Source organism: Anastrepha obliqua, chromosome 4 (assembly GCF_027943255.1).
Source record: "Anastrepha obliqua isolate idAnaObli1 chromosome 4, idAnaObli1_1.0, whole genome shotgun sequence".
Classification (NCBI taxonomy): domain Eukaryota; kingdom Metazoa; phylum Arthropoda; class Insecta; order Diptera; family Tephritidae; genus Anastrepha; species Anastrepha obliqua.
Window position 1 is genome coordinate 33,838,463 of NC_072895.1, and position 144,179 is coordinate 33,982,641.

The window sequence follows — 144,179 nt, forward strand, 5'->3', positions numbered from 1 at the left end:
TCCTAAGAAAATAAAAACCATATGACGCAAAGCTTTAAACTTTTTAATTTGAATTTTTAGAATTTCTTTAGTGTGTGGGTTTATAGCCCATTGAAATTGTATAAGCATTTCTTCCAAATAACGAATGCACTCATTTTTTTCCTATAAAGAAAAAGAAAAATATTCACAACATTCTGCTTGACCGAATTTCATAGGATGACCTCTGCCATAAGCTTCTTTTGGAGAAGCTTTTCTTATTACGGATATACATACGCACGGCGTCTGTTAGTATCGAATTTGTAAGCCATAGTATTATATTTGCATATATAATAACTAAACACATACAAATGTAACTAAACATCTATATATGTATATGCATATGTAAATAGGTATGTCTGTATGTTGCAATGAGTTATTATACCCAACTAATCTTGATGCTTAGCTTAACTACACCAAACAGATTTGCTGGCATATTGGCTATTTTTACATTTCGAAACCACCAACTGATAAAAAAAAACAAAACAAGTAAAGCAGTTATTTTATGGCTCCATGGTCTTCTGATGTGGTTATTAAAAACGGCAAGTGCAGAAACTTAAATAGCATTAAGTATAAGCTCGCATGCACATAAGTTACGTATACGCCATGCGGCCTTTGCGGTCTTTATTATTACATGCAAACATTTGGGCTTAAGGGATTTAGCAGAAGAGCAAAAGTGGGATTTGGTAATGTATCATTAATGCGAAACTTCATAGCACTTCATAAAGATATTTTGTAAGTAAATCTGTGTATTTATCACTCATGCTGAATTAAGCAAATCTACATATGCAAGGGTATATTTCTTTGTGGTACGAGGATTGCTGCTTATATTTCTTCCTTTGGGGAGTTTTGGTGGTGTGAGGCGCCAGATGAAATTTCCATTGGAAAGTTTAACATATTTCAGAACCTTTTAATGTGTGTGCCATATTAGTTTTGTTTAAAATTACTTTAAAAAAACATCACGTAAAAAAGTAAATAAACTGCGAATATTTTCGTGGAACGTTAATGAACAAGCAAAGAATGTACCGATGAACTGAAATCCTTATCGTACAGCTGACAAGCGCCATCCATTAGTACCGTAAAAAACTAATGCCATAAGATTCTTCGTGGCCGCTATTCACTCACTGACGATTTGAGGAAAAGTCGTCCCAAAACCGTTGTAGAAAATAGAATTCCAAGTCACATTAATTATACCAATCTCTGCGTTTTGTGGACTTATTCTCATCGTATAGCACCAGATGTAAACAAATTAACTTTAAATCATAAAACTGCAGAACTATTCCCTCCCTCTAATTCGTCTGTGCTATTTTTAATGGAATAATTAATAGTCACTTTCTTCTAGAATCCACTATCTTTCACATGCCTCAAAGCTGGCGTTGGAATAATGAATGTCTTCCTTGAACTAATTGGAAGTAGTTATGCTGTAAATGCTTCAATTTACAGACCCTTCAGAGAACTGTATTCCTTCTCAAATTCTTCAGCCTTTGATCTATTGGCGTCTAAGTCTTATATATTTTTAAACGAATTTTACAATTAATTTGACTGAGATACATTGAGTCTTGAAAAATACTTCTTAATTATGGGAGAATATAATAATTTTAGTGCTACATAAATTCTCGTAGTTTTGGTTGTGCCCCCAGCAAGAACTTCATCTGGCGTATCTCCTTAACTTGATGCCCACTAATCACCCTTAACCTTAACTCTTCAGTCTTAAACTTCTCCTCGTTGGCGAGTTGCCCTTAGCAAAGAAGAGCTCGCGTCCTTTTAGTAACGAGGCCACATCCTATCTCGCCTGTGCATCCGCTACTTCATTTCCAGTTATACTCCTGAGCCTTGGGACCCATATGAGCCAGATGCGATTATGCGTTCCTAACAAATTTAGTTTCTCGATACACTCAAGGGCCAGTCAGGACTTCACCTCACATGATGACAAAGTCTTAAGTACCTACATCAGAGTGGAAACTCGCTCATTCCGTAGGTTTCTGTCTAATTTGATCTCTGCACATCGACAGATGGCTTATACTGGGAAGATGCGCGGAAAACTACCCATCGGCACAGAATTCATAGTTTTGGTGTCATAAGACTTACGACTTAAGTAAATAAATAAATATCGATGGTGTGCGCAAGGTCGTCATGTCACATATCGGGACGAGTTGGACCGCACACAATTTAAAAAAAACACTTTGGAAACTCCATTGAACAAAGTTCTGCGAAAATTAAACCAATAAAACCGTTTTTAGTCATCAATGTTCATTTATCCCTTGTTAGGGTCCGAAATATAAATAGGAACCCTCGTATGAGGGTATTAAGCTCACTAGTTGTTAAGCAAAGCTTTTTCGTGGTAACATTTCACTGACTGATGGCAACATTTTTAATCCCCAAAATTCGTTTGCCCATTGTAAGGTTAGAAAAAATGTCCGATCTTCGGCTTCAGACATTTAACGGAATAGATCTTCCGGTCTGTGACAAGGCAAGCTGTTTAGGTTTAACCCTTGACAGGAAACTTTCATGGAAGCTGAATGTTTAGGACAGATTAAGGAAGGCTGCTGCGACGCTCTACTCATGTAAAACAATTGTAAGCTTTAAAATGGGGATTAGCCCCCAAAATAGTTCACTGGCTATATACAGCAGTGGTCAGCCCAAATAAGACCTACGGAGTTCTGGTCTGCAAGCCAACTCTTGATAAGAGATAGTTAGATAGTTTTCAAAGGGCGACAAGCCTCAGCCTGGGACGCTCAAAACAACGCCAACTTCGACTCTAACGCGGCGCCAAAATGGCGCTAATAATGAGCAAATCATCGATGCTCAAAAGAAACAACCTGGGACTCTCGAGCATTTACTCCGACAGTCAGGCAGCTTTAAATCGCTTCTATCATGTAAGCACTCATCTAAGACAGCAGACAGGAATGTTACAAATTATTAAAAACCCCGTCACAGTAGTTTTCTATTAATCTACTTTGGTTGCCAGAACACAGTAACTGTAAGGCATGTGAGTTTGCTAAATTGAGTTGCTCACTCAATATTAGTCAAGACGGGATTAGCATACCTATGCGCTTGGCAAAAATGTAAACTTCTAATGGACAGACACACCATTTGTGTTGCCAATTCCAACTGTATAGAAGACGGTTGAGATTGCTCGGCCTCGCTTTTCTGGACAACATTGCGATGTTGTGAATCTCAAACTAGGTAAGCGCGTACACCCTTTTTGGGTGTTTGGCCGAGCTCTTCCTCCAATTTGTGGCGCGCGCCTTAATGTTATTCTACAAAGGGAGAGACTTACAGCTTAAGCCAACTCCGAACGGCAGATATTTTTTATGAGTTTTTCGTGGCAGAAAAACACTCAGAGGGTTGCCATTGCCTGCCGAGGGTCGACCGCTGTTAGAAAATACTTTTTCAATTATTTTGTGTTTCATGCACGAAGGCACGAATCTACCCACTTCCGAATAGCAGTCACGCACTAACCCATTCGGGTACAGCGGGAGAGTTAGTATAACCAGCTTTTTAAGGACCACTCAATGCTATAGAGAGGACCAAGTAGAGTAAGGTTGGGATAGCTCCGGTGGTATCACAAGGGGCATCTAACTGGCCTAGGTGCGTCGAAGCACAGCCACTTCTACTAATCTAGCCTTGGTCAGAAATATACATAGAAAAAAACATTAATAAAATAAACCCTCGTATAAGGGAATTAAGGTCAACGTTTTACTGAAAAGGTTTGCCATAGCTGCCCACAAAGGGCAAAGATTTTTTCCGTAATTCGAGTTAAAAATATTTTATATTTTATGTACGGGAAGTTATTATTTGCTTATTGGCATATGTATATATTTTAATGTGGCAGTCTACGGTTATTTTTCTTCTTTTTTTTGCGGATGAGGAGGTTTAAAATGCCTAATGCATCATCAAAGCTGCCGTCACAGAAATGGTATGTCCGAGGACTAAAAAACTCCTCCTCGTTTGAAACCGTCGCCCACTCTGGAACCGCTTTTGCATTACTTCAGAGTGGCGTTCCATCTTCTTCACTGCAAAGGTCAGTGTGTCGTTTTTTTATAGGGATAATTCTTTTCGCGAAACAACTGATGACCTCCCACGTTTCCTCGCTGCTTAGCATCTTGTCGATTACATTTTCAGTGGTTATGGGACCGGCTGCACACTCCAGCGTTTGACGTTCTTGTACCCAACGCATACATTGGAAGAATGTGTTCAGCGTCATCTTCGGCGGCATCCTCGTATATGCATGTGAGGTGTTCGTTTTTCCTTATTTTGAGCAGGTATTTCTGGAAGTACCTGCGGCCCGAAAGCATTTGGGTTGTATAAGAATTGACTTCACCGACGTTCCTACTGTTCCTTGTGGCGACGTCTTTTTTGAGTCTAGCAGTCCATCTGCCGCGTGTTTCGTCAATCCAGCTGTCTTGCCTTAGCCTTAGCGTTTCATCCCTTATTTCGCGCGCAGCAGGTTTGCAAGCTTTTTTTACCATTTCTCTCATTCTTGAATGTCCATAACTTTTTCCTTTCAAAAGCTAATAAATATATCCGTATTGAATCGCTTATTATATTACTTGAACAGCTGGCCCTGATACTGTGCGGTAGGCGGACACATCCCTCAGGGCTGCCGTTCGTTGTATCGATGCATCGGTGATTTACCTTTAGCGCATTTGTCCACAGTTCAGCTCCGTATAAGAGAACGAAGAGCGTGGCAGCTATCATTATTTCCCGTTTCCTATTTTGGATTGGTCCCCTATGTTTGCCAGCAGTCTGCTAAGTAGGGATGCCATCTTAGGGGTTTTCTCTGCTGCTTGTTCGAATCATGAATGATTTTTCTCCAATACCTCGTTTGAGATGGTATGAAAAAATAAGTTAAAGGGACTAAGTTTAGCGAGATCATTGGCCATTTTTTTGTATCAAAATTTGAATATAATTATTCTTCACGGAATTTTCCTGGGCCATTGGGATGTAGGCGGTGCGCCATGCCATCAATAATAGGCTACAAAAGAACAATTGATAACATACATTTTGTCGAAAGAGTACTGGGAATTGTTCAATAAAAGCAAAATAACTGGTTAATCATCAAAATGTATTTTGTCACCTTCAAAATAGGCTCCATTCGAAGCAATACACAAATGCCAACGATTACTCCAGTCATCAAAGCACCTTTTAAGCGCGTTTAAAGAGATCTTCATCAGCTCCTGCAGCGAATTCTCCTTAATGGCCTCTATCGACTTAAAGCGGCGTCCGCGGAGTTTTAATTCTCTCTCAAACGTCGCATAACTTCCAAATAATATCTTTTATTTTCCGTAGAACCATTCGGAAGGAATTCCGAGTACACATTACAACGATAATCAAAGAAAACGAGTAGCACGACTTTCACTTTTAACCGACTTTGACGTGGTTTTCTGGGTTTCGACTCATGTGGCTTGCGCCATTCAGCCGCCTGTTGACTGGTTTGCATGTCAAACTCTTAAACCCACGTCTTATCACCTGTTATGATGTGATGGGTTCGAAATCTCTTGCTCATGCATGTCATCAGCCTTTTCCTTCCGATGAATTTTTTGAAAGAAATTCAACTCTCTTGGATCGAGTCGGGCAGCCACGCGTCTTATGCCTAACTTATGGTGTAAAGCGGTCCAAATTGATTCGTGAGACAAGCTAAGGTCACGTGCTACCTCCTACAAAATTAAATGATGGTTTTCTGGCACCATTTCCTTGACTTTGTCGACGTTTTCATCCGTTGAAGACGTTGACGTTGATGGGCGACCAGATCGGTGCAAATCTTCCACGACTTCTCGGCCCTTCTCGAAAATCTTATACAGTAGATTCTGTTTTTATGCGGTTTTTTTTATGCGGTTTTGAAATAGTGCGGTTTTTAAAAAAATTAAAAAATGCATGTCGACCTATCGGGAATTGTACATATAAACAAGATTCTAAACCAGCTAAGCAAAAACTCATCACAGATTGTATCAAAAATGCTAACCCTACAAGTATGGAACCGCCTGCATCACCATCCAGATCAGACATGTACATTTCCTCAAGTGGCGGAAGTGATTTTACGCCAAATCCTAAACGAATCCGCAACATGTGGGTATTGTCTGATTCTATTTCTGACGATGTAAATTTATTTTTCCATTCTGACGTTTCTTAAATAAAAATATAATTTTCAAAAATACAATTTTTTGTTTATGCGATTTTATTTCATTATTTCAGATTCATGCGGTCTATGGAACGTATCTATAGTTATAATATGGGACTAGTACCCTTTTTTTATGTGATTTTATTACATTATTTCAGATTTATGCGGTTCTTAGCACTTTTGAAACGTATCTCTAGTTTCACTATAGAACTGGTAGCTTTTTTTATGCTGTTTCTTGCGGAACGTATATACCGCATAAAAACAGAATCTACTGTACCACTCGTGGACCCGTGTTTTTGATAAAACACACTGACCATAAGATTTCTGTAACATTTTCAACGTTTCAGCGCACGAAATCCCATTCAATACACAAAATTTAAGACAACTTCTTTGTTAGATATTATTATCCACACCTGCGGTTGACTGATTTATTTAAATGTCAAACTTTGGAACACTATAGAGGACAGTTGTACCAAAATTCCTGCAAAAAAATTCAGACATACTTGTATGTGTAACGCGCACTTTTTAAAAGAACAATTCCCGATATTTTTTTTTATAGAATGTAGAGTTCTAATCTATAGTATAACCTTACATACCCTTGAACATATTCTAATCATACTCTTAATCCAAACTTAGTCTTACTTTTATATTTATTTACTTTCTATACTTACTCTCATTTAAAACTCTATTTTATGCCACCCACATTTCACCTAAATTCTCACATTCAACATATCATACTTACAACTGCATGCACCCGTACATATATACACTGCTAGTTTTACTTTCTCCCATTCTCATTAAATGTATTATCCAATTTTACTTAAACTTTAGGCTAAGCAGAGTTTTTGTACAATTAGAAGTTAAATAAAGTGCTTTGCCACATGAAGTCATGTAACTGCATTTCTATAAACTCATTTGCAGTTAATTATAAACGCAATGTTTTGGTCTGTTTCGACTACATTTCTGCCTTTTTTTATTTAACTTTCACTAATTCTGGCTGTACTAGCTTTGATAGGTTTACATTTATTTTGTGTACTTAGCATTTCGAAATGGATTTATATTTTGCCACAGCCGTGTAATTTTGGATTAGCTCCAAACCAAATGAATATTTATTCTACAAGTGCGACTACAGACATAAATAAAAAGTAAGCTGGAACTCCTCCAAGAGATGGGCAGACCGCTTTTATAGATACACATTTTATGGCTAGTTATTCCATTCCTTCTATTCTGTATTCATAGAAATCCAAGCGCGCATAAACATTCAAGAAAACTGACAACATTCAAGTCACGAAGGCGCCTTTGAGTCAATTACTTACGCTAAGCGGTGGTACCAAATGCATTTTCGATAGTCTTAGCTACTCGTGCCTTTCGTAATGTAATTTAATTATTCACAATTATATTTCTAATAAATAAATAAATAAGTCAATAAATAAATAAATAAATAAATAAAAAATAAATTAATTGCAAGGCCAAGAAGTCAGGATTTCTACTACTATTGAACTTTGAATATTCAGGTACAGCCAAAAATATATTATTTCATGCACACAATTTGCACGAAATTTGAACCTCAAAATGGAGATTGAACTAATTTTTGAAAGAAGTTTAGTTTTAAAAATGCTAAAATATTCAATTGGGGAATAAGTTCATAGCGTTTTTCTATTTTTTTTTTTAATATACAACGATTTGTTTACTGTTTAGCAAAGCCTAAATATTCATTCGATAGAAGTCTTTCTGCTCTACAAAACTATGTTAATTGCTTTTTTGAGTTATTTAATTTTTTATTAGTTTTAACGCTTAGAAATGGAATACTCAATAGGCAAGAATCAACATTTTTGACACCTGCTCTTCTTTGATTTTCATCGCGGTCAAAAAGCTACCAAAGCAGCCCGGGGCATTTACGACGTGTATGTAGAAAGTGTCATAGGCGAGTCTACAGCACGGCAATGGCTTGCAAAGCTCAAAAATGGCGACTTTGACGTCGGTGGCACGTCCCGTAGCGGAAGGTCTTCTGAATTCGATGAAGAACGTCTCAAATCACGTTTGAAGGAGTGGACGAACGATCGCCAAACCAGTCGTGAATTGGCAAAAAAAATGAACTGCGATCATAAAACGATTCTCAATCACCTTCATTCAATGGGGTTTACGAAAAAATTGGAAGCCTTGGAGCCTCAAGACCTCAACGAAATGAACAAAGAAAGTCGCCTTCAAATTGCTTCTCAGCATCTTGCACGCCATCGAGCAACACGCGGTCATAAACATCGCTTTTCATAAACATCATAAACATAACGTCATAACGCGGTCATAAACATCGAAGCCCCACGGGAGATGAGAAATGGTGTCTATACATCAATATGAAGCAAAGAAAGGAGTGGGTGGCTCTAGGAGATACGCCAAAGCCGAGAGTCAAACAGGATCTTCATCCAAAGAAGATCATGATATGTGTTTGGTGGGACTGCATGGTGCACTGGGAAATACTCGAAAATAATGTCACAGTCAGTAAGGAGATCTACTATACATTACTTAGCTACACCGCGTGAATGAGACTATTCAACTAAAAAGACCTGATCGACAAAGTCAAACGCCAAGTTGCACAAGTCTTTAAAGCCGCACTACAAGAGTTAGAATGGGTGCTTCTTCAGCATCCGCCGTATTCTCCGGACCTTGCACCGACTGATTACCATCTTTTCCGTTCCCTGTCAAACCATATTAAGGGGATTTCCTTCGATAACCAAGAGTTCCTTAAAAACTGGCCCAACCACTTCTTTGGCACCAGACCAGGCGATTTTTGGCGGAACGGCATCAACAAATTGGACGAGAGGTGGTGAAGAGATTGTAAACAGCAACGGTGAATATATAATTCATTAACTTATTTTTTTGTTTAAATAAAAGTCTTCTGTAAAAACGGTACAAACTTATTCCATGGTCCAATACATCCGTAATATGAGCTAAATTCGCCAGGCTTTTGGAGAACTTGTGTTGAGGTAGCATAGATTCAATTTTTGCAGCTTTTGTACCGGATATATACATTTTTTTTTTGGTGAAATTTGTGGCACAGTGTAATTTAGTTTACCGCATTATACCAGATCTCAATCTACCCATATAGAAACCCTTGTAAGATATCGAACGTAACATATAAAGGCCCGATCTTCCCGATCTTCCCGATCACGCAAGATTTTCTTTTGGAATCGGCGTGCTTATAAAATAAAACTTTGATGATGGCAATTGATTGCCAGGCTTCACCAAGGATTGGACTCTTCCAGAATTCATTAAAATAGTTTGTGTTGTAATATTTTCTAGCGACTAGCTTTTATCCTTTATGAGTACTGAATGGCATTAAATTTTGTGTTTGAAATAATATATTTTTGAACTTATGTACGTAATGTATATACCTGTGTATACAAAAAAACCTATAATATATAACTCAAATTTCTAAACTTTGTATAAAATAAAAAAAAAAATTGAATAAATTTACATCAAAATTTCAAATTTTTTTATTCAGAATCTTAAAAAAAAGTTCCGAGTATGCAGTTTGAAATATATGTGCAAGTATATAATGTGCGCAGAAGTCTTTGCCATCCTGAAAGTAGCCGAATGGATAATCGAGAGGAGATGGAGCGGAAAACAGATTGGAGTCTTCAGTGACAATCAGGCTGCACTGAAGGCCCTGGAGAACGCGAAGCAAACCTCAAAAAATGTTCAAGAATGTAAGAAGAAGCTTAATTCTGTCGCAAGACAAAACAGGCTTGTACTTATATGGGTTACGGGACACTCCGGTGTTCACGGAAACGAAATTGCCGACGAATTGGCCAACCGTGGATCAGCGGTGCACCCACAGGGGCCAGAGCCAATAATCGGAATCAGTTCGCAGGAACGAAGAATTGGATCAGCGATTATGTATTGTAGGTAATCTACATAAAGAGCGATGGTCCGATCTGGAACACTGCAGAACTGCACTGCACTGTTTTGTTTTGTGACCGTTTTTGTCCGAACAGAAAACTGTCAAACTTTCTACTAAAATTTGGAAGAAAAGACATTCGGTTGATGGTCGGCATCATTACAGAACACAACCCATGGGGTCAGCATATGACCACCATTGGAATCATCGAGGACCCGGTTTGCATGTCATGCTTGGAGGAGGCGGATAGCACTGAGCACTTTCTCTGTGAGTGTCCTGCCTTTGCTAGAGCAAGGCTACGAGTATTGGGTTCCGATGTCATGAGAATGAGTAATATTCGTTCTCTAAAACTGGAGAATATTTACAGATTTGCCAAAGAATCTGTAAAATTCTCACAGGACTAACTATCTCTATCTCTGTCTCTATTCTTTCCTATCTCTTTCTCTGATACTTAACTCCTTCCCTCCTTGACTATCTACCCCTTTTCCAGAGCTTTAAATACAATGGACTTTTTAGCCTGAGTGTTTTAGGAGCCACCAAATCTACTGGTGGTCCTCGGCTCGACCTCAAATTTCATATAATGTGCGCTTACGTCCTTCGTGGAAGAGCTTTTCTTTCTATTTCTGATGCGTGTCTTGATGTAGTTCCATAAATTGAGGGACCTACATCTTCAAGCGGACTCCGAACGGAAGATGGATTTTTATGAGGTGCTTTTTCAGGGCAAGAATACACTCAAAGGTTTGCCCGTTTTTGCCGTTGTCTGCAGATTTATAGCTCATTGAATTTTGCTATAATAAAGTGCAAATATAAATATACTCAAACATCGCGTTGATTTTTGAAAATTTGTTTACTGAGGTCTTGAGGATTTTCTCCACATAACAATACTCTCGAGCATTTGTTATTTGGAAAAAAACTATCAAAAACCAACGCAAATTTGGAGGTGCTAATCAAGGCAAATAAATAAGCAAAGCATTGTAATATGCCACGCTGCTATTATTTTGAACACAGATGTACGTAATGGTTTTGTAATCAAATATGCAGCTCGAAAATAGAAATCGAATGTACGAGTGTGCAGTGAGTGTGAGGAGGCCAACAACGCACAAACACACATACAATGAATCCTGAAAAACGAAAATCCAAGCTTTGCAGACCAAATTTCACAGATGAATTCAAAATAAAGCAAACTGAAGGCGTAAAGATGGAAATGAAAGTAACACCTAAGGCGAAAAATGCAATCATTGAATGAATTTTGATTTTATTTTGCCGTTTTTTTTTTTCGATTTAAAAATAGCCAACTGTTGTACAGTAAATGCTGGAGAGTGCATATGTATTGCATGTGCATGTGTGTGTGTAAATATATGTTCTTTTCGTACGATACTTTCACGGCGATGAATAGCATTAAATATTAAAGTGATTTGCTGATTCACACCGATTGAATCGTAAAAGTTGTTCAACCTTTTAAAAGTTTATTTTCGCTTGTAACTGTGCCTTAAGTTCTTTTTTACATGCAGCGCTAGCTTATAGACAAATTGTAATAATAAAGTAGAATTGCTTAAAGTTTTGGTCAGAAGGTGTGATTTCCTTCCATGGTTTCTTCCTCGTGCTAACCAGCGCCAATTACGCACATCACGTGAAGCCAAGTCCTTTCCCTTTCGATTATTCCAACTCGAAGGAAGCCATCCTCTTCCTCAGCCACAACCAGCATGCACCCCATTGAATATTTTTAGTGTTGAAGTATTTGTTTAATCGAACAACAGGCATAGCCGGCTGAGACAGTATTTTTACTCGTTGCGCTATGTCTATGTCGCTGGAAGGGCCATCGGTTCATCGCCTGCGATATTCAGCCACATCCATGCGCAAAGTAATATTTCTTTCGAATACTCTGAAGGCCCTCTTATCGAATAGTATTGTCGTCCAAACTTCAGCGCCATGTAAACGAACAGAACTGACCTGGTACTTACATATTATATATGTTTTATTTTTTCGTCAAAAAAATATTTTTTTTGTGACTTCCGTGCAGATATTGGCTTCTGTGACTCGAGTATCGCTGAAGTCGATCAGCCTCCGGTCGTTAACGGATGTTTCGTTGTGCAGGTTGAATTTCCCTTGCCAATCCTTGCTCTAAAGCCACGTGGCTCAATTTTTATGTCGTGACTGGAGCAGAGCTTAGAAGTAAGCACCAGCCGGTAATATAATCGATATTTAGTCGGTCGTCTTTCTCTGTCATGAGAGTGTGGGCGCATGTATACGAGGTATTGAAGCATCTCATATTGACTGACCTCTCATCATAATTCTCATACCAAATTTGGGCTCTTTTATATGCCAGCTGCCGTACACTTCACAATGCACAATGGTAAGCTTGCCTTGTAACGTCCTTTGCATGACTTGGTAAGGAAGAAGGCAGTAATGCCCAAATCCAGTCGAACAGAAGAAACTTTCCCCACTTAAGTGACTGGACATTTTAGTTGCACGAACTCAAAACATATTCCTAAAAATTTGCAATATCTCCACTGAACGCGGGGTGATCTCTTCAGACTCGCAAATATCTACACAAAAAAAAGGAAACGGAAACCACTGAACGGATCTACAGAGATACACCTATTGACGATGCAGATCACACATACTTCAAATGTGAGAGATGGAAATTAGATCGCAAAGCTGTCGAAGGTAGACTAGGTCCCTTTAGAGCAGGCAACATCAGTGAAACAATGTTATAAATGCCATTTATTTGCGAAGACATGGTCCATTCCAGTATTCTGCTATCTGCATTGTTACAATTATGGCGCAACTGTGGACATATGGTATACAATCATGACGACCGAGAAAGGAAGACAAATTCAAACCCAATCATTTAATTAAATATCTCATTGCTCGAATACCTTCGGCTCATAAGATTTGCCATCTTCTATCTCTCGTTGCTTCAAAGTTTCTGAAACTATTAAAATACTGTAGGTAATTAAGTATTTTGGCCATTAAATCACATACGCACACACACATTTGTAATCACTATATATGTACTTCTGCGCTTGCTATCAAGTTGGTATTCGGTTGAAGTTTACAACAATTGAGAATCGCCAGGCGTTACGTGGTTGCTGTAAATAACACTTGAACGCACAGTAATGGCCAAACAATCAACCAGCAACGGATAGAACAAATTCCCAATAACGATTGCACAATGGCATCACTACTAGCAGAATTGATTGATACATTGCACACGTACATACATACAAACGTACATATCGAAACCGTTCGAAGCGTGCGATGTTCATGAGTTCAACCACTGGCCTTCCTTCCACCCAACGAGAGCTTTTGATCTCCCTCGTTTAACTCATCTGATTGAATTTCCTTTACATTGGTTGCAACAGTTCCGAGCCGCAATTCCGTCATTTTGGTGTGGTCTGGCCAACAACACACGTCAATTTTACAGTTGCCGCGCAACAAGCTTTATTGTTGTTATTGCTGTATCAATTAGTAAAAAGTATTGATGTGGTTGGCAAAGTGTTGGCGTCCTTGGAAAGGTAATACAAGTTTGTATATCACGTGAACGGATAACTATTGTACATACATACACATACATACTTTTGCAGGTATTTAATTTTTGAAATACTCGTATAATAACTGTAAGTCATGATTTGTGATACAAAATATACAGTAAGCGATTCCAATTTGTTTGGGAGAGCGCGAATAAAGGGTGTTTTTTTAGAGGTTAGGTTTTCAAGTTGGCACTACTTTTTTCGTAGATGGTCTTTTTGACAGCTGTCACTTGATTTATGCTCAGTTTGGTTTGCCATTTCATAATGAATGGACTTACACCTGAACAACGTTTGCAAATCGTGCAAATTTGGGCCCAAAACGAGATGGCCACCGATCCCGATTTTCACAAGAAAATTTTGTTCAGCGATGAAGCTCACTTTTGGTTGAATGGGTATGTCAATAGGCAAAATTGTCGCATTTGGAGTGAACATAATCCACAAGCCATTGCTGAGACGCCGTTACATCCTCAAAAAGTCACTGTTTGGTGTTCTCTATGGGCAGAGGGAATCATTGGTCCATATTTCTTTAAAAATGAAGCCGGCCATAATGTTACAGTCAATGGAGAGCGCTATAGAGCCATGATTAATGACTTTTTCGTGCCTGAATTGGACGATGTTGATGTGGACGACCTTTGGTTCCAACAAGACGGCGCTACATGCCATACAGCCAACGCAACAATCGATTTATTGAAGGAAACTTTTGGTGAGCGCATTATCTCGCGCCGTGGACCTGTGGCGTGGCCTCCAAGATCATGCGATATAACACCGCTGGACTATTTCTTGTGGGGCTATGTGCAGTCGCTTGTCTACGCAGATAAGCCCGAGACGATTGACGTCTTGGAAGAGAATATTCGGCGCGTTATTGCTGACATACGGCCCCAATTGCTGCAAAAAGTGGTCGAAAATTGGGCCTCTCGGCTGGAATTTATTCGGCAACATAATGGCAAGCCCTTATCTTTATAATAAAGCTAAATTCTTGGCCATATCATTAAATTATATACGTTTTATTTCATCTTGAAAACCTAACCTCTAAAAAAACACCCTTTATAATTAGATATTTCATTCCAAAACTGGCGAACTGGGTAGAGAGTGACGGCATTCATTTATTTGTTTTATGTTTACTTGAACGGAATCCCTCAGCATATTTTCATTTTCGTTCTAAAAAGAGAAGAAGAAGCAGTTATTATTCAGATAGAGAGAATAATAGGTTGGCGCCTATCGTGCTACCGCTACTTTGCTCTCAGCGACTTGGACAGCATCGTTGTATGTGCTGAAAACAGTGAAGACCGCACGGAATCCCTTACCGCAGTCCCTTAAAAAAAATAAATAATTGGCGCGTACACTTCTGTTAGCTGTTTGGCCGAGCTCCTCCTCCTATTTGTGGTGTGCGTCTTGATGTTGTTCCACAAATGGAGGGATCTACAGTTTCAAGCCGACTCCATTGCCTGTCGAGGGGCGACCGCTATTAGAAAAATGTTGTTTTTTTTTTTTATTAATTTTGCTTTCACCGAGATTCGAACCAACGACCACTCTGTGAATTCCGAATGGTAATCACGCACCAACCCATTAGGCTACGGCGGCCGCCCGCAGTCCCTTACCGTGCACAAAAACTCACCCCCGAGAACAACTGCGTTCTTTTACACACTTTTTCACACATCCGCGTTATCAGTTACAATTTTTCATTGTTTAATAAACCAAAGCCAAAAACCAACAAATGCAAATAGTTCATTTATCTATAATTAACAGTATTTTTAAGCTATTTTAACAAAAATTATCATTTTTCTAAGTTTATTTTGTAAATGATTTCGAAATGTACTGCTTGGCAACACTGTGTGCTGAGAGAGCAATCAGCTGGGTCGGTATTACGGGATTTTTTTAATAATCGTGAAATAAAATCTACCGTACTACGATACGGAAGGAAGGAACTTTTCGTTTACATGGGGTTCTTATTAGTTTGATCGAAACAGCTGAGTCGGGATAGCGTTTACGGTCTTCACTGTTTTCAGCATTAGGGCGCTGTTTGTGTAATTTCTTCTCCTTCTTGCATTTTCACATTTCTCTCATGTATTCCATCCTCCTTGGAGGTACAGCATTTTACGCTCAGGTTCAAGTTGAAACCTAACCCTCATTATTTGATCTTGCTCCAAAAACTGTATTTATACTCAGTTTCATTCAAATTGTGTTTCCACTTTCCCGCTTGTAGGTGTAAAGTGATTACTGGCAATGAAAATAACTTAATAATTTCGAGCTATTTCATGAAATTTGATGCAAAATATTTTGTTATTTGAATTTTTAGGATTTTATTTAATTTAAAATAAAATATACTTTAAAAAATAATTGCTGGAAAACAATTTTTTTATATTCAATTTCTGTTTTTAAATTTCTTTATTTAATTTTTTCTTGATACATGTTTCTTTTGGAATTTTAGGATAAAATATACTATCTAAAAAATTGGTTGAAACAATTATCCAACAAATTTGTTTCAAAAAATTTTTTAGAAAGTATATTTTATCCTAAAATTCCAATAAAACAAACATGTATGTATATACTTTTGAAAAATTTTTTGGAAACATTTTTTAGGTTGCTATTCTTTTTTTTTTTTTGAAAAGTATAAATATAATTTTTTTTGAAAAAATTTTTTTCACATTTTTTTTTTTTTTTTTGTTAAGTATAAACATAATTTTTTTTGAAAATTTTTTTTTCACATTTTACTAATTTCATATTTAGAATAAAATATACTTTTCAAAAAATTTGTTTGAAGACATTTTTTGTGCCAATGTTTTTTGTTTTTAATTTTCAGGATAAAAATGATTTGTAAAAATTTGTGTTTTCAAGTTTTATTAATTTTATATTAAAAAAAATATACTTTTCAAAAAATTAAAACAAACATTAATATTCATGTATTTAAATATACTTTTGAAGAAATTAGTTGGAAACACTTTTTTATTTAAGTCTTAGGATGAGAAATACTTTACAGAATTGTTTTTTTTTGTTTTTTAATTTTTTTTTTAGAGGAATATATACTAAAAGTTTGTAGAAAGCATTTTTTTGTTAATATTAAAAAAAAATTGTATTACTAGAATAAAATATAATTTTCAAAAAATTTGTTCCTACAAATTTGTTTAATTTGTTTTCAAATTTTAGGATAAAATATACTTTTCAAAAAATTTGTTGGAAAGTTTTTTTTTTATTTTTATTTCTACAATAAAATAAAAAAAAAAACTTTTCAAAAAAAATTTTTTTATTAACCTTCTTTTTTATTTGTAATTTTCCGAATAATATATACTTTTCAAAAAAATTGTTGAACATATTTTTTTGTTCAAATATTTTTGTTATTTTTTAATAAGAAATATACTTTTCAAACCCTTCTTTGGAAAATTTTTTTGCTGTTAAAATTTTTTCTTTAATTTTTAGAACAAATTCAATTTGTAAACAAATTTTTTTCGAAAAAATTTTTTGTTCAACATTTTGATAAAGGTAAACTTTGGCCAATTTGAAAATAGAAATTTTTTCTCCAAAAAATTCTCTATATTTAATCTTGAAAAACTAAAAAAAAAATGTTATAAAAATGTTAAAAGGAACTAAAGATATTTTACTTAAAAAAATGTTCAGCATTGATTGTACTTCCATGTATTACTCACTCCTTTAACATGATATTAACAACGTCCTTAAACTTAGCCCACGCCTAAAGCCGACGGTGAGCTCAGACCAATCACAATTGTACCCTATCTTTGAAAAGTGTTGGAATTAGTCATGCACAGACAGTTGAGCGCTTTTCTTTCTAATAACTCTTTTTTTCACAAACGACAATCTGGTTTTCCAAAAGGATATAATTGTATAACTACACTTATTGACGTTATCGAAGAGATTCGTTAGTCCATTGAAGAGGAAAAAGTCACTTTCCTTACCCTACTTGACCACACAAAGGCGTTCGACTCAGCAAACCCCTATATCTGCTTGGCGAAAATCGACAAATTTTTTGGGCTTTCCCCTACTTCCATACAGTTAATTATCTCTTTTCTAACAAATAATTCACAAGTTGTCTGTAAAGAGCCACTGACATCATCTGTTTTAGAATTCCACAGAGGAGTTCCGCAAGAATCTATTCTTGGCCCTCTTCTCTTTTCTTTGTACATCAACGACCTGCCGGCAATCTTCACCGAAATGCATTCGCACTTGTATGCAGATGATGTCCAGATTTATCGATCTTGCAAACGCAACGAAATAAATAACTCTGTTCTTAAAATCAACCAAAAAGTATTCCGAATCAACAAATGGGCATACGACAATGCACTAACTCTAATAAGTGTCAAGTGGTTGTTATTTCCGGAGAGCCCTCGTACACTTCGAGTTTTCCAAAAATCTTACTTGACAGCATTTCTATCAACTATGGCTAACTACGGCTAAAAGTCTCGGAATCATTTTCAACCAGCATTTCCTGGACGGTGCCTTTTTTTGTCATCTTTGACATTTGTAAGGCAGACAGATGTAGGCGAGAGAAGAGCAACGCGTTCGAATTATTGAAACTCAATAAAAAAATCGGAAAATACTTGACTTTTTAGTGGACATAATGGTCCGAATGTATCCACAATTCAAGCGTTGGTGATAAATTTTCAAGAAACTGGTTCTATAGAGGATAGAAAAAAGACTGCCAGACAAAAAACTGGACGTTCTGTTTAGAATATTGCTGCTGTAGCGCAAAGTGTTGTTGTTGCCGAACAACCTTCAACTTCCAACAACGATATTTTGAAGTTCTCAACAATTTTCGCGGTTGGTATGACACATTTTTGTAATGTTGCCATAGAATGAGGTGGCATTTTTCGGAGCAAAAAAAACACTATAAAGTAAAATGATTTCATGCGCACTCTGTGTTACTTTAAAATATAGCAAAATATTTACTCCTTTCCTGTTGATACCTTTTCGAAGTTAAATTTTTAACTAAATCAAAACGCATTTGCATACCCTTTCCTATTCTCGTTTCCGTTTCCGGGTACTCACAGGCAAAATCAACTTATATCTCAACAACGACGGTGAATAATCGCAGTAAGAACTCAACCATCAACATCGACACCAAAATCAACAACACAATACTCGTCCTAACGCCACGAGCACAGACAACAGCAGCAAAAGCGCCCGAAGTAACTGTAACAGTAGCCAAAGCATTAGCAGCAGCAACATTGCAAATATAGCCAACAGCAACAGCAGCAGCAGTGGTACAAGTGAAATAATTGCCAACTCAACATGTCGGCCGCGCCAGATGGTGCGGATGCGGACGCGGGTGCTGACGAGACCCTACTCGAGTCCTTCGACAACCTCGACGCCATTAATGAGAGCACCGAACTGCAGTGCTTGCTGCAGGAGCACATCGATACAACGACCTACGGCAATGACAGCGCCTACTGCCTCACCCACTTCGACTCGATCCTTTGTTGGCCGCGAACGCCGCGCGCTACTTGGGCGGCGCTGCCTTGCCTGCATGAGTTTCAGGGCATCCAGTACGACAGTTCGCGTAAGTACTAAATTTAAAATACACACATTTGCACATTTGTATGTAGGAGTATTTATATTTATATAAACATATCCATGTATGTGAGTACGTATGGGCGAAACTACTGCCGTGGCATGTGAGGGCTGTGCGAATTAAAATTGTCAAAGATAAAAGTGAGTGAGCCGAGATGCACACTTTGGGGAATGTACATATGCATGCATTTATATGTTTGTCTGCACTTCTATAGACGTAAGTACTTACAGATGCACATATGTATGTATGCGGAAGCATGCGGTTGGTTTGTGCCACAAATTAATGTCATAGCGGGTGCCCTCTTTATACTTGTGGAATATTTCAGCCGAAGTGGTGACTTGTGTCTCCACGTGCCTTGGTGCGCCAACATGATTTGTCTATCTATGATGGCACTAGCATTTTCACATTTCAAAAAAAAGAAAACCAAAAAAAAAAAAAGGACAGAGATCATTGAGGACTCTCGCAAAGGCTCTAAACAGCCATGCGGCTTAAAAGGACAATAGCCAGTCATGGCTTGTGGTAACTTAGTGCGTGGTTTGTTAGCATCTACTAACAAGCAAAATGGTACTTGCTCACATATATTCGCATATACTTTTGTAGTTGATGAACGCGCATACCTCCGGGATTCTTAATAAATTAAGAGCAAAAATATTTGCCCATACTTTAGCGGCTTTTCACGGATTCGTTAGCGACTATCCCCCGCGCAAAACTACAGATTTCAGAGTATCTGGCGCAATTGCCTCTTTAAATGAGTATTCACAAATATTTTTTTACGCTGCTACAATATGACTTTTTTTTAGTATAACAAAGCTTTGGGGAATTTTTCATCAACTTCTACTCGTAAAACTACACAAGCTTGTGATTGTCCCTAGCGTTTCAAGAAAATGAAAAGTGTGGAAGTAAAGTCTTCAGATCTCAACGAGTTGTAAGTAACGGCTGGTGCTCTGATTTACAAAATCCCTTAATGCGGGCAAAAATAGACAGTCAATAGAGCAAAGTTCCAATTTGCTGCATCCTAGGCAGCCAAGTGTGCGCGCGGTAAGAGCTTCACTGTGAAACATTAACTGCTCTGCTGCTGCTTATTTTTCTTTTTTGCCTCACAACCTACATTGGAAAAAATGTGCCACGCCCAAATTTTACAAGTGTACAACCGCCAACTGAAAATTGGTTTGTTTGTCGGCTTGGGTATAATAAGAAGTAAACTGTAAAAATTTTGAAAACAATTATATTATTTATTTAATTTTAAATTTTTTACCAGTTTCTTTTAAATTTTTAAAATTTTTTTTTGATGAAAAAAGTTTTTTCGAAAAAAATCAAATTTTTTTGTTAAAAATTGTTGAGAATTTTGTTTTTTCATTTTCATTTTTTTAGAATAAAGCATTTAAAAAAACAATCAAATTATTTTATTCAAAATTTTTGAAATTTTTAATTAATTTTTATAGTTTTTTTAGAATAAAACATATTAAACATTTTTTTTTCGAAAAACAATATATCTGAGAAAATTATTTTTCTCCGTTTTTAATTTTTTGGGATAAAACATACTAAAAAATATTTTATTGTTTATTTTTTAGGATAAAACATATTAAAACAAAATTAAAAAAAAACTAAAATTTTTTTGGTCAAAATTTTTTTTGCCATTTTTGATTTTTCAGTATAAAACATATTAAACAATTTTTTTTTTTTATTTTTAGTTTTTTAGGATAAAAACTCAATTTTTTGTTAAAAAAATTTCAGAAAATTATTTGTTTTTTGAATTTTTCGGAAAAAAAAACAATTTTTTTGTTCAATGTGTTTTTTTTAATTAATTTTTTTAAATTAAATTAATTTTTTTAATAAAATATTTTTCGGTATTTTTAATATTTCCGGAAAAAATGTATTAAATAAATTTTTTTGGTCAAAGTTTTGGAGAATTTTTGTTTTCAACATTTTTTGTTTTTTAAAAGTAAAGTATTTTAAGAACAATTTTTTCGAAGAATTCAAATTTTTTTATTCAAAGTTTTTGAGAATTTTTTTTTGTTATTTTTGGTTTTTTAGGATAAAAAATTCAATTTTTTGTTAAAAAATTTCAGAAAATTATTATTTTTGCATTTTTCGGAAAAAAAACAATTTTTTTGTTCAATGTTTTTTTTTTTTTGTTATTTTTCATTTTTAAAATAAATTAATTTTTTTAATAAAATATTTTTCGGTATTTTTAATATTTCCGGAAAAAATGTATTAAATAAATTTTTTTGGTCAAAGTTGTGGAGAATTTTTTTTGCCATTTTTGATTTTAAGAATAAAGCATTTTAAGAAAAAAAAATTTTTCGAAAAAATCAAATTTTTTTATTTAAAATTTTTGAAATTTTTAATTTATTTTTTTAGAATAAAACGTATTAAACATTTTTTTCGAAAAAAATCAATTTGATTAAATTTTTTTTTGTTATTTTTGATTTTTAGAATACAATAATTTTTTTAATAAAATGTTTTTTTACAAAAAAATATAATTTTTTTGCTTGATTTGTTTCACTTCTTGATTTTGCAGGAAAAAACATATTAAACAAACTTTTTAAGTCATTTTTGATTTTTTAGAGTAAAACATTTTAGGAAAAATTTTTTTTTCGCAAAAAATCAAATTTTTTTATTCAAAATTTTTGAAATTTTTAATTTATTTTTTTAAGATAAAACATATTAAACAGGTTTTCTCGAAAAAAGTCAATTGAATTAAATTTTTTTTGTTATTTTTAGACTACAATAATTTTTTTAATAAAATGTGTTTTTAGAAAAAAATCCAATTTTTTTGTTTAATTTTTTTTTACTTTTTGATTTTGCAGGAAAAAACATATTAAACAAGCTTTTTTAGTCATTTTTGATTTTTTAGAGTAAAGCTTTTTAAGAAAAAAATTTTTTTCGAAAAAAATCAAATTTTTGTATGTAAAATTTTTGAGAATGTTTTTTTACTCTTGATTTTTTAGAATAAAACATATAAACATTTGTTTTTTCGAAATATTTGAGAAAATTATTTTCCGGCACTTCTGATTCTGATTTGTTTAGGATAAAACATATTTAACATTTTTTTTTAAATAAAATCAAATATTTTTGTTTAATATTTTTTTTGGTATTTTTGATACAATAATTCCTTTAATAAAATTTGTTTTAGAAAAAATTCAAAATTTTTTTCTTTGAAATTGTTTTTTTGCATATTTGAGTTTTCAGGAAAAAACATATTAATTAAATTTTTTTTATCATTTTTGATTTTTTAGTATAAAACATATTAAACAAAATTTGTTTGTCATATTTTATTTTTTAGAATAAAGCATTTAAGAAAAACATTTTTTTTCGAAAAAGAATTAAATGTCGGGTTCAAAATATTGGAGAATATTATTTTTCGACATTTTGGATTTTTTAGGATTAAACATATTTAAAATTTCTTGTTCAAAATTTTTTTGTTTGTTATTTTTGATTTTTAGAATACAATAGTTTTTTTAATAAAATGGTTTTTAGAAAATATTAAATTTTTTTGCTTAACATTTTTTTTTGTAACTTTTGATTTTTCAGGATAAAATATATTAAAAAAAAATGTTTAATCAAAGCTTCTGAGCAGACCTTGCAAAATTTCGATTTATAAATCTATAGTCCGACCAGTTCTTTGCTACGGATCGGAGTCTTAGATAATAAGTAAAAAAGACAAAAACAAACTCCAAGTATTCGATAAAAAATTTTGAGGCTAATCTTCGGTGCAATGAAAGGCAGCGGCCAGTGGCATATAAAATGGAACCATGAACTGAACCATCTTATAAGAAGGGAAAATGTTATGCGGTCTATCAAAGCTCAAAGACTAAGATGGCTAGGCCATACCATGAGAATGGATTCCACGAACTATGCAAAACTAATTGATGCGCCACCTCGTATTTATTAATTTTATTTATTTAACTTTTTTATTTTTCAAAACTTTGCTATATGTCGAGTTGCTTCCTTAATATACATAAGTATAATACGCCAGCACAATATAATTTTTTGAATGCATGTGTATGTATATATATATGAAACGTTTAGCCGCGCTTCTTCTTCAATTGGTAGTGTGCGTCTTGATTATGCCGACTACTATGAACGGCAGATGGCTTTTACCAACAAACTTCATGACAGAAATAAGCTCGGAGCCTGCTGTGCGACATTCCCCATTAAAAGAAAACTTTTTCTATAATTTAGCGTTTCATATACACAATGAGCTTCGAACTCGGACGCACAAACCCATTTGTCTGCGGTGGCACAATAATTAATATTAATATTTCACATGAATTTTTAATCAAACATTTACATAAATAATTTGCTTCATATCTCCTTCTTTTTGTTTGCAGAGAATGCGACGCGCTATTGCCACGCGAATGGCACGTGGGAGAAGTATACAAATTATGATTTGTGTATGCACCTGCCCGCGCCCTCAACTGTACCTGAATTCGAGCCAATCATCGAGTTGCCAACGATAATTTACTACATCGGCTACACAATCAGCTTAGTCTCATTGACGTTGGCCATTATTGTCTTTGCGTATTTTAAGTGAGTATTTATGGGTAAACAAATACACCATGAAAAATTGTCAAAACAGCTGGGGAGATAATTCAATAGAAGCAACAAAAAAAAAGAGAATAAATAAGGAAGTGCCAAATTCGATGCGGGTCGAACTTTACAAACCGACATTTTATGTAGTTAAACTCAACTGTGACTGGCTGTTAGTTTTCTGAATCAAACAAACTCATGCACAATGAAATTTATGGTTTGTAATTTTAGTTTGGGCAAAAAGAAATCCATTATTTTTCCGGTAAATGGCTGTAGTGACCAATGCCTTTTAAAGGATCGATCAAACAATTTAAAGTTTATGCTCGTTGTCAAGATGACATTTCATACTAAGAAAAATCGTTTGCTGTTTTTTGTTTATTCCATTCAGTTGTGAGTTACAGGGTGTTAACAATGGAAGTCAACAAAGAGAAAATTCGGTACTTCTTACATTTTTTCTTTGATAAAAGCGAAAATGGAAGCCTGCCGCTGAAATTGTGAATGATGTTTATGGTGCCGATATAAGGATGATATGTTACTAGGTTTGCCCTATAACTATGGTAAAAAACAAAATTGTGAGGCGAACTTCGGTTGTCATGTCACGAGAGAATTCGCCAGCCGAAATCTGCAGGATAATTTCACACAGTCAAATCTGTCGTTGTTCAAACGGCAACGAAGTGATACTGTGGTATTTTTTTTCATATATCACTAGCAAGTTCTTAGTTTTTTCGCAAACAAACCGATTCATAACTCCTGCTACATCACTCCATTCTGGCAGGGTTCTGTCAAATTTGCTGTGAGCCTGCTATCGGTCCGATATTGGCCGCACCATTAAAACTCTTTTCACCATGGTGCCGATGCTGTAACAGATAATTACTTGCAATTTTGGTTTCGTCGATTCCTTTCAGGCATTTTTGATATTAGGAAAAATGTCGATAAAATCACAGTAATAATCAAATTTGACCTAATATTACTTGGACGGACGGAAATGTAGCTTTAACATATAATAGTGGACGTCATGGAATCTCAACAAGATTTACGTTGCATCTAAATGAGATGCACCAGGCTTGGAAAGTGGCTCGCCGTCTCATCTTCCTCTCCCCATCCTGGGCAGAGTGCGCTGTTGTTGTAGTTGTTGTAGTAGTAAATTTGACGTATAAGTGTAGTGTAATCACCAGTCGTCTTCATTTAGCTCATCTAACGGTAGACCCAGGAAACTTGCTGTTTCGACAGGTTGGGTCCAGAGCTCCCTCTGTTAGATGAGTGAGTTGGATGGAGTTATTGTTGTGCGGGGTGCATTCACATGCCGGTAATATGTTTAGTATGTCGGGGTCGATTCAGGATAGGTAGGCGTTTCACCTGCTACAATATCCAGAACGTAGTTGTGCTAAGATTACGCGAGACTCTCGGGGAAGTTGGAGCTCTTCAACTGCAATGGGTGATGGTTGGACTCCGATGACGAGATTCGGGGGTCGGGAGCTTAAGAAGGTGGCAAGAGTCTCCCGATGAATGTCGTTAATTGTCTGTCTGTACACTACCCGATCCAGTGATTGTCGGTCCGTTTCGTCCTGGATCTCGTCCACGTAGTTGAGGAGGTGCCTCCTGGCATGCCTGGGAGGCGGCTCAGGTTCAAGAAGGTGTCTGTATGGGTGGGACTTGTGGTAACACCCTAAAAAGAACTGCTTGCTGAGCAGTTTATTATGCTCCTTTACAGAGAGCATGTGGGCCTCGTCATGTAGATGTTGAAGTGGGGACATCAGAAGATATCCTGTCGCAGTCCTGATGACAGTGTTTTGACAAGTCTGTAGCTTTGTCCACTGTGAATCACTGGTTTCAGCCGACTAGACAGGCGCAGTATAGTTTAGAAATGGCCGGTCTATTGCCTTAAATGTTTATTTTCTTTGTCTTTGCCCCAAGTGATACCGGTAAGCGATTTGAGGACTTTGCTGCGATTTTGAACTTTAGTGGTAATAGCGGTTGTACGTACTGAGAAGGAGAGCATACTGTCGAAGTCAACTCCCAAGATTTTGGGGTTGTTCACAGTCGGAATTGGTGTGTCACCGGCTTTTACTTCAAGTTTACTTTGGCTCGCCGTGCACTTCGTGGGGGAACGTTGTGGCTCGTCATAAGTCCAACAGTCCCTTCTGTTTAATGACTGGAGGATCTGCGACAGTCGGTCGGACATGATAGGTAACATCAATTTTGTCCATCTGTAGCCTATCTCAGCCTGCCAAGTTCGCCTGTGGGTTGAAGTAACTCGTTTGCTGTCTACAGAAGAGAGTGGCAGAACGGGCTCTGAGGCCAACTTCTTTCCTAGGTAGAGAGTCAGACAGAGAGTCTCGTCACTCGTGATACCCACGTATCCTAAGACTCATGTTAGCATCAGGATATTATGTCTAATGACATAGTTCAGCCTGGATTTGCACGGCTGAACTACCGTTGAATTGGTCAGCCATCCCATCTAGGGCCATGAGAGCAGCTTTGTTGTCGCTGCATACACATACAGATCTGCCTCTTCACCTGCTTTTCAACTCAACTTAACTTTCCTTATTATTATTATATTATTATTATTATTAGGCTACTGCGCAAAGTAGATCTATTGTGCAAAGCCTGCTGACGTACCCTATATTTTGAGGCTTTTTAGACATTTTAGCACATTCTGAGGTTTATTGTTCCATAGTTTATATGGAGTCACAGCAGTAACCAGTTAAAAAAGTTTTAAGTCCACTCTGCCAAGCGAAAGTAGCTTATCGGAAATTCTTTTTTGCAGCGCTAGGAATTGTTTCGCCTGTTGTAGACCGATAGATTTTCGCCAGTGTTCAACGAAATTCTTCACTTCCCAACTCCAGACAATTTCGTTGATTTGGCCTTTGTAAGTCCACAGAAAGTTCAGGACCAATTAGAGGCTGTTGCTCTTTGCCTCTTTTTTTGCTAGTTGATCCCTGTTGGTGTTGATGTTCCTTAGCATATTAAGAAGGTTTAGCAGTCATGTCCCTTTTTTGATGTGACTGAAATAGTCCTAATTAGTGACCAGCACCGTTTTACTACCACCGTCCTCGTTTAATGATTTTTTTTTTTTTTTGTGTTTTGTTCTAAGTCAGATCCATTTAGTGAGGTCCAAGTATAGCGGCAAACTCTTTATTTCGATGTGTGAGATCTCATTAATTTGCTGCCAGAAAGGCTTACCAAAGGAGCGGATTCGTGCCCTAGCTAGCCCTGGACATTCACATAAGAAGTGGAAAAGACTTTCCTTCGCTCGTTTCCATGGCATTCGGCTCAACGTTACCGAAACGATCTGGATTTATATCCGGCCAAGGATTGTCACTCCAGCAGCATTCCCCGTATGTAAGTATGGGGAATGTTTATGCTGCTACAACAACGACAACTTTCCTTCGCTCCTTCCGCTCGTCAGCTTCTGCAGACAGGATTGAAGGGTAGGTTGAATCTAGTTGCATGATGCCCTACTTTCCAATGGCCTGTAAGGGTTGCAATTATGTGTGAAATGTTTGGCCGAGAGCATCCTAACAGATAATTCCTCCTTTGGATTTTGTATCACGCCCATGTGCTTTTTGTTGTAATACATGTAGTTAGTTGCTTCCATCTTCTTTAGGCTAAAGCATGATAGTGTGAAGCAATGGATGCTTTTATTGTGTTGAGTGGAGTGGAGACTGCCACCGCCTCTGCTATTTCTAGTGTCGAACCTTTTCTTGCTAGCTTATCCGCTAACTCATTACCCCGTATGTTCCTGTGACCGGGAACCCATATCAGAGTGATTTCAAGCCAATGACTAAGCATTTCCAGCTCCTCTCTATATGTGATGATTGTAGTTGATAGAAGGACTTTCAAAGCCGCCTGACTATCTGAAAGTATGCAAATGTGATTTCTTCTCACTGTTCTACGTAAACATTCCCTCACACATATCTCAATGGCATGTATTTCTACCTGGAAGGTTGTTGGGTAGAGACCCATTGGAATCGATGTTTTAAATTTGGGCCCATTGATTCCCGCGCTTGTTCTACCATCTTCTAATTTCGATCCCTCAGTGTACCATATCGGTGATCTCGGTTTGAAAATTGATAGAATTATTTATCCAGGCCGCACGTTCCTTAAGGAGGACTTGGATGTTCCTGAAAACTTAACAAAAGCTCTTATATAAGCTCTTAAGGGCTCTAAAGCCCTTATAACTTGACCTTTAAACTTCAAGCAACGCTCAAACGTAACGAGGCTCGAAACAAAAACCAAAATATTTCAGAACAACCGCACACATTGAAATATATTATAAGGTAATTCAAGAAAATTTTATGCAGCTATTTTAGAAGAAAAATTACGAAATTGGTTTGTCCAATTTAGATATTTCGTTTAGTGTGGTGCTTAAGCTTTGACATTGCGCATTATTTTTAAGTGGTTACAATAGTTACAGGCTCTGACCAGCATTTTGAACTAATTAAAGACAAAAATTCGGTACAAATAAAAAGTCGCTGCTATCACAAATGCCCCAGCTTAAATTCCTTTTGTACTGCTTTAGAGACAGACACAAAATAAATGGCACAAAGCTCATTACGATGCTGTCCTAAAACTAACCACAGAGAAAATATATGTGAAATACATACACACACACATACATACACTTATCTGTATATTGACGCTTTGAATAGCAAATCTTCAAAGGCGCAACATCCCTCGTTTTCACACTATTTGCCATGGCAACCTTTGTAGCTTTGCCTCACACTTAATTTTTCTGTGTGACTATCAGATTTTCAAGACACTTTGCGCTGCTCTTTTACAAGATTTTATACCCACATACATACATTTACACAAATATTCATTACATTTTCTTTATGTAATATTACACTCTTTTTGCATTTCTCTACGCACCATCTCAACGCCTCGGTTCGTGCTGCTGCTATCGATGCCTTTGGTTTCCTTGCCACACTCCAAATTCGCTCCGCGTGCAACTGGAAACCAACTCAAACGAAATGGAAAACGGGTACAGGGAACTACGCTGTTTGCGCAATTCAATTCACGCCAATTTATTTTTCACATATATCATGTCGGCGTTGCTGTGGATACTCACTTTATCCGTGCATGTAAGTACGAATTTTTTTCCAAATTTGAAAAACTCTACAAGCACTAAATATGTGGGTGTATTTTGCATTTATACTAAAACATTTAAACTCTTAGAAAATAAATTTTTTCAGACTATCTTTTAAAGGAAATATCACTAAGAAAAAAACATAATAAAGGGTATTTCAAAAGTGACGCCTAGATGTCGGTAGTGAATAATTCCTAGACGGTACGTTTTTCTATGTCACCTTTGCCATTTTTCAAGTAGACAGATGCACAATTTTACATGAAAGAACAACGCATTACAGTTACTCAAACTTATTATGAAAATATTTGATCTTTAAGCACCTTTAAGAACAACATATCCCAAAATTCGTATAAATTCTTTGGAAGAAATATAGTAATTAGGTTTTCGAAATATCTCATTGCAAAGTTTGAATTCCGTCAAATTGACGGGTACCGCAAATCTCTTCATTAATATAGATATCAAACGAAAGGGGCTGTATCCAGTCATTACACAAATAGTTAGTTTACTTTTCGCCAGAACAAATATAGTGTAACAGGCCCTTTGAAAAATTTAGCCTTAAAACTTTCCAACGAATAAAGTTTCGACCTATTTAAATCACCAGGACTGGGAGGAATCTTCCCAGCCATGTTCCAAAAGGTAAGCCATCTTGTGGTACCATGGTTAAGAACGATATTCAGGGGATGAACCTCAACAGCTATGTTTCTGTATTATGGAGAGAAGCGAGAGTTGTGTTTATTCCAAAAGCAGGAAAAAGCAACCCTCTCTACTTGAAGGAATACAGGCCTATTAGTCTGCCCTCATTTCTCCTGAAAACGTTAGGGAAGATTCTAGACACATACATAAGAGACACAATTGCGCCGGACGAATTATCCAAGGTGCAGCATGCTTACACTAAAGGCAGATCTACTGAAACTGCAGTTCAATCACTTGTACTAAACGTTAGAATATAAGGAGTACGCTCTTGGAGTATTTCTAGATATATCAGGGGCCTTCAACAACCTGACAGAAGATGCTATTTTAAATAGCATAGAGTCACTTAATGTGCAACCGGCGGTGTATCTATGGTTAAAGCAGCTATATATGGTTAAAGCAGCAAATATGTATGCAGGGGTACTCCGCAAGGTGGGGTACTATCGCCGCTACTGTGGTTACTTGCAGCAAACGAATTGCTCAAGAAATTTGACGGAGGGGCACCTAAACTATGCCACTAGTGCAGAAGACATAGCTATAGTAGTTTCGGGAAAGTACCTGGACATCAATGGACTTCTCGCGCAGGGCTAGGGATAAACGCGGAAAAACGGACATGGTACTTTTTACCAGAAAGTACAAGGTCCAGGCGTTGAACCCCCTCTTAGGCTACAACGAACTACTTCTCAAAGATCAGGCGAGATACCTCGGAATAATACTGGACAGTAAATTGCTGTGGAAGCTCAATGTTGAGGAAAGGATGAAAAAGGCCAGCAATGCGTTGTACGCATGTAAAAGAATGCTGGGCGTTACATGTGGTCTATCATCCTCTCTGATGCATTGGTGATACACGGCAGTAGTTAGGCCGATATTGTTGTATGGGGCCTTAGTATGGTAGACTGCGACACGAAAACTGACATACTTAATGCCACTGGAAAGGATTCAGCGACTCGCTGCTCTGTGCATAACAGGAGCGAAGAAAACCGCTCCAACGGCGGCGCTGGAAATAATACTCAGCATGCCACCTATTGACCTTATGGCGGAAAATTTGGAAGCGAAACCCATGTGGGTGTTAGTGGCTGCAGGAGTATTCACTTGTAGAACCTTCGGACATAGCTAAATAGGAAATAGGAGTTCAGGTTGCACAGACTACATGACTCCGTACTTTAATTGGGACAAAAGGTTTCGTACTACAATTAAGGAGGAGGGATGGCACAAAGGCATGAAGCCTGGCCATAGGACTTTCCACATCTACACAGACGGCTCTAAAACTTTAGACGGAGTGGAAGCCGGCATTTACTGCTTAAAACTAGGGATAAGGCAGCCTATCAAGCTGCCAGACCAGAGCAGTATTATTCAAACGGAAGTTTTTGCTGTGGGGAAAGCCGCGGAGCTAGCTACACAAGAACAAGAAAGAACTCAACAATTAATATATACGTGGGCAGTCAAGCAGCAATAAAAGCAATAAGCTCATATTGTATTAAGTCCAAAAATGTTCAACGGAGGCCAAAGAGGCCATAGAAAGGCTAGCCGCAAACAGTAGGCTGCATATCTATTGGGTGCCTGGACACAAAGGCATTATGGGGAACGAAATAGTAGTTGAGATAGCAAAAAGTGCTGTTAGACTACCTTTTGAGGAAGAGAACGACATTCCAAAACCGCTAAATACAATATACAATGAAATGGACGACTACATGAAAAGGCGAGTGGAAGCTAGGTGGACTAATCTGACCACGTGCAAAACAGCAAAAGTCATGTGTAGAACTAACGACAAAAAACTGACTCACTGGTCGTCTCAAAAGCGGATCTCCCAGCTCTGCTTAGATTCGCCGAAAACGTTGACATCCTACATGATGTCTACTTTAGGTATTCATAGAGGTCGGTCTCCATTTGGTATCGCTAGGGACCAAAAGGTCTATGCGTGGCTTAATGCCAACCAGGCTAACCTAACCTAACCTAACCTAACCTAACCTAACCTAACCTAACCTAACCTAACTAACGAATAATTTGGAAAACAATTTTTTTATACCTATACTTCAAAAGACCAATAAAAACATGTAAAAACTTTAAAACGATCGCATTTTATTTTCTTTTTAAACAAGATTCATGAAAAAACATCGAAATTTCGGTCGTTACACTGGACTACTACCTTAAAGGTGTATACTTATACATGAATGGAATAATACAATACCTCAACTTCTCTTCTTCTTGCTATTTTATTAAAACGCAAACAAATAGTTGAACTCTTCTCATATGAAGTAAAGTATACGCAATGGATACCTCTTTAATGTTTCCCCTTTGAGTAAAGTAAAGTCATTTAAAAAGTTGAATTGATGTAAAAATGCGAGTCTGAATATACAGAATTATTTAAATCTATGGTTGCAGGCGCAAAATTAGTTAATCATAGTTGCACGGTGTATTTGTATCCCTGAATTGGACAATGGATTCGTGAACATTTGACGAGCATCTAATTGTCAGATATTTGTGCGCTAAATTTTAATTTTATATAAATAAAACTAATCTGTGCGAAATATTTAAAAGCAATTAAGCACTTAGCGGTTTTAAACACTTTTTGAATGAATACAGGGTGCGACATCTTTTATGTCGGTATGCAAACGCTGAATAACTTGGTCATTTGCCAACCGATCGACATATTTTCGATATGTCAATTCAGTACAATTTCAACCGAAACAACGCGCTGAAATAGTGACGTTATACATCGAAAATAGTCGTTCTATTTTTCTAACTCAACGCGCATAACGCAAAAAGTATCGCAGAAAACAGGCACTGCCTGACAATACTATTCGTCGTTTGGTGTCGAATTTTTTTGAGCACGAGACAGTAGGAGATCGTCAACGACCAAGACGTTCCAATAAACTTGTTGAAGCAGTGACACAATGCGGCGCATTTTAAAGGATGATTTAAATTTGTTTCCGTATAAAGTGCAATTGAGATAAAGAATGTTGCCGACAGATCATTCACGTTGCTTGGAATACGGTCAAACAGTCGCTCGGATGGTTGACACTGAACTCAATTTTTGGAAGCAAATTTTATTGACTGACGAGGCACATTTTAGTCTTCCTGACAGCGTGAATAAACAAAATTGCCACATTTGGGGAACTGAGAATCCACACGAGATCCATGAAACGCCATTGCATGATGGGAAAGTAACCGTTTGGGCCGGCATTTGCGCCAAAACCATCATTGGGCCATATTTTTACCGAGAAAACGAAATGGTCGGTGGAAACCGATATCGATGAATGCCTGCCCAAAAATGCGTGAGAGAGGTTTAGAGGGTTACCGGTTTCAAGAAGACGGTGCGCTATGTCCCACTGCAAATGCAACAACTGAATTTCTGCTACGAAAATTACCGGGGCGTCTAGTGTGAAAAAGAGGCGACATCGACTGGCCCCCAAATCACCTGAATTAACCCCCCGGACTTCTTTTTGTGGGGCTATGTGAAAAGTAAAGTTTACACCAACAAGCTGCAGACTATTAACCCGCTTAAGGCAACATTCGGGCCGCAGAAAAAAGATCGCGTTTGTGATTGCTAACAAAGGTGGCCACTTGATTGATACTGTATTCAAAAAACAATTTTAATGAATTGTAAATAATCAAACATAATAAAAATACCTCACTTATCTATACAAATCAGTTTTTCTTTTTCAAGGCTATTCAATGTTTTCATACCGACATAAAAGATGGCGCATCCTGTATTAATCACACCTTTATTTCGGTTTTGAAATTTGTTCACTTAAATTAATATAAAATAACAATATTGCGTCTTTAGACTTATTTAAGTCGAAAATAATCGTACAAAGATGTGTGAAAAAAACTACAAATGAAGCGGGGCCTAATAAAGGTGAAGTCGAATTGGCTCTCTCTCAATCCAAATTGTAGAAAGTTGTGAGCTTAAGTTTTGACCTACAAAATCAAATTAACTCAAGAAGTAAAAGCTTCAGTTAGCATCAATACTTTGTCCCGAAATCCATTTTCACTCTCGATTGGTAAAATTTTCGCTTGTGAGCGATCGGAATTAAAAACCTGGAAAAATATATGCCATCCCAGTTTATATTATAAGTATCCGATGAACTATAAAAACCCACTATTAAAATAACTTTTAGAAAAAACTAACCAGTAATAAATTATTTAAAAAATTTTTGTTTTTATTCAATACAGATTTCTATACGCACAGGTTTAGGGGGATGCGTGGTCCTGGTAACGCTTTTCCATTTCTTCACTCTAACCAATTTCTTCTGGATGCTGGTTGAAGGTAAGTTTACAACTCAATTAGTACATGTTGCTATATAATAAGTATTTTTTGCCTCTACATTCTGCTAAATTGTGCGTACAGGGTGTTTCATTTGTACTTGCTACATAAAAACTTTGAAAAAATTCACAGTTGTTGCTCGACTTTCTTCTTCTATAACCTTTTAGAAATATCTTCGCAGTATAATTTTAACCATGAAGCGATACACAGTCGCATAGCGCACAGAAATCGTTAAATAATCGTTAGGAATTAACTCTTCAAATATTTTAACTCAGCTTATTGACGCATCATGAGTTTTGGAACACCTTTAGCCCTCAGCGGAGGGGTAAGCAACCAAAATTATTGGTTCTTGAGCACTAAAAATCTTCGACTCGTGCATGAACAACCTCAGCATGATATTAAAGTCACTGTTTGGGGTGGTGCGTGTGCTACGAGGCTGACGAAGGTTGTACCGTAACTGTGAATGGTGACCGATATCGATCCATCAGCCATTCGTCGAGAAAAATCAGTTGGATGATTATTAGTTCCAGCAGGCTGTATTACATGGCGTGGCAGGCAATGCATTTATACAATAAGACAACTTCCCTCGGCGGCTCATTCTATAAACGGTGACTTCGATTGGCCTTCTCGCTTATTCGATTTGGCAATGCCGGACTTTTTTCTCTATGGCTAGTTAAAGCCAAAAGTGTACACTAAAAAACCCCAAATATTTGACTCTCTGAAGTACAATATTCGCAGAAATACTCAAAAATATTCATGAAAAATTCATAAATAAGAGTCCAAATGTGCGTCAGTTCAAACGGTGGCCATCTTCTCTATAGTTTTTACGACAATAGAGCCTAAAAAAAAATAAATAATTGGCGCGTACACTTCTGTTAGGTGTTTGGCCGAGCTCCTCCTCCTATTTGTGGTGTGCGTCTTGATGTTGTTCCACAAATGGAGGGACCTACAGTTTCAAGCCGACTCCGAACGGCAGATATTTTTATGAGGAGCTTTTTCATGGCAGAAATACACTCGGAGGTTTGCCATTGCCTGCCGAGGGGCGACCGCTATTAGAAAAATGTTTTTATTAATTTTGCTTTCACTGAGATTCGAACCAACGAACTCTCTGTGAACTCCGAATGGTAATCACGCACCAACCCATTCGGCTACGGCGGTAATACTTTAAATAAAAAAATCTAAATTAATGCACTTTTCACTAAATTATTCACAGCTATTTTGTGGAATCTATGGATGGAACACCCTGTACTTATTTTGTTAATCGCGCTCCTCACTACACCTTCCTTCCACCTTTCTGATGGTTTTAGATATTTGGATATTTGTCTTAATCATAAAACCATAATAACAAAAAGGCCTTGGAAACATCCGTAAGCACTCATACAATCAAATCACCTTATAGAAATTTAAACGAACTACACTTTTGGTATTTGTCCTTTACATAAAAAAGGCGACACATTGCTCTGTCCAAGTCCAGAACCCATAATTCTTTTGAACAGCATATAAAAAATATTCTCATGTGTTTTAAACGTTGGACTTAAACCGCATGCTAAAAGCCTAATTGGCAGGATTTTAAGAAGGAAGATCATCGACTGACCAAATTTTCGTACTAAGGCAGATAATGGAAAAGTTTCGTGAGTACGATATGATGAACGATATCATTTCATAATTTTCGATGCAGCTTACGACAATATAATTCGAAATCAGCTTCTCTCCGCAATGGCCGAGCTCAGTATTCCCTAATACGGTTGACGCCGACGACTAGGCACAATGAAAGGCACGTCGTAAGAGTTTAAAACGATCTATCGCGAGAGTTCGCCCCACTGAAGGGACTCAGTTAAGGTGACGGTGCCTGGTGCCTTCTGTTTTAGGGGTTGCATACGTCCAGAATTTTCAAAGCTATTCGGGGGCATCGGCACGTCTCAACAGAACAATGATGATGATGATAAAATTTTGTTTTCTTACGTTAAGTCTATAAAGCCTTGCTACGGGGGCTTATTTGATTGATTGATTTAGATTATTTCTGCACCTGCTGAAAGGGACACTTTTTTCGAGTTAACTTTGATTAATTTGTTTTCGATTTTTTTACTCACCTGATCAAATTACCTTAAGTAAGGCCCCACAAAGTATAAGATTTCACTTTTTACAGTGAATGGAATAGAAAACAATAAACTCGAGCGTTCCACTCAACACTCAAATTATTAAGTTGTAGACAAAAGCGCCTATAAATATTTTCCTTGCGAAACAAAAAGAGGTTTAACTTTTTGGTTTACGGGGATAAACTACTTACTCATGTGAAAATAATGAAGAAACTTAAACAAAGAAAAATCGCACGAATATTTGGTTTGCAATTTTTACACATACACGCACACAATACACATATACATATATGGACATGTGTGTACAAGCAAAAAACAAAAGAAAAATCGAATTGAATTATTGCATATAACTGATTACTTTTACAAATATATTTAGAGCTACAAACGCAAATGCACAACTAACTAAATTATATAACAGAACACAATAAAAACACACACACACACACACAAATGTAGATGTACAGCGAATGCTATAATCCCATTAAACACTGACTGCTCTCCAATTCCACTTCGAATCCTATTGTGTCATTTGTATGCTTACACTCACACATACACACAAGAGGACATATGCATGCAAGCTTACCTCACACCATAGACCGACAGCCATTCGCAATCTTGTTTTCATAGCAACACCTCACGTGCACTGTGGTTCAAAAGTGTCACTACTCGTATCAATGAAGCGAATGAGACTTTTTGGGATAAAATATTCAACTTTTGCGAAAATAATTATAGTACATATTGCTCCGGGGCTCGTATACATTTTATTAAGCGCGAGGAATATTGTAGCGACTGTCTTGGTTACAGAGGACCGACATTTTGTTTTGTTATGGAGGAAGTACGCAACATCTTCAAGGAAAAAAATTATAAAAAATCAACGGAATTTTTCAGCAATTTCGCACTTGCGCTTTGTTCTGCTAAAATAATAAGCTATACAATTGTATAGCAAAAATCTTTCTAGGTGTCTAGTTAAAAAGCCATTAAATAATAGTAATTTTAAGCAAAAATTGGAAAATTTAATTTATATTGTTTTTGTCGGGCATTCAGCTATAATTTTATAAAAAACAAATAATGAACATTAAAAAAATCAAAATAGGAAAAACTGGTCAAACTACTGTAGTGCTATCATTTGCTGCAAAGTTGCATACATAGATTCTTTTTGAAATTTGAAAAATCGAGCCAAGAAGCACGGCAAGATTTAGTAACTCCTAAAACACTCAGGGTAATCAGCCCATTGTTTTCAAAGCTCTGGAAAGTGAAAGGGTAGATAGTCCAGGAGGAAAGGAGAGAAATGACAGAGAGAAAGAGACAAGCTAGAATAGAAAAAGAGACAAAGATAGCTAATCCTGCAAGAAAAATACAAGATAGAGTAGAAAAAGAGACAGATATAGCTAGTCAGACTCCTTGGCAAATCTGAAAATATTCTCCAATTTGAGAGAAGAAATTTTACTCATCCACATGACATCGCAACCCAAAATTCATAGCCTCCCTCTGGCAAAGGCAGAACACTCACAGGCACAACAGGCAAATTGGGTAATCAATGACACCCACGGTGGTCATATGCTGACTCCAGAACTGCGCACTGTAATAATGCCGACTATCAACCAAACGTCTTTTCAACCAAGTTTTAGAAGAAAATTCGACAGTTTTCTGTTCGGGCTTGTCACAAAACACTTTGCTCTTCTGCAGCGTTCTGGACCGGACCATCGCTCTTTAAATTGCATAATCGCTGATCCCAATCGTGATTCCTGTTGAAATTGTCCTCTGGTCAGTGTGAGGTATCCGCTGATCTGCAGAGGGCCAAGTCATGGGCAATTTCATTTCCTTGAACAATGCGATGTCTTGCAACCCGTCTTGTAGCAGAACTAAGCTTCTTTTCACATTATTGAACAATGTTTGAGGTTTGGATTGCATTCTCTAGAGCCTTCGGGGCAGCCTGTGTGTCACCAAAGACTCCAATCTGTTTCCCGTTCTATCTCCTCTCAACTATCGATTCCGCTGCTTTCAGAATGTCAAAAATTTCTATTTGGAAAACAGTTGCCATTCCTCCCATAGCGTAATGATGTTTACTACCATCGTTTAAGTAGCATCCGGTTCTAGCACGTATTTGTTTCTTGGGCCCATCGGCAAGAAAATACACTTCAGATTTCTTTGAATGCACTCTGGATTACTCCATTGCTCACGCAAATTTGACATCAAATACAAAGATAGTTTCTAATAAGTCCGATAAAAAAGTCTGAATTTTGAAGCTTTTTTTTTACTTTTCGAATTTTTGAGTATTTGAACAAAGTTTGTAACTAAAGGGTTTTCCAATACTACGTGTTATTTTGAATAGCCCGCTATTTCGGTAGATGCCACTTTTGAAGCTGTCATTTTTTGATATTTGACAGGTAGAAACTACGCCATTACTAAAAATCGAACGATACACGCTTAAAGAACGCATTGAAATTATTAAAATTCACTATAAAAATGGTGAAAATTTGGCAGAGACGATTCGTAAGACTCGAACATTTTTGGGTCATCGTGAAGCACCTTATCGGACCGCAATACATAAATTGGTAAAAAAATTCGAGCTGTTGGGACAAATTAGTGATGTGAAGAATAAAACCCGTGCACGCCGCTCAAGAACCGCGGAACAGCCGAAAATATTGCTGTTGTAGCCGAAAGTGTTGAAGAAAACCCAGGTTTGTCCATTCCAAGTCGTTCTTTGGAATTAGGCATTCCACAAACGTCATTACACCGTATTTTGCATAAAGACTTGGGTCTTAAGGCTTATAAAGTCCAGTTAACACAAGAACTCAATCCGGCCGATCATCAACAACGTCGTGTCTTTGCTGATTGGGTCGTTGAAATGCATGAAAATGATCCGAAATTCCATCGAAAAATCATTTTGAGTGATGAGGCCCATTTCCACCTCGGTGACTTCGTCAACAAGCAAAATTATCGTATCTGTGGCTCAGAAAATCCAAGAGTTATTGTTGAAAAGCCTCTCTCTCCTCAACGTGTGACTGTTTGGAGCGGTTTATGGTCCGACGGAGTTATTGGATCGAAAATGAAGCAACAATTATGGTGAATGGATTGCGCTATCGAGAGATGATTAACGATTTTTTGTCGCCGGAATTGGATAGTATTGATCTGGACAACGTTTATTTTCAACAATACGGCGCTATGTGCCACACAAGCAACGAAATCATTTCTTTGAATAACAAAATAACACCTCTTATTGGAAAACCTTTTATTATATTTAAAACTATTTTTTATTCAAAGTTTGCGCGAAGAATTTTACATGATAAATGTTGTAAATATTGTGGAAAGAAATACTGTATGCAGACTTTTTCTGCCTAGTGTATATACAGTGTACACTCTCCTCACCGACACCTCCCATAAGCAGACGCTTTTTTCAGTAAATATCACAATCCTTAAGAACCTTTTTATTTTTTTTTTTTAGAGCGGTCAACCCTTCCATAACATATTTTAACTTTTTTTACACTTTTCTCTCATAAGCGGACAAATTTTTCAGTCCCTTGGGTGCCCGCTTAAGAGAAAACTCAGAGTATATCAAAGTGGTGAACAGAATAATAAAAGGAGTCGCTTTAGCCCCTTTTGTCTGTCCCTCCGGCCGTCCGTTCGTGCGTACTATAACTCGAGAAAAAATTAAAATATATTTATAATATTTCCATATATATCACTCTTTGTGCAATATAGTCTCCCATATAAAAATAATTTAAAAAAAGAAAAAAACGCGATATCTCTGTTGTTATGCAGCAAAATTATTCAAAATATTGAACAATGGTTGGTGAATGCGTGTATCTCGATAACGCTTAATAAAACTAGCCCAAACTTGTTGCACCTATTGCCTCCCACCTCCTTCACTTTCGAGCGCCCACGTTAAATAAAAATTCGTTAAAATTCATATTCAAGTTAATATGTAAATTTAAAATTAAATTTCCGTCCATCCTCCCGTCTGATGTTAGAATCTATACCTCTCATTGCCCATGAATTTTACTAAAATGTGCGTGGGACCGAATTTTGCACTTCCTTATTTATTAAACAATAAATTCTCTACGAATTTTTGCCAATGGCAACACTGCTCTGAATTATTTGATTTTCTTAATACATATACAAATCGATACACATAAATATACTTGCATACGCGTACTACCCATATGTACGTACGCTCGTATATACTAGGTTGTTCAATAAGTTTTGCGGTTCGATAAGAAAGGGCGTTGCTACTAGCCTACCTTTTTTTTGTTTTTGTAATAATCCCCCACTCTTCATACAATCTTATGTGAAGTTTCCTTTCAATCTGTTAATTCATTGCTTGTAAATGAAGCCATTTAGTATCGGCGTATCTCAGCATTTTCTACAATGGAAAAAATCAAGTATCGAGCAGTGATTGAATTTTTATTTTTGGAAAGTTTAAAAGCAAAAGAAATATATGAACGAATCTTGAAGGTGTATGTATAAGGATTTTTCGCCAATGAGTAGTACAGCAGGAAAATGGGTAGCTAAATTTAAAAGTGGTCGTATAAGCCTTGCAGACGATCCATTTCAAGGACGTCCAAAAAGCAGCAACACCAGAAATCGTAGAAAAAATACAGAATATCGTATTGGAAAATCATTCAGTAACTGAAAAAGTGGAATTTTGGGTATCAGAAAGCTGTGTGCGCAATGGGTGCCGCATTCGCTAGCAAATGGAACAAAAGCACATTCGAATGCTGCTACTTTGTCAGCAAAATTTTGAGGGTTTTCGGAAGGTTAAAGTGGAGTTTGTGAGTCGATTCATCACTTTGGATGAGACTTGGGTTTATCACCCTGATTCTAGATCAAAGCAAGCGGTTAAAGAGTGGTGTCAACCTGGTTCTTCGGCTCCGAAACGAGTTGGTGACCAGAAATCGGCCAAGAAGATGTTAGCATCAGTTTCTTGTGATGCGAAAGGAATTTTGGTTGTGGATTACATGCAAACTGGTAAAGCAATAAATTCTGAATATTATTGTAACTTTTTAGACCAGCTGAAGGAAAATATTCATTAAAAACGAAAGTTTGCAAAATAAAAAAATTCATCATTCTTTTTCATCAGGACAATGCACCGCGTCACAAGAGCATTTTAACAATGGCTAAATTCCATAAATTAAAGTTAGAATTGTTGGAGCATCCACTGTATTCTCCAGATTTGGCCACTAGCGACTTTGATCTGTTTCCAGACCTAAAAACCATCATGGGTGGCAACAGTTTTTCATCAAATGATGAGGTCATAACAGCTGTGGAAGCGTATTTTGCAGTCCTTCCAGATTCTCACTTCAGAGATGGAGTTAATAAAATGGAATCTCGTCCAAACAAGTGTTGTGATGTTCAGAGAGACTATACTGGATAATAAAATCTATTTCACATCATAAAATTGTGTTTTTCTTATCGAAACGCAAAACTTATCGGATAACCTAGTACTCGAATATTGCAATTTTATCGCAAGAAATTCCATTTCCATTTTCACCTCATTTGTTTCTTTTCTGCGCTTCATTACAGGTCTTTATTTGTATATGCTGGTAGTGAAGACATTTTCCGGTGATAATATACGCTTCAACATATACGCAATAATAGGATGGGGTGAGTATTAAGCTCTGCTTGTATATGTGTGTGCATGGGTATGAATGTAGCGTTAAATAGCCTTGAGAACATATGTACCATACTTACATACGTATGTATGTCCATGCGCTAGTGTTTGTGGCGACGTATTTCGCTGCGTCAACGGTAAAGGCGAGTGCACATACATACATACAATGTTGGTGATCTGCGCGTGTGTGGGAGGGAGGCAGATAAAATCTTTCATTAGCTCCAATGTGGTGTAAATTTTCATGAATATAATTCACAGAATGACAGAATCTAAGTGTGAACAAATACAACTCGCGATTAGTTATGCACATAAATTCCTAATTAGATTGGGATCAATTAAAGGTTGAAATTAATATACCATTCGCATGCAACGGTAAGACAATTAAATGATAAAAAAGGAGGGAATAACCGTACGTACATGGGTACACACACACAATCACAAGTATATTCGCATAAGCGAAGGAAGGACATTTCCCAGAAGCACAAGAATAAATATATATTTAAAGTTTCTAAATTTTGTTCTTGTTCTCATTTCTATTTGCATACCTACATTGGAAAATGTTTTTTTAAATATTTCTTGTCCTCCTTTAATATTTCCATGTCCTCATTAAAATTACTTACAATTGCTTACAACTCTTGTTGGATGTTTGGCTGAGCTCCTCCTGCAATTTGTGATGTGAGCCGGGATGTTGTTCGACAAATAAAGAGACTTACAGTTTTACGCCACCTCGAACAGCACGCAAGAAGCGTTTTCATGGCGAAATACACACTTTTTATGACTTGGTGTTTTACGCCCACAGTGGGTTTCTGGGCGTGCCTTACCGAATGGTAGTCACTTACAAATTCATGCGGCTGCGGCTTACGCTGTAATGGTACTCCTATATATATAAATAAGATGGCGTGAGCAGCAGAGTCGTTTGTTTTGACGAACTTGTGCGCGCCAAAAATGTATATATATACAAATGGAGGTAGTATTTTTGGATAGTTAACAGCGTACTTCGGTAAGAATCTCTCTATCCCCATACTGAAGTTAGAGGGTCATGCCAGGGCAATCTTCCCAAGTAGGCAGGATTGGAACAAGAGGGAAATTTGCACCGTAAATGGTACCGCTGACTTCTCTGATGACTACAAAATGTAATCGAGGATCGGAGCAGGGGTTTTCTCTAAACCAACCAATTAAGCTATTTTCTTAAAACCGCTTACTGCTAGTGTTTTTCAGGCAAACGTCTTTGCGATTCTACAGGCATGCACAATGCTTAGGGAACATGGGAGCGAGGAAGATATTAACATTTTTTTTGGTAGTCAAGCTGCGATCAAAACTCTAACGGCGCAATAGTGCAGATTCAAACAGCGCAACTCCTGTAAAGAGGAGATCAAATATCTTGGGTGAGCAGGTAACATTTCTCTGATCTGGGTCCCAGGACATACGAACATAAAGGGAAATGAAATTGCTGATAAGGACTGAATTGGTCTCAGAGAGCTCCTCCCCGGACATCGGCATTCCCCTGACTTTTGTTAAAGAGGAATGGCCCAACTTATTTCTCGGGAAAGCGCGGAACAGATGGAGCTCCATTTATTCATGCAATAGCCGAAGGACTCAGAAAGTTCTGTGGACTTCACGCCATACAATTTCCGAAATCGTAGCTGTGTTTACCGGTCATTGGACGATCGGCACACATGCGGGAATAGCTAGGTTTACAATTTAAACCACATTGCAGAAGTTGTGGGGACTCTTCAGAAAAGGAGACTGTTGAGCACATTCTCTGTAAATGTCTGGGCTGGGCAGCTAGATGATTAAAGTCACTGGGTTCTCCTTTCTTTGACAGCCTGGGGCAGTGCGCCAACCGAAATCCAATCAATCTTCTCCATTATATCAACTGATCTGGCTGGGTGTGGATATCTGCCTGTTGGAGGTGTAATAATGGTATCAAAACGGCGCTTTATTGCTACTTGAGGAGCGCTAGACTGGCACTTCAACCATTTCACCCACCTACCTAGGTACTGAATTCGATTCCAGATAATGGGCTTAATGATGTTCTGATGCATAGATTTAATTTGACATAAGCGTCTACTCTTGGGAGGAGTCTACTTTGAAGGCGGTGCAATATACTTTTTTTTAATGAATTCCCGAAAATTTTTGACAGATTTCGATATGGTCTGTTACTTGAACGCTAATGCCGTAACCCACACTTGACAATTCAGTTACTCGTCTTCTCTATTTACTTCCGCTGGAAACACAATTCAAAAAGATGGAGAAATATTTCCTCCATATTTTTAGATTGCTCTGACATCCGACATCCCTTACCTATTAAAAGGTCGCCCAGGTTTCGAAATCTTTTGAAAACTGCCAAACTTTATGTAGAACTGTTTTGGTGCTCTTCGACCTTTAGGTCACTATGTGCGTATTAAAGTAACTTTAAGCTGAGGACGAGTGTTCATCATCATCATAATCATTAGCACTATAGTTTTGTGCAGACCATTTACTCCACAACTACGGTTCTGTACTTCTTCCACTTCCTCTGTGAATGCCCTGCCCTATGGAAGGACAGAATATTAACCCTGGGCAGGCCGCTGTTCGAGAGTCTCAAACAACTGTCTGGCTTAGATGTCAACAACCTAATAAAGTTCGTAAACCGCACAGACTGGATATAGTCTTGCTGTAAATAACTGGTAAACAAGTTGGCAACGAGGATGTGCCACCCTAATGGTGCGGAAGCGCTAGTTGGATTCTGGAAGAATCACCACAAATACCAACCAACCAACCAACAGTTCTGCACTCCGCTCAATCTTCTAGTACGCCTTCCCAGTTTGTGAACCCTATTTTGCGTAAGTTGGCTGTAACCTCATCAATACAGCGTGTGTTTGATCTCCCTCGATCTTTCCCTCTAATTGGTTGTATATGGAGCGCTAAACTGGTAAATCGCCATTTGGGCGTTCCGTACATTTGCCCCAGCCATCTGATTCGTTCCCTTTTTATAAAGCGTATTGTGTTTCCGTAATGCGTATCAGTGCGTCGAGCTCGTGATTGGATCTTATCCACCATCTCGTCGGATGGAACCATATATTGTTCGCGGTATCTTTCTTGAAAATCTCAGTATTTGTGTGAAGTACCCATGCCCGGATGCTGTATTTTAGTATGGGTCGTACAAGCGCTTTATACTTTGCCATCTTTTGAGCTCGAGACTCGAATATTATGTGTGCAAAAAATGCTTTAGTTTCAGCGCTTACCCGGCCATTGTCAGAATTAATGCTGATAAAGGCACCTAATTATTTCAATTTGTCGAGTCTTTGCATGCATTCACCATCGATTCAATGGGTGCATCATCACTCGGTTTCTTTGCGAAGTGCAGGACGAGTGCTAGTAATTTTTAGTTTCTACACTTCATTGACTTAAGTTCAGTCTAAACTTGGCTTGTGAAGCCAATGTTAAGAAAATTAAAATGCTACGAAAATTTTATATCAGCCGCATATGGATAGCAACTAGACTAAGAAAAGAATATTCATAAATTCAAAGCATAATTTAACATTTCTTTTTCCGGTCGTAAAATATTCACGAATTTTAGGTGTAAACGCATATTTCTTCCTCCGTAATACATACATACATACATACACACATACATATATGCATATAAATTAATGTTTTCACATTTGAATATTTTTACCGCAGGTGGTCCCGCAGCATTCGTTGTCAGTTGGGCGATTGCCAAAGGACTTACGATATCCTATGATGTGGAGCAGGTACGAACTTTCTTATTGATTTTGAAAATTTATTGCAACAAATACCTAATATTTAAATATTTCTCTACTTCCGTTTCGTGCTTTTTTTTTAATGTTCTCCTTTCCTTCTCAAACATCTGCGGCTTCAATAGTTCGATATTGGCTGCCCTTGGATGCAGGAAACCTATGTGGATTGGATTTTTCAGGGTCCTGTATGTGCGGTGCTGATTATGAATTTAATATTTCTACTCAGAATAATGTGGGTAAGTGTTGCGACTCCAACGAACTCAAATAAATGCATATTTATGTGTGTGCGAATAAAATTTGTGTGCTCTAAGAATAAGCCATGACAGCAAACATATTTTTTTAGCACATCACTGCTGTCTTATTGCTCAGCTACAGTTCATTGCACGAATAAAAATTTATAGTCGTGTCATTTTTTGTGTACTGCCTTAATGAGAAAATTAAATTATGTACACTTATTTGTGAATGTATGTGACTGCGTGTGTGCACAGCAATTATCCACACTTAGAGCAATAAAATGCTCCCCTTAAATGTGAACAAAAAATGAATGGTGTTTCCAGCGAACATCTACGTGCTTATTATGTGTGGAAATGTTTAAAAACAAAATGGGATTTTTTTTATATACACACACATACTTAACAAGTGAAAAAGTGGAAACGACTATAAGCACCCACTCTGAACATGATACCACATACTCGTACAGTCACTCACACCTTATTTGATGCAGATACGATTTTTTTGTGAAGTGTGCTTTATTTCATAATATGGCATTTTGCGGAATTGACAAAACAGAGTACGCAGATATTTTATTTATTTTGCCGTATTTCATTTCTCAATATTAAATACAAAGGTTAGGTTGGGTAGTGATAGCTGATCAGTAGAAAGATTTCACTTAGACCTCTAGGACCCATTGTGTTGCCAGTGCTTTGTATTTGGAGTCGAAGATATTTTTTTATGTAATTCTTAATGCACCTCTTCGGGAGTTTTAACAACCCGTGCAGCCTATTGCCAGCAATATCCTTCAAGGATGAAAAATATGTTGATCCTAGTCGCAATTGTCGAGTCCCACAAAGAGCAGGACAATGGCAAAGTAGATATGTCAAAGTACTCCCAGCATTCGCTTCGTTTTACGAGTTACACGCATCGCTCTGGTTTAATCCCATTTTGCCTGAGTGAGGGGGGATGAGGCAGTGACTCGTCAGTACTCCAACCAATATTTTGCAGTCTTTTCTAGAGATTGATGAAACAAAGTTTGTAGTTTTCGTATTCCAAGTTCTTAGCATAATTTTGGCAGTTTCGTACTAGATTGAGGGTTCCCAAACCGACTGCGTTTTCAGAGCTAATCCCTCATTCAGTACCGCTTTCAGAAAGGAGTGTGATTGGTATATGTCTAACGTGCTCAATCTCGGGAAGCGAATAGCTGCCTTAGCGAGCTCATCGGCTCTCTCATTTCCTTCTCTTTCTTTTTGTCCTGATTTCCAATAAATAATGGCCTGACCGTTCCCGCAGAGTTCATCCATTTTGGATTTGCATTATTGAATGCATTCCGAGTTCGTCCAAGAAGCCATAATTGCTTTAATAGCCGCTTGGATATCAATAAAAATGTTTGTCCCAGTATTAAGAAGAGTTAATTCCAGAGCCAATTCAGCTGCTTTTGTTGCGGCATTAATTTCGGCTTGAAAAATACTACAGTAATTAGGGAGCCTTTCAGAGAGATTAGGAAGCCTGAAAGACTTTTGGATATCAAATTGCGGATAAGAGACCGTCGCTCCTACTCCTTACGCCATTTTGGACCCTTCCGTGAAGAAATTGTATGAATGGCATGTGGATTCTCGACCTTTCTGCCACCCATTTTACTCATGAATGAAGCTGGGCCTTTTTGCGGAATTCAACTTGTGAAAATACGTAGTCGGACCTTCTGTTTGAATTCCGAATGTTGCTGTTAGAAATGTTCTGACATCTTCAATCTTAGAACAGATCTTTTGGCTGAGTATGTTGCTACAAATTTGATTAGATGCCAGTTGAGAGTTCTGTTGGAGTTGTAGTAATACCGCCGGCTACATATATTTCTGCTCTCCTTTGCACGCTTTCCAATCTTTTGACGCATCTAAGTCACTCTATCACACGCCGCCCACCATACTGGTGAGCCATAGAGTATTATTGGTCTAATGATCGCCATGTACGAGTATATGAAATGTGGGAGTTGGGGGAGATAAGCCCCAATATTCTTCTGCATGCGTATAAGGCATTAGAAGCTTTCTTTGTGCTTTCTTCCCCACTTAATCTCCATGGAACTTTGCTATCCACAGCACTATCTAGGTTTTTAGTCAATCTTTCTGGTATCAACTCAACTCCTCTAAGCTTCGGAGATGACCAGTTTGTAATCTTGTACTTCCTTGTAAGGAGTACTAAGTATGTCTTAGAAGTAAATCCATTTCCAATCCTATCAATTCCGTCCACTTGTAGATCTCTCTAAGCGTCCTTCTAAGTATTTCACTCATCGTTTGTGGATACCTACCTGAGATGATAACAGCCAAGTCGTCAGCGTATGCCGTCAGTTGCGGCTCCAAATACAAAAAAGTGTCCACTCATTTCAATGTAATACAAAAAATACCAAACGTACAGAGAATTTACACCACAGCTTAAATCTGCCAGCACACTTATCTTATACACTCCAATGTATTCTGAAAAAATATAAATAAGTTAAGAAATTGGGATCGCTTGATTTTAAACGTAGACTGCCACGTTAGGTTAGGTTAGGTAATGGTGGAAGTCGTTGTTACGACCAACTCACTTAGACCTTACAAGAGCGTTGTGATGCCACTGTTCGAATCGAGAGCCTCATTAATTTTTCCTCGTGAAACCATTTTGTGGCTCTTATGAAGCGCAGGTTTGGTCCTATCCCCACGCCAAACAGCTCCGTAAGAAATTTGAAAAAGTATCTGCCTAGAAAACCTGCTGTGCTTTTAGCTTAGACTGGAAAATTGCAAAGGCAGGGCTCAACGGTTTCTTCCTCTTGCCCGTCTCTACAACTTCTACAATTTTAATGAGAGAAAACTCCTAATCTCAAGAAATCCCTGCCAAATAGCCAATGTCCGGTTATACAACCTACGACCTTCGAGATATCGTCCATTCAGACGCTAAGAAGTTCATTTGTATTTTTCTTATTTATTTGCAGCCGCAGTAGCCTAGCTATTTCGGATGTGCCTTCATCTTTCCATGGCCTATTGGTCTCTTGGATAATGTTGTTTTTGATTATTAGTTTATTCATGGCCATAGGACCATAGGTATCCCAATGGTGCTTTTATCACTGAACAGCTGAAGAGCAGTACCTTTCGTGGATAGCTTATCGGCTTTACAATCTCCCTCAATATCTCTATGCCCCGGAACCTAAATAAGGCTCATTTAGGGCTCCTCAGTATTTCCGTGCATCCTTTGATCTTAGATTCGCCGCATTTATTGATTTAATGGCCGCCTGGCTATCCGACATCCGGTTATTGTTACTGCGTATTTAGATACGTAGCCACTTCTTTTGTTGTTAGAACTTCTGCCTGGCAGACGCTGCAGTAGTCTAGTAGTTGAGCGGATAGTTCAAGTTCTAATTCCATCGAAACTACTCCATATCGATATTATCGTCTAGCTTAAAACCAACTGCAAAAAAATTTAATCGGCCCCTTCTCCATGGCTTGGTGTCTGCCACTCTCTTCTTGACGGTATGCTCGTTTTGAAGAGTCTGTCGAAGGTGTGTCTAGGAATAGAGTAGTCCATTTCTTGTTTGTGACTATTCAGAGTATGCAAAGTGGAGGTGTGGCGCTGGTCTTTCCACTGCCGCATGAAAAAGCAATAAATGTTTAATAATAGCAAATGAAAATATGGAAATGAACTACTTGAAATTTGGTTGTTTAGTAATTCGTATTAAACTTCAGATTTTTTATTACATTTGTAAAAGTTATTTCAAACTACACTCTCCGGGCAGAGTCCACTTTTTTGTTTACCTCTCAAAACTGGTTGGATCGTGAGATTAAGTTCTCTATTTTTGTACCTAAAAAAAATGTAGTTGCACAACCTGGTTGTAACATTTTTTCATCGCATCATCTATTGACGTCCTTTGGTCTCCAAATCGTGACCTTATAAAGGGTGGATAAATTTCAAGGGCCGATATTGAAAGTGAACCACACCTAAACATCAAGCTTTTTTCTGCATTTTATTTGACATTTTTAATTCCAGACTAACTCAATTTGGACCATGGAAAGATACATAATCGAGCAACGCGTTAAAGTTGTTCAGGCTTATTATGAAATGGGGGCAGGAAATAGCAACAGTGAATGACCAATTTTCGAAGAAAATCATCTTCAGTGATGAGGCACATTTTCACCTCAGTGTCAAATAGCAGAATTGCCGCATTTGGGGAATGATAATCCAAGAGTGATTGCCGAAAAAGCAATGCACCCACAAAGAGTGACTGTTTGGTGCGGTTTATGGGCCGGTGGCACCACTGGGTCGTATTTTTTCCAAAATGAGGCCGGTCAGGCAGTTACTGTGAATAGTGTTCGCTATCGTGAGATGATAACGAACTGTTTATGCCCCGAATTGGAAGATATGGATGTGGATGATATGTTGTTTCAACAGGACGTTGCCACTTGTCACACAGCTAACGAAACAAAGGCTATTTTGCGCGAAAAGTTTGATGGCCGAATAATCTCACGTCGCGGCGATGTCAATTGGCCGCCAAGATCATGTGATTTGACACCATTGGACGTCTTTCTTTGGGGTTATTTGAAAGAAAAAGTGTACGTCGATAAGCCAGCAACAATTCAAGAGCTAGAGGATGATCAACGAAAATTTTGACCATCGAATGGAGGTGTGCCGCCGAGGCCACGGCGGCCATTGGACCAATATTTTGTTCCATACGTAATTGAGCCATACCAATATTATCATAATAAAAAGAAATGATAATAATTTCCTAACAAAAATTGTATTTTATTCAAAATCAACACCGGCCCTTGAAACTTAACCACCCTTTATAATACTTTCAATTATTCTTGCTCAAAAACGCATTTGCTATAATTGCCTTATTAGGCTTGTGTAAGCGTCGTTTACGTCGTCATTTACGGCGGCAAGGCATATATAAGGTTTGGTAGCCTAAAAGGATTTTGTCGAATACAATAGTTGGCCCATCATTAATTGTAAACTATTTATCTATTGTTGTTATTATTTTTACTATCTACATACATACATAAATATGCCCCTACGTTTGTTTGCAACTCTTTCCAGGTGTTGATAACAAAACTCCGTTCAGCCAACACTGTGGAAACGCGTCAATATCGCAAAGCGGCCAAGGCCTTGTTGGTTCTCATTCCGCTCTTCGGCATTACCTACCTGGTGGTTTTAGCTGGCCCCAGCGAAAGTGGAGTAATGAGTCATATGTTTGCTGTAGTGCGGGCATTGCTGCTCAGCACCCAGGTATACAAATAAAATATTGTAGAATAAAAAGTACGAACAAAAGAAGCAGTGAATGGGATATTGTTGAAACTTTATGAGTAATATTGTAGAGCAAGAATGAAAACAAGAAAAGAGGGCAAGAAAATAAATCGAATATGAATGCCAGCGAACGGAGTGCTGGTTTTTCTTACGCAATTTATGTATTTTCTCAAAATCTTCGATGCTTGCTTTGATTTCATTTGTATTATAAGTATTGTATATTATAAACTATGTATATGTCAGTATATATGTATGAATTTTTTCCTCGTTCAACAGGGATTTTCAGTGTCATTGTTCTATTGTTTTCTCAACTCTGAAGTGCGAAACACACTGAGGCATCACGTTTCCAGATGGCGCGATGAGCGAAATATTCAGCTGAATCAAAGCAGAAGGTGAGCTTGCAGGTGATTAGTATGTATACTCGAATTTACTTCTAAGCATGTTTCGATGTCTCAAAGAGTGAATACTAAATATGAAATTTATAACTTAATCGCTTACGAGGTATATTTCATAGTCAGAAAAAGTCACTTTAACTTTTTACAATATTCGAAATATTTTTTGAAGTGAAACTTCTTTAGCGGCGGTCTGATATTTGAGCGAGAATGGAGAGTGAATTGGAAAAAATGTAACGTTTAGAGATTACGTTACGCGAGAGAGAAAAAAGAAACAACGTAAAGAGAAGGAGAAAGAGAGCTATACATTTTCTATACCTAAGACATAGGCTTCGATGTAAGACAGAGTATACAGATATATAACATAGAGAGAAAGAGAAGGAGAGCTATACATCATAATGTTACGCGACAGAGAAAAAAATCAGAAAAAAAGTTGCTGGTCATGTTGCAGCGCATAATATCTGTAAAACAGCGGTACCAATCGGACGACGCACATCAACAATCCCGCTTAACAACAACAAAACGATTAACGCAAACGATCACATTTACCATTAGTTTGTGCTTGTGCGACGACCATTCACAAGTCTCAGGGAAGCACGTATTCTGAAGTTGTTTACGAATATGATAAAAAACATTCGCAATCATTAGTTTACGTTGCTTTATCATGAGTCACTTGTATTGAAGGCTTGTGGATTATAACGAACGGAAATGATTTTAGATTCTACCATGGTCGACGAGCATCAGTCAGTATGTCTCATTTACAAGATGAATTCCGGAGACTATCGTTAAATAGACTGAAAACTGTGGATAAGCAAATAATCGATTTCATGACTCAGAGAAGAGGGCTATCTGTATATACTCTTAATTGTCACAGCCTACGAGCGCATTCCGCAGATTTAACAGACTCTGTCATCCGCAAATCGAGTATAGTACTTTTGTCCAAAACTTGGTTAAACGATAACGAGGATATTAGTATACCAAATTTCGATTGCGTCATCAAATATAAGCGACTAAATGTTAGAGCGGGCGGTGTGGCAATCTACCACAATCAAGATGATAGCGTAAATATCGTCACACCAAACATGGAAATGACTGCAAGGCAGTCTCAGTCATATTCATCAACAGTCACACCAGTTGGCGATGTTTGCATTGCAGAATGTCAAACGCTGAATGGAAACACTATTGTCAAAGCCGCCATCTATATCTCACCGAACCAAAATCTTGATGACATAATATATTTCATTCACCGCTCACTACTGGTTTACAGCCACGCAGGTGCAAATGCACTTGGAAGAGGCGTAGACAAAATTCCATTGATTCTCGGGGGAGATTTCAACGTAAATTTCGGATCCAATGATTCTTTGCCGTTGATTCAATTTCTTCGAGAAGCATTCGATTTGCAGATAAACAATAACCCTAAAGAATCAACAACGAAATCCGGAACTACACTAGATGCAATTTTCACACGTTATCTAGAAAATATTGAATCACGTACATTTAATATTTCATATTTCAGCTATCACAAACCAATTATATCAGTATTACCAATTGAACCACCAACAGATGATAGCATAATGCATATATAGTTAATAAAATCAAATTTTGGTTACACAAATTTTATACTGTTGTATTTCTTTTGAAATTATCCCTGTCTCTTTCTCTTCCTCTCTCGCTCTTTCTCTCTCTCTCTCTCTTATTCACACTCATTCACACACAGAAGTTTCACTTCTACCACGTGTACGATGCTGCACATAATTTTTTTTTTACCACATTTTATTCGTTAAAGCCTCTTAAACAAAGGTTTAAAATTTTGTACAAAATTCTGAGAATCGGTTTATTTGTGGCCTAGAGTGTAATAAACAGAAAACTGAAACAACCTTGAAAAAACTTTATATTTTTCAGAATTGTTCAATGTTGAAAATTTTGCCATAGAGTTTTATAAAGTGAAATATTCTTGGTTCCTTGGCGAAATATCCTCCAAATTAAAATTAAAATTTTCTAATTTTTTTTTTAATTTTTTAATTCTTAATTTTTTTAATATTTTTTTTAAATTCTTTTCATGTGTTTTTACAATTTTTGAGATATTCTTGATTCCTTGGGGAAACATCCTTAAAATTAAAGTTTTAATTTAAAATTTTTTTGAGATATTCTTGGTTCCTCGGGGAAATATCTTTAAAACTAAAATTTTAGTTTTTAATATTTGTATATTTTTTTTTAATCATTTATTTTTTGTTAATTTTTTTGATATATTCTTGGTTCCTTGAAGAAATATCTTTAAAATACAAAGTTTAATTTTTTAGTTCTTAATTTTTTTAATATTTTTTTTTTTAATTCTTTCATGTGTTTATAAATTTTTTGAGATATTCTTGATTCCTTAGGGGAATATCCTTAAAATTAAAATTTTAATTTTAAATTTTTTTTTGTAATTGTTTTTGAGATATTCTTGGTTCTTTGGAAAAATATCCTTAAGACTAAAATTTTAATTTTTTAGCTTAAAAAAGATTTTTTTTTTGCTAATTTTTTTGAGATATTCTTGGTTTTTTAAAGAAATATCTTTAAAATTCAAATTTTAATTCTTAATTTTTTTAATATTTTTTTTTTTAATTCTTTCATGTGTTTGTAAATTTTTTGAGATATTATTGATTCCTTGTGGAAATATTCTTAAAATTGAACTTTTAATTTTTAATTTTTTTTAATTTTTGAGATATTCTTGTTTCCTTGGGGAAATATCCTTAAAATTAAAATTTTAATTTTCTAATTTTTAATTTTTTTTTTAATTTTTTGAGATATTCTTGATTTCTTGATGAAATATCTTTAAAATTCTAATTTTAATTTTTTAGTTCTTAATTTTTTTAATATTTTTTTTTTATTTTTTCATGTATTAAATTATTTCAAATTAAAGTTTTAATTTTAAATTTTTTTTGTACATTTCTTTGAGATATTCTTGGTTCCTTGGGGAAATATCTTTAAAATTAAAATTTTTATTTTTATTTTTTTTTTAATTTTGTTTTGTTAATTTTTTTGAGACATTCTTGGTTCTTTGAAGAAACATCTTTAAAATTAAAATTTTAATTTTTTTTTAATTTTTAATTTTTTCTCGTTTTGTACCTACATTTTTGGAGATATTCTTGATTCCTTGAAGAAATATCCTTAAAATTAAAATTTTAATTTTTTTTAATTTTTAATTTTTTCTTGTTTTGTAAATTTTTTGAGATAGACTTGGTAAAATATAAATATATATGTGATTCATGTAGAAACAAAAAATGCTACCATTATTTATCCACACCCATCGTGTTCATATGGCGTTTATTTTGCGTTGAGTGATCTTTGAACTCCACTCATCCGATTCCTTAATATAATATTGGGAGGTTGAGCTAGTTTTAAAGGTGACACACAGATGGCGCTATTTATCACTTTATCGCGTTGGCAATACTGAATATATATTCATGACAAAGCCTCATCCCTAGGCTTTGTTTATCAGTATCTGTCATTTCGCTGAAGTATAAACAACGCAGTGTTTTCGTGCTCCGAGTATGTCAACTTTCGTGCCGTCGAAACGCAATTTGCAGGAAGCTTTGCTTTTCTGCTTCAATTTGAAAAAAAAATACAGCCCAAGCCCGTGAATTGCTGCAGGAGGCCTACCCAGACCATACTCCGTCGATTTCAACATGTGAGTACTGGTTTCGACGATTCAAAAGTGGTGATTTTCACACCGAAGACAAGGAGCGTCTTGGCCAGCCCAAAAAGTTCGAGGACGCAGAATTGGAGGAATTGGTAAACGAGGACTCGTGCCAAACCCAAGAAGAGCTTGCTGAATCATTGGGCGTTGATAAATCAACCGTTTGCAAGCGTCTAAAAGCGATGGGAATAATCCAAAAGCAAGGACATTGGGTCCCGTACGAGTTGAAGCTGCGCGACGTCGAACGGCGATTTTTTACGTGCGAATTGCTGATCGAGCGACAAAATCGGAAGGGTTTTTTGCATCGGGTGGTGACTGGCGACGAAAAATGGATTCACTACGATAACCCAAAACGCAAAAAGTCATGGGGTTTGCCCGGCCACGCATCAACGTCGACGGCCAAGCAGAATATTCACGGCAAGAAAATCATGCTCTGCATTTGGTGGGATAAGGTCGGCGTCGTATATTTTGAGCTGCTCCAACCGGGCGAAACGATCACGGGGGATCGTTACCGACTGCAATTGATGCGTTTAAGCCGGGCATTGAAAGAAAAACGGCCGGAAACGGTAAAAAGGCACGACAAGGTTATTTTGCAACATGACAACGTTCGGCCACATGTTGCTCAACCTGTCAAAAAATACCTTGGAACGCTTTGCTGGGAAGTGTTACCCCACCCGCCGTATAGTCCAGACATAGCTCCCTCCGATTATCATTTGTTCCGGCATATGAGTCTCCCAAAATATGGGTTGAGTCATGGATAGCCAAGCAGAGGCCAGAATTTTGGAGAAACGGCATGCGGAAATTGCCCGAAAGATGGGCGAAAGTTGTAGCTAGCGATGGCCAATACTTCGAATAAAATATTTTGTACCGTTTTTTCACAATAAAGCCCCAAATCTTCGAAAAAAACCTTTAAAACTAATTCAACCTCCCAATACAAAGTTAAAATCGTTACAAAGTAGAAGAAATATACTGTCACTTTGCTTTGTTTTCTATATTACAAATGGAAAAGTTCGCTCGCCTTTACTCTCAAAGCGCATTCATTTTTACATACCTCAAAAAAATCTTCGGAGTAATGACTTATTCTTCCTAGAGCGGGTTAGGACTGTTTATGCCTCGAAAGCACCTTTGATTAGATCATTGAATGAATTTAATCATATTTCAAGTTCCTCGGATTTTGATTTAAGGTTATCTAAATTTCACCTCAAACAGTAGGCACCAAAAATATATTTCCTACAAGTTTGCACCAACAAACAAGCGTCAAAAAGTAGGCAGTGTTATTTCTCACTAGAAATAACCAACCACAAGGAAAAACTCAGGAAAAATAGTCTAAAGTGTATCTCATCTTTTCCTCTACGTTATATCTTTTTTCTCTCTCGCAGAACGAAAATGGCCAAAACGTTGCATGGCCTTGAAATATTACTCTTCATTCTCGCTCGTCCAACGACGCCTAAGAAGTTTCACTTCAATAATTTTTTTCGTGTAAATTGCATAAATTAAAATTATTTTATGTGAAAACGGGTATTTTTCACATAACCTAATCTTCACATTATTGAATCTACTTATATAAGAAAAGGAGACCTCTAATAATGCCAGCTTGTTACTTTAGCTATCGTTGCTTATTCCTTCAGACAAACCGGTAAACATTTAAGTACTATGCGTGTAAGTGTGTAAACTCTATTTTATGTAAGTATGTATTTGTGTGGATATTTAATTTCAATTTCAATGGAACGTGTGGAATCGCTGCTTGGTTTTACATAAGTACTTATAAGTACATATGAGTGCACACATACATACATATATTACACGAACTGATGCATCTCTTCTTATCTGAGAAATAAGAAAAGCAGGAAGCTCGCATGAATCGTTTGAGTCGCTTTTCGTTGAATTCGCTTTTTCCCATTCACTTTTTCATTCAATCTACTTATTTAATTCATTGAGTGCCTCATTCACAAAATTAAATCTTGAAATACATCGTACACATGAAAAAGGGCGGCGTGGCACGAATTTTCTATTCAAATAGCAAAATAAAATAAAAGCTAGTTGCAGTGGATTATAAAATTATTTTTCCGGGTGGAATGAATTTAAAACGAATCTTGTTCATACGCAGCAACAGCCACTTTGCGCCCAGCTAAGGATTAACAATTCCTATAAACACTTTTTTCTAATTTCATGAGGATGCAGGAGAAAAAATTTGCACAACTTTTTGAGAAGGCAGGGCAAAATCAAATCCCAAAAGTAGTTTAGCTAAAAGCACATAAAATATGTAAGTGGGTAACGGCTGAAGGTAAGGTTGGAAACCATTGTCTAATGGGTACATTATTTGGGCCTCTCAATTACATTCTGTGAACGTAACTATGATATTTTGAAAGAAAAAAGAAATAATTTTGTTATACGGTATAGTTCAGCTCTCTACCATTTTTTGTGGCGTCCAATAGGTGTATAGTAGAAATAGGAGTATTGATGCCAACTTGAGGACAACGTCAAGATGCCCACCACACACATACCTATTTACGTGGCATTATGGTTTTTAAGCTAAACAGAGGAAATTTATAATAGCGATATAAACTTTTAATGAGGGCTGCTTACTATGGAAACCAATAGTAGCGGAAAATTCTGATTCTGAAATTTTCCGATATTTCTTTTTAAATTTTCTCATCTGTTAAAGACTCAATGGATGCTCAGAAGCTTCAACCCGACTTGAACAATTTTCATCGTTGGTGAAGGACGTCGCGTCTGTCTTTGAATATTAAAAAATGCTTTCATTTAACATTTTCGAAGCGTCGGTACATTCAACACATCCTACACCATCTATACTAATATTATAAAGAGGAAAACTTTGTTTGTTTGTTTGTTTGTTTGTAACGAATAGGCTCAAAAACTACTGGACCGATTTTAAAAATTCTTTCACCATTCGAAAACTACATTATCCAAGAGTAACATGGATTACATTTTATTTTGGAAAAAAATAGGGTTCCGTAAGATATTTGGATTTTTCGGACACAAACTGAAAAAAATCGTATATATAAAATAAAGTCAACTTTTTGTGTGTGTTCGCTAACCGGCCGTGTCTGCACCGAATTAAACCAAACTTACACACATTGTTAAGAAGGTATTGAAGATGGTTTCCGTATAGTTTGGATACTTACTGGTGGATAGGGCTCGAGATATAGGTCAAAACGTGGACCCGGGTAACCCTTGGATGTGTATGTACAATATGGGTATCAAATGGAAGCTGTTGGTGAATGCTTTAGTTCAGAGTATTTCCCTCCGCTCCGTGACTAGGGTCTCGAGATAGAGACCAAAACGTGGACCCTAGAATGTGTTTGTACAATATGGATATCAAATGAAAGCTGTTGGTGAATGCCTTAGTACAGAGTATTTTTCATGCCGCTACGTGACTGGGGTCTCGAGATATAGGTCAAAACGTGGACCCGGGTAACCTTTGGTTGTGTATGTACAATATGGGTATCAAATGAAAGCTGTTGATAAGTGCTTTAATACGGGGTAATTTTCATACCTATTGATGACTAGGGTCTCGAAATATATGCCAAAACGTGGACCCGCCGTGTCTTTGCACCGAATTAAACCAAACTTACACACATTGTTAAGGAGGTATTGAAGATGGTTTCCGTATAGTTTGGATACCTATTGGTAGATAGGGTCTCGAGATATAGGTCAAAACGTGGACCCGGGTAACCTTCGAATGTGTATGTACAATATGGGTATCAAATGGAAGCTGTTGGTGAATGCTTTAGTTCAGAGTATTTCCCTCCGCTCCGTGACTAGGGTCTCGAGATAGAGACCAAAACGTGGACCCTAGAATGTGTTTGTACAATATGGATATCAAATGAAAGCTGTTGGTGAATGCCTTAGTACAGAGTATTTTTCATGCCGCTACATGACTGGGGTCTCGAGATATAGGTCAAAACGTGGACCCGGGTAACCTTTGGTTGTGTATGTACAATATGGGTATCAAATGAAAGCTGTTGATAAGTGCTTTAATACGGGGTAATTTTCATACCTATTGATGACTAGGGTCTCGAAATATATGCCAAAACGTGGACCCGCTGTGTCTTTTCACCGAATTAAACCAAACTTATGCACATTGTTTAGTAAGTATTGAAAATGGGTTTCGTAAAGTTTGGTTGTAATTCGGAGCAGTGGCAACGGGTACAGCGTTCTTTTGAGCCAGCCATAATGTCGCTTACTTTTTTAACTCTTGGGGCGGAACTGAACTGTCAAATTGACAGTGTGAGTTACAATGTGTCAATATTTCTTTCTGATTTGGATGCCATAAGTAAAAAACGTAAGTGCAACATGTAAAAATTGTTTGTGAATTTTTTTGGAGTGGATTTTGGAACAGTGAATAATTTCTTACGAAATTTGAGAATTTAATGTGAAATCCGAATGAAATTATGTGTTCGTGGAAAAAACAATTTTTTTCGTTTTTTTTTTTTGAAAAATATAAATGGATAATGGTTAAAAAAGCTCCAATGCTTAATAAAACATATAAATTGAAACGAAAAATTCATGGATGATCAGGAAAAAAGACGATTGTTTATTCATATGCGTTGATTTGAAATTTAAAAACAATCTTCTTTTTTCCTGATTTTCAATTTATATTTTATATTTACTCAAAAACAAATAGAAAAACAAAAAATATTGTTTATGCCAAAGCGCTTGAATAAAGAATAAAGAAATAAATAATATGAAAACCATATATTTTCTGTTCTAAACCATATCTATTCTATTTTAGTGTGCCCAGGGAAGGGGGCCGGGTTTGCTAGTTTTTAATAAAGTATAATACTTTAAAGTGTAACAGAGTTTAAGGAGCTTGGAGTTTCATTCGACACGAAATTTTCCTTCAGTGGTCACATTAATTTTTTTTTCGAAATCGTATTCGCTTCTAGGCTTCATTCACCGCAATGCATCTGAATTTGCTGGTCCGTATACCTACAAATTGTTGTTTACGGCTCTTGTTCGTTCTCATTTGGAGAGCTTACGACCAACTTTCGCTAAATACTATATTATTAAAAGACCGCCTTTAAAGCTCATGTCTATTCAGACAAGCCTGCTTCAATTAACGCATATATATTGTATTATATGTGAGATACCGGCCGAAGCATTGGAAAGAGTATGCCAAAATTGAACTAAGCGGATGGACCATTTGAAGCAGTCGCGGTCAACATTTGCATGAAATAATCTTCAAAAATTAAAGTATAGGGACTGTACTATCGATTTAAAAAAACATTTCTTGTATTTTTCTGAATTTTACGTGTGGTTTTTTTTTAAACTTGCCAAATTTGGCTTGCTTTTCTTTACATTTTCGTGTAGTCGGCAAGGTGTTTTGTGCTGTAGATTATTAAAAAAAAATAAATATATAGTAAATATTTGTATGTATGTACGTAAAAATTGCCAACTGAAGCTGCTGAGCTCGAGTAACTAAAGGTTATCCAAGCATTTGCTTTATTTAGTCTAATTGTTTTCAGAGTGCAAAATTTCCGCTCCAACGCACTTTCCACTTGAGCCACAAAATGTTGCGCTATGTTTTGCCCATATTTAAATGGCACTTCTGCAATCGTGCAACAAAAACGTAGGTTGTATGCTTATAAATGTTGCAACATTTGCTAGTTACTTGCTGTTGCACAAAGTCAGTATTCGAGTCTTAAGTGGTGGCACAAAGAAGGCTAACGACATTCGTATCGTTACAGTCTTGAAAATCCCCAGTGAGTGTTCGTACGATTTAATGACTTCTTGACTTTTTCACAACATCTTACACACACGGCCATGCATGTGAATGTGTACTTATACATACATACATACACACCATAAGTGTGTACTTACTATGTATTTATTTATTACGTAGTTTGCTGAAGTGAAATTGACATAACGTTAAGCCAGTTGGGGCGTGCACGGTCATGTGCTCCCACTGCGTAAAGAAAACATTAAACTCTCAACTGTGGAGACTAAACGACGTTATTGGAGGTCAACATTTGAAATTTCATGTATGTATGTATGAATGTGTTTACTTATACATAGTCCCATTGATATTCCGCAATTTAATATGCAAGAAACTTGCTATGGAACCAGAGTGCTTGTAAATACATACAACAACAAATGCAAGTGATTTGCTTACAAACTATTCTGAATTTTTCGAAACATCCCTGCAAAGTTTTCTTAAGTCGAAATGCATACAAAATTTATGAAAGTGTTTAAGTATCGGCCAAACTACCGCTTTAAATTGCACACAAATTGGCATCTCCCAGTTCTGTGTGCACGTACGAGTTCGCTACATGCACAAGCAGATGGAATTTTTGCATTTGGTTATTTTACTGTGCCTGCGGGTGCTTTTGTGGCATGCAGATTTCTTGTACACCAGCTCGTACTTTTCGTGCAATTCAAATCTCCGAAATATGAGCATTTTTGAAGCTTTCGACACTCAGTTCATTTACAGAGCACACAGGGTGGCTCAAGTACCGGCTTCATTTGAATCATATGTCAGTTTTTTTTTGCGTTTGAGATCTGGCATATCCGCATAAGTACACCTGAGCAAAGCGAATTGGCAGACTTGATGGTTGTATAGTTGTCAATTTTTTCGATTTTTATGATGCCAGGATTTTCGGGATCTCGTTATTAGTATTTCGTGATAGACCCGGAATTTAAATATTAATAAATTTTGCAACAAATTGACTCACTTCTAAATTTTTTCGATTTTTACAATTCCACGATTTTCTGGATCTCCTTATTACAATATAATTCCGATATATCGGAACTAATACCGGAATTTAGAATTAATAAATTTTGCAACAATCTCAATTTCTTCACAATCTCACTTCTGAATTTTTTAGATTTTTACAATTCCGCGATTTTCGGGATCTCTTTATTATAATTTCGGGATATCGGGGTTAGTACCAAAATTTAGATATTCATTAATTAAGCAACAAATTGGCTCATATATCAATTTTTAGGATCCCGACATTTTCGGGATCCCGTTATTATAATTTCGAGATATCGGGACTGGTACCGGAATTTAGATATTCATTAATTTTGCAACAACTTAACTCGAAAAAATTGCATGAAAATAAATTGAGAGGTTCTCCTACCATGTTAGCCGTTTTCTTTCAAAGTGGTGTAAGTTCATTTTGACAAAAAATTAGTTAATGATAAAAGTTGATGTAATTTAATATACTATCAACTTTTTATTTATAAACTTTTCCCAAAAAAATCTGTTAAAATTTTCATTGTTTTTATCATTAACTAATTTTTTGTTAAAATGGACTTACACCACTTTCAAAGAAAGCGGCTCATATAATAAATAATAAATAAATAGGTTTTAAACATATTTTTTGGTTTAAAGTGAAATTTAAATTAAATTTATACGGTTTGAATAATACTTCAGTGTGTACATATCCGATAAAGATAATATTATTGTACAAATGCGTCGACGATGGCATCAAACAAGATCACCTCTTGACAAAACTCAATTGAAAACTAAAGAGTACAAGAACAAATCTGTAATCAAACACTTACAAGAACCTACAAATGAGCAAAGCACAAATTACTCCTTCTGGAGATGCACCAAAAAACTAAAACAACCATCAGTGCAGAGTGCACCAATCAAGCCACGGGAAAATAAGTGGGCAAAGACTAATAGACAAAAACCTGATATATTCGCTAATTAACTAGCGGACACATTTACTCCATAAGGCTTGCTAACTTCAAAGGGGGAACACCTTAACAAACGTAACACTGTAAATGAAATCCCTGCGGCAACCGCGGACGAAATAATAAATTAAATTAAAATATTAAAGCCGAACAAATCGCCAGGTTATGACCTAATAACTGCGGGCATCTTAAAACAGCGGCCAAAAAGCCTTAAACCCGCATAATGAACACCATATTTGAGCTGAATTACCATCCAATTGATTGGAAAATGACAAAAGTCACAATGTTCTACAAGTCAGGCAAATCAGCATACGAAGACACGTCATACCGACCTATCTCACTACTGCTTACTCTATTTAAAAATTGTTAATTATCCCGGGCGCCAATTTGAATTCCACATAAAACATTCGGCTATTGATGAAGTCCATAGGATTGTTGGAGTGATAGAGAATGCATTCGAAGAGAACAAAAACGTGATCTGCTGTGTTCCGCGATGTTTTAAAGGCGATTTAGAAAAAATGCTTCTTGGAGAATTTAGTAATTCGTAGCACCTCCTGCTGATTTTATAACTTTTTAAGAAAGAAATAAAAGGTTTTCCAAGAAGAGGTGTTATTTTGATAAAAGATTAATGGTTTCGTTGCTTGTGTGGCACGTAGCGCCGTCTTGTTGAAAATTAATTAATCACCATAACTGTTGCTCCATCTTCATTTTCGAAAAAGTAAGGTCCAATGACTCCGCCGAAACATAAACCGCACCAAACAGTCACACGTTGAGGATAGAGAGACTTTTCAACAACAACTCTTGGATTTTCTGAGCCCCAGATACGATAATTTTGCTTGTTGACGAAGCCACCGAGGTGGAAATGGGCGTCATCACTCAAAATGATTTTTCGATAGAATTTCGGATCATTGAATGAAATGCATGAACAACGACCCAATCAGCAAAGACTCGACGTTGTTCTTGTGTTAACTGGACTTTATAAGCCTTAAGACCCAAATCTTTATGCAAAATACGGTGTAATGACGTTTGTGGAATGGCTAATTCCAAAGAACGATGAGAAATGGACAAACCTTGGTTTTCCTCAACACTTTCGGCTACAACAGCAATATTTTCGGCTGTTCAGCTGTTCTTGAGTGACGTGCACGGGTTTTATTCTTCACATGACTAATTTGTCCCAACAGCTCGAATTTTTTTACCAATTTCTGTATTGCGGTCCTACAAGGTGCTTCACGATGACCCAAAAATGTTCGAGTTTTACGAACCGTCTCTGCCAAATTTTCACCATTTTTACTATTTTTATAGTGAATTTTAATAATTTGAATACGTTGGTTAAGCGTGTATCGTTCCATTTTTATTAATATTTTTATTAATGGTGTAGTTTCTACTTGTCAAATATCACAAAGTGACAGCTTCAAAAGCGACATCTACCGAAATATCGGGGTATTCAAAATAACACCTGTTATTGGATTATTTACTAGATAGATTAAGAAGAAGTTTGAATTTGATTCCACGTTTCCTGCGTATATTTGGCTTGCAAGGTTCAGATTATCTTTTTCAGTTCTGCCCCAAGATGCTCAATTAGGTGTAAGTCAGTAGACTGCGAAGGCCATTCTTAAACATTCACTTTTTTTAACCACTCTTTTGCTAATTTTAATGAATGCTTAGGATTGTTATACAGCGTAAATTCTCATCTTAGAGGCGTTTTTTATCTTAGGGGTTATTTATAGGAAAGCATAACCAATAATCTCACATAGTCCATCGCATACATTTTATCTTTTATCGAAAATATTGGACGGACTCCATCCTCCGAAGAGCATATCCTCACCATTATTTATTTGACATCTATTTTTTCATATATCTGGAATCAAATGCTTTACTTGTGGGTCTGGGAATAATTGTTTTTCGGAGATCCAATTTTCTTTTTTTTTTTCTTGCTTCAATCCGCCCATAGCACATTTTTCCAGTTTCGAATGAGGTGTTTTCTTGCAAATCGAGGCCTTTTTGTTTCGTTCTTTAAACTCAAGAACGGTGCTTTTCTGGGTGGTCTTGCTAGTAATTTGGCTGCTACCCACCTGTAATGAACTATCTAACTTTCAACTTGCAAATTTAAATCTGTTTTAAGCTCGTTTGATGGCAAGGAAGGCTTAATTTGTCTGTAATGTAGGAGTTTTTGTTTTCCCTTCCCAGAATTTTACATTTTCTTCCTCGAGTTTCAACCTTGGGTGCGTTATGAATAGCATTGAAAACCTTTTTCTTTGAACATTTCATCGTTTCTCCTATAACATAGTAACCTATACTTAAAATTTAGTTAATTAATTTTACCTTTAAGGGCAACTGGGCGAAATTTATATTTGAAAAATGAAAGTGCACTGTTTGTATTATAGTATAAATTGTAACTGATTAGTTTTTGCTAATTCTGGTTTAAGGAGTATAGAGGAAATGTTTGGTTTCCTATGAAATAAAATATGCTTTCATTTAACATAAATTTAAAAATTTTCTTATACGCTTTCCACTGTAAAGGTAGAATCAAAATTGTTGAGATCAGAAATGAGTCCATCGGTAATGCATTGGCATCTGGCGGTAGTTACTTTCTTGCGCCCTCCAGTGATGCATTGCAAGCCAACTCATTAACAATGGCTTGCTTGAAAAATCTTGATCAAAAAGGTGTGTGTTAAAGCTTCTGGAGATAGCTTACACAACTATTGTCTCTGACCAGCCATCGATATCAACAACTCAATATTAAGCACGCGAATTTTGAATAAATTATATACTTATGTATATATAAATTTCAGATTTTTCGTTAACAATATCCAAGTGACTTAAAAATTGAAGCAAACCGGCTACATATCTGCCTCTCAGTTTGGATTTCAGCGCCACATTGCAACTGAAATTTGACCTCATTCGACGGTTTTTACGGGTTTGTGCATGAAAGTTTAAATGACAGAAAAAAGTCACTTCTAATAGGAGTAGTGACCGCTCCTCAGTAGGCAATGGCAAACCGCTGCCATGAAAACAAATTGGAGGAAGAGCTTGACCAAGCAAATAACAAATCAGTAACGCACCCATTTTAGATTTTTATGTTTATATCGACTGTTGTGGGACCTGTATGCTTCAAAAATATTCAGGCTACTTAGTATACTATATATTCTGTGATCCTTACGAATGATAAGCCAGATTTATTAATTTATTTATCTTCTAAAGCATGAATATCATAGATTCTTATAGGTTAAGCAAACATATTTTAACGTTAGTAGTCATTAAGGGGAACACCACTGTGATTTTTCAAAGAAATCGATTTTTTTTTTTGCATTTTCTAAAAGTAGATATATTAAAAAATATGTAAAAAAAAATTTACTTAAAATCTTGAAAATTGACGAAGTTATACCCAATACAATAAGTGCAGGTAGTGAGTTACAACGGCCAATGAAAACTTTAAACGCGATTTTCTCAAAACGACTTTTCTGAACACGGTGGCTTCGATTTCTCGAAGACTTATCAAACGATTTTAATTTTTTTCTTTTTTTGTACATGTATTGGCTACAGTCGTACATAGCCGTTTTTAAATATTCCAAAAATTAATATTTTTTCAAACCTTTTGAAAACAAAAAAAGGATAAAAACACATACTCATTTTTCAAACCTGCACCATTTCTCACAAAAAAAAATATAAAAAAAACCGCCACGTACGACGATAGCCATTGATGTATAGACTAAGAATTTTTTTAGTTTGTTGCTTTCAGATGCTTTTTCACCGCTGTATCGTGGCCACCAGGGTGCATCAGTTTTTTATGATGTCATTGCATTAATATTAATAACAATTGTAATTTTAAATATTTTTTAATAAAAAATTTGTGTCAGTATGGTTGAATATATATTAAATAAATTATAATTTGTCCGATCCTCAAATAATCATCAATATTTAAAAAAAATTCATGCAAATCACTTAATTTTCACGCGTTTACAGTGGTGTTCCCCCTTAAAAACAAAGAAATTCCTAATAAATTATTTATATGAAAAATTCAAAACTTTCTTTTGAACATGAAAAATCTATCTCAACAAATTTAGAGACTTTATTGAACTCAATAAAGGTTATAGTAATAGAAGCATTTCGAGCATAAAGCGATTTTGAGAGACCAGCATAGACCAAAACTCCGTACTACGAAGAGCTCTGACCGAAATTTTAAAGAAAATTTCATAAAATAAGTCTTGGGAAGTTGAGTTGGCTCCAAAGTTAACCGATACAGCTGGGAATAAAATTTTCCGCGGATAAATTTGTTTAGGAAGAGGAGCACTTATATTTTGTAACGAAATTTCTCTGCCGCTAAGATCCAACACTGAATTTGTCCAGTGCCGCCAATTCAACTTAAGCTTCTGCAGCGAATCTTCCGTAACTCCTTTCGTTCTTATCATTTAAATAAAAATAAACAAATAATTGCAGCGTACACTTCTCTTTAGGCATTTGGCCGAGCTCCTCCTCCTATTTGTGGTGTACGTCTTGATGTTGTTTCACAAATGGAGGGACCTACAGTTTTAAGCCGACTCCGAAGGGCAGATATTTTTACGAGGAGCTTTTTCATGGCAAAAACACACTCGGAGGTTTGCTTGCTGAGCGCCTGCAGAGGGGCGACCGCTATTACAAAAAACTTGTTCCTATTATTTGCTGTTCATGACGGGGACGCGAATGGTACTCACACACCAGCCCGTTCAGCTACGGCGGCCGAATCATTTATCATTTCAGCTACTAATCGCTCAAGCTATGAATATATTCGTTTAGCGATGGAATTTACTACTACATAAATATTTTAATTTTTAAAATCGGGAATCGTAAATGAAAAGAGACATATTTAATATGCGAATTATGAGAAATAAATCATTTAAAATACCCTTTAATTGTTAAAAAATTTTCTGCGCATTATTCAATTATGGGTAACTCAACTAAACTATTTTTTTTTAACTTTTTTTTTGAAATTTTCGCAGGTATACCACAAAAAGTTTCTCAAAGGATTGCTCACCGCGGACGGAAAGCACACGGTATGTAATTTTTTCGAAAACCTAAATAAATAATCTATATGAAATAATCCAAGTCAATCCGCTTGTGAATGAGCAGCTCCATTGAAATGAATAATTAAAAGAGAAACGTTTCTTGCAATTTTACTTGTGTTTTATTTCTTTTTTTAATTACAGTTTTTCATTTGCCATCGCATAATATTTGTGCTGCGTTTGTTTTGCTTTGTTCGTTCCAGGCCACTCACCGCTTACTATGGCAAAGGCAAGCGTGAATCCTGCGTATCATCGGCCACAACCACCACCCTGTTGGGTCAAAACCAGAATCTCTCTTTAAATGTGAATACCAGCGCACAAATGGCGATGCAACGCGGCTCAAACGGTGCTTTGCATATGATGCCCACAGTCACGGCACTAACCATTATGCCACGGGCGATTAGTCCGCTCATGAAGGTACATAACACACACAAGCACACATTTCTCCATCTCTATGCTGGGTGATGATTCATGGGCAGCTGGATAGCCAACCAACTCTCAACCTCTCTGCGCTGCTCAATTTGCATTTTACCGATTTCCCTGCGTACTACACCTGCCGGTGCTTGCTGGATTTCCATTTCATTCAAATGGTTTCGCTGGTGAAACTGCTGCGTGTTATTGCGTTAGTGCGGCGCGAAACTATGTAAATACAAATAAGACGCACGAGCGGAGAGGGGTCGATTATTGTACAAGTGTTGGAAGCACATTTTCAAGGGATTTAAAAAAGTTGCAAGCGACTTTTTTCATTTATGTTTTGCACTTTGGGCGCGAACGTGCCTGAAGGCGATGTTGCAACATTGTTTCCGTTGTTAAGAAAATATGATCTCAGAGAAAATGGAGTGTCAGTTGTTACAAAAAAAAAAACAGAAAACGAAATAACTGAACTGAGTGAATAAATGACTTTTTAGGTTTTTTTTTAAGGTTTTGATGCAAGTTGCGAAACTTTAGGTAATATTTCTTACTGGTTTTTGGAGGCAAAATTTTAAAGTTTTGTAAAATATTTTCTAAAGCAATCAAGGGACTTCATTTACAATAAATCTAATCAGGTATATATTTCCCTCCTACTTCTTCTTCTTCTTAATTGGCACGATAACCGCTTACTCGATTTCGACCGATTTAAACAAAGCGCGCCAGTCTTTTCTTCCTCGTTATAACCGGCACCAGTTGGACGCACCAAGCTCTCACTACTGCTAATTCGTACCCCTACGATTCCTTCCCATATACAGGATATATTATATTTGGAATTTTGCCTGCCGCGGGCCTGCCGAGGGGCGACCGCTATTAGAAAAAACCTTTTCTTCATTTTTGGTGTTTCATGAACGGAGGCTTGAACCGACGTACTCCGAATGGTAGTGACGTTACAGCCACCGCATAAAATTCTAAAAAAATATTGTAGTTCATATTAAAATAAAAACCATATAATGTAGAACTTCATGTAAATCATGTTTCAAATTTTTTTTCAAAAATTTCAATATTTTAATCATATTTTTTAGAATTTTTCTTGGCATGCAGTTTTATAGCCTACTGAAGTTTGGAATCTTGTGTTCTTAATTTTTAAATATCCTGATAAGTATTTATCTATTTATTTATTTATTTTTTTTATTTTTAAAAGCTTACATGATAATAAAATTATAAGTAAACTTAAGCAAACGTAGCGCTAGCAGCAGAGGCTTTCGGTTCTCTCGAATTTATCTAAATTCATGGCATTGATTCAAACTTCCAAATATGCTCAGATACACCACATAAATTGTTAGTCCATAAAAATTGCAGATAATGATTTTTTTTTTTGTTGAATATTCAGCAAAGAGCTCCGTGGAATTTGTATACCCAGTTTGTAACATAGAAACACGAATGGGGTATGCAATTTTATAGCTAATGGAACTTTTTATAACAAAAACCAAATAGATTTTTTTCATATGGCAGATAAAGCCTTTCATTGTTAGAAAAAAAAATTGTCAAAAATCAACGGTATTTTGTAGTCACTTGAAACTTGCACTTTGTTCTACTAGACTCTGGAAAAATCTGGTTAAAATTTAGAAGGTTTTGATGAAAATTTGAAAAAAAATTTACAAGGTTTGACAATTCGCGTTATATAGTTTCTGTTACAATATGAACTATGAAAATTATACCTACATAAAATAATAGAGTTGTGTTTTTTGAAAGTCAGTTTTAAATTAAATAAAATAGAAATTAAGTGGTCATTGAAATATTTATTTAAGCTTTCTCCATTATAAAATCAAATTGTACCGAGGATGGTTTGCAAAATTCCGAAATTCCTTTTTTTTTGTTTTTTTTTTGTCGGGACAGACTAGCAAGTGCAGCATTCAGACACAATTAAATCCGTTGTACTCCATTCGGATTCTCTTTTTGATTTTCTTTAAACCTGCTCGACCTCCGAAGAAATCTGAGTAGATCTTGTGGTGCCAAGGAACCAAGGTGGTCGCTTCTTAACACATCAGTGTCAAAGACCTCAAGCCTTATTCGAGCGAAGGCCGGGCAGACGCACAGATAGTGGTCCGCCGTATCATCCTCCTCTCCACATGTTGGGCACTGCTTCTCTCGTAGAAAATGGCTTGCCATCAGTCGAACCAGCTGCCTACAGTCCCTTCTGCTTAATGACAAGAGGATCTGCGACAGTCGGTCAGACATGACAGGTAACATCAGTTTTGTCGATCTGCAGCCTCTCTCACTCTATCAAGCTCGCTTGTGGGTCAGAGTAACCCGTTTGCTAACCGTGGCTTTGATGGCTGCAGAAAGGAGTGGCAGAACGGGCTCCGAGAACAACTTTGTTGGTCTGGCTAAAAGTCAGAGATCTCGTTACCCGCGATACCCACGTGTTCCGGGACCCATGTTAGCATCAGGCTATTATGTCTACCGACATAGTTCAGCCTGGATTTGCAGGACTCGACTACCCTTGAAGTGGTTGGGGGCCTGTCTGAGCCCATGAGCGCAGCTTGACCGAAAATACTAGGTTGTTTTAAAATACTAAGTTTTGCGGTTCGATAAGAAAAATACAATTTTATGGTTTGAAATACATTTTACTAATCAGTGAAGTCGCCGAGTCCCTGAATATTAATGCACTTGCTCCAATTTATGAATTTAATCCCTGAAGTGAGAATCTGGCAGGGGTGCAAAATACGCTTTTCTCTCATTATTTAATGAAAAACGCTCTCCACGCATGAATTTTTTAGGTCTGGAAATAGATGGAGGTCGCTAGATACGGTGGATCCTCCAATAACTCGAACTTTTATTCATGGATTTTAACCATAGTCAAAATGCTCTTGTGACTCGATGCATTGCCCTGATGAAAAAGAATAATGAATTTTTTCCTTTTCAAAGTTGGTTTCTTTTCACGATTTTTTCCTGTAGCAAGTCTATTCAGAATTTATTGTTTTACCAGTTTGCAGGTAATCCACAAAGAAAGGTACTTTCGCATCTCAAAAACTGATGCTAACATCTTCTTGGCCGATTTCTGGAAACGAACTCGTATCTGAGCCAAAGAACCAGGTTTGCACCACTCTTTAGCCTCTTGTTTTGATTTAGGAACAAGTCCCATCCATAGTGATGAATCGACGCACAAAATGTATTTTAACGGAGACGCTTTAAGTGTTGTCGTATTCAAATGTGTTTTTGTTCCATTGTTAGCGAATGCGGCACCCGTTGTGCACACAACTTTCTGAAACTGAAAATATTGCTTACACTTCCCAGTGAGATGCTTAGGACCTTTATTAAATCTCTTTCAGTCACTCGATGGTTTTCCAATACGATATTCTGTATTTTTTCTACTATTTCTGGGGTTTTTCCAGTTTTTGCAAGTTCTTGAAATGGGTCGTCTTGAAGGCTTGTGCTACTTTCTATTGTACTGAATGATGGCAAAAATTCCTTTTACAATTTCAACATTCATTGATAAATTTCATTTGTTTGCTAAACAAAAACTTCTATCACTGTACGATACTTGAATTTTGCCATTGTAGAAAATACTGTGGCCTGTAAACAAAGAATGACAAAACCTCGCTCTCACGCTTCGCGTCGGTGTTCACGCGGGGCACTATCCGCGAGGTATGCATGCCGTGAGGCTTGGAAATACTTTGAGTCCTTTTTGCGTCAGCTGTATGGAGGATGAGCTGGAATCATCTCAGCACCATCTCCTTAGCTGCCTTGCTTTCGCGAGACTTAGATTTAGGCATCTTGGTTCTCACTTCTTTCCTACGCCTGTTGATATAACCGGCCTTGATATAAAAAACCTGATGAACTTCATATAACCGCAAATCAGTCACCGTTCGTAATCCACAAATGCTCAACCCTTTCCTCCTTTACGGCGTATATTTCTTATATATTTATATTATATTTTCTTCGAAAAACAGTTTATTCTTTCTATTAACAAACTTATCTCTTTCCTCATTTATTTTGCAGCAAAGGCTAGAGGAAAATGCCGTATAAAACAGTGTGAGTTGCGCTCGAAATTAAACCAATTACTTAGTATAAAATTTATAAAGTAAGCAAAAATAAAAATATGCAGTTAATGCGGCATAAGAAATGGGAAATTAATGAACGCGAACTAACGAATTTATTATAAGAACTACAACTTTTTTATATGAATGTATAGGCACTATTGTATATTCTGAGTGATAGATGTAAATGTAAATTCATAAGTAATGTGTAAAAATATGTAAAAAATAAGTAATTGCACTCACACAACTGTAGCTAATTAAAGTTATGTATAAATTGAAGAAAAAATTGAATATTGAATAGAAAATGGAAATAGATATTGAGCTTCTTGTCGAATATTGAGAGATAATGACTTGAAATTTGTAAATTTATTCCAGTCAAATTATGTTGTATCTATATGTATATTGCATATCTCGCACTTGCTGTAAGGTTGGCATAATCCAAAAACCCGAAATTTGGAGAAAAACAGCTTAAACGTTTTCAATGCCTGATTTACTCGGATGGCAATGGCACTACAGTCGTATGGCTTGGCCAAATTTAAAATATTACGCTATTTAGCTCGGTTTCCTTGTTTTCTCGCGTCAGTTGGTGAAACCGAGTACTACCAGGTTATGCCTCACTTGATCTCCCCAACGTAAATTAGGTTCTCCTCGTCATCCACCAGAGGGTTCCTCTCGAAGGACTGTCGTGCCGGAGCATTTTTGTTCATCCTCGTGGCATGGCCAAGCCACCGCAGCCGCTGCATTTTAATACGCTTCACTATTTCTATATCTCGGTACAGCTCATACAGCTTGCTGTTCCATCGGATACGGAGCTCATTCGGAAAATTTTTCTCTCGAACGCACCCAGTGCTCTCTCAACAGTTGTCGTCATTGTCCAAGCTTCTGCGCTACATACAAAGAGGAGGGCTTTGTACAGTGCTTGTTTTCGTTTTCCGAGAGAGGGCTCTACTTCTCAGTGGCCTACTGAGCCCAAAGTAAACCTGTTGGCAAGAGTTACTCTTCGTTCAATGTCTAGGCTGACGTCGTTCCGGTTGTTAACACTGGTACTTAGATAAACAAAGATCACTTCGAATTCGTGGTTTGCCAACTTCTTAAAGATTGCGCAGAGCACGCTTATGTCACAGTTGTTGTTGTTGTAGCAGTATAAATATTCCATACATATATGAATGTTGCTGAAGTGGCAATCCTTAACCGAATATAAATCCGGTCGTTCCGGTAACATAGCATCGACCGTCATGGGAACGAGGTTACAGTCACCAGGCATGCTTTCATCCGACCATATTTTGCAGAGCAGCTGGTACATGCATCGCCTCCAGCTTTGAATTGCCGTACTGGTAGTAGGTCGGCCTGTGGGCCTCATCTCTTCAAAGGCGGATGGTGTTACGACCATTCCGTCGTCTACGACTAGGGTATCGGTCTCAACTTCGTCTTCCACACTGCTAGTACCACCGTTGTGCGAAGTAATTCCTCCATAACCCAAGCATGACCTGGGCATCTGTCATCAGATTGTAGTTTTTGTCTTTGTAGGAACTGGCTCCGGCCTTGAAACCTTCAGTTTGGCGCTTAACTCTTGGAAAAATTTTCGGGTCATGTTCCTGTCGCCCAACATCTCGAGCTCTTCGCACTCACGTTCTTTCATTGCCCGTTTCTTGCGCCTGAAAATACGCGTCTCTTCCCTCCTCGCTTCGCAGTATTGCTCTTAATTATTACTCTAATTAAATTTAATTATCCTATCGAAGTCCCTATCAAACATAGTTGACACTTGTGAAGTAGACAGCTGCAGTATACAAACAGACAAGCAATGGAGCGCGCAAAGGTCCAACTAAAGATTTCCATTACTCAAACTCGTTATTTTTTATTAAGAAAAAATTATTCACAAAAAAAAAATTGGATGATTAATTTTGCGCCGCCTTGTAAAAGCAAAGCAAGTTTACATCTAATGAGGAACCGCTAATTGATATCGCTGTGGAGATACACATCACAAAATAAAAGCCTGTGGTGAAATCTGTAAAATGTGCAAAATTTTTGTTTTGGATTATGACACTCTTGCAACAAATGAGAGAAATGTGCATCTGTGTATATCTACATGTGAATAGGTATTATAAGAATAATATAGAATTAATCGCAATTGTAATTTAATTATGTATCAAATACTAACTAAAAATTAACTAAGTAACTTGTGTCGTATCTGGGTATTAAAAATAAATAAATAATTGGCGCGTACACTTCTGTTAGGTTTTATCCAGGCTCCTCCTCGTATTTGTGGTGTGCCTCTTGATGTTGTTCCACAAATGAATATTATATTTCGGTATTCTATACAGAGATATGCCTGTCTTGAAATTTTATGCCAAGCACTTTTGTAGTATATTTCAGGTTTTATACATTTTTTTCTGAATTCGTTTTCTATTCTCCCTTAAAGGGACAAAAAATGCCCATATGTGAAGGACGTAAACGAATGTGAAGCATGTGGACGAATGTATTCCACAGAAATTATTCTCACTGTACACCAAATTCCCTTTTTACACATTTTTTTACACGAATTTGATTTAACGCGAATTAAAAATAAAAAAAAATATTTTTAAACGAATTGTCTTTCTTTAACACGATTTCCAATATTTTATAAATTTTTCTTGAATTCCAAAAAGCAAATAGAGTGAGATTTTTCGACGTATGTACGAAGCGTTCAAATTAGTCTCAGGAAAAGTCTCTGAGACTCGGTATATTTCTCATCGTGCTCTCATCGTCTAATAATTTATTTCTTATAATAAATTTAATGAATTAAAATGTGTCAGCACGAAATAAATTCTAAATAGAGGCAGCTCCTTCAGACAACAAGTTTTTCAAAATTTGTTTACGAAAAGCTGAGAGAATTTATTATCTTAAAATAAATTACATTATAAATATTCATGCTTAAATGAATATACAAAAATTTTTTTTCATATAAAAAAAACGAAAAAATGGTAGCGCTACAGCTGCTCAAGCGTGGCTCCTTTAAGGCGTTAGCGGTAGTCAGAGGCCCAAAAAAATGATGATTTTCAATAATTTTTTTTTACTAGTCAATTGCTTTATTTTACAAAAATAAGAATATAGCATTAATACATCACGTTCCGACTTGACGTTAGCAAATTAAAAAAAAATTATTACTTGTAAAAATTATCGCTATTTGTGTGGAGCCTCTTTTTTCCAGAAGTCCCTTGCGGTGATTATCACAAGTCTTTGGAGATTCATCTGAAATCAATGGTGCTAGAGAAATTAGTTTTATTAATACATAATCTTGCGCGTGATCGAGGTTTTTTTTCAAAATTAATAATATGGCGGCCTCAATAAAAAAAAACGAAATTTTTGAAAAAAAAAAAAAAATCTTTCGATCAGCCACGAGTTTTTTATGTTTTCCAAAAGCAGTATAAATTTTACTGAAATCTACCAAATGGTTTTTAAGTTACAGTGATCATCAGTTCAAAAAACATAGTTTTGAAAAAAAACGCACTTAAAGTTTTGCTTTTGATTTATGTAGAGTTATACGAATTATTTAATTACTTACACTAAGTCATCTATTCGTGGGCCATATAATAGTTCCTCAGTCGTCATAGCAGCTTCCAAAATATCGATTTGCTGTTGCCTACGTGGCATTCTACCTTCTCGAGTGTTATCGGGAGCGCTCGAGCGCCCTTTGATAATTTAATAAAACGAAAAGTATTTGTCGGATTCACTTCAAATTTTCACACAATATTTTTACGATACAATTTTTAATTATTCAAATAATGTCTACTTTAAAGGTAATTATAGCACGTAAAGTTAGTGAAAATATTGAAGTGCACGGCTCCTGCAAATGATCTCCCAAGCGTCCTCCAGAAAAAACGTTCGGTGGTGGTCAAAATATCTCCGGTTTGGATTATCAGAAATCGAAAAAAAAATTAGATTCTTTTTGTGGATAGATAAAGCAAGGTATTAATCGAAGGAATAGTCAAAATTTTAAATTTAAAAATTTTCGCGAAAAATTGCCTAAAAAAATAAAAAAAATCATCAAAATTCTTATTCTTTCGATTAATGCCTGCAGAATATATCTGAGAAGGTTGTGTTAAAATTTCAAGACGATCGGCTTAGCCGTTTTTGAGATCTCGTGTCCACCGACTTCGAAAACTCGGTTTTGAGAAAAACGCGTTTAAAGTTTGAAAAGCACTTTACAAAGCAAATTCTCTCAAACACCTTTTCAAATTTGCGTGTAACTTCGAAAATATTCACCGGAATGATATTAAATTTTCTGTGTGCTTTCTTAAATTTAATGCACATTAAAAATAAAATAAAAACAAAATCGATGTTTGAAAATTCTAACTGTATATAACCACTTAAGCTTAAATATAATTTACATTTACATATTTATTTATTTAATTTCAATTATTTTAAATTTCAAGCAATATTTCTATTAGGTACTTAATACTAAATTTAATTTATCAAATTCAACTTTTTTTTATTTTATTCTATTAGAAAGTCTGCCAGAATCTGGCTTGACACTGCAACAGGCTTATAGTGATTTAGGTACTACCCATTAGTAGGCATCACAAACTCGTAACTTCAATTGTGATAAACCCAACTGTTCTGCAACTGTAGTCCATTTGTGGAATAATGCCAAGGCACAGGATGTACGCGCCAATAAGATAGCTATATGTGTGTATAAGTATATAATATTTGTATTTGTAAAAAATAAGAACAATTAAGCAAATGCTGAGTATACAAAATGTGAAAAAAATCAAAATATTTAATCATAAATTTTCAATTGTTAGAGTTGATTTCAATTGACGAGCATTTTTCAATATTATAATTACCATTTATTTTTGAATATCTGCACTTTCTGCTTAAGGAGTGTGACCATAAAATTGAGAATGGCTTCCAAAGTAACACAAGAAATATTCTTATCCAAGTAACTGAAATTTTTTATAAAACTTTAAATTTCATTATGAAAATAATCTAAAAACTGAGTAACAGAAAACCGTCCTGTGCTGGAGATTTGCCCTTAAGTCACTTATGAGCTCTGCCACGAAAACAAAGAATCAGCACCATAAATTTGATTCATTATCAGAAAAGTTTCTGTAAAAGTGTTGAGAAGTTTAAAACAATTGAGCCAATCGGGCAATCGAGCGCGGATTTATGAGGCTATGAGTACACGAAATTGTAGACAGTGGGAGTTCGACAGCTCATTGTTACTTATGTATAAGAGATTATCAGACGCATTAATTCAGAGGTCGACAAAGTTGACTTTGCCAGTGTGTTGGTGAGCACAGAGTAATCGCACTGCACAGTGGTGAAAAGAGTAGAATTTAAAGACGAAATGTGTCGACAGTAAAAAACTAAATCTGTTGTTCTCCACCACGATTTATATACGAGGGGTTCAATAAGTACCCGTGTTAGGAACGAAGACACCATTTTTTGGAATTTTTTTTTCTAATTTTCCAACATAAACCTCTCTTAGGATGATATACGTCTCCCAACGCTACGGCCATTTTTTAACCTCTCCAAAATACGCGTCTTTCTCGACGATGACTTCCTCGTTTCAACTAAATTTTTTTCCCGCGAGCTTTTATTTCTTCACGTTAGTGAACAGGAAAAAGTCGCATGGAGCCAGATCGTGTGAATACGGGGGTGCGGCAGCAATTCATAACGCAATTCATGCAGTGCTTGTGTGTTATCGTGATGAAATAATAATAATAAAATAAAAAAATTTTAAAAATCCCTATTTAACTAAGGAATTCTACAACACTTTTTTCAGGATTGGTATATATTTCATGCAAGCTGCTTGAGTCCTATTTTTCAAAATTTCAAAACTTTGATCAATATTGATATTAGGTCAGTCCATAAGTTCGTGCGTTTTTTAAAGGTGGTTTTAAAATTAATAAAAAAGATGTTTAAAGTATTTATTAATCAATAATATATTTTCCTTCATTATTTACAATGTCTTCCCAACGTTTAGGCAAATTTTTAATTCCCTCCTCAAAACATTGTTTGTCCTTGGAGCCAAAATACGCTTCGATATCCCTTTTTGTAGCTTCTCTTGAGGAGTAGTTCTTTTTACTCATATGGGATTGAAGTCTACACAAAAGGTGAAAACAAGGTGCAATATCCGGAGAGTATGGAGGATGCGGCATTAGCTCCCATCCGAGCTCGTTCAGCTTGCCTAATGTTTGCCTTGCGGTATGAGGCCTTGCGTTGTCGTGGCGAAACAAAACTTTACGTCTATTCACTAAAGACGGTCGATTTTTGTTAAGTGCCTCATTCAGGTGTGATAGCTGATGGTAATAATAATCAGCAGTTATCGTCTGGTTTGGTTCCAGGAGTTCACAATAAACCATACCGGCCATATCGCACCAAATAGACAGGAGAATCTTTTTGGGGTGAAGGCCATCTCTAGGGGTCGGTTCTGCTGTTTCATATTTATCTAACCATTGGTGTTTGCGAACAGGATTATTTTAAAGGACCCATTTTTCATCACCAGTAACGATACGGTTCAAATAACTTTCATTTTCAAGCCGTTGCACCAGCTGAGAACACACATTCACTCTCCGCTGAAGGTTGGCGACGGAAAGTCTATGCAGAACACATTTTCCCAGCTTTGAAACCTTTCCCAACTGAACCAGGTGCCTGTGAACTGTTCCATGCGATGAATTTAACCTCTGAGCTATCATATCGACTGTCAAATTTGGCTCAGCTTCCACGAATTCGAGCAAGGCGTCGGAGTTAAAGACTTCAGGAGGACCAGCGCGCGGGGCATCCTCCACGTTACCACTTCGAAATTTTGAAAACCACTTTTGCGCAGCCCTTACACTCACGGTATCCTCTCCGTGAACAATGTTTATTTCTGCAACAGCAGTTTTTGCATTTTTACTACTTTTATAAAAAAAAATACAAAATATGCCTCTTATACGCGTTCGAAGATTCCATTTTATTTTTTTACAACACGTGCTTCCATCCGCGATTAAAATAATTTGTTGAATGCACAATATATCAAAGAAAATATAAATAGTTCTGTTATATTCCGCGAATAATTTTTTGTATGCAAAAATCGTACAAAATAGAAATTATGGGTAAAATACGCACGAACTTATGGACTGACCTGATATTATCAAATAAGAAATGCCAATTTTATTATTTATTTCTTTATTATATAAAATTTGTAAGGTTGGAAGCAAAAGCTGGTATTTTTGGTTACTATATTTTGTTTCTTATTTTTTTTAAGTTTTGAAACTCAAATTGTTAAATTAGGGGAATAGGATACAACCTGAGCTTAGAGAAAGAATCAAGACACTCATTCAATGAAAAATTAATATTATCAATGATAAAGATAAGATCCAGAATCCTAAAGAGATTATCACCGAAGGCCAATGAAGCCAGTGTGTTAAAATTATTAGTGTAATATTGTATATTTCTCTAATACATAATAATAATAATAAAGATATTATGTTTTAGACCATTTATCTGAGAAGGTTCTAGACTTGAAAAATTATCAAATAAATAAGATTTGGCAACACTGTTAATATTTTATGGCAAAAATTTAATACTGCTGTCTAAAGAGGACCATTCTAAGTTACCTCAATTGTAGTCGCCAAGAATACTGTTATTATGTTGTCTACGTGAAATTTATACATTGAATCAGCACTTGCCGACAGAACATACGATGCGCTTATAAAAATATATAAAGGGACACAAGATCACCTTCTTTTTCTCCAAATGCGGCTGTGTCTGCTTCAATTTTTTGCGAAAGTGGTCCTATAACTCTCTGTAATATTGTTCAGTGATAGTTCTTCCTTTTTCTAAAAAATCCATTAGGATGACGCCGTTCGCATCCCAAAAAATCGTCGCCAGAACCTTTTCGGGGCCGATAGGACTGTCTTCGCCTTCTTTGGCGCAGATTCAGCGGGAGAAATCCATTGTTTTGATTGTTGCTTAGTTTCTGGTGTGTAGTGCTGAATCCAGGTTTGATCAACGGTGACAAGTCTACGCAAAAATTCCTTCGGATCTTGCTTAAATTGTTCCAAGCTCAGCTTCGAAGTTATCAGCCGCATCCGCTTGTTGTTGCTTGTGAGCAATCATGGCACCCATCGGGCCGACAATTTTTTCATCGCCAACTTCTCATGTAAAATATTAATTGGCGTTCCGGTCGACACACCTATGGCCTGTGTTTATTTGCGCACTTTCGTTCGTCGATCAGCGAGAATCATGTCGTGGACTTTTTGAATGATTTCCTCGGTAACCACGTCTGCCGGGCGTCCTGGTTGCTCTTCATCAAAAACGGATATTCGCCCACGTTTAAATTCGTTGAACCAGTATCTAACTGTGGTCATGGCAGAGGCAGCATCGAACTTTGCTTTTATCTTCTCGCATTTTTCCCCATTCAAAAACAAAAAGCGAATTACCGAACGATGCTGCTCTTTTTCCATCTTAACGAAAGTCATGAAACACGTCTTACTCGATTAGCTGCCAAATCCAAAATAACCTATCAATCAGTCTGAAATTTGTTTTGCCATCGTTTGATAGATGGCGGCAGCACACGATGCTAACACCAACTTCTCCCAGGAGTGCCCTCTCTTTTCAAGCACAAGTACTTATTGAACCACCCTCGTATGTATTAATCTACAGTGGATTTGCTTCCCGGTAATCACTGCTAGATACATTCGAAAAACCGGATGTATTTTTTTAACTTTTTTTAGCTGTGGCACAGTATTTCCCAAAGCAAGTTAAATTTGAGGGATGTTAAACTAAAATACTGATCTTTTGTAAAACGTTTAGATTAATTTATAAAATATTTCAGATACACCTTAAGGATACATGGACACATTTAAATAGCAAGAAGTGCTCACTGTATCTAAAGGTAAATAAAGAATATTTATGTATAATATTTTATGTAAATAGAGATAGATGAATTGCTATTAATGGAATTAAGTGTACCTTTGAGAAGTATTTTAAAATAAAAACTAAATCTAAAAACTATATAAAGAGAAATTCCAAGTCTTTGCTGGTTTTATTTTGTACTTTTGTCAATTTTTAGATTCCATTCAGGTCCGATGGCTGAAATGCAGTAAGGTAACAGAACTAAACTCGTATATAAAAGGTCTTTCGCTTAAAGGTGAAGATGTTTAATCGCTGAGCAGTCCCACAACATTTTAACTGCCTCTAACATAATTTTTAATTTTTTAATTAAAGGAAACAAATTTGAATTTCACTTGAAAAATATTTTCTTTCATTGGCTCCTGGTTAACGTTTAGAAATTTGTAAATCGATTGTTTGAAATCGTATTCAATATCAAGGATTATGGACCTTTTTGAAACCCATAAATTGACCCTTAAACATTTTCTGCAAAAGACAAATGCACAAATTTGTTTTCTACACAGAAAATGCGAACAATTTCAGAAAAAAAAAGATTATAAAAAATCAACGAGAATTTTGAGCCACTTCAAACTTATTCTTTATTTCTCGTATAAATTTAATTGACTATAAAACAACGTGCCCTAATTTTTTTGAATTCTAATCAATTTTTAATAAAATGAACTGTATTTATTTAAGACAAATGATTCAAATTAAAAAATAAATAGGTAAATATGTTAAATAGCGGGAGGCTAATCCGCTACCCTGTCAGAAATCAAATAGATTACCGAAACTAACGCAAGACAAGTCTTCTCGAGGCCCTATGCTCACGAGAGGAGTGAACAAGGCAAAAAAAGTTAAATAGTCAAAACTGGCATGTTGAGCAGCTAAATTTTTTCGCGGGCTGTATACAGGTAGGCGAAATGATTGAATTACACTCTGGCACACCCCAAGTAGGACTAAAGCGCCATTTTTGTACCATTATGAGATATCCAACAGGCAGATATCTACAATCAGCTAAAGCTGTTGTTGCAATGGAGAAGATTGATGGGACATAGGTTGGCGCAATTCACCAGGCTGTCAAAGAAAGGAGCACCCAGTGACCTTAGGTTAGGTTAGGTTTGGCAGCCGCATCGCACATAGAGACAACGATGCCACTTAGACCACGAAATGGGTCCGTTGTGAGCCGCGGAGGCTGGGCTACATTTCCCTCTCCATATTGAACCATCCAGAGCTTTTGACAAGCGTAAAATGTATAGATTATATATATTCGTTAAGAAGTAGGATTTTAAAAATCGCTTCCTGCTTCTGGCTAGAGCTGGGCATGTACAAAAAAGGTGCTGAATTGTTTCCAACTCCTCCTCATTCCTGCAACTACGACAGAAATCATGCGTGTAAACGCCTAATCTCCTTGCATGATTTCCTATGAGACAATGTCCTGTGAGGGCCCCTACTAAGGTCCTAATTTGAAGTCTACTCAATTTTATAATACTCTTGGACAGACGCAGATTTAGCCTTGGCCATGTTTGCCTAGCAATTTCACAGGTGTTAACACTAGTCCATCTTTGATATGCAGAACTGATTAGTGCGTCCTTAATGAGAAGCTGACAAGTTGCGAGAGGTATCTCCATAAAATTAGTTATGTCTGGCATACAGGTAACATCTCTTGCAAGTTGGTCTGCCCTACAGTTCCCTGGTATATCTCGGTTGCCTGAAACCCAGCATACGATTATACGATATTGTTTGGCCATCTCATTTAGAGATTGCCGACAACGTAAGACACTCCTTGATGTTGTTTGGAATGCATCCAGGGCTCGTAGGGCAGCTTGGCTGTGTGATATAATGCAGATATCCGTTGATGATATTCTGTTTATCTTTAACTATTTGAAGGCTTCATGAATAGCGTTTATTTCCGCTTGAAAAACACTAAAGTGATCCGGTAGTTAAAGGATTCACTAATAGAAAGCTCTTCGCAAAATAACCCTGATCCTATACCGGTGTCCATTTTAGATCCGTCCGTGTAGATCTTAACGGGTGTGTTGGGTATTCGATCTTCTTCAAGCCATTCCAGTGTGGAAGGGAGTTTCATTAGGAAATTCCTTTCGAAGCAGAGAAGGGGAGGGTGATAATCACAATCACTGGGTATATCCGTGTAGGGGTTTAAGTTGGTTGAATGTCCATGTGTGGCAGTCCTCCATTGTGAGCTCGTTTTGAGCCTTAAAGCGGAGCAGGCCGCTGAGTATTTGCAGAAGAGATCTAGGGGTGGCAGATGTAGCATGATGTCCAAAGCCATGGATGACGTGGTTTTCATGACGCCACATATTGCTAGTTCCGCTGATCTCTGCACCTTATTCAATAAATTAGAATAGGTTTTTTTCTACATAGTACATCACCAGACAACATTTCCATATAGAAGAATGGGTCTGACGACAGCAGTGTAATGCCAATGAGTTGTGTTTTGTCTGGGACTCCTAGGCCACACTTTTCTGCCCACCTAGAAAGTATGTCTAGAGCATTTTGATTTAGGTCTCTTAATGTAGATACAAATTTACCGGAGACAGCGATAACAACATCATCGGCATAAGCTATCACCTTACAGCCCACCGATTCCAGTATTAACAGAAGTTTATTTACAACTGCGTTCCATAAAAACGGTGAGAGGACTCCCCCTTGCGGTGTACCTCTACTTACCAATCTCCTGAGCACTGATTCTCCTAGTTTCGCTTCAATGATTCTGCTTTTTAGCATTTTGCCAATGAAGCCTACCAAGCCCGGTTCTACCCCAAGATCAGTGAGTGCTGCAGTAATTGCCCCCGACATTGTTAAAGGCCCCTTCAATATCAAGGAAAGCGCCTAAAGCAAATTCCTGTTTGTGCAGTGAACTCTCTGCCGTGTAAATAAGGTTATGTAGAGCTGTCTCTACCGATTTCCCTTTGGTGTAGGTCACCCAGTGACCTTAATCGTCTAGCTGCCAAACCCCGACATATTCAGTGCTCAACAGTATTCTTCTCTGAAAGATCACCACAGCTACTGCAATGCGGTTTAAATGGCAAACCTAGCTTTTCCGCGTGTGTGCCGAACATACAATGACCGATAAACATAGCTACGAGTTTGAACAATTGAACGACGTGGAGTCCCGAGGGCTTTCTGCGTACTGCGTCTACTGTACCGGGCCAAAGGGTTTCCGAAATAGTACACGAAGAAATGGAACTCCATCTTCTCTGCGCTTTCTTGAGAAATAAGGTGTGCCATTCCCTTCTACCAACAGTCAGGTTGATGTCGATGAGCTGGTAGAAGGTCTCTGAGACCAATGCAGTTTCCTTCCTGGCAATCTCATCAGTAGATCAGAAAAATGTTACCTGGAGACGCAGGTTGACATTCTGCATCAGGAACGAACCAGATAAGAAATAAACTCACAATTTTTTATGATTAAGCAATTTTACTGAGTTGCTAACAACGCTACTTTTTTATGTTTTTTTTGTTTTTGTTGATTGAAATGTTATAAATTCGTAAATATAATATCATACATTTCATTCAATTGCCCAAAATATAGTTACAACTGTCAAGTAATATTTTTATATTAATTAAAATGTGACAGTATTTACAAGAAATTCTAAAATAGGGGGTAGAAATTTACATCTCTTAGCCACCCGGTCAAATTTTTGGAACAAAATTATGAGGTTTCTTCCGTTTAAGTAGTCGCCAAGTCTCTAAGTGGGTATGTTTTTTGAACCTTTCGGTATGAGCTGAAACACGGTTTTCGCAATATAGCAGGTTTAGTTTGTTTATGAGAGGCATAAATAAGGCAAGCGTTTTGCGCGTTCGGCGATTTTCTGCTATCGAAAAAAATAGATCAAAGAAACTGCATCAGATTTTATGTAAGCAATAGAATTAGGTGCTCAAAAACACTTGAAATGTAGACAGTGGTATACGGTGAGAGAGAGAGAGAGAAACTCTTACAATTGGTACAAGCAACAGAAGGTACTTCTTTTCGGACTTTTGGTTCACCACCGGCGTTTTAATTATCTACTCCCACATTATTAAAATTCGAGAGCACGAAAAATTTTATTTATGAATTGTTTCGTATTTTCAGCACCTCTTTTAACAGAAATAAAGTTCAATCTGTTGCCGACCGCAGAAAATTTGCTTCCCAAGGCAGCTGTTTATGATACCCATATTTGTTAAATTTACCACTGACTACACCTCGAATTTTTAGCTATGATAATTATTGAACAAATAATTGTTATAAAATCTACTTCTACTGGAACCTTTGCAAAATTAATGAATTTTAAAGACAAACATTATCTTAACAAAAAACTCCAGCGCGCTAATCAAAGCGAACATTTTTTATCAAATTCTGCTTGAACAAGGAGAACCAAATTACATTACTAAAATTTCCGACATACGACGTACATAAACACATACATGGATTATTTCAATACTCCCACAATATGGCACCAAGTGTAAAGCAAACTTTTTTGTTTTGCGATAATTGCCAAATCAACTAGACTCCTGGCTTAATTTATTTAATTGTCGTCCACAGCATTCCCATGCATATTTAGTTACGTATACGCAGCGTAGCCCCCACAACCAACATTTAAAATTGGAAATGTGCGCAGATTTAATTAAGCGAGACAAAATAAGGACCTAAAGCCATTGCATATTACTGAATTAAATTACTACTTGCCACTTAGTAATTTTTGCGAAAGAAATACGAGTAACAAAAAGCAATTTAAGCACTTCGAGACTCTTAAAAGGGGAGAAATGTCAGCCTGTGGCCAACTTGCAGCAGAGAGAAATCTTAAAATTATTTTCACATAATTATATGTGGCATGCGTCAACAACTTATGTCATTAGCTGTACAAAGGAGTATTTACGCCAGTTAATTGTTGTAGTTGCAAGTATCAATTTTCTTTACCCAAAAATTTTACTAATCAGCAACTTTGAAATTGGACATGTAAAAAGGATTTTACATACAAATATTTGGCATACCTACTTTTGGTAGTATTCGGGTATTAAGAACTTGGAGCAGTTAAGAAGTGAGAAGTGAGTGGGATAAAGGAATAAATAAGTCTCTGATGGCTTAAAGTATGACGGGAATGCGAGACGGTTTGCTGAATTCGTGTAATATTTCAAAGCGAGCAGAGAAAGTGTAAATGAAAAAGTTTTGAGTTGAAAGCAAAGAAAAAAATATTTAATTGTGGTTTTTTACTTATTTATAACCAAAGTGAAGCAGTGGAATAAGAAGCGCAGTGAACTCAGTGAAAGTGGCAATGAATAACAAATGATTACCACAATTACACACCAGCTGTTCATATACTCGCTTGGAAGTGCAAATGTGTGGAACGGCCTTGGCGTGTCAGCAGCCTAATAATGACCAATGGGCAGACAAAAAGCAATAAATCGTTCGCTTTTGTGGCCATAAATAGCGGATAAGTGAATGTTGAAATTTTACGTTTTCCATCCATTGCCTCCAGTGTGAAAGTAAAGTATTGTAAAAATTAATTTGGGTTGTGCTATAAAAATAAAATGCGTGGCGTAAAAGGAGAAAGTTACAATGAGGCCCAAAGGCCATAATAATTTTTCACCGAGGCAAGATGCAACACAAGCGAACTTTAATGCATAAAAGCAAATATGTTTGTATGTTAATTTGCATTAAAAATTGTATTTAAAAAGGTGAGTAATTTTTTTAAAGAATCGATGAATTATTGCGGGTTGTAAGTAGTCGTACATAATTACGTGCATATTTATGAAAGTGGAAGTGTGGGTCAGTCATAATGTTTTTCTCCTTTATCGCTTGATTAATATTTCTTCACGCAAATGGTTCATGAATTTTAAGCAATTCTAAGCATTTAAAGCTCTCAAATTAAAGTGAACAGCCCTGCATTTCAATTCCATTTGCCCCTTTGCAAAAGTCAGCGGTTGTAACGCAATTTAGGTCATAACAAAAACGTGAGAATAGAAAGTTATAAGATAGCCAAATATTGTATTAAGTGGGAGCTGCTCCGTAATGAGATGGGAATAGTAAGTAATGGCGATACGAAAGGAAAATGCACCACAAGAACAATTTGTTGTCTCTTTTCTAGCAAATCGTTTACAATTTGGTTCACTTAGTAGTTAGACCAGCTCTCTACTATGGTATTGTAATATAGTGGAATGTCCTTGAGAAGGGCGTTAACGTAAACAGGTTGTCAAGGTTCAAAGATTAGCATCTGTTCTCATAACCGGTGGAATGTCACCCACGCCATCGAAAGCATTATATGCGGCATTAAGGGGTTATATACTGTTAGAAGGCCGAAAAAGGCGAATTTTCCAGAATTTTTTCAATATTTTGAGACTTAGTATTGGTAAAAATATTTATTTGGAAAGGAGCTACAGCTAATCTCCGGGAGCTCGTCTCAAACACGACGTTTTGCGGTGATCAGTATATCTCTGAACTGAATCCTCTGAATTTAAAAAACCAAACCGATTTCGTCAAAGTAATGTTATATCGAAGGAATAAGCAAAATAAATTCTTTTGACAAAATAGCGGTTTCTCAAAAAAAAAATCGAGTTTGTACGAAATTTCGGCCTTAAATTGTTTATAGAAAAAAATGTGTATCGGTGAGAAAAAATCGTTGATTAATTACTCAAAAATATATTTAAGAAGATCGTGTTAAAATTTGAGAGTAATCGGCTTAGACGTTTTCTAGTAGTGTTGGTCACCGACTTTGAAAACACCATTTTGAGAAAAACGCATTTAGAGTTTGAAAAGCACTTTGAAGCACTCTGAAACGCCTTTTCAAATGTACCTGCATGTACCTTCAAAAATATTCACCGGAAGGATATTAGATTTTCTGTGTGTATTCTTAAATATATGTACATTAAGAAAAATAATCGATTTTTTTTAAATTCTAACTGTATATAACCCCTTAAACTATCTTCCAGTAGATCTGCAAGCAACAATGCTTAACACTCGACGTAAGTAGTTAAATATGGACTACTGCCACGGTAAAGTCCCAGCTGGCATTTATCATTACAACGTGCACGACCCCGTGCCCTCGACGGAACAGTGGGAACGGGACGTTATACTCGTAAAACAGAGCATGTTCATCCATGTATACACAGATGGCTTAAAGCTCGAGGGCAGGGTGGGCGGAGGTGTTGTTGTTGTTGTTGTTGTAGTGGTTGAGTATTCCTGCTGAAATATTCGCGGATGTGTATATTCCGAATGTCTGGGAATCTCCTCCAGCTTTTGGCTTCCAGACTACTGTAGTGTCTTTTAGGCTGAACTGCCGTGACACTGATACAGGATGATGCGATATCTGCATATTCACTGATAGTAAGAGGGCGAGAAAATCCCTCATAAGCCAGTCAATAACCTCCGAGTTAGCCATGAAATGCCACACATCTCTTAACGAGATGGTTGAATCATTCCTCCTAAAGGCAACATGGGCTCCTGGCCATTGTGACAATGAGGGTAAATACAGAGCCGATTAACTAGCGAAACTCAGCAGTAAATTGACCGATGAGTACATAAGCAATGATATAAGCATACCCTTGCAAGCATGTAATCCTTTTATCCTTGAGGAAATCGTAAAAGGAAATCCAGCGAATGAAAGACGGCGTAATGAAACCATTTGCAGAATCGTCTGACAATTGTGGCCGACTCTTAATGCTAAACGCACAGGGTCTCTGCTAAGACGAAATAAGCACAGTGTTAAACAGAAGTTGTCTAGATGAGTCATCTCGCACCTTCTATGCCATTGTGCTGCTCTAGCCAGACGTACATTTACCATTTTAAGTAGACAATTACTTAATGAATTGGAAGTTCTTAGTTCTGTGGAAATCAGGGATCTTCTAAAATGTTTGGAAAGTACACACTGGTTTTAGGAGATATAAAGACAAGTTCCCCATGCGGCATCACAATGGCCTATGAGCCTGTAGGTGTCTCACAGTGAACAACCGCTTCAATCTAACCTAACCTAACTTAAACTAAGCCATAGATAAGTCGCCTTCGATGACTGTCCAGGATTTCCTTCACTTCTAAAACTTCCTTTTTTGAAGAGTTGATCCAATATTATACATATCCGTGGCAGGGCTCGTTCTTCATAGGGAAATACTCGTTTTACCACTACTTTTAAAATACCTGCATAAAATAGTTTCTTTTATTTCAGTTTCTTTGAACACCTAACAAATATCCCATATTGCCTGAAAGCCTCCTTGACTGAAAAAGTATCAGAAAGTATTAAGTAAGCATTAAATAAATTCATATAATTTTATAAGCCTAAGTATTCGAATATATTGTGAGAATATGATGTGGGGAGCATATCGAAACTTTTATTTGGCGATTTTTATCGCGATTCCGAATTGCTTCGCAAGGCACTCAGAAACAGTCATACGATTTTTTATTTCAACAACCAGAGTGTATACTAATCAGCAATGAACCAGTCTGCGGAAAGTGATTCTTACTCTATCTGCTGGTATTTTACAAGCCATAGTTGCGAAATCTATACTAATATTATAAAGAGGAAAACTTTGTTTGTTTGTTTGTTTGTTGGTTTGATTGTAATGAATAGGCTCAAAAACTACTGGACCGATTTTAAAAATTCTTTCACCATTCGAAAGCTACATCATCCACGAGTAACATGGATTATATTTTATTTTGGAAATAGGGCTCGAGATATAGGTCAAAACGTGGACCCGGGTAACCTTCGGATGTGTATGTACAATATGGGTATCAAATGGAAGCTGTTGGTGAATGCTTTAGTCCAGAGTATTTTTCATGCCGCTCCGTGACTAGGGTCTCGAGATAGAGACCAAAACGTGGACCCTAGAATGTGTTTGTACAATATGGATATCAAATTGAAGCTGTTGGTGAATGCTTTAGTACAGAGTATTTTTCATGCCGCTCCGTGACTGGGGTCTCGAGATATAGGTCAAAACGTGGACCCGGGTAACCTTTGGTTGTGTATGTACAATATGGGTATCAAATGAAAGCTGTTGATAAGTGCTTTAATACGGGGTAATTTTCATACCTATTGATGACTAGGGTCTGGAAATATATGCCAAAACGTGAACCCGCCATGTCTTTGCACCGAATTAAACCAAACATACACACATTGTTAAGGAGGTATTCAAGATGGTTTCCGTATGGTTCGGATACCTATTGGTAGATAGGGTCTCGAGATATAGGTCAAAACGTGGACCCGGGTAACCTTCGGATGTGTATGTACAATATGGGTATCAAATGGAAGCTGTTGGTGAATGCTATAGTTCAGAGTATTTCCATCCGCTCCGTGACTAGGGTTTCGAGATAGAGAACAAAACGTGGACCCTAGAATGTGTTTGTACAATATGGATATCAAATGAAAGCTGTTGAGAAGTGCTTTAATACGGGGTAATTTTCATACCTATTGATGACCAGGGTCTCGAAATATATGCCAAAACGTGGACCCGCCGTGTCTTTGAACCGAATTAAACCAAACTTACACACATTGTTAAGTAGGTATTGAAGATGATTTCCGTATAATTTGAATACCTATTGGTAGATAGGGTCTCGAGATATAGGTCAAAACGTGGACCCGGGTAACCTTCGGACGTGTATGTACAATATGAGTATCAAATGAAAGTGCTTTAATACGGGGTAATTTTCATACCTATTGATGACTAGGGTCTCGAAATATATGCCAAAACGTGGACCCACCGTGTCTTTGCACCGAATTAAACCAAACTTACGCACATTATTAAGTAAGTATTGAAAATGGGTTTCGTAAGGTTTGGTTGTAATTCGGAGCACTGGCAACGGGTACAGCGTTCTTTTGAACCAGCCATAACGTCGCTTACTTTTTTAACGCTTGGGGCGGAACTGAACTGTCAAATTGACAGTGTGAGTTCCAATGTGTCAATATTTCTTTCTGATTTGGATGCCATAAGGAAAAAACGTAAGTGCAACATGTAAAAATTGTTTGTGAATTTGTTTGGAGTGGATTTTGGAACAGTGAATAATTTCTTACGAAATTTGAGAATTTAATGTGAAATCAGAATGAAATTATGTGTTCGTGGAAAAAAAATTTTTTTCGTTTTTTTTTTGGAAAATTTAAATGGATAATGCTTAAAAAAGCTCCAATGCTTAATAAAACATATAAATTGAAACAAAAGTACTTTTCCCACTTAAGTGAAGTGAAAAGTATACAAACGATTCTCTGACATTGCGTGCATCCTTTGACTGTAACTTTGATATTTTTAAGCTTTGTCACGAAGAAACTTGCTTATTCCACACTCATTTTAGCGAACCACCTTAGATTTCGTTTCCGGAGTGAAGGCAGCAGCCGTGACTTTCTATTTCGAGAATTTCAAGCATGACTGCGCATTGATTGCTCATGTTTATTCCCGTTGCTTAAATAATGCGTGTGTGTGTGTGTACGTGCATATATTCGATTTTTTATTCAACACTTGACTGAATGGAAAACTTTTCAATATTACATATGTGCTTATAAATGTATGTACATTCTTGTGTGTACTAAGTAAACAAGCTAATATACGACGATGTGCACTCCACTGCCACTCAAAATATAAAAATGCTAATTTATTGTTCTAGAAAGTTTTCTCACGCGTGAGTACGTCACATCAGTACAATTGTCTATGGGAAATGCTAATCTAGTCCACACACTTGCAGGTGCTGAACTGTTGACGAATAAATGTATAATTTCAGCTATTTTATGATGCGGCATTGCTTTTTTGAAACGCTCCAAATCTAACTGACGCTTTTCTATCGAAGTACTCGGTCGCATGGTTAAAAACAAACACAAGCGTGCATAAAATTTGATATTGCTTTATATTAAGCTCACTTTACAGACTCTCGCATGCAAAAAATACAATTTCGTTTGCGGAAACTTGCGCCGGATATAATGGTGCTCACACTCACCAACTTAAACGTGCGCCCATACGCCCGTATCAGCTGACACGACGACATTTTCGCAAAAATATCATAATATTAAGATAAAGAACACTTTACAAAAAAATCGTATCTTCATCAAATATGGTGTGAGTGACGGCATGTATTTCGCTCTAGCACCACCTAGTGCATCCACTTTTACTAAGGTAATTTTTGCTTGGAGGATGGTTCCATATGTAGAAGTCCACGCAAGTGGGGGAAAGTTACTGATCGCCATTCACTTGGGAATGGCCAGCACACAACTCCCGGTATTAGCCCAAGTATACTCTGGGTAACCCGTTCGGGAGTGAGCTAACATGAGAAGGCGAAACATTTCAGGATAGCTGGTTGTGCGCTGAGTTTGGGACCCGCCACTTAAAGCCTCGAATGAGGACTTCCAACACTGATGACGACTCCTGCAAACGAACTAAGGACTACGATTTGAGGGCAAGCACCTGGGATGTCCGGTCCCTTAATGGAGAAGGTGCCTCTGCCCGGCTGGTTGATGTCCTCGTGAGAGTAAAGGCTGACATCAGTACTATCCAAGATATGCGATGGACAGGGCAAGGCAAGAAAACCATAGGACCTTGCGACGTCTACTACAGCTGCCATGTAAAGGAGCGCAAATTCGGTGTCGGATTTGTTGTGGGAGAGCGACAGAACAAAGACGGCGATCTGGTGATTGACATCCAGAGCATACTTAAATTATGGAGTGAACACTTCTCGAACCTATTGAATAGTGACAGCTGCGTGTGTCACAGAGAATGTGAAGATCCCGATACCCCAATCGTTGACGACGAAACTGTCGTTCCGCTACCCGACCATGACGAGGTGAGAATAGCGATAATGCGGCCAAAGACCAAGGAATTTAAGTGTGCTCTGCCCAATCCCTAAGAAGGGCGATCCTGCAATCTGTACCAATTACTGCGGGATTAGTCTTCTAATATCGCCTATAAAGTTCTAGCGAGGGTATTGTGTGAAAGGCTGAAGTCCACCGTCAACCAAGTGATTGGACCTTATCAGTGTGGCTTTAGACCTGGAAAGTCTACCATCGACCAAATATTCTCAATACGCCAAATCTTGGAAAAGACCCATGAAAGGAGAATCGACACACACCACCTTTTCGTCGACTTCAAAGCTGCATTCGACAGTACGAAAAGGAGTTTCCTGTATACCGCGATGTCTGAATTTGGTATCTCCGCAAAACTAACACGGCTATGCAAGATGACGTTGCTCAACACCAGCAGCGCCGTCAGAGTTGGGAAAGACCACTCCGAGCTGTTTGATACCAAACGAAGTTTCAGACAGGGTGACTCGCTGTCATGTGACTTCTTTATCCTGATGTTGGAGAGCATCGTACGAGCCGCAGAACTTAATCGCTCAGGCACAATTTTTTGTGGCGTATGCCGATGATATTGACATCATCGGCCTTAACAACCGCGCTGTTAGTTCTGCCTTCTCCAAACTGGATAAAGAAGCAAAGCAAATGAGTCTGGTGGTGAACGAGGACAAAACGAAGTACCTCCTGTCGTTAAAAAAACAGTCGGTGCACTCGCGTATCGGGACCCACGTCACTGTGGACAGCTATGATTTCGAGGTTGTAAAAGACTTCGTTTATTTAGGAACCAGCATTAATACCGATAACAATGTCAGCCCTGAAATCCAACGTAGAATCTCTCTTGCCAACAAGTGCTACTTTGGACTAAGTAGACAATTGAGTAGTAAAGTCCTCTCACGACGAACAAAATCAACACTCTACAAGACTCTCACCATGCCTGTCCTAACGTATGGCGCAGAAGCGTGGAGGATGACAACATCCGATGGAGCAACGCTTGGAGTGTTTGAGAGAAAGATTCTGCGGATGATTTTTGGATTTTTGCACGTTGGCAACAGCGAATATCGCAGGCGATGGAACGATGAAAAGAAGAATTTTCGCTCGCGTGACTCGTATTTCGTACCACAAATACAACCGCTCCAAATATCCGGTCCTCAGTGCTACCAAGCCGGCCCAAAAAAGACCATAAATAGTGGATCAAAATTGTATGGCGAATGAGCGGACCTATGTAAGTGCTGATGAAGGAATATGCATCCGCTAAACGTCAGTAATCAATCATAGAATGAAGACTCCTCTGTCAAAGAAATCTTGCGCCGTTAGTTAGTTAAACATCGTAAATTGATATTTGGGCATGCACTTGAGGAAGCACGAAGTTATTACTTATAAATCTTATAAGTAAAAGAATATAAATGGATAAATATATTTTCTCTACATCACTTTTCAGTTAAACAAGGTCTAAATAATTATTAATCATTCTAAAGGTATTTTAATACTGAAGAGAAGAAAATCCAATTTCTAATTACTTCAATAAAAAGCGCAAAAGTCAATTGAAAAATCACACCAACCCAAATGTAAAAGTGTGTAAGTACATTTGAATGCATCTCCTAAATGTATGCTTTAATATTGTTACTGAATTAAAGGAATGTGTTAAGCAGCGGCAAAAACAAAAAAAAAAATACAAGAACAAAGTTAAAGGTGATTATTTAGATGAAGAAAAGGGTTAAGTCAAAGTTAAAAATAAATATTATAAATAAAACATAATTAAAATATATATAACAAAATAAAAGATGAGTTTCAATTTGATGGGCTAACTGCCTCAGAAGTTTTGCTATCTATCACGGTTATTAAATCGAATGCCATTTGAGAGGATAGAATGTCTTTGAAATTTGTGAAATATCTATACGCAGCCATTTATGCTGGACAGTTCAATACATTTTATTAATCACTGTTTGTTCTGCTCATGTTTTCCAATAGAGTGGAAAAAGGCTGTCGTCATCGCTGTACACAAAAAGAGCACTGCCGCTAACTGTAGGGATTATAGGCCTGAAAGCATTTCATGAATCGGTTATCACAACCATAACTCAGGCATTGTTCGGTCGTCACACAATTGCGTCTGTTTAGTTCGCAAGTGTCAAATGTGATTGGCGTACGACGCTATTTGCAAAGTTTATAAATTTTTCGGTTAGGTGATAAATTTCCCGTCACCTTGTAAAGCGTCATCAGATTGGAGGTACGCTTTCCAATAGGTTTTTTTGACAGATAACGCGTGACTACTATCAAACTAAATACATTTTTTTTTTTCAATATTTATCGACATTTCATCATGGAAAGACTTACGCTTCAACAAAGTTTACAAATCGTGAGTCGACTCTCTGTGAAAAGTTGAACAAGTGTTGATCCACATTTTGGGACCCGAATTTCGTTCATCGATGAGGCCCATTTGCGGCTTAATGGTTACGTCGATAAGCAAAATTGAAGTATTCGGGCTAAAGAGCTGAAGAACAACCCGATGACATTCGAAAACACCCATTAAATCCATTGAAAACAACCGTTTGGTGCGGCCTATGGGCAGGAGGAATCCTCCGCCCATATTTCCTCACAGACGAAGCTGGCGCCAAAGTAACAGTAGCAGTTTTGATGCCGGAAATTGAAGCCTGTGATTTCCACAATATTTGTGGTTGGTTCCAACAAAACGGTGCTACTTGTCATACAGCCCGTGAAACAATGGATGCATTTGCAATGCGTCGGCGTTTCGGTAATTCAGCAATTTATCTCTCGTCTCAGACTCGAGAGGATTGGTCACCAAGATCGTGTGATATCCGACCTTTGGACTTTTTTAAGAGAATACTTAATACATAAATTATCTTTGGACTTTTATTTGTGAGGTATGTAAAATCTAAAATCGGCCGCCGTAACCGAATGGGTTGGTGCGTGACTACCATTCGGAGTTCAGACAGAGCATAGGTTCGAGTCTCGGTGAAAGACCAAAATCAGTTAACCTCGGTGAGCACTGACGATGTGTCCCGAAGGTAACATTCAATAGGAATTTTGCTGTTCTCTTTCCACCTAGGGAGGAATGGAATAAGAGATTCTCACGAAACAACTTCGACACTACAGTCTGTACAGATGGCAGTAAAATTGATTGTGGAGTTGGAGCTGGTATATATTCTCATAGACTTAAAATTGAAAAATCTGTTCGTCTCCCTAATGCCTGCCGTGCCTTTCAGGCGGAGGTACTGGTAGTTGGGGAAGCTTGTAGACTACTAATCGCAGATTTCTCTTTTAAGGTATTCCTTCGGATAGCCAATCCAGACACTGGATTCTGCTACAACCACCTCTAAGGTGATGGAATAAAGTAGGAATAGCCTTTCCACCTTGAGTGTAAACCATAAAGTTACCTTAATCTGGATCCCGGAACACCGGAGCATTGAAGGTAATGAAAAAGCAGATGAACTGGCAGGAAGCGGATCTACCATGAATAACACTCTTGTCACAGTTGTAAACAACCGGAGAAAAAGGAAACAATCTTCCATTTCCTCGGTGAATGCCCTGCCCTATGGAAGGACAGAATGTTAACCCTGGGCAAACCGCTGCTCGAGAGTCTCGAACAACTGTCTGGCTTAGATGTCAATAACCTGATAAGGTTCCTGAACCGCACAGACTGGATATAGTCATGCCGTTGTTGCCGATAAGTTGGTAACGAGGATGTGGCAACAAAATGGTGCGGAAGCGCTAGTTGGATTCTGAATGAATCACCACTCTAACCAACCATATAAAATTTAAACCCTTTTCGCAAATTTGTACTTTTAAAATTGCATAACTTTGACACCTTCTATTTAACAATACAAGCTTTATTTTCGAAAAACTACACAGCATCGTAATAAAATGAGCTATTTCACAGCTTCTATATAAATTTGGCAATAAAAAACGTGCTGCATAGTTTTGAACAGCTCTTTTCGCAAACAGTCATTTTTCCAGATTCCGCTGCAAACAAATTGACAACGATTGGGTTCAAAGAAAAACTACGCAAGTACTCGTAAAAGTGTCATCACACTAAAGAGACAAACTTCATGCCTGATTATAAAAGGAGGTGCCTTCTGTGGGTAATGGCGACATTGGAAATGCGTAGAAAAATGGTGTCAGTTATGTGGCTTAGTTACATAGCCATAACTCATATGGATTGCACTTCTTGCTTGAGCTATTTTCAATCGTCAACTGGCCTGCTTGGGATGTTAAATTTTCCGACTAATTTCATCTATGTTAACGGAAGACCATCATCATGATTGATGAGCCGCTTACACGTTGTCTGAGGCAGAAATTTGTAAAATTTAGAATTATTTTCAAATTCTTGAGAGAGTTTTAAGTCTAAATACAAGAATGTGCTAAGTTTTGTAAGCTGTAATTACTCAGTCAATTTTATTGTAAGTGTATATTTACATATTTATATTGCAGTTTATTATTATTATTTATTTTTTGTAAATAATCAATTTGTGACGTATTCTAATTGATGAAATTTTAATAGATAAATAACAAAAAAAATAAAAATAAAAAATAAATAAATAAACAAAGTCAGTAACGATTAAATTTCTTAGTCCTTTCGGAAGAATCTCTCTTGCCAACAAATGCTATCAGGTCAGTCCATAAGTTCGTGCGTTTTTTAAAGGTGGTTTTAAAGTTAATACAAAAGATGTTAAAGTATTTATTAATCAATAATATATTTCCCTTCATTATTTACAATGTCTTCTCAACATTTAGGCACATTTTTAATTCCTTGCTCACAAAATTGTTTGTCCTTGGAGGCAAAATATGCTACGATACCCCTTTTTATAGCTCCTTTTGAGGAGTAGTTCTTCGTACTCATATGGGATTGAAGTCCACGAAAAAGGTGATAATCACAAGGTGCAATATCCGGAGAGTATGGAGGATGCGGCATTAGCTGCCATCCGAGCTCGTTCAGCTTGCCTAATGTTTGCCTTGCGGTATGAGGTCTTGCGTTGTCGTGGTGAATCAAAACTTTGCGTCTATTCACTAAAGACGGTCGATTTTTGTTAAGTGCCTCATTCAGGTTTGATAGCTGATGGTAATAATAATCAGCAGTTATCGTCTGGTTTGGTTCCAGAAGTTCATAATAAACAATACCGGCCATATTCCACCAAATAGACAGGATAATCTTCTTGGGGTGAAGGCCATCTCTAGGGGTCGATTCTGCTATTTCATCTTTACCTAACCATTGAGGTTTGCGAACAGGATTATTGTAAAGGACCCATTTTTCATCACCAGTAACGATATGGTTCAAAAAACTTTCATTTTCAAGCCGTTGCAGCACCTGAGAACACACATTCACTCTCTGCTGAAGGTTGGCGACGGAAAGTCTATGCAGAACCCATTTTCCCAGCTTTGAAACCTTTCCCAACTGAACCAGGTGTCTGTGAAGTGTTCCATGCGATGAATTTAACCTCTGAGCTATCATATCGACTGTCAAATTTGGCTCAGCTTCCACGAGTTCGAGCAGGCGTCGGAGTTAAAGGCTTCGGGAGGACCAGCGCGAGGGGCATCCTCCACGTCGCAGTTACCACTTTGGAATTTTGAAAACCACTTTTACGCAGTCCCTACACTCACGGTGTCCTCTCCGTGAACAGTGTTTATTTCTGCAGCAGCAGTTTTTGCATTTTTACCACTTTTATAAAAAAAATACAAAATATGCCTCTTTTACGCGTTCGAAGATTCCATTTTATCACAATATATCAAAGAAAATATAAATAGTTCCATTATATTCCGCGAATAATTTTTTGTATGCAAAAATCGTACAAAAGTGAAATTATGGGTAAAATACGCATGAACTTATGGGCTCACCTGATATAAACTCTTAGAGTTTTTAATTAAAATATCAGGGTCATATGTAAATAAAGGAAGGTTTATAGTTCTTAGATTTCTCTGAGAGTGTTTTTAATTTATTTCAAAAATATATTCTGTTTAAGGAAAAAATCGGAACACCGCAGCAGTGAATTCATCAATATTCATAGCACCATTCCTCTGAGCCGCCACCTGAAAACCGTTCTAATGAATAGATCTAAAATTAAACGCCAGCTACGCTCGCATTCATCTCAACGCATGCCCACTTTGGCATACTATAAATAAAGAAGCATGCAACTCTAACAATGTACACAAAATCGCAGCAAACGTTGAAAATAAAACGGCTTGGATGCATATAAAAGTGGCAGTTAAAATCATTGCAGCTTCCATAGTCATCTTCCGCTAGATAGTACGTATTAACACTATGCGTGCAAATTAGGGTGTTCCATCCATCTATGACCATTTTTTTTCGGCCTTGCATTATCACAAAAGGTATACGAATTTGTGTAATTTTCCACAGCATAGCGAGACGGAATTCATTTCAAAATGCACGCAAAACGAGATCCCCCGATTTTCTGCGTATGGAAGAGAGATCAGTCGTAAGACGGAATTTTGTTGCCTTGGAAGAAAAATAACACCAGCAGGTTCGAGTCTCGGCGAAAGACCAAACTGAAGAAAATGTTTTTCTAATAGCGGTCGCACCTCGGCGGGCAATGGAGTGTATTTCTGCCATGAAAAAGCTCCTCATACAAAATATTTGCCATTCGGAGTTGTCTTAAAACTGTAGGTCCCTCCGAGGAGGAGCTCGGCCAAACACCCACACTTTGGGCAAAGATGCCGGCGAAGTATGCAGGGCTGCTCTATGGTGGAGTCCGCAAGGTGTTAGAAACCGTGGAAAACCAACAAATTTTACGTATATGAACTTCATACGAGGGGTGCCTTTTATATGTCGATATTAGAGAACAAAAACAAATTTTAATCATCGAAAATCACTTTATTGTTTTTCAAAATATTCTCCATGAAGATTTATACACTTTTGCATGCGTTTGAACCAATTGTCGAAGCACTTTTGCCACTCTGAATGAGGTACCTCCAAAACATGCATTCTGAATGCCGCAACCGCTTCTTCAGGTGTCGAAAAACGTTGACCTCTCAGTTTGTTTTTTACGTACGGGAATAAAAAGAAGTCATTCGGTGCCAAGTCAGGACTATACGGCGGATGACATGTTAATTCGTGTTGGGGGTACTCAAAAATGCAGTTGTTTGAGCCGATGTGTGAGAGCTCGCATTGTCCTGGTGAAGAGTGATCCGTCTTTGGCGATTGGTTTTCCTAATTTCTTGGAAAACAACTGGCAAACAAATGGTTGTGTACCACTCAGAATTTACTGTTCTGCGTTGTTTCAAGTGGTACGGTTGCGACGTGTCCAGTTTTTCCGAAAAAACAGGCGACCATTTGCTTGGAAGTGCTTCGTGCGCGAACAACTTTTGTTGGATTTGGCTCATCTTGAAACACCCATGCAGTCGACTGCTGTTTACTTTCGGGCTCATACGCGTAAATCCATGATTCATCACCTGTCACGATGTCATAGACGTGTTTCGAAGCCCCGCGATCGTATATTTTGAGCATTTCCTTCGACCAATCGACACGAGCCTTTTTTTGAGCGATTGACAAATTGTGTGGAATGCTTAAGATTGTCTCAATCTCACGATAGGTCACATGACGATCTTGCAATATCAGTTCGCGCACAGCATCAATGGTTTTCGGAACAACAACTGATTTTGGACGACCTTGACGAAATTCGTCTTGGAGTGAACTACGACCACAATTGAGTTCACCATACCATGGAGCTTCATCGCCAAAAAATGAATTAAGTTCATCCATGCAATGTTGCTGAGTTAATCCACGTCGAAAGTTGTAAAAAATAATCGCACGAAAATGTTCACGATTTAATTCCATTTTTGGACCGAGATCAATTTTTTAAGTTACTGTAAACAACACAAATATCGCTGGTATTTCAAAACGTTCTGAGTACGTAAAAGCCAAAAAATGTCAAACTTTGCGATACAGCTGTCAGTTGCCAGATTGCAACACCAGGGTTGCCAAATTCAGAAATATAAAAGGCACCCCTCGTACAGTATACCTGGAGCTCCCCTTCAGTCTGTTTATGTGATCTGTGCTGCCCCTTTTTTATTCCGCAACCACATCAATTTTATCATATCTAAATCTAATGTTGCGTTGAACTTTGTTCGTCGAAATAGTTCTAATTTCACACATAACTACATTCTGAAATTAATCTACGCATCTTTTTTTCGCCCACAGCTTTAATATGCTGCATCTCATCATCTGGAGACCTCATCGCAAATTACCTATTGATAGATGTGAGCTTCTTCAAAAGGTTTCCCTTAAAAATTTCCTTTCTTCCCTAAAGTTCTCCACTCTCATCATTCCGTACAATTATCGCCTACTTTAGTTTAACTTTAAGCCCCTCGTCAGCAGAAGGACTATTCGATCCTTGTCTTTTATGCATGGCTTGGTAAGTGGTGTAATTGATTGCCCGTCATTACTGCTATCGGCTCAATTTTTTATTCCTTTGAGAACGCTTTAATTATCCTTTTACGTCAAGACCCTTAGTACAAATTACGCCAGAAATGCCCTATTCACTTCGTGTACTCAACAAAATAAAAATAAATCTGAAGTGGTCTTGCGTTAAGGAAAACCAAGAAACAAAATCATTTCGGTGCACCCTAACGCACATACAGGGTGAAGTTCAAAACAAACAAGACTAACGTCATAAAAATGTTTTTGATGGCGCCATTTTTTTAATGAGTTAGTGCGTTGGAAGTTACATTCGGTTCAGTGGAAGCGAAGTTATTGCGTCTAAAGTGTCAGTATGTTTGTGTCATCGATACAAAAATGAGTTTCGAACAAAGAGCTAATATCAAATTTTGTTTTAAAATCGGTAAAACGTTTACCGAAACATTGGAATTGATGAAAAAAGTTAATGGTCATGATTGTCTATTTCGTGCCAGAGTTTATGAGTGGTTTACACGTTTCAGAGATGGTTGGGAGGACATAAATGACAATGAACATTCGGGCCGCCAAAAATCAGTAATCACCGAAAAATCCATCGAATTTGTTCGTAAATTTATCAAAAATGAATCGAAACATCGTAGAAATTAATGAATCGGAGTTAAATATCTCCAAAGTATCGATTTATCGCATTTTAACTGATCATTTGGGCTTGCGAAAGGTCTGTGCACGTTTCATTCTGCACAAGTTAACTGAGGAGCAAAAATTGATCAGAATTGAACCTTCGAAAGGCCTCATTAAAGAGGCGAGAACAGACGAGAACTTCCTTTACAACATTAGAACTGGTGATAAAAGGTGGTATTTTCCACACGAATCTGAAACTAAGCCTCAAAGTGCCGAATGGAAGGCCCCATACGACCCACCACCCAAAAAAATCGCGTTTGGAGAAGTCAAAAATCAAGTCGATGCTCATTTGTTTTTACGATTCCAAGTGAATTGTCCACAAGTAGTTCGTGCCAATGGACCAAATCGTCAATGCAACTTTCTATCTTCGCGTTTTGAAGCGTTTGTTGCATCGCATTCGTCGAGTTCGCCCTGAATACCGCGAAGGAGGAAGCTGGCGCTTATTGCATGATAATGTACCGTCTCTTCGATCAACTCTTGTGGCTGATTTTTTGACAAGAAATCGCATTTTAACCATCAATCACTCACCGTATTCGCCTGATATGGCCCCTATGACTTCTACCTATTCAGAAAATTACATTTGGTCCTGAAAGAAAAGCCTTTTGCGTCCGTAGAGGTCATCCAAAAGGCTTGTACCGACATCGTGAAGGACATTCCGGTACCTGACCTCTGACTCTTTCGAAAAGCTTTCAGACACACAGTGCGGCCGATTCCCAAAAAGCTGGCCAAAAGTCGAAAAAAAAAGTTTCTAGATAGAGTTTTTTTGTCTTTGGGTTGGCAACAGTAATGCCTTGAGTAGTGAAAACCGTTCATAGCAACGTCCTGTACCCTAAGTATCCTCTGTATTTTCAGTCGCAACGTGGCCTTCGTTTGAGCATCGTATTACTGTCGATGAATAGTGAAAGTTGTACACATTTGAAAGATTTTGTAATGGAGTAAATTGAACAAAACCAAATGGAATCATCTTCGGAAGGTTAGTAAAATACGAGAAATCTTTATTACATATCAATACCTCGACACAAAATTTTTAGCTGCAGCAATACGTAGATACATTTTTTGCAATTTTTTTTATAAAATTTGAGTTTTCAAACTGTATAGTAATACAACGCCGTCATATGCTGCTTTGAAATCTATTAAAGGTTACTCAAAAAGTAATGGTTACTGAATAAAACAAGATTCAGTTGCTACCACTTGCTACCTTGCGACCCCGAAAACATATAAATTTACATGCATCTTGATTATGTTCTTGAATATACGCTATTTCACGTGAGGGGTGGCCAATAGGGGTGGAAGGGGGTGGATTTTCAAAATTTTAAGATCAAATTCGTAATCAGCGACCCCGACAACCCCCGAGTAAGAAATTTTGAATCAATTACTTAATTTTTTGAGTTTTGGCCAGCTTTTCGGGAATCGGCCGCACTGTGAGACGGGACTATTTTGAATAAATAAACTCGAAGTTATAAGAACAAAGCTCCTGTTGTGTTTATTTTAACTTAGTCTTGTTTATTTTGGACTTCATCTTATATGTATTATATATGTACACACACACATCCATGCGATAGTAATATTTTGCTAACGCCTTGCAGGACCCCAGATACTATCATGCAAATATTCTCTTTTCTACGCTTCCTATGCTTCCTCTGCAATTAAATCTCAGTAAAGCGAATAATGCATGTTTGGGCACGGACAATTATTACCACATTTATGTAAGTATATATGTAAGTATGTATGCGTATGAATGGAAGCAGCTAACTTGGTCTATTGTTCAGAAAATGATCCAACCTAGCGTTTCATTTTTTAATTAAAGATACTGCCGAGAAAACGAAATATTGTGTTATTTAAAGATGCTGATCGGCCGGCGTTTCATATGCAGCAACAAAACAAACAAAAAAAAAAGACAATGTATTACTGTCAAGTCCACGCGAGATAAACGCATATTAATACACATGCAGCTGGAGAATAAGGAGTAAAATGCAAAATCCGATAAATTTCCTTCTTCTTCTTGCTTAACACGCACGCTGGAGCCGCCTTAGGATTTTGATATTGTTCAACAATATATGCCAGTCAAGTTTTGTTTCTCGACTAACTGACGTTAATTAGAAATACCAAGGAGGACGTCTGCTTCTTAATTTGCCACCCCATACAAAACCAAAGATTTTGTATCAATTCGTACGACAGGATCTAGCAAGCATTGGATTTTTGTTGCTGTGGCTATGTTCGTAAATACTCTGGAAATTCCCTTCTAATTAGCACTTTTTGGCTAATGTGATTTTACTTGGAGTCTACCATTATCGCGAGTGTCAAAGATGATTCCCAGATGAAAATCTCCATTGCTTCGAGTTCATAGTGGCATGAATGGACGCAAATGAGCGATAGGTTGAATAATCTGCCTTTAATGCGGATTATTGTGAGATGCTCGTTCACAGGAGTGAACGAAAGTACTTGGCGATGAAGTTTCTCTCCCACAACAAATACAACACCGAATTCGCACCTTCCTTAACTTAGCAGCTGTAGTTGACTTTGCAAATTTTATGTTTCTCTGGCTGGCCCTATCCATCGCATATCTTAAACGGCAGTGATATTAGCCTTTATTCTTACGAGAACATCAGTCAGCCAGGCAGAGGCAACACGCCCATGAAGGGACCGCACGTTCCAGATGCATGCCCTCAAATCGTTATACTTGGTTCGTTTGCCGTGGTCGCCATCGTTTTAGGTAGTTCTTATCAGAGGCTTTGTTTCCGTTTTGGTTGGGGTGGACTTTTACGTGGCGGGTCCTAAACCCAGCGCGCAACCAGATATCCTGGACTGCTTCGCCTTCTCACATTAGCGCGCTCTCGAAGGGAAGGTCGGAAGCTACCCTGCTTGGACCATATGCAGAAGAATCGTCTTGGCCACTACCAAGTGAATGGCATTAAGGGACTTTCCCCACTTGCGTATGAAATCATCCTCCAAAAATATAATTAAGTATCAGTACAGAAAGTGAGTGTCGCACTCTAGCGGTCTTACAAATAATTGTGCGAAAATTTGGATGCCGAGATAAATCTGAATACAGGGTCCGGCACTCGGTGTAACCTATTACAAAGCATCATATATTTAGTTTGGTTTACTTTTATTAAATTCAAAGTAAAAAAGTGTGAAAATAATACAAAATTAAGAATCGATTTACTATTGCTCGATATGACCACCTTTTACTTCGACTATGGCCTTGTGACGGTCCAGAATCGAATCGTAAGCTGCCCAAATGTGACTTGCAGGTATTTCGACCCACTCGCAGGCAATGGCTTTTTTCAGCGCCTCGAGGCTGGTGAATCTTTTAGTTCGGACTTGGCTCTCCAAAATGAACCCATCGGATTCGTGTTTGGTGATCTGAAGTTGGTTACACTTCGAGTGCCGGATCCTGTACCTTTCCAGCTCATTTCCATACAGTTTTTGGCGCACAGTCCATAGAATTTGTGGAATAGTTCATACATTAAATTTTTAAAACATGCTTGGATTTTGAAAATGTTAAAGCCATTACAGAACAGGAAATACGCAAGCCAATCCAAAAATTTACCCACACAAGCCGTTGTGAACCCCTTAACCCAGCAAATTTTCCCTTAATTGATAATTATACAAATGAAGTGTTTGCGTTTCATACCCGTAATGAAGAGTAATCAAATTTTGAGCGCAAAATCTGAACCATGCTGCATGCCACAGCTGCCACAAAATGATGCACTAACATTTTTAAACACAACAAAGTATGAAGTCATTGGTCATTTAATGTACATACATACGCACTCAATAAAACGGGTTGTTCAATAGTGACATAACAAATTTGTATTTATGTGAATACAAATACAAACGCATTTTTAGCTTTTTTTTACGATTTGACAATGTGTCATAACATTTTTGTTATGGTGAAGTGCACGAACAAGCAAAGTTTGGCAATTTTTCGAAATCAAATTTTAAATGAATTCCAAAAGGTCGCAGAAAGGGATGAATATACAGTTATGTAACGGAATAAGCACACTGATTGCTATTTTATCTCGAGATATTTTTTTTTTGAAGTGAAACTTCTTTTGTCTCGAAGGATGAAACGCTGTGAGGAGTAAAACCATAGCGTTTCATCGATATGTGACGCTACGCCAGCGCCATCTGTTAAAAGCGTGGCGTGGATGAAACGCTGTGAGGAGTAAAACTACGCTAAACTACGTAAAACTCACGCTATGCCAGCGCCATCTGTTAAAAGACTGGCGTGGCGTGTCGTCTTATCGAATGTAATTTGTAAATATGACATTTGATTGGTGCCCGCCGTAGCCGAGTGGGTTGGTGCGTGATCACCATTCGGAATTCACAGAGAGGTCGTTGGTTCGAATCTCGGTGAAAGCAAAATTAATGAAAACATTTTTCTAATAGCGGTCGCCCCTCGGCAGGCAATGGCAAACCTCCGAGTGTATTTCTGCCATGAAAAAAATCTGCTCATAAACATATCATAAAACAAATTGAAATAAATGTATAAAAAAAAAAAAAAAAAAAAATTTTCTTGTGATTCGAACCAAGGATTTCGGATCGGAAGCCCACATTGCTAGCCGCTGGGCTATCGCGCTGTGCTGTCGCCGCAAAATAATGTATCATAAATCTGTTTACCATACCAAAGACCATACACTTTGCGAACGCATTTCGGTGGAAACAGTTGACAGTTATCCCAAACACAATATTATTAGTAACGCGAGACGCGTCATAGAGTGTGTGTGTAGTTTTGAGCAAATCTTACAAACATATTTTGTTTTGTTGATTGATTTCTGTTAAATATGGCATCAAATCAACAAAAACGGAAACCGAAAACAGGTGCTGAACGGCAACGTGAGTATTTGGAGCGTAAAAAATTAAGAGCTACTGTTGAACACCGTGACAGTGAATCCTCCGGTTGTACGATAAGTGATAATTTGTAGTACCAACAACAAGATGCGGAACTACCATTGATGCAGTATTTCATCGATACCTTGATAGATTAGAATGTAGATCATTTTTTACGTATTTCAGTTACCATAAAGCCCTTGTTTCATTTTTGGAAAACGAATCCAATAATGATAATGACAATGCCGAGAACCAAATGTAATTGAGTACAATAAATTCATTTCTTTTTATATTAAAATAAATAAATAATTCTGTTTAATAAAATTCCATTCCATGCTTTCCATGACTTCTGCATGCATTATATTGAAATAATAGTTAAATTATTGATTTGTTGATAAAAGAAGTTTCACTTCAGTCGTGCGGGTTCCGTGAACTACCACACACTTTCTTTTTTTTAATTTTTAGTAATTCTTAATTCAAACCACTTAAGAGGGGCCCCGCTTTAGAGGCTTCAAAAACTCGATTTTTTTTTTGCATAGATGTCTTTTTAAACTATCCAAGAATGTGTCCTCAAAATTTAAGAAGCAAATTCAAAATATTTTCGCAGTTACAGAAGAAATTGTGAGCAAGCGTCGAGCAGGTATACGAGCGGAATTTTTATATACAAAAACTTTGACGCGCGATTTCTGGGTTTTTTATTTTTACGATTTTCCCTAATTCGCGGGAAAGATAGGAAAAAAGTTAATCGTCCTAACAAAATGAGATACCATTGATTGTATTTGGAATTAAATTCTCTTCTAGTTGAACCTAAAAAACCTTAAGAAAGTTATGATTAACCCACTTTTTAAACAATCTAAAGTGAATTTGTTTTTCCAAAAAAATGATTTTTTTTTAATTAGCGAAAAATTGTTGAATTTCTCACTTTTTGTTTAATTTTCTTGGTTTAACTAGAAGCTATACTATACTAAAATAAAAAATTGTTTGGGTTTTTGGTTTCAGATGAAAATTGCGACCTGCATCTTTCCCGCCGCACGACACATGCACACTCGAGGCGCCTCGGCAAAATGCGCCAGGCATAATATGACATAAATGTTAATGAAAAAATTTTAGAATACAGTAGGTTCTGTTTTTATGCGGCTTTTTTTATGCGGTTTTGAAATAGTGCGTTTTTTTTTTAAATTACAAAATGCAAGTCGACCTATCGGGAATTGTACATATAAACAAGATTCTAAACCAGCTAAGCAAAAACTCATCACAGATTACATAAGAAATGCTAACCCTACAAGTATGGAACCGCCTGCATAACTATCTAGATCAGACGTGTACATTTCCTAAAGTGACGAAAGTGATTTTACGCCAAATCCTAAACGAACGCGGAACATGTGGGTATTGTCTGATTCTATTTCTGACTTAAATTTATTTTTCGATTCTGACGTTTCTTAACTAAAGATATAATTTTCAAAAATACAATTTTTCGTTTATGCGATTTTATTTAATTATTTCAGATTCTTGCGGTCTATGGAACGTATCTATAGTTATAATATGGGACTAGTGCCCTTTTTTATGCGATTTTATTACATTATTTCAGATTTATGCGGTTCTTAGCACTTTTAAAACGTATCTATAGTTTTACTATAGAACTAGTAGCTTTTTTTATGCTGTTTTTTTATGCTGTTTCTTGCGGAACGTATCTACCGCATTAAAACAGAACCTACTGTACTGCTGAAATATATAACAATAACACCTGAAAGTTTCGTTTCAATCGAATATTTCTTTCCTTTCCAAAAAAAATCCACGAAAAAATCGTTTTTTTGAAGCCTCTAAAACAGGCTCCCCCCTTAAGGTGATTATTTTATAATCAATTTCTTGCTTTACTTGATTTTAATGAATTTTCATTTTTTCTTGTAATAGCACATTCAACAAGGTAAAAACCACAACCCACCCGAACTTCCTTATACCTGATACCTTATACCGCTGTGCGACACGGGAACCTCATTATTTTTCTTCCCATCCTCACACTAGACAGTTCTGTAAGAAAATTTAAAAAGTATTTATATATGTATTTACCTAGACAACTTGCTCTGATTTTATCTAAGGCTGGCCAATTGCAAAGGAAGTGCTGAACTGTTTCTTTCTCGTTTTCATCTCTACAACTCTATAATATTCATGGGAGAAAACTTCTAATATCAAGGAATGACTGCCAAATAGCCAATGACCGGTTATACAAGCCACGACCTTCGAGATATCCTCTCTTCCGTGCTCTAAGCATTTCCTTTGTCTTTTTCTTATTTATTTGCGGCCGCAGTAGCTATGCGTAACAGCTGCGTTTATCTTTCCATGAGCTATTGGCCTCTTGGATAATGTTGTTTTTTATTATTAGTTTACTCGTGCCCATTAGGTATCCCTATGATACTTCTATCACTGGGAAGTTGAAGAGTAGTTTCCTCATACCTGACAATTACGTCACAAAAGTGTAAGCAAGCAAATTAATCCTTTGTGATGAATGGACCATTTTGGCATCATTTGAAATGAGGGTGTCTATAAATAAGAAAATACTTCAAATTTTCTTGTAATCAGCTTCCTTCTAGTCGTTATTGTAATTAACCTTTAATTTATATGTGCAAATGCACTCTTCTCAGAGAAAATCACTCTCTGTCTCTCTCTCTTAGCTTCACAGTCTGTAGTAGACCATAGCTTCATCAACAATCCTATGACGCCCCTATTGAGAATCCCTCTACATGTGGATATGCTTATATGCACATTTCGTTTCACGCATTGAAGACTTCAATGCTCAAAATAGCCAAATCGATAGACCAAAAAAAATCTAGGATTGTTTAAGTTCGAGCGTAACGGAACTTGAAATACCCAGCGCATGATTCGTAATTTATTTATTAAAACGTTAAAATATAATTAGAGCAAAATTGAGATATGATTAAGGTGCATCTACATACGTATATATAGGGTTTTCCAATAACAGGTGAATGGACTGCGCTATCAAGAGATGATTAACGGTTTTTTATGGCCGGAATTGGATGGTATTGATCAGGATCACGTTTATTTTCAACAAGACGGCGCTACGTGCCACACAAGCAACGAAACTATTGATCTTTTACGGGAAAGGTTTCCGGGCCGTGTTATCTCTCGAAGAGGTGATCACAATTGGCCACCGAGATCTTGTGATTTAGCACCTTGTGACTTTTTTATTTGGGACCACGTGAAAGGGAAGGTCTATGCCAACAGCCCAGGGTCGATTCAAGACCTCAAAGATGGAATTCGTGAGGCCAAAAATCGCCTGGTCTGACCAAAGAAGTTGCCAGCTTTTAAGGGCCTCTTTATAATCGAAGGTAACGCCCTTCATATGATTTAACAGGGAGTCGAAAAAATATTAATCGGTCGGTGCAAGGTCCGGATAATACGGCGAATGCCAAAGGACCTCCCATTCGAGCTTGTGTATGGAGTATGGTTTGACTATGTCGATCAGGTCTTTTCAGTCGAATGGCCTCATATAGGTAAGCAATGTGGAGCTCCTTGTTGACCGTGGCATTCTTTTCGAGCATTTCCCTACGCACCATTCGCTGCCAGTCCCACCAAACACATATCATGATCTTCTTTGGAAGAAGAACCAGCTTGACTCTCAGCTTTGGCGTATCTCCTGGAGCCACTCACTCTTTTCTTCGCTTCATATTGATATATTTCTCATCTCCCGTGTCGATTTGGTACAAAAAGCGCTGTTTATGACTGCGAGTTACTTGACGCCGCGTGAGATGCTGAGAAGCAATTTGAAGGCGACTTTTTTTTTTTTTTTTTTTCGTTGCCTTCGTGAGTCACCCAGTCTTCCCATTTTTCGGTAAATCCTATTGAATGAAAGTGATTGAGAATCGTTTTATGATCACAGTTCATTTTTCCGCCAATTCATGACTGGATTGGGGGCCGTTCCCCCGCTCCTTCAAAAATGATTTTAGACGTTCTTCATCGAATTCAGAAAGCCTTCCACTGCGGGACATGCCATCGACGTCAAAGTCACCATTTTCGAGCTTTGCAAATCATTTCCATGCTGTAGACTCACCTATGACACCTTCTCCATAAACTTCGCAAATGTCCCGTGCTGCTTCAGCAGCGTCTTGACCTCGATTGAAAGCAAAGAATGTGGACTTTTACCTCCTGACAAACTAATGGTTGTAAAATAAAAGAAAATGCAAAAACGCTATGAACTTATTCCCCAACTCAATATTTCTATATGAAATTATACTAAGCTGTATAAAATTAGTCAGAATCCCTGATGAGCTTCACCAGGTCTTTAATGTTGGCTTCCACGACTTAATTCTTAAATAGCAGCTCTTAAGTTACAGGGGCGAGTGAGAAATCGTTTCATTACCTTTGGCTTCCTTACAGTATTTCTCAATGTCCCTAACACCTGAAAACCAATTCCGACAAAATCTGGTCTACTGCATACAAATAATGTAATAAATAATACAAATAATAAATGAATGAAGGAAAATGAACCTGCTGCCTTTGCTAACCGTGGGGTATAACCGGTGCGATAGTGTAGAAACGCATTTAATTTCGTTCAAAACAGCAGTTCGAAATGGCAGCGCGTGTGTGCATATGTAAGTTAATGGAGAGAAAGCCAATACCACAGCTATTGCAATATTCTTTCGTTGGCATCGAATTGCATAGTTTGGTTAAAGTAACTCCAACACAAAACCAATGAACCACAACGAGAACATTACAGCTTGTGGAAGTATTAAAACAGCGTAATTGCGGAGATTTCAAAATTTGATTTTACTGGCTAAAATAATGGGATTTGGAAGCAAAATGAACTGGTGAGTGGAATGATTGCTATAAGCAATCATCAGGCGAAATAATAGCCGCCCAGCGTGTGCAAGAAATAAACTGAAATGTAAAAATAGTGATACAAAAATGATGACAACAAAGTAAATTAAGAAATAAGAATTTCCCAATAAAAATAGTTATTTTTTCTTAATGCTCTTGCCGAAAATTTCATATCAAAAAAATTATATTATTATATAAAAAATAATACAATAACTAAATAATTTGAAGAGCTTGACATGACACTAATAAGGCGTTGCCGTACATGGCTTTTTTGCTTTGTGTTGGTCCACCGATGTTTGCGATTAGTTTGCTAAGCATTCCCGTGGCCTTCGGTGCGTGCCGTATCTGGACCCAGCACGTAAGCCTGCAATCAAGTTGAATTATTAATTCATATGGCTGATATAACCTTAAAATAGCATCTCTTTTTTATTAGGCGCATGATTTCATCAGCTGTATTTTATTTGCGGTCCTATCAGTACTAAGGAACAAACTTGGTTCGCAAATAGGGAGTTTCATCTGCCATTCGCACGCACAGGTATATACGTGTCTATACTTAAACTCGTACGTATGTATATATTGACCTTAGCCTACCTAAAAATATATCGTTAACTGCCGGTAGCTTTGATGGCCGAAGCAGGAAATGCGGCAAAATAGTCAGGCGACTGATTTCTTTGTACTTTTGCGTTGTCCGGCGCAATAGAACAAATCCGCATTGCTCATGGACATATGAACATACCTATATATGTGCATACGTATGTATGGGAAATAGCTAAATGCGCATCAACTTAATTTGAAATAAAAATACCAGAAATCAAATTAAGCATTTCACTGTAAGTGAGAAGTAACAGGCAACAAGGCCACTGAATTTAAATTAAAATTTAAATAAAAACTAAACATTTTCACCTATAAGGAAACGAATATATCTGCATAAGTAGCTATTTCTCAATAGACAGTGTGTGCTAGTCGATTCTAACATAACCTTAACGTCATAAACCAAGCTTAGACATATCGTAAACAAACTACTTCGGCACATTAGTGATTTTGTTTTGGTATCATATACTTTTAGTTTTGTGAAAACGTCTGATTTTGTGCCGAATAATCGTCATTTACGGGAAGTGTTGATTTTCATCTTTCATTTGAGAAAAACGGAGGCTGAAGCGCATCGGAAGCTACAAAAAATTTATGAAGATGCTGCTTTAAGTGAAACAACGTGCCGAGATTAGTTCCGTCGCTTCAAAGACGCTGATTTTAATGTTGACGACCGTCCGCGTGAAGGAAGGCCAAACACCTTCGAAGACGCTAAATTGGAGGCATTGGTCAATGAGGATCCGTGTCAAACGCAAGAAGAGCTTGCTTCAGTATTAGGAGTTACCCGCCAATCCATTTGCAAGCGATTGCATGCTTTAGGAATGATTCAGAAACAGGGGACTCGAGTTCCTTTTGAGTTAAAACCAAGGGATGTTGAACGTCGTTTTTTCGACGTTTCGCCTCGGCCGAATATTCACGCTGCGAAGGTAATGCTATGTATTTGGTGGGACCGAGTTGGTGTTATTTATTAAGAACTGTTAAAACCAAGCGAAACCATCACTGGGGATCGGTATCGACTTCAATTGATATGATCGAGCCGAGAAGCGACCGCAATACGCGGAAAGGCATGAAAAAGTGATTCTACAGCATGACAGCGCTCGGCCTCACGTTGCCAAACCCGTTTAAAACCTACCTGAAAACACTGAAATGGGAAATCCCACCCCACCCGGACATTGCGCAGTCCGATTATTACCTGTTCCGATCGATGGTGCATGGTCTAGCTGACCAGCAGTTCCATTCATATGAAGACATCAAAAATGGCTTGATCCTTGGATAGCCCCCAAAGATAGACAGTTTTAACGCGACGGTATACGAGATCTACCAGAAAGATGAGAAAAAGTAGTAGCCAGCGATGGGCAATACTTTCAATGATTCACTTGTAACCATTTTTTCAGAATAAACTTGCATTTTCATCAAAAAAAACAGCGAGAACTTAGCGGTGCACCTAATAGTTTTTGTGTTTAAGCCTTCTTTAGGCACCTTTTTTAAAACCTTTGGTTGGGCATCCGCGTCTGGCCCTTTTTCGTCCTGTTCGACTATCTTTTTTAAAAGGTTATACCAATAAATCGAAAAAAAATTAAATTTAAGAACCCTACTTGAAAACTCAAGTCGTTAGCTACAACAAAAATATGTTGAATTCACATCGAAAAAGCCAGTCTGGCTAGACCCGGGTGCCCAACGGCGGATTAATAATTAATATATTTTTCTTAAAAACCTAGTTTATTCTATGTGGCACGGAGTTCACCAGTTGCTTTAGGGTTGAAAGGCTCATTTGATTCCCCGCAATTAAAAAACCGGTTTGAGCTCCTTAAAGCTCTCAAACTGCACACCAATCTTATGAATTTTCCGGAAAATTATACCCCAAAAGTCTTCAATTGGATTTAAGTCCGGGCTGCCCGCTGGTCATTCCTCACCAGGTATCTTTCTGGATAAAAGGAACTCCTTTGTAGTTTTCGCAGTATTGGTACGTTTCAAAAATCGACTAGTAAGTCATCCAGCAGTTTTCCGTACATGGCCACATTTGCCTTCGTTGGTCTGAAGCAAATCGGTGACTTTTCAGCGCATCCAACACTCCCCCTATCATTGGCGACCCATCATGCAAGGATGATAAATTTACTAGGTTTGCTCCATGTCATTTGGAAATTCGGCAACCGAATTCCGCACAATCATTTCACCTATATTCACACACTCGTCCAATCAGTCGTTGTTCAGACTGCGACGAAGTGCCATTGGTTGTTTTTTCTTTTCGTATATCAACAACATAATGTGAGTGTTTTTGTAAGCACATCTCAAGGGACGACAGCCCATTAGCTCTGAGAAACTCGCTGAGAGCCGAATAACGGCCTGCTAAATAGCACACCTCTAAAAATCGTTTCACCATGCCAGCACGGTGATGTCGCTTATGCTGAGTTGGATTAGTACGCGGATCAGTACATCGCGCCAGTGCAAATGACAGCCAACAGGACCACCTAAATTAAATTATTTTTCGACTCTCGGAGCTCATACCTAATCAATTTATTTTCGGAGAAGCTTTGATGGACTCTTTTCTTGATATGTTGACATCTAAAAGAGTCAGGATTTCCATGCAATTCGTTTTTTGTTTTCATATTTTTTGGATAGCTAAAAATATATACTAATTTCTGAAATGATTTTTAAAATAGTTTCCATGGATTTTTTTTAATGATATTAAAGCAAAGATTTAATGAAAAATTGTAAGTGCAGAATTATCAACATCTGATTCAAATTTTATTGATGATATTTATTAATTGGCATTCCCTTTAACTAAAAACAGAAAAAAATTAGATTCTCGAACTAACTAAAAGTGATCGTTGAAGCCAAAAAAAAAAAAAATATTTTTCCTAAATATTATCCAATGTCGAATATCTCGAAACTAGTTAAGTTTTGGGTCCCATACAGGGGGTCGCTCTCGCTTATTTAACCACACAACACCACACTTTGTTGGGTCCCCGGCCACTCTGAAGTGGACGGAAATGAAGGAGATGATGAGAGTGCAGGCAAAGGCTCAGAGTTGGACCTTCAGCGAGTGATAGAGAACATAAGCATTTCTCTGAATAAACTACACACTGACTTCTTGACTTGAACGTAATCGCTTAAACCAACAGAAGGTGGGCTCTAACTACAAACTGCAGGGTCTCTAAAGCCAGAAACTGGCCAAAACTGAATCTTGAAAGAACAAAATGTCTGCTTAGATTCAACAGATCAGCTAGCAGCGCCTTCACAGGTATTATAATCGGGTCACTGCACTATTGGCACCCTAGCCAGTAGAATGGGTGTACTTCACCATGACTTCTGCGGAAGTTGTGGAGATGAAGAAGAAATTGAGTCGGTACAACACTTCCTCTGTGAATATCCTGCACTTCAAAAAAGCTTTGCTGTGAATGCCTCGCACTTCAAAATATCTTGGCGATTATTTATTTGAAGACCTACCTGGTAAATTTGCAAAATGTCTCACTGAAGGGACTAGTTACCTTTTCAAAAAGATCTAAATGGCTTAAGGAACTTAATTAGGGGATGAAATTCAAATGCAAGTATCACAATGGGCCTTAGGGCCACTGAGTGTCTTGTCTTAGACAAACAACCTGGCGAACCTAACCTAACCTATGTATCATGTCAAATAACCAAATTAATCAGAAATGATCTAAATAATAAAGTCCTAAAGTATATAGGACGACTTTTCAGGTAGCCCTGTGTACTTCTTTCACTGGGGTGTTCACTTCATCGAGTTTTAAAGTAATGGGCTAAGGTAACTTAGCTGACACTACAGGCACTTCAACTACTCAGGCACTTCAATATCCTCTTCGAAGCGGCATTGATCATAAATACCCTCGACCTCCAGGTCAAAAGACTCGTAGGTAGGTAGGTGAAATGGTTGAAGTGCCAGTCTGGCACTCCTCAAGTAGCACTAAAGCGCCGTTTTGATACCATTATGAGAAGTCCAACAGATAGCCAAAGCTGTTGATATAATGGAGGAGACTGATTGGATTTAGGTTGGCGCAATGCACCAGGCTGTCGAAGAAGGGAACGCCCAGTGACCTTAATCGTCTAGCTGCCAAACCCGGACATTTACAGAGAAAATTCTCTACAGTCTCTTTCTTTGAAAGGTCCTCACAGCTTCTGCAATGGAGGTTAAATGGTAACCCTTGCTTTTCCGCGTGTGTGGCGATCGTCCAGGGACCGATAAACACAGCTACGAGTTTGGAAATTGAATGGCGAGGAATCCAAGAGCGCTCGCTACTTGTTTTTATTTTCTTAGTAGCGATTCGACCATCTAAAATTTTAAAATTTCGAAATTATCATATTTTTCACTTAGGTATTAAAATTCTATGATTATGTGCAATATTTAAAAAAATTTGTGAAAGCGAAACATCAACTTAAATATTTTTTTTTTTTTTTAACTTTAAAAGCACTTTCATCTCATTCTAAACCTAAAACGCCATTTTAGAGATCAATTATTTTAAGTTAGTATTTGTATGAATACAAAATCTTTATTCTAGGCCTGCATCGCTTGAAAAGCATTAGAAAATATAGCATGACTTGGTATGTGACTACCATTCAGAAGTGCCCTGGTTCGAGTCTCTGGTCACGAAACCCCAAATGATGGAAAAGTTTTAGAAATAGCAGTTGCTCCTCGGCAGACAATGGCAAACTTCTGAATGTATTTCCGAATGTATTTTTGCTATAAACAACCTTCAGCTGTTCGGAGTCAGCTCAAAACTATAGGTCCCTCTATTTGTGGAACAACATCAAGAGGCACGTCAGAAATAGGAGGATGAAATAAGAGAATGAGCTTGCCCAAACACCCAATAAAGGGCGTAAGTGCCAAATACAATGTTTCTTATTAAAAAGAAATTATATTCGAACGAGGCTCCCATCGCCATCATTTACTCTTCATGAGTTTATTCAAAAAGTTTTCACGCATAATGAAAATTATGCACACGACCCAAATGACTCAACTCCCGAAGGAAAAAAATACCATCCGGTATGTTTTCGTTGGACTTTAGAAAAGTTCGAAAAGGACGTCGAATTTGACCGGAAACAATATTTTTTGATGCAGTTTACAGTAGGAATAAAAAAATACTCGCAAAGTGAAATGGAAAAACAGGCAGATTGATTGACACATCCGCGGCAAGTGACAATTCGTGGCATGCATGCAATCATGGTTATTGGGCCATGTAAGTCATATCGAAGCTATTACAATCCTAAAGACGAATACCGTCCACGCCATAGGAGGTACAAAAGTGCGGTCCATTGACATGTAATAAATATTTGGTTAAATTTGTGAGCGAACATAAAAAATCGTCAACAAGGCCTTGAAAATTTTAATTGGTAAGAGGCGCTCCTGTCAAGCCAGCCGAGGCAGCTACATGAATAAAATGATATTACGTAAATAAAGTGAAAAATGGATTCACTTCTATTCATTTTATTTTACTCTTCTTTCTAATCCGACCAGCATGCGGATAGTTGCACAAGCACACGTAATTAGTTGGGGTATTAATGAGAAGTGATAAGGGTAGTCATGCTCCAATGCGGATATATTCAAATGAGATAATACACATACATATATAGATGTACGTGTGCATGTGTGTATGTATGTGTCAACTTGAAATGATTTCAAGAGATCAAAGAACATAACATAACTCTATGTTAACAGCGGTAATACGATTTAAATGTAATTAAGTTTATATGTACACTGGTGGCCAATAAAAAATAAATATATAAAAATATATCCATATATCGCACTTGTTACGTTAAAGCGTAACAACTCAAAATCTGAACATTTTCAGTAGAGACGAAAAACTGTTTCCGTAAAATTAATAATATAGGTATTACAAGGGAAAAAATATGTAATTGCACGAAAATATCATTAAAAACAATATAACGGTTGTTTCATTCTTATTTGTTTAGTAGTTGCGCTAAAATAACAAATTTTTGAGTGGTTACTCTTTTCCTCTTCTTTTTGAGTTGTTACGCTTTAACGTAACAAGTGCGATATATAAAAATGAATTGCTGTTCGTTAGTCTCGCTAAAACTCGAGAACGGCTGAACGGATTTATCTTATCTTGGTCTTGAATTATTCGTGGAGGTCTAAGGAAGGTTTAAAAGGTGAGAAAAATTCGAATAATTGCCGGGAAAATCCTCAAAACAGCATCAAAACGTGGACCCGGGTAACCTTTGGATGTGTATGCACAATATGGGTATCAAATGGAAGCTGTTGGTGAATGCTTTAGTTCAGAGTATTTTTCATACCGCTCTGTGACTAGGGTCTCGAGATAGAGACCAAAACATGAACCCTAGAATGTGTTTGTACAATATGGATATCAAATTGAAGCTGTTGGTGAATGCTTTAGTACAGAGTATTTTTCATGCCGCTCCGTGACTGGGGTCTCGAGATATAGGTCAAAACGTGGACCCGGGTAACCTTTGGTTGTGTATGTACAATATGGGTATCAAATGAAAGCTGTTGATAAGTGCTTTAATACGGGGTAATTTTCATAGCTATTGATGACTAGGGTCTGGAAATATATGCCAAAACGTGGACCCGCCGTGTCTTTGCACCGAATTAAACCAAACTTACACACATTGTTAAGGAGGTATTGAAGATGGTTTCCGTATAGTTTGGATACCTATTGGTGGATAGGGCTCGAGATATAGGTCAAAACGTGGACCCGGGTAACCTTCGGATGTGTATGTACAATATGGGTATCAAATGGAAGCTGTTGGTGAATGCTGTAGTTCAGAGTATTTTTCATGCCGCTCCGTGACTAGGGTCTCGATATAGAGACCAAAACGTGGACCCTAGAATGTGTTTGTACAATATGGATATCAAATTGAAGCTGTTGGTGAATGCTTTAGTACAGAGTATTTTTCATGCCGCTCCGTGACTGGGGTCTCGAGATATAGGTCAAAACGTGGACCCGGATAACCTTTGGTTGTGTATGTACAATATGGGTATCAAACGAAAGCTGTTGATAAGTGCTTTAATACGGGGTAATTTTCATACCTATTGATGACTAGGGTCTCGAAATATATGCCAAAACGTGGACCCGCCGTGTCTTTGCACCGAATTAAACCAAACTTACACACATTTTAAGTAAGTATTGAAAATGGGTCTCGTAAAGTTTGGTTGTAATTCGGAGCACTGGCAACGGGTACAGCGTTCTTTTGAACCAGCCATAATGTCGCTTACTTTTTTAACGCTTTCTGATTTGTCATGTAAAAATTGTTTGTGCATGTTTTTGGAGTGGATTTTGGAACAGTGAATAATTTCTTACGAAATTTGAGAATTTAATGTGAAATCCGAATGAAATTATGTGTTCGTGGAAAAAACAATTTTTCGTTTTTTTTTTTTTTTGAAAAATATAAATGGATAATGGTTAAAAAAGCTCCAATGCTTAATAAAACATATAAATTGAAACGAAAAATTCATGGATGATCAGGAAAAAAGACGATTGTTTATTCATATGCGTTGATTTGAAATTTAAAAACAATCTTCTTTTTTCCTGATTTTCAATTTATATTTTATATTTACTCAAAAACGCGCTTGAATAAAGAATAAAGAAATAAATAATATGAAAACCATATATTTCCTGTTCTAAACCATATCTATTCTATTTTAGTGTGCCCAGCGAAGGGGGCCGGGTTTGCTAGTAATAAATAAATATATAAATAGAAATATGCAATGATGGCTTTTAAGTAAAATCAATATTCAAAAAAGAATGTGTTTTGCCAGAGAACACATAAATGAGCCTAACTTCAAGTGGCAAAATATTTTGTGGTCTAATGAGTGCAAAATAAGCGTTTTCAGTAGCAATGGCCGCACTTACCCTATGATCAAAAAATACCGTGAAGGTGATGTTGACTGTTTTCTTCGATTGCCAAGGCATAGTGCCTTCCATCGGGCCAGACAGTCAATAGAGAATATTATTTATCCGTTTTGAAGCGTTTGAGAGATGCTATACGTCGCAAACGGCGGGAAATGTGGGCGAAGAATTCTTGAATTTTGCATGATAAGAACGCGCCATCTCACAGAACCCAAATTGTGCTGGATTATTTGACCAAACACCAAGTAAATACCATCGTGCAAGCACCGTGTTCACCTGATATGGCCCCGTGCGACTTCTTTTTGTTTCCCAAGTTGATGTTACCACTTCGTGGAAGGAGATTTCAGTCGATAGAAGAGATCAAAGAGAATGCGACGAAGGAGCTGAAGGTCATCCCTTCGTCGGCCTAGCAGGCATGCAAGTTAACGCCACCCATACCACACACCACTTACCAATAATATAAACAATTAACCATAGATTAATAGCGCAAGCCACTTCCCAAAAAAAAAAAAAAAAATAAATAAATAAACAATAAATATAAGCACTTACCATTAGCGAAAGTGTCAAACATGTCATTGACACTTTGCTAATGAAGGAAGTGGACATCATATATCACGTATGGTCCGCTTTCAATAGAATTAAGAAAACAATAAATATAAGCGCTTACCATTAGCGAAAATGTCAAACATGTCACATATCACCTATGGTCCGCTTTCAATAGAATTAAGACATACTAACCTAAGATTTAAGCTTCAGATTCTGTATAAATATTGAGATTAATAAAGTTTCGGATCAGTTTTTGATCCGGTGTGCAACGAAGACTCACAATGTGTTTTAAAAAAGCTTTTGCTATTTAAGCAAAAGATAATTTGCATGGAGGACTGGGTTAAACGATGGTCCATGTGTGTGGCTTCAGACGGTTCATATTTTGAAGGAGATAAAATAAATTTACCTGAAATTGAACTCTGGTTTGTTTTATTTAAACATTCCCGGTACTTTCTGATCATAGATATACTTTCACAAAATGTGCTAGAAAAATTCAATTTTTTTCAAAATTCAGACTACCCCTAACTCTTTATGTTCACGGACCTCATCGTAAAGAACTAATAGCACGCTTTACGTACGAAACGGTGAACTCAGTAGATAGATAGATAGATTTTTTACGATGTTTGCACTTCGACCTGATGGTCTTTTGAGCGTAGGTACCTTTCTTCCGGCTGCAAATGGCCGAGATGTTTCAACTTTCTCCGGGCTGTAGCGCTATATTCAAGGAGAAGGTGCATTGGAGTCTCCCGAGATTGGACAGGCAAAGATTAGTGGACTATATCCCAATCCTGAACTGATGACTACGCAGTTTGCAGCCTGTAAGAATGCCCGTGAGCATTCTCAGCTTATCCTTGCGGAGGGTTATGAGTATTTTAAACCTATCTCGGTTGTACCCGCCCAATAAGGAGATACATAATTTGGTGCCGGCGAACCTCCTTCATCCTTAGCGCTTCACTACTAACCTTCTCACTGAATGTGTGTTGTCCGAGGAAGGACTCGGTTCCTATTTATAACGAAGCCACATCCTCTCTTGCCAATCCGTCCGCTACTTTGATCTCGGTTATACCCGTGTCCTAGTGCCCATATGAACCAGATGAAATTATGCGTTCTTTTGTAAATTCAGTTTCTTTATACACTCACGGACTAGAGAGGACTTAATCTCACAGAATGAACAAAGCATTGAGAGCCGCTTCACTATCGCTCATAATTGCAATTCACTCACTCTGGCAATTTCTGTCTAAGCTTATCTCTGCACATACATAGACAGATGGCATACACTTCTGCTTGGAAGATGCTTGGAAAACTACCCATCGGCACATAACGCTTAGTTCTGCGGCCCATGTGTTCCAAAGCCTATGCCTTCTGGTGTCTTCGAGCCATCTGCGTACCAGTGCAGGCTACACTCCTGGAGTTTCCTTTCAAGTGCAGGTCTAATGCAGTTTAACTTATCGTCCAGTTCAATTCTGAACTTTTTTTCGAATTTGATGACTTTAGTGATATCATCTCTGGGCAGCTGGGTAAGTGAGAGCTGAAGCGTCAGCAATTCCATGTTTTTAGATGAAATCACTTTTCGTCTCCAAAAGCCTTCTCTGGTAATATTCAACAGGGTACGCTTGGCTGCTTGCTGAATAACTACGACAAGCCGTAAGATTGATGAATATTTTGCAAAGTGTAATGTTATCTTATGCTACACAGGAGGTGCCGATAATTTGGCGCTTTCAAGAGGATAACGATCCTGAGCCCTTGGCTGCTACAACAAAAAATTGCTGTACAGGGTTTGATTTAAAAGTAATGAGCCTTATTTTTTTAAGCAGTTTTATTAAACCTTTTGGCTTATACAACTAATATTCTTCAAAGTAGGACCCTTGAGCGTCAATACACCGCTGGTAGCGGTCCTTCACTGCAGGAAACATTTTTTAAACTCATCGGCTGCCCCTTCAGCTTTCTTTTCAGGCGCGGGAACAAGAAGAAGTCCGGAGGGGACAGGTCTGGGCTGTAGGGAGAGTGGGAAAGCACCGGAACCCCCATCTTGGCCAATTCAGAGGTGCAGAGCTTCACATCTTCGTCTGTTTGCGTCGCCGAAGGCCATCCAGATCGCTGTTCGTATTCGACGTCCTCCCGGCCTTTCTTGAACGACTTGTGCCACCGGTTTACCTGGGCACTAGACAGAGATTGGTCCCCGTAAGCCTCCTTGAGTAGCCCAATGGTTTCGGTACTCGTTTTGTTTAGCTTTACGCAAAATTTGATTGAGTAACGTTGCTCCAACGATCGCTGCATTTTCGCTACTGCAAAATCCTAACACACTTTTAAAAAAGCTTTCACGCGCGGAGCGATGTTGACTGCACCGCTGTTGCCAGCGAACTGGGACCGATTTCTAGTGGAAGGAGAAGGTCCAACTATCATTTTCCCCCACCAGCCGATTCGGTTGATCGCTTGACAGACGCTCCGCGCGGGAAGGCTCATTACTTTTCAATCAAACCCTGTATGTTGAAGGTATTCGCGTGCTGGAATGTCCCCCCAAAGCCCAGATCTCAATCCTGTTGGGAATTTCTGGGGGATTGTGAACAGAAAGCTCTCTTAAGCAGTGTGAAGGACTAGTGAATTCAGTGCCACGAAGATATGTCTGTCATATGAGCCAAAGGATCAACAATTAACAATTAAGAGGTGAATATAATTTTCCAAACTTTTTTTGAGTTAAATGTCATCAATATTGGAAACAAAATGCAAATAGTATATTTTTTTTTTTTTTGCTAACCTATATTGGCACTTTGCATATGCTGAAGTAAGCCTTCGACTTAGGGATAGCATAAAAAGCACGATAATGCAATTTGCAAAGGAAATCGTTGGCACTAAGCAAAAACAACAAAATGAATGGTATGACCTTGACTGTGGAATAGTTAACAAAAGAAAGAAGGAAGCACAGAAAAAATATCTGGAAAGATGCACTCGTCAAAATATACTCGATTATCAAGAAAAAAGAAAACTTTCAAATATGAGTATTAAAAAGAAGAAAAAAGGGCACCTGAACAGACAAGTCGAGCAAATAGAAAACGACTTTAGAAGCAAAGACAAGCGAAAAATGTACCAAGCCATCAAAAACTTCTATACAAAAACTAATAACTGCAAGAGCAAATATCGAAAAATGATAGGTGACAAACAAGGCATTTTATAGCGCTGGAAACAACATTTTAATGAAACTTTAAATATGCAAAATGAAGAAAATGTGAGTCAAGAACTACAAACTGCTAAAATACAGATAAGTGACCTTAGTTTTGCAGAAAAAATTATATATATATTGTAATATATAATTGGCGCGTACACCTTTTTTGGGTGTTTGGCCGAGCTCCTCCTCCTATTTACGCCTCCTCCTGTACGCCTTGATGTTGTTCCACAAATGGAGGGACCTACAGTTCGATCGGGAAGATATGGCGAAATAATAATATGCCTATTGGTTATCAATTAAATTGCCATACACAAAAAAGGGGCTAAAGAAAACTGCTGTAATTATAGGTACTTTATGAAAACGATACACCTGCTCAACTAAGTTCTCGCTCTTTTTTGATGAGAATACAACTTTATTCTGAAAAAATGGTTACAAGTGAATCATTGAAAGTATTGCGCATCGCTGGCTACTACTTTTTCCCATCTTTCTGGTAGATCTCTTATACCGTCGAGGTAAAACTGATAGCCTCTTTTGAGGCTATCCACGGATCAAGCCATTTTTTGATGTCTTCATATGAAAGGAACTGCTAGTCAGCTAGACCATGTGTCATCGATCGGAAGAGGTTATAATCGGACGGCACAATATCTGGAGAATATGGCGGGTGGGGTGGGATTTCCCATTTAGTGTTTCCAGGTAGGTTTTAACGGGTTTGACAACGTGAGGCCGAGCATTGTCATGCTGTAGAATCACTTTTTCATGCCTTCCCGCGTATTGCGACCGCTTCTCGAGTATTGCTCGGCGCAATCGCATCAATTGAAGTCGATTCCGATCCCCAGTGATGGCTTCGCTTGGTTTTAACAGTTCATAATAAATAACACCAGCTTGGTCCCACCAAATACATAGTATAACCTTCGCAGCGTGAATATTCGGCCGAGGGGACGACGTACAAGCCTGACCGGCAGTCCCCATGACTTTCTTTTCTTTTGATTGCTGTAATGAATCCATTTCTATCCACGATGCGATGAAGAAAACCCTTCCTTTTTTGCCGCTGGAGCAGTTGTTCACAGGCGAAACGTCGAAAAAACGACGTTCAACATCCCTTGGTTTTAACTCATAAGGTACCCAAGTCCCCTGTTTCTGAATCATTCCCAAAACATGCAATCGCTTGAAAATGGATTGGCGGGTAACTCCTAATACTGAGGCAAGCTCTTCTTGCGTTTGACGCGGATCCTCATTGAGCAATGCCTCCAATTTAGCGTCTTCGAAGGTTTTTGGCCTCCCTTCACGCGGACGGTCGTCAACATTAAAATCTCCGTCTTTGAAGCGACGAAACCAATCTTGACACGTTGTTTCACTTGAAGCAGCATCTCCATAAACTTTTTTAGCTCTCGATGTGCTTCAGCCGCCGTTTTTTCGAATGAAAGTGGAAAATCAACACTTCCCGCAAATGACGATTATTCGGCACAAAATCAGACATTTTCACAAAACCAAAAGTATATGATACCAAAACAAAATCACTAATGTGTCGGATCAGTTTGTTTACGATATGTCTAAGCTCGGTTTATGACGTTTAGATTATGTTAGAATCGACTAGCACACACAGCTGGCGGCATCTATTGACAAACAGCGGGAACTTAGTTGCGCACCATTCGAGAGTATACAAGAACTTAACTATCTGGGTATCAAAATATCAGTCAATGAGGATACCTCATTAGCAATAAATGATGGAGTTTTAGCAACAATAAGTCTAGCTTTTCTAACTTGAAGCTGCTTACGTCTAAAATATTATCTAGCGACCAAAACTTACGGATATACAAAACCTTGATCCGTCCCGTGCTTACCTAAGCTTGCGAACTATGAACGGTAACTACTGACATTAATCAGCTAATGGTATTTCAAAGAAAAATATTGTGAAAAATATATGGACCTGTAAGACTGCAAGACGGTACCTATCGAATTAGATATAATCAAGAGCTGGAATTATTAGCTAAAATCGAAACTGTGAAAAGATTCATAAAATCTCAGAGGATAAGATGCCTCGGACACGTGTTTTGAATGCCCAAGGATAGAACAACTACAAAGGCACTTTAATTACGCCCTTCTAAAGGCCGAAGAAGAGAATGCCTCAGAAAGAGATGACATGAAGGCGTGGAAGTTGACCTTGAAGAGCTGAACGTGCGGCGGTGGAAGGAGGTAGCCTTATATGGAGACGGGTGACGAAAGGTTGTGAATGAAGCAATGGTTCGCCAAGGAAAGAAGAAGAAGGTATTGGCACTTTAAGTGTATCGATCGTTTTTCTCTTATTTTGGAAAGTTAAAGATTTTTGTTGTTTCTAAGAACACGAGATCACAACAAACACATACGGATACAACAGTTCATCATCTGTGTATTGTTATTGGGAATATGAACTTTGGAAAGCGTACAAAGGCTAAAAGTCTACTTTTTTTGCCACCAGTGTATGAGTGTCGACTTCCGCAGTTCCCCATGCTTATTAGTATGTGCATATTTGTACGAGAGTCTAATTTAGTTCTTTAAATTACATATATTTACTTATGCATTAGCGGGTACACCACTCGTTAGTTGCTTGGCAAAACTTCTGCTCCCTTTGGTGCTGGGCCGCATGATGTTGTTCCACAAATTATTTATTTAGGCTTACTTATAACAACCAGGTGGGCAGATATGTTCGTTTGATGCAATTAATAAATTTTTGTATACATGACAACCAATTTGCGCTTGCCCTTAAAATGTAATTAGACAGAGGCAGTTTAATTCATAGGTGAGTAGGTGAAATGGTTGATGAAACAGTCTGGCACTCCTCAAGTAGCGCTGAAGCGTCGTTTTTATACCTTTATGACACCTCCAACAGGCAGAGGTCTACAGCCAACCAGAGCTGCTGAGGTATTGGAGAAGGTTTAGAGAATTTAAGTAGGCGCACGGCACCAGACTCTCAAAGAAAGGAGCCCCCAGTGTCCTTAATCGTCTAGCTGCCAGGGCGGGACCTTTACAGGGAAAGTGCTCAACAGTTTCCTTCTCTGAAAGTACCCCACAGCTACTGCAATGCGGTTTAAATGGTAAACCTAACTTTTCCGCGTGTGTGCCGAATGTCCAATGCCCGGTAAGAAACAGCTACGAGTTTGAAATTTAAATGACATGGAGTCCCGAGGACTTTCTGCGTACTGCGTCTATTGTACTGGGGCCAATCATCACTTGAAGAAATAGAGCCCCATCTTTTCAACGCTTTCTTGAGAAATAAGTTGTGCATTTTCCCTTTAACAACAATCAGGGGGATGCCGATGACCGGGTAGGAGGTCTCTGAGACCAATTCAGTCAACCCCTTTCTGGCAAGCTCATCGGATCAGAGAAATGTTACCTGGACACCCAAGATATTTGATCTCCTTCTTACAGGAGTTGACTAGTTTGAATCTACACCATCGCGTCGTCAAAGCCTTGATCGCGGCTTGACTATCGCCGGAATGTTAATATCTCCTACATACATTTTGCATGACTGCAGGATCGCAAAGGCCTTTGCCTGAAAAACACTAGAAGTATTCGACGATTTTAAAGAAGTAGATATGTTAGCTGATTTAGAAAAAAACCCTGCTCCGACTTCCGATTCCATCCTGGAGCCATCAGTGACGATAAAAGTACCAGCTTCGGCGCCAATTTTTTCCTCGTTCTAATCCTGTGCACTTGGAAATATTGCCTTGGCACGACGCTTAAACTCCAGTTTTCGGATAAAGAGATCAGTTCAAAGTTCAGAGAAATAAGCTCTTAACTGCCCAAAAACGGTACCATGTGCCTTGAGAGATTGCCTCCAGAGGTCAATTGCACTTTGAGCAGCGATAGAAATAACGTAAAAGTCGATGGGAAGGACGTGCAAAACCACATTCAGAACAGCATTTTGACAAGTTCTACATGCTCCGGTGATGCCAGTACATGCAGTCCTTTGCACCTTCACCAATTTAGTGGTATTATAGTCCTTCCGAGGAGCTTCCCACCAAGTCAGACATCCATATGTTAAAATTGGCTGAACCACAACGTTGTGCATACAAAAAACGACCTGTGGCTTGATAATAGATTTGAAGGCGTAGAAGGCTATACTGGCCTTCTTTAACCGATTTTCAATGTGTAGCTTCCAATGGAGTTTGGAGTCAATTGGAACGCCAAGATACCTAACTTCCGATGAAAGCGGGAGAACGTGGTTGCTTAATTTGGGTAGTCTAAAGTGTAGAGATTTATATTTTCTGGTAAATAGCCCAGCTCCGCTTTGTCAGAGTTGGCTCTGAGGCCTAGGGCGACGGAGCACAGTCAGTAACCTTTTCAAAATCTCAGCCATGACTGAGAGAAATGGACCCAATACTATTAGGGCCACGTCATCAGCTTATGCTACTACCTTAACCCCCCGCTCCCTCAGGTTTAACATTTTTAGAGCTTCATCAAAGAACACCACCCTGAGGTGCCCCCTGTGCACGAATCTAGTGACTTTAGCCCCTGCTGCAACCGCATTAGCTTCCCTGCAGCCAAGCAACGACGAGTTTCAGAGACATACAGGCCTTTCCACTTCTAGTCCATCCAACGCAGTGATAATTGACTCAGCCTTAACGTTATTATTAGGTGCGCAACTAAGTTTTTTTGATAAAAATACAACTTTGTTCTGAAAAAATGGTTACAAGTGAATCACTGAAAGTATTGCCCATTGCTGGCTACTACTTTTTCCCATCTTTCTGGTAGATCTCGTATACTGTCGTGGTAAAACTGTTCATCTTTTGAGGCTATTCACGGATCAAGCCATTTTTTGATGTCTTCATATGAATGGAACTTCTGGTCAGCTAGACCATGTGCCATCGATCGGAACAGGTGATAATCGGACGGCGCAATATCTGAAGAATATGGCGGGTGCGGTAGGATTTCCCATTTTAGTGTTTCTAGGTAGGTTTTAACGGGTTTGGGAACGAGGAGCCAAGCGTTGTCATGCTGTAGAATCACTTTTTCATGCCTCTCCGAGTATTGCGGCCGCTTCTCGCGCAGTGTCTCCAATTCAGCGTCTTCGAAGATTTTTGGCCTCCCTTCACGCGTACGGTCGTCAACATTAAAATCATCGTCTTCGAAGCGACGGAACCAATCTCGGCACGTTGTTTCACTTAAAGCAGCCGCTCCATAAACTTTTTGTAGCTCTCGATGCGCTTCAGCCGCCGTTTTTTCGAATGAAAGAGAAAAATCAACACTTCCCGCAAATGAGGATTATTCGGCACAAAATCAGACATTTTAACAAAACCAAAAGTATATGATCCCAAAACAAAATCACTAATGTGTCGATGCAGTTTGTCTAGGCTTGGTTCATGACGTTTAGGTTATGTTAGAATCGACTAGCACACACTACTGGCGGCATCTATTGACAAACAGCGGGAACTTAGTTGTGCACCTAATAAAAGCAGCCTATATATCTATGAGGGTCGCCAAAGTCAATTGTGTGCCCTCCAGAGGTTTTTCCACAGTCCCTACAACCTCAAGGATCTAAAACTGAACAACAAAAAGATTGGTTGGTTGTAAAACAAAAGTTCCTCACAGTATAGTTTAAAAACAAACTCTCGTATATCAATACGTCAATAGAAGTTTTACTACTCTCCATGCCCTCCACTTTACAAACAACGAAGTGAATATTATAGAAACAATCAGAATAAACGTATCAACTCGGCAAATAAATATTGAAAAAAATTTAATTCAATTCCTTGAAAAAACCTCATGAACTTGCATTATTGCAAAATAAGGTGTGAATGCGAGCCAAAAAATATAAACTTAAATGAGCGCGATTTTTAAATTCCTCATCATGAGCGCGAGTAAACGGGTGACTCATCCCCTCGCCTCTAATCTGAATCACCTTCTGCGTATGTGAGCCGTTGTTGCTCGCTTTGACATCGATATTTTGGATCAAAGTGCATTGATGTGTTCGCGTGTGTATGTATGTATGTACATATTGAAGTGGAAATAAAGAGCATTAAATATCATCAGAATTTTTATTACACTCATAATTTCCAAATATTTTATGAGCGTCATTTTAATGGATATTCTGACACTCTCACAGCTGTTATTTAACACCATTTATTACATCCCATTTACTTACTAACCACTTGAGTTTAAAAAACCATACGTACGCTTGTGTGTTACACCGCATATAGCCTTCATTTAATGGACAAATGTGCATATCAAAGGATATTCCCTGCAGGGTAAGCCTAAGATAATAAAGCACATTTCTGGTTCAGAGATGGAAATATTTCAATGACTGCGCAGCGGTTTGTTTTTGGCGGCATGAGGCCTCTTAATTGTTGCACCAAAGGCTATTGCAACAAGGACACAAGATTTTCTTGCATTTAACACTGGTTGGGATCTATCGACAAGAGGATCTATCCACAAAAGGATCCATCCACAAATGGAAGCTGAGCTCATCTGACAAATTTACAGTCTGTCTAAAGGATCTATGACCGGCAAAATTCAAACTTAGAGTTCCGTTATAAACAAAATTTAAATGCTGCATATCCTGTCTTCCAGACGCGTTGTGCCTTTTGTTAGTTTTGTGAGAAATTTAAAAAGCTTACGTTGTTTTTAGAAAATGATGAAAAACGATTTGAATCAGTGAAAAACCATATGAAGCTGTGTTCCTATGTACACACCCTATACGTCCAACAATGTCACGTGTATCCGTAGCAAAATATTGAAAAAAGTCAAAGACGTTCATAAATGGGTGCAACGGTATACCGAAGTTAAAAACGTTGACGACTTTTTCCGACGAGTTCCAAAAATGTACCTCTCCAAAGCAAGATCAGAAGATCATTGATTTGTTTGTAACTAAACAGAACTTTTCGTTGGGTGAAGTTTTAAGGAAAAGTTGTACTAAGTTTCCAAAAACACGATCCGAGGATGTTTACACACAGATGACCTCAAATTCGGGAGCACATTGAAAAAAGGCTTGCATGGGCTAAGAAAAATTCCGAATGGAATTCGACAAACGTAATACTCACTGATGAATCTTCCTGTTGGGTGAATAGCTGCAACCGTCGGTTCTGATGTTCTGCTCATAATCGACAACTTCAGCAAAATGTTGGATATCCATCATGCTTGGGCCTACTTCTTCGAAAAAGAATGTGGCCGTTTATTTGTGTTTACCGCCAATTAGAATGCAGTTTTCATGAATAAAATTTACCAAAAAGCATCATTGCCATCAGCTGCGAAGATGTTTGGAAGAACTAGCTAACCTTGGATTTTACAAGAAGACAGCGATCCAAGTATCGAAGACGGAGGTGCATGGAGCAGAAACAGCAAAATGAGATTGAAATGTTGGACCGCCTGATACCAACCTTATTGAACATGTTTCGGCAGGAGTTAAGCAAAAGCTCATACGAAAACAAATAGGGGCACTAAAACAGTTATCAAGGCAAATTCGGAAGCGATTTTTTCACAAACGTGCGCAGAAATTAGCATAAAGTATGGCTCGAAGACACATTAATCAGGTCTACAAATCAGAGATGGATTAGCGTTAACACCTGTGAAATTGCTAGGCAAACATGGCCAAGGCTAAATTTACGTCTGTCCAAGAGTATTATAAAGCTGAATAGACTTCAAATCAGGACCTTAGTAGGGGCCCTCACAGGACATTGTCTCATAGGAAATCATGCAAAGAGATTAGGCGTTTACACGCATGATTTCTGTCGTAGCTGCAGAAATGAGGAGGAATTGGAAGCAATTCAACACCTTTTTTGCACATGCCCAGCTCTAGCCAGAAGCAGGAACCGATTTTTAAAATCCTACTTCTTAACGAATATAGATAATCTATACATTTTAGGCATCAACAACCTTTTACGCTTTGTGAAAAGCTCAAGATGGTTTAATATGGAGAGGGAAATGTAGCTCAGCCCCCGCGGTTCACAATGGACCCATTTCGTGGTCTAAGTGGCATCGTTGTCTCTATGTGCGATGCGGCTGCCAAACCTAACCTAACCTATGGCTCGAAGATGTGAAGCCATGGTGACTATACTTTTTTTTTGCATATAATGAATATTATGATCCCATACAATTCAGTTTGCTTGAATCGAATTGGCCAAATAGTTTCCAAGTTATGGCAGTCACGCAAACAGAATTTGGAAAAAAAATTGTTGAAATGTTTTTTTTTTTAATTAATGATATTTTTTATTCTATGTATGAGGCATGCAGGGTCCGGAACTCGAAGTGTAACCGACTTCAGACCGCTCGCTCAGCTGATGCTCGGGCATTTTGCCGAGAGTAAACGCGAAAAAAGAAAATCAGTAATGGATTTCAAATACAATAGTGTGGTTGCATTATATAATATTTGGCTGGAAAACCAGCTCGAGCACCTTAAAGTAAATAAAGTGTTTGTTCAGCGCACCACTACTTGTTACAATGATACTGGTAGCATCGCGAAACGTCATCAGGGTCATCAAAAGACTGCAATGTCACGTGAAATGGTTCAAAAAGTCAAGAAGCGACTTGAGCGAAATCTCCGACGAAGTGCCAATCAAATGGCGAAAGCACTGAAAATATCTTACCGTAGCATCCGCCGCATACTGAAAAATGATCTCAAAGTCAAGCCTTACAAGATCCAAAATACAACAGGCGCATGATCTCACACCAAAGCAGCAACAAGTCAGACTCAGGGAGCGAAGGAGTTGCTTCGCTTGACCGAAAGCACACACTGCTGGCGGCATCTATTGACAAACAGCGGGAACTTAGTTGCGCACCTAACCACTAACTAACTTAGTTGCACCTCTGCAATTAGTTGAAAGTATTGCTCTTTCGTGCAGTATAAAAATCATCGAAAAATATTGAGCAGTGTTTTTGCGGCATTAAAAAACATTGGAGAAAAAGAAGGTATACCTTATAATATAGTCCTAATTTCCATCGTTGTTCCATTTGTGGGACAACATCAAGATGCACACCACAAAGAGGAGGAGGAGCTCGGCCAAACACCCAATAAGAGTGTAAGTATACATATAATGTCCATCGCTTTATTACAGGCCTGTAAATCAACTGAGATTATGGAGGGTGTTCAGGGTGTTTTTTCCAATAGAGTTTTTGACAGACTACGCGTGACTACTGCCAAACTAAATACATTTTTTTTTCCAGTATTCATTGACATTTTATCACTGAAACACTTACGCTTCAACAACGTTTACAAATCGTACGTTTCGTATTACGAAAATCAACTCTGACTAAGCAAAATTTCCATATTTAGGCTGAAGAGCAACCCGAAGCCATTCAAGAACCTACCAACAGCCATTGCATCCATCCGTCTTGTGCGGAATTCTCGTTGTTTTATTCCATTTTGAAATCCGACACCTTTAAAGTAATCACCCCTTATCTATACTAATATTATAAAGAGGAAAACTTTGTTTGTTTGTTTGGTTGTAATGAATAGACTCAAAAACTACTGGACCGATTTTAAAAATTCTTTCACCATTCGAAAGCTACATTATCCACGAGTAACATGGAATATATTTTATTTTGGATAGGGCTCGAGATATAGGTCAAAACGTGGACCCGGGTAACCTTCGGATGTGTATGTACAATATGGGTATCAAATGGAAGCTGTTGGTGAATGCTTTAGTTTAGAGTATTTCCATCCGCTCCGTGACTAGGGTCTCGAGATAGAGACCAAAACGTGGACCCCAGAATGTGTTTGTACAATATGGATATCAAATGAAAGCTGTTGATAAGTGCTTTAATACGGGGTAATTTTCATACCTATTGATGACTAGGGTCTCGAAATATATGCCAAAACGTGGACCCGCCGTGTCTTTGCACCGAATTAAACCAAACTTACGCACATTGTTAAGTAAGTATTGAAAATGGGTTTCGTAAAGTTTGGTTGTAATTCGGAGCAGTGGCAACGGGTACAGCGTTCTTTTGAGCCAGCCATAATGTCGCTTACTTTTCTAACGCTTGGGGCGGAACTGAACTGTCAAATTGACAGTGTGAGTTACAATGTGTCAATATTTCTTTCTGATTTGGATGCCATAAGGAAAAAACGTAAGTGCAACATGTAAAAATTGTTTGTGAATTTTTTTGGAGTGGATTTTGGAACAGTGAATAATTTCTTACGAAATTTGAGAATTTAATGTGAAATCCGAATGAAATTATGTGTTCGTGGAAAAACAATTTTTTTTCGTTTTTTTTTTTTGATAAATATAAATGGATAATGGTTAAAAAAGCTCCAGTGCTTAATAAAGCATATAAATTGAAACGAAAAATTCATGGATGATCAGGAAAAAAGACGATTGTTTCTTAGTTATTCATTTGCGTTGATTTGAAATTTAAAAACAATCTTCTTTTTTCCTGATTTTCAATTTATATTTTATATTTACTCAAAAACAAATAGAAAAACAAAAAATATTGTTTATGCCAAAGCGCTTGAATAAAGAATAAAGAAATAAATAATATGAAAATCATATATTTTCTGTTCTAAACCATATCTAATCTATTTTAGTGTGCCCAGCGAAGAGGGCTGGGTTTGCTAGTATATAATATATATAATTGGCGCATAAACCCTCTTGGGTTGTTTGGTCCTCCTCCTATTTGCGGTATGCAAAAAAAACGTTTGGTGTTTCGTGTCTGTGGTTTCGAACCTGTGCACTTCCGAATGATAGTCAATCACTCGGTTACGGCGACTAAAATTATGTATTTGATTTTAAACCCAGTTTGCTTTTGACAATGCGAAGCTGGAAAAATAGGTTTAGAATATTTCTTACTTGTGCTAAAAATTGTGAATTGCCAGAAGCCAACCAGCTCGAAATTAGTAACCTTCTCAGCGGGGTATATGTAATAAAAATGAAACGTGTATACAAAAGTCCAGATACACAAATATGCGCACATAAATACTAAAGTACTAAAATTTTCAGTACAGAAACATGGAAAGGCAGTCTTGACATTTAAAATTTTATGTCCTCAAAAAATTTGTGTAATTTTCTTTATTACTTTATACGTTGCGGCATTTCTCAAAATACTTGAGCGTTTATCAAAAAGAAGAAATATAAAACATCGCACATTAAATTTTTAAAAGCTTTTAACCAAACCAAATCATCATCAAATAATAAAAATGACACCAGCAATAACTAATTTCTGCATAAATCTGCTCATTAAGGATGAAATTTGGCGTAAAAAGAAATTGAGAACAAAGAATTGGATCTAAATGAGTTAAGGTATTAAGTTTACTTGCTTCATACTTCACAAAAATGTGTTTTGCATAATGTAACCTTAAATAGCCTTGAAATATCTTAATGAAATATTTTGAAAAAAATATGCTAAGTGAGAGGAATATTTACTTTTATAATTTCTTATTTTGCGCAAATGATTTGAAACTGTTTTATGATCGATCTCTAGCTTCTGAGTGACGCTGCGACTACAAACACGCCGGCCGACCTTGATTTTTTCTGTGATTTTATCAACATTTTCGATGACAAGTCTGCCTGTGTGAGGTACATCTTTAACAGCCTGAAAGACCTAAAAGGAATCGACGGAACCAAAAACGCGCAATATTGACACCATAAACACCATTCACAATTTCAGCGACCTGGCTTCCATTTTCGCCTTGCCGCCCCTATCATACCATCAAATCAAAGAAAACCTGCAAAACGTACCGAATTCGAATTTCCTCTTTGTGACTTCCATTGTTAACACCCTGTAACTCACAACTGAATGGAACAAACAAAAAGCAGCAAAAGAGATTTTTTAGTGTGAAATGTTGCCTGGACAACGAGCATAAACTTTGAATTATTTGATCGATGTTTTACGAGACATCGGCCACTACAGCCCTTTACCGAGAAAATAATGAATTTCTTTTTCCCCAAACTAACTATTTTGAATAAGTAATTCTACTCACCAAATGTATGTATATAAAAAACCTTTAATATTTACAAGGTAGCGCAAAATTAATTATCTTTAGATTTATAATTTTTGCTAATATCGTTGTTGGTCAATCATATTACACATTTTTGAAAGATCCTAGAAAATATATGTAAACGCCTGCAGGAAACGGGAACGTACAACGAACAAAGCAACATTGCAAAATATAAGGCAGCCGAGTGTCAGAAAATGAACAGAGAAGCTGCTTTATTGGGTTAGGGGTAGTCAGAGGCCCGAAAAAATGATGATTTTAAATAATTTTTTTTGCTAGTCAGTTGCATGTTTCGACTTGACTTTAGCAAAATTTCAAAAAATTGTAATTGTAAAAGTTATCACTGTTCGCGCGGAACCCGTTTCTCCAGAAGTCCCTTGCGCTGATCATCACAAGTCCTTGGAGGTTCATCTAAAATCAATCGGACAAGATAAATTAGTTTTATTAATAGATAATCTTTTGCTCGATTGAAGCTTTTCGTTTTTTTTTTTCAAAATTAACAGTATGGCGATCTCTGGAAATATTTTCCAGATTTTCGACAAAAAAACCAACAATTCATTGTTTAAAAAAATCGAAATTTAAACAAAAAGAAAATCCTTCGATCAGGCACGAGTTTTTTATATTTCTCAAAAAGCAGTATTTATTTTATTGAAATCTACCGACCGGTTTTTAAGGGGACAGATACCTGAAAAATTTCGAAAAAAATTTTTTTTTGTCATAAAATGTTAATATAATTCTTTAAGAATATGCCAAAAAATGTTTAGGGCTTAAATTTAAGTATTTCTTATATTATAGATCCTCAACCGTGACGACTCTATTCTTTGCGTTTGAGCGCTAGGAGAGGTATAGTTACGTTGTATTCAAACTTTAGACGCGTTTTTCTCAAAACTATATTTTTCGAATTGGCGTACATGATAACTCGAAAAGTTATTGACCGATCTCCCTGAAATTTTGCACACATCTTTTTTATTGATATTATTTTCTATGTGAATTTACAAGTCTTCGAAAATTTTTCGAAAAATTAATTTTTTCTAAGCAAAAATAGTAGGAAAATTCGCCTGAAAATTCAATTTTTTAAGTATATTGTTCAGCGAATTTTCTTTTTTCCATCTCTTTTTAATTCATATAGAAGTTAATAAGCAAAAAGATTTTTGATTTTTTGTATTCAGGTCACTGACGCCGATGCTACAATGGCCGCCGATTGAGAAGCCCCGCTTCGACCTTTCTGGAAGAATTGAGTGTACATCCGCCATTTAAATGATTAAAATAAAAATAAATTTTGTTATATTATATTATTTGAATATATAAATAAATTGTATGCCAATTTGGAAAAAAATATTCTGCCTTCTTCATTTTAAATAATTTTAATGAAAATCAGAGAAAATATGGCCGCTTACAGGTATCTGTCACCTTGAGTTACAGTGGTCACCAGTTCAAAAATTTTTTTTTGAAAATTCTGACTACAATTATCCAATTTTGTTTTTGAATAACTTTTTCACTAAGTTAAAAACACAAATTTTTCCATCAATATTCATCCATCAACCAAATATGTTTGGTACACGACACCATTTACAAAAATTATAAATCTTTCAATAGGGTGACTAATTTTGCGTCGCCTTGTATATAAACCCTGTAGTAAATCTTTGTAATCTTTTCATGTACTTCATCATCTTATTTAAGTGCTTATTTATTGACGGAATTCAACTTGACCTGATGCGATTTTTTTCGTTTTTTTATTCAATAAACTGCATCTAAGCACAATCGCCTCACGCTCGAACCCATCATTTACTTTTCTCTACGCCGCGACGTTAATTCATTCCTATTTTTGTCTTAATTTGTGCTATTTCTTATCGTTCTGCTTCGTTTTGCTGTCCTGTTTTTGTGCTACCATTACTGCTGGCGCAACTTTTGTTGTTGCCTGTGTAGCCATTGCTGCTGGCGTTCCGGCTGATTACAGGACTCAACGGTGAGAACTGAATGCTTTTTGGTTTTTTATTTTAACTTTTTTTTTGAACGCAAGTAAATAAATTTTAGCTGCTATCTCTAATGAAGAAAATCAATTATGAAATTTGTATAAGAAAATGTGTAGAATTTCTATTCACTGTTTAATTTCTGTTGTAATTATTATTTTTTTTTATTTTCATTCTACTGGAAAAATACTGAGTGAAGTAATAATAATCGGAAAAACGCATAGTTATAGTCTCATGATGACGGGTGGGCATGTTAATTGAAATAAAGTTTTGAATTGAAATAAACTTTTTATTCTATGTTAGATTTTTTTTTGTATTCCTTGATAAATGATTCATGTAGATGGCATTCTCAATCGAAAATAAAAAACTATTTTAGAAAAACATCATAACGCATATTTTACCGCTCCTAGTCAGAACATAGGAAATTAGAAATTTAAACTAAATAAAAAAACATTATTTTCTAAAAAGTTTCAAAGAGTCGTTCGCTATTGAAAATATAATATCGGGTGTTTTTGTTTTTAGCTGGACAATATCCTTTTCATGAAATTTTCCATAACCAAATTGGCTCCCCAAGTGGCTGCCCTATGTCCTCGATAGCCTCACGAATTCAATCTTTGAGGTCTTAAATCGACCCTGGGCTGTTGGCGTAGACCTTCTCTTTCACGTGGCCCCAAAGAAAAAAGTCACAAGGTGTTAAATTACAAGATCTCGGTGGCCAATTGTGATCACCACTTCGAGAGACAACACGGTCCGGAAACTTTTCCTGCAAAAGATCAATGGTTTCGTTGCTTGTGTGGCACGTAGCGCCGTCTTTTTGAAAATAAACATTGTCCAGATCAATACCATCCAATTCCGGCCATAAAAAATCGTTAATCATCTCTCGATGGCGATAGATAACTCCTGTTATTGGAAACCCCTTTATTATGAAAAAAATCACTACAACAATATTTCTGTTTTGTATTGGGTATGGGAATAAGCTTCCGTACTTTCTTAGCTAAAGTTACGAATTATTTAAACTGTGATATTTTGTGAAGTACGTGCCATTAGAAGCTGCAACTTTACTCCATCTTTCAGACAGCATACAGATTCCTCTGACGAAAAATTTGAGTTTTTTTGACTTGATCCATGCATTGAGCCAGTTTGCGATGCTTTCGTAAGGAGTGAACTGCTTTCCAAAAAGGGCTGACTGCATTGATCGGAACAGATGGTAATCCGAAGTTGCAATGTCTGGCAATACGGGGTGGGGCAAGGCTACCGGCCCCTCTAAATATTTTTGGACCGATTTAGCAACGTGTGGCCTCGCGTTGTCATACTGCAAAATCAATTTGTCATGTCTACCATCCCATTCCGGCTGCTTTTCTTTGAGAGCTCGACGAGCATCACCTGCTGTCCGTAATGATTGCCAGTGATGATTTAAGGAGTTCATAATTGATGGCATCCTTCTGATCCCACCAGACGCACAACATAACCTTTGGAACATGAATATTTTTTTTCGCTGTCGATGGACCTGGCTCCAACATTTTCGACGCTTAAGGTTATCATAATAGATCCGTTTTTCATCGCCAATGACGACGCGATACAGAAAACCTTTTCTTTTCTGCCGTTCAAGAAGCATCCCACGCATCACCAAACAACTCTCAATATCCCTCTGTTTCAATTGATGTAGCACCAAGCTACCTGCTTTCTGGACCATTTCCATTGCGTGTAAACTTGCCAGGAAACAGAAATATATATTTCCTACAAGTTTGCAAGTAAGCAGTGTTATTTCTCACTAGAAATTAGCAACCACAAGGAAAAATAGCCTAAAGTGTATCTCATCTTTTCCTCTACGTTACATCTTTTTTCTCTCTCGCAGAACGAAAATGCCCAAAACGTTGCATAGCCTTGAAGTTTAACTCTCCATTCTCGTTCGTCCATCGACGCCTAAGAAGTTTTCCATCAAAAAATTTTTGTGTATTATTTAAAAAAAAAAATTACGAAAAATATAAAAATGCTGCGTATGTTGAATTGGCATGTTATTGTTCGCGGTATTGAGGGCGAATTCGACAAACGCTTGTTGCAGCTTCAACTCCTTGTGGAAAATTGGAATCGTGAAAACGAATGAGCATCGACTTGAGTTTTGACTTCTCCAAACGCAATTTTTTGTGTGGTAGCTCGTCTGGGGCTTCCATTCGGCAATTTGACGCTTAGTTTCAGATTCGTGTGGAAAACACCACCTTTTATCACCAGTTACAATGTTGTAAAGGAAGTTCTCGTCTTTTCTGGCCTCCTTAATGAGGTCTTTCGAATGTTGAATTCTGAAAAATTTTTGGTCCTCAGTTAACTTGTGCGGAATGAAACGTGCACAGACCTTTCGTAAGTCCAAATGATCAGTTAAAATGCGATAAATTGATGTTTTGGAGATATTCAACTACGATTCTATTCTACGATTTCAACGATGCTTTCGGTTCATTTTTGATAAATTTACGAACAATTTCGATGGAGTCTTCGGGGATTACTAATTTTGGGCGGTGCGTTTGTTCACTGTCATTTATGTCCTCAGAACCATCTCTGAAACGTGTAAACCACTCATGAACTCTGGCACAAGGTAGATAATCATCGCCATAAACTTTTTTCATCAATTCAAATTTTTCGGTAAACGTTATACCGATTACAAAATTTGATATTACTCGTAGCCCTTTGTTCCAAACTCATTTTAGTGCCGATGACACAAACACTGACACTTTAGACGCAATAACTTCCGCTGAACCGAGCTTTAACTAGAAGTCAGCTGGGGATGTAACTTCCAAAGCACCAAGTCATTGAAAAGATGGCGCCATCAAAAACATTTTTATGACGTCAGTCTTATTTATTTTGGACTTACCTTGTATTAATGACATTTTATTCTTTTTATATTGCAAGATATGCTCTATTTTTTTTTTTTTGTTGGTTTTTCCGTCTATTGCTAACACAAATAAATTTTTGGCTGTCCAGCACATGAATATTCCACATACAGCTGGCCATGCGAAAAACATGGATTTTCCAAATTCAATCCACATACTTGAAGTGCTTGACCCTGTGGCTTATTGACGCAGGTCGAAACTAAATGTTGTTCGATTATATTCTTCCAGTACTTACTTTTTGTTTGCTGTGCTCCATTTACCAATTCCAGAACACTTTTCGGCCACACCGAGTCATTGATAATGAATGGTTTCGAAATCGTGAAATATTCAAAAATTGGTTAGTTTGGGAGGTTTCCCGCCTTCTTTATCAATACCATCAACTTTTCATAATAAATCAGGCATTGATAAATTATGCATTTGCCGCAAATCCCATTACTCTACCACAAATGGTTTCGAAATCATGTCTACTTCTTCGCATTATTAAGGCATTGATGTTTTATACATCTCTGCGAAATCATAAACTCCACCAAGAATGGTATCGAAATTATCCAATATTATGGAATTAATTTATATGGGGACTGCCAAGCATACTTTACCAATGCCGGTCACTTTTCTAAATTGCCAAGGTATTAATATTCTATGTCCTTGTACCAATTTTAGTATTCAAGCACAAATGGTTCAAAAAATATGTAATATTAAAAAATTGGTTTGTATGGGAGGTGCCGCGCCTCTTGTTTTAAATTAATTTTACTATGCCTATATCCTCTCGGCGCAGTTTCATGGCAATCCGATGACTAGTTTGGCAGCATTTACAATGCATAAAAACAAACAAATATTCAATTTTATATATTATACGAAATTTTTATTATTTTATTTTCAATATTCAATTACGAAAACAAAAAAAAAAACAATTTTAACCAGCATAATTTCGCCCGAGAATTTAAATGGTGGAAAGCTGTTATTTCTCCTTCCACTCCAATGGGTGAATGAACTTTTTTCTGATAGCCTTGCCAATTTACAAACGAGCGCTGAATACCGAATGTGGGTGTTTATTTATTGTTTTTGCATTCGATAAATTTTCTAATTTTTATCCCACTTTTTCTTTTGTTTTATCACTTCGCTTGATCAAACATGAATCATTTATTTATTCCTAAATGCTTACAGTTTTGGCTTGATTTTTTTATTCTATTACAGCACATCTGAGCTGAGATTTTATGTTTCAGGTTGTCCGTTGATTTATTCGAGTTTGCAATGATTATGGGCGAAGATAAATGTGTGAAGATGAATGACGGGAATTAATTGTGCAGTCAAAAACTTTTTGCAAATTGAGTCCACGTCAATGCTTCTCCCCACTCATCGATACGAGTTAGATATAACGGTCGGTAAGTTACTTCTCATATGACTAAGTAGAGTTGTTCACATTCAGAGCTATCGAAAATGAAAAACGAGTTCGCAATACATTTGCGCGCATGTTTGTATGTATGTTGCTATGTATGATAAGCTTTGCACTTTGAATTGTCTGAAGAGGGAAATACAAAACGATATGGATATGTAGTAAAGGTTGAACAGATTAGAGGTACTTTTTCCCAATAGAGTTTTTTTGGCGAATCACCCGTGACTACTGTCAAACTAAATACATAATTTTTTTCAGTATTCTTTGAGATTTCATCATTGCACGACTTACGCCTCAACAACGTTTACAAATCGTAAAGTTGTACTAAGAAAATCAACGCTCTGTGAAAAGTGTTCAACAGTGTTGATCCGCATTTTGGAACCCGAATTTTGTTCAGCGATGATACCCATTTTTGGCTAAATGGCTACGTCAATAAGCAAAATTGTCGTATTTGAGCTGAAGAGCAGCCCGAAGGCATTCAAAAACCCACCAACAGGCATTGCATCCATTGAAAATAATCGTTTGATGCGGCCTATGGGCTGGAGGAATCATCGACCCATATTTCTTCAAAAACGAGGCTGACGCCAATATAACAGCAACAGTTTTGATGTCGGGAATTTTCACAATACCTGTATTTGTGGTTGGTTCCAACAAGACGGCGCTTCTTGTCATACACCCCGAGAAAAAATGACTTACTGCGTCGTCGTTTCGATAATTTGGCAGTATATCTCTCATATTTCACCTTGCGACCTTTATTTGTAGTGGAATGTAAAGTCTAAATGCTTTGTGGATAAGCCAGCTTCGGTTGAGGCATTGGAAAACAACATTACTGCAGTTATTCACGAGATACCGACCGAAGTCCTCCAGCGAGTCATTCAAAATTGCTGTTTACGGATGGCCGAATTACGGTCCAGTTATGTCAACAGTTAAAAGAGATTATCTTTAAAAAATAAATTTGATACATCTTTTTTTTCTTGTTCACTCCTCTCGGGGTATAGAGCCTCGACAAGGCTCAGTCTTCCGTTGGTTTCGTTAATCTATTTTGATTTCTGACAGCGTAGGTGAGTAGTCTGCCGCTAAAATAAAAATAAATATATAATAAATAATATTATTTATTATTATTAGAAGGCCATTACGCACTGCGACCAGAGCTGATCTATTGTGAAAGGCCTATTTTGTAACCCTAGAGTTTTAGGCTTTTTAGAAATTTTAGCACAGTTTTGGGTTTGTTGTTCCAAAGATTGCATGGAGATACTACGATACCACCAAGGTGGTGAAGTCTTTGTCTGCCCAACGCAGGACATTCACAAAGCACATGTTCTGAGCTTTCTATGTCCATTTCGCAAAAGCGGCAGACATTGGTCTCGGATAGACCAATATTGTTTAGATGGTACCTCAGGCTGCAGTGACCTGTAAGGTATCAGGTTAAAAGACGCAGATCTACTCTGTTTAGTGAGAGAAGTTTGTCAGATATTCCTTTGTTGGGACTTAGGAATAGTTTGGCTTGACGCTGACCGGCACAGTTTAGCCAGTGTGCGGCAAGTTTTCTTTCCTCCCATTTCCTAAGGAATTCATTAATGTGGCCTTTTGTCAGTCCACAGAAAGGCTCAGGACCAGTAAGTTGCATATTTGCTCCTTGTTTTGCAAGGTCATCAGCCATTTCATTTCCCTCATGTCCTTCGTGTCCCGGAATCCAACATAGTGTTACTATGTTGAGGTTTCCTAACGTGTTTAGAAGGTTTAGGCAATCATTTGCCAATTTAGAGGTGATAGTTGTTGATAGAAGGGCTTTTAGAGCCGCTTGGCTATCTGAAAGTATGTAGATGTGAGCACCTCTCATTTTCCTGCTAAGGCATTCTCTCACACATATTTCAATGGCATGTATTTCTGCCTGGAATATTGTTGGGTAGGATCCCATCGGAATCGATTTTTTGAATTTAGGCCCATTGATTCCTGCCCCTGTTCTACCATTTTCCAATTTGGATCCATCAGTAAACCATAGCTGGGAGCCAGGTTTGAAAGTGATAGAATTAGTTCTCCAGTCTGTGCGTTCATTGATTATAACTTGGAAGTTCCTGAAGAGTATTGGTTTGGGTGATAGTATGTCATCCCTATGAAGAATGGGACTATGTAGGAAGTATTCTAATATCTTTAAATGTCCTTTCATATCCCCACTTTTAAGTTCAGATATACCTTTTAATCTTAAGGCACTTGAGCGAGCTTCCCTTTCAATTAGAATTGGAAGCGGTGGTATGTTCAGGAGCACACCCAATGCATCCGTGGGATATGTTTTCATAGCCCCTGTAATACCAACACATAACAGGCGATGCAGTTTGCTTAATTCGTTTGCCGCCTTTCTTTGCTTGACCTTGGGCCACCATGCTAAGGATGCATAAGTGACTATGGGTTTTACAACTGTGGTGAATGTCCAGAAGGTACGCAGATGACATCGCAGCTGTAATAATCGCTCGGAACACTGACGAATCCAAAGGAAGGTAAATCAGGTGATGATGCGAGTTCAAACATGGCTAGAGGACCATGGATTAAAGCTGGTCACAGAGAAAACAGAGCTAATCCTTCTAACCAACAGAAGTATCCCATTAGCAGTAGATATTCAAGTACTCGATGCCACTTTATCGACAAAAAATAGTGGTCAAATACCTAGGAGTGCAATTAGACACAGGGCTAACTTACAGGTAAGCGGCATGCTAAGTAAGCTCATGGCAAACCTTGGAGG

General features: G+C 37.5%; 1 protein-coding gene across 1 annotated transcript; it reads left to right on the forward strand.

Moving 5' to 3' along the window:
- The first annotated feature begins 18,805 nt into the window (after positions 1–18,805).
- LOC129244077 (diuretic hormone receptor) lies at positions 18,806–71,807 on the forward strand. Its single transcript, XM_054881692.1, has 12 exons — positions 18,806–19,073; positions 23,420–23,618; positions 28,609–28,702; positions 33,574–33,667; positions 41,284–41,364; positions 45,038–45,108; positions 45,240–45,350; positions 50,386–50,574; positions 50,869–50,984; positions 67,305–67,358; positions 67,571–67,784; positions 71,781–71,807. The coding sequence occupies exons 1-12, from the start codon at positions 18,806–18,808 to the stop codon at positions 71,805–71,807; spliced, it is 1,518 nt and encodes a 505-aa protein (XP_054737667.1).
- The last annotated feature ends 72,372 nt before the right edge of the window (positions 71,808–144,179 follow it).

Coding starts and splice junctions, on each gene's coding strand:
- LOC129244077 (XM_054881692.1), top strand. CDS start 18,806: ATGTCGGCCGCGCCAGATGGTGCGGATGCGGACGCGGGTGCTGACGAG. Junction 19,074..23,419: donor CATCCAGTACGACAGTTCGC/GTAAGTACTAAA, acceptor TTTTGTTTGCAG/AGAATGCGACGCGCTATTGC. Junction 33,668..41,283: donor CTTCTGGATGCTGGTTGAAG/GTAAGTTTACAA, acceptor GCTTCATTACAG/GTCTTTATTTGTATATGCTG.